This window comes from Gopherus flavomarginatus, chromosome 1 (genome assembly GCF_025201925.1).
Source record: "Gopherus flavomarginatus isolate rGopFla2 chromosome 1, rGopFla2.mat.asm, whole genome shotgun sequence".
NCBI classification, from domain to species: Eukaryota; Metazoa; Chordata; order Testudines; family Testudinidae; genus Gopherus; species Gopherus flavomarginatus.
The window spans coordinates 153,491,409-153,598,991 of NC_066617.1; the positions used below are offsets into that span (position 1 = coordinate 153,491,409).

General features: G+C 50.3%; 5 protein-coding genes and 1 long non-coding RNA gene across 10 annotated transcripts; 2 read left to right on the forward strand and 4 right to left on the reverse strand.

The window, feature by feature from the left end:
• Nucleotides 1-1,350: 1,350 nt before the first annotated feature.
• On the reverse strand, nucleotides 1,351-24,753 carry USP5 (ubiquitin specific peptidase 5). Of its 3 annotated transcripts, none has more exons than XM_050967168.1 (20): nucleotides 24,590-24,753; nucleotides 22,015-22,140; nucleotides 21,625-21,691; nucleotides 14,598-14,731; nucleotides 14,228-14,373; nucleotides 13,702-13,886; nucleotides 12,200-12,294; nucleotides 10,906-11,099; nucleotides 10,582-10,653; nucleotides 8,282-8,369; nucleotides 7,959-8,084; nucleotides 7,296-7,449; nucleotides 6,667-6,841; nucleotides 4,889-4,977; nucleotides 4,438-4,629; nucleotides 3,717-3,860; nucleotides 3,415-3,560; nucleotides 3,139-3,292; nucleotides 2,185-2,269; nucleotides 1,351-1,966 (listed from the first exon to the last, which is right to left on the reverse strand). In XM_050967168.1, the coding sequence occupies exons 1-20, from the start codon at nucleotides 24,695-24,697 to the stop codon at nucleotides 1,873-1,875; spliced, it is 2,574 nt and encodes an 857-aa protein (XP_050823125.1). In that variant the 5' UTR covers nucleotides 24,698-24,753; the 3' UTR covers nucleotides 1,351-1,872. The 3 variants fall into 3 exon arrangements, with proteins under 3 accessions (XP_050823125.1, XP_050823129.1, XP_050823133.1); XM_050967172.1 differs by having other exon boundaries at nucleotides 4,507-4,629; nucleotides 24,590-24,752; XM_050967176.1 differs by lacking the exon at nucleotides 24,590-24,753 and adding an exon at nucleotides 22,225-22,723.
• Nucleotides 24,754-24,771: 18 nt separating this feature from the next.
• On the forward strand, nucleotides 24,772-32,639 carry CDCA3 (cell division cycle associated 3). Its single transcript, XM_050967595.1, has 6 exons — nucleotides 24,772-25,337; nucleotides 25,508-25,687; nucleotides 25,945-26,080; nucleotides 26,577-26,861; nucleotides 31,455-31,576; nucleotides 32,180-32,639. Exons 1-6 carry the CDS (start codon nucleotides 25,209-25,211, stop codon nucleotides 32,321-32,323), a joined length of 996 nt encoding a protein of 331 aa, XP_050823552.1. The 5' UTR covers nucleotides 24,772-25,208; the 3' UTR covers nucleotides 32,324-32,639.
• Nucleotides 32,640-34,291: 1,652 nt separating this feature from the next.
• On the reverse strand, nucleotides 34,292-52,535 carry GNB3 (G protein subunit beta 3). Its single transcript, XM_050967548.1, has 10 exons — nucleotides 52,129-52,535; nucleotides 46,334-46,435; nucleotides 45,157-45,195; nucleotides 44,851-44,957; nucleotides 44,523-44,586; nucleotides 36,691-36,853; nucleotides 36,542-36,608; nucleotides 35,505-35,706; nucleotides 34,844-35,060; nucleotides 34,292-34,470 (listed from the first exon to the last, which is right to left on the reverse strand). Exons 2-10 carry the CDS (start codon nucleotides 46,388-46,390, stop codon nucleotides 34,364-34,366), a joined length of 1,023 nt encoding a protein of 340 aa, XP_050823505.1. The 5' UTR covers nucleotides 46,391-46,435; nucleotides 52,129-52,535; the 3' UTR covers nucleotides 34,292-34,363.
• Nucleotides 52,536-54,057: 1,522 nt separating this feature from the next.
• Nucleotides 54,058-88,083, reverse strand: P3H3 (prolyl 3-hydroxylase 3). 2 transcript variants are annotated; one of them, XM_050967190.1, is made up of 15 exons: nucleotides 87,345-88,078; nucleotides 80,889-81,041; nucleotides 80,432-80,615; nucleotides 80,147-80,278; nucleotides 78,762-78,895; nucleotides 78,420-78,509; nucleotides 77,929-77,981; nucleotides 77,599-77,657; nucleotides 76,647-76,771; nucleotides 75,398-75,493; nucleotides 74,582-74,732; nucleotides 74,227-74,344; nucleotides 56,339-56,414; nucleotides 55,679-55,819; nucleotides 54,058-54,790 (listed from the first exon to the last, which is right to left on the reverse strand). In XM_050967190.1, exons 1-15 carry the CDS (start codon nucleotides 87,771-87,773, stop codon nucleotides 54,572-54,574), a joined length of 2,160 nt encoding a protein of 719 aa, XP_050823147.1. In that variant the 5' UTR covers nucleotides 87,774-88,078; the 3' UTR covers nucleotides 54,058-54,571. The 2 variants fall into 2 exon arrangements, 1 of the variants encoding a protein (XP_050823147.1); XR_007776241.1 differs by lacking the exon at nucleotides 56,339-56,414 and having other exon boundaries at nucleotides 54,693-54,790; nucleotides 87,345-88,083.
• A 133-nt stretch (nucleotides 88,084-88,216) lies between these two features.
• Nucleotides 88,217-93,818, forward strand: LOC127058211 (uncharacterized). Of its 2 annotated transcripts, none has more exons than XR_007776310.1 (4): nucleotides 88,217-88,364; nucleotides 89,848-89,934; nucleotides 91,147-91,249; nucleotides 93,657-93,818. It is a non-coding gene; the product is annotated as an uncharacterized LOC127058211 (long non-coding RNA). The 2 variants fall into 2 exon arrangements; XR_007776312.1 differs by lacking the exon at nucleotides 93,657-93,818 and adding an exon at nucleotides 91,337-91,427.
• Nucleotides 90,693-99,402, reverse strand: GPR162 (G protein-coupled receptor 162). The gene is made up of 5 exons (XM_050967262.1): nucleotides 99,263-99,402; nucleotides 94,645-96,524; nucleotides 93,278-93,467; nucleotides 91,844-91,995; nucleotides 90,693-91,596 (listed from the first exon to the last, which is right to left on the reverse strand). The coding sequence occupies exons 2-5, from the start codon at nucleotides 95,509-95,511 to the stop codon at nucleotides 91,069-91,071; spliced, it is 1,737 nt and encodes a 578-aa protein (XP_050823219.1). The 5' UTR covers nucleotides 95,512-96,524; nucleotides 99,263-99,402; the 3' UTR covers nucleotides 90,693-91,068.
• Between the last annotated feature and the right edge of the window lie 8,181 nt (nucleotides 99,403-107,583).

Consider the following 107,583-nt stretch of genomic DNA (forward strand, 5'->3'; position numbering starts at 1 on the left):
AGGGAGACTAAGAGATTATGGCAGGGAACCCAGCATCCAGACTTGGATTCTGCACTCAGCTCTACTACTGCCTTGCACTGGTCTGAGTCTGTTTCTACCACTGTGAAGGACAACAACGCTGTCACTGTCAAGTTTATCAGCCCAGCTAGAAAGGCTTAATTATTTCAGAATTAAAAATATTTGAGCTGCTGCATTCCACAGGCCATGGAGCACCATCACCTCCAATGGAGCTCATATTCCCTAAAGAAGAGCAAGGAGTGCATCTTAGAACAGATTAAGAGACTGTGATTTATGATCAGCTGCCTTGGCAATGCCTGCTGGAAAACTGGTCTTTCCTGTGATGCCATGATTAGAATCCAGAGAGTGGAATTAATCCTAACTCCGATCCCAGCCATTTGCCTGCAACACAGAGGACAGGTCCCAAGCTGCAGGATATAAACAGCCTCTGTCCCTGCTCAGTGGGGCAAATACAAGAGGGCACAATGCCAGGAAGGAGAGGATAACCTCATGGGACTTCCAAAAGGACAAGAAACTGTTCAGTACATACTACACCAATAGACCCATGCCATTATGGATACGTAGAATGCAGGAGTCCAGAACAAGTTCCCAGCTCCAAGCGCCTAGACCTCACGCTCAAAAAAGTAACCTGACTTTTTTGTACTTTATTATGTGCACGCACCAGCACACAGATACCGCTTTCATCCTGTAAAAGGAGGAACAAAACAATCATGTACCACCCCCGGCAACTGGTCAAGGAAGGGAAAGGGAATTGTTCAGGCCCATCACATGTAGGGCTTTAAATGAGAATGGATATTGACCTGCATCCTTTTCACTATCACACCACTACAAAAACAAAACCAGAACTGTGTTCACCAGAAAGGCTGCTGCACTGTGCATCCAGTAATTTCTTAAGGGAACGCATTATTACACCAATGATCAAGTGTGGAAAACATAAGTGAGTGGATCATCATAGCCAGAGCCACGGGTATTTAGGCATGAACAACCCTAAGACTTGCAAACTCACCGAACAATCCAGGGGCAGATACCTCCAATTGATGGGATATTTATTAGGCACAGGTAGCACAGTCATCTTTAACCTCTGCTTTAACAGATACATCTTCTGCATCAACATCATTGTCCACAGACTAGGACAACAGGTGCTGACAAAGACAGAAGGGCATCTAGCTTTACAGTGAGGTCTCCCATTCAAGCTTCTTAGCACAAGGGCTTATATGCCAAAGCAGAGAACTGCCAGTGGCAGGGTTACACTGAGCACTGCATTAGATGAGGAAGGAGTTCAGATACTCCAGCTGACAGGGCCCCCCACTAACATATGGGACAGACAGAAGCCAGGGGGTATTTAGATTTTTATTTTATCCTTCGTGTATTTTGGCATTTAAGGGGCACACAAGGAGGAAGAGGTGCTATTTATGGCCCACATTATTTCCTGCACAGCACCCTCATGTGGGAGGGGGTGCAAGGGAGAGAAGCCACCCACCCATGATACACAAAGCCACACACACATACATACACACGCCCTCCTCCTCCCCTTTCAGCCTGAAAGGGGATGGCATAATTACATCAAGCAGCAAAGTACTAGAGGCTGTGTCTTGGAGTAGGGAGTAATGAGAGATTTTATACTGAAACAAATCCATCTACCCACCCCTCTTCACTCATGTCCATGGGGGCCCCAGCCCCCAGTTTTATTAACCAAGGAACGCCTGCCCCCAGAGTTACAGCAGTGGCACAGGTGGAGAGACAGAGGAGAGTGGGATGAAAGAATATGCACTGCTTCTCTGTATTTATTGTCACTGCCTCCCCCTCCTCATGCCAGCAGCCTGCTCCCCGCTCCACACACAGTAGGAGGGGGTTCTAACTGGGAATCCGCTGATAGAAGTAGATGTAACCAAGATCCTTGGGTGGCTTCTCAGATGCGCATACTTTCTGGTCATTGTAAATCACCCACCTGAAACAGAGATGGAGAGATGAGGGCTACCAGCTTGCAGCTGACCTGCAAGTCTGTCCCCACCATGTGGCACAGTGACCTGTTCCTCTCTTTTCCTTCCCCGCATGTGTCCAGAGGGAGAATGACACTAGACCACTGAAGTAAAGGGGGAATTATACTGGTTTATCCTTAGAAGCTGCTGCCTTTAGGCTACTTCTTGTCCCCTCAACCCTTCTTACCTGCCATCCTTCTTGATATGGCAGACATAATGGCCACACATGGTGGAAGTGCCCATGTGGCTGATGAAGGCAAAGAGCCGATACTCTGAGGGAGAGAAGAAAAAAAGAGGTGGTCAGAGAGAGACAGAGGTAGGGAGGGTTACATACCCTTGGAGACCCTCATCCCCCTGAAGAGCTCTCTAGAGAGGAGCTATTGTTCCATGACTCCCTAGAGAGGCCTTCAGGAGTCTGGGCCCCAATAATGGCTGAGAAGACACGTTTCATGGTGGAGTAGGTGGAACAAGGCAGCTGCCTGATCACAAGGCCAAGAGAATTTTAGATCCAAGCTCTGTGGAGATATTGGTGAAGCAAACAGGAGGAGAGATGATAGCTCCTTCAAGGCATCCCGGCCCTACCTGCTGCCTACCTCCCAGAGCTTGATGGGGGAAGTAGATGAGTGAGAAGGCCCTGGCTCAAACATCTACTGTGTGGTGCTTTCCACATTACAGCAAGCAGCGTAGCAGCTTGGTCATGAATTCCCACAAAGATTTAGCTGGCTAGAGCCCAGGTGTTTTGATAGGGAGACCAAAAAAGAACACTCTCCAAGGCAACACAAAGATGGGGTTCTGAAGAATGGGAGCAGAGCCCTCCTTACCTCTCTGGCAGGACACCCCTATTCCTCTCCTCCATCTGACTAGACACCACATCTCATTCATCCCTCTGATGATTTCCAGTGGGCACAGACCCTTTCCCCCTTCCTCTCTGTTACATTGCCTCAGCAGCCACATCAACTCTTGGGAGGTGCTAGAATCCCAGGGATCAGTGAGAGACCTGACAGTTTAGGGAGGCTAAAGCTCTGGGGAAGGTTGGGGCCCCACTGGTTAGAAAATCACCACCACCATCCCTGGGAACTAACCTGCCCCCACAGAACCCAGAGGAGGGCAGAACTCACGCCCTCCAGTGTCTAGGACTCACTTCCAGGCCCATCGCGCACTTTGGGACCCACAGGGACAGATTCAGAGATGGACTCAGCCGCCGAGCGCCCCTCAGAGATGTCCATGGCAGCCTCTGCGTCCAGGTCATCAATATGACTGAAAATCCAGTCCACAGCCCGCTCCAGACTGTTACTCTGCAGGGAGAGGGGAAAACTGTCAGGTCAGGAACCCCTCATCAATCTAAGCACCTCCCACCATTCCTAGCTACAGCCCTATAAGGTTGCAATCCAACAGTAATCTCATCCTTGCTCCTCACCGTGGCTCTTAGGGCTTTCATAGCCTGATCTCGGGAAAAGCCCATGGAGACAATGGTGGCCACGCTGTCTTCTGAAGGGGGGTCTGGACAGATGATGGTGGAACCTGGCCCACTAGATCCAGAAAGAACCAGAGGGTTGGCAAAATCTGTAGCAGAAAACAGAACATAGTTCAGAGGGACTAGCTCTGGTAGTGGAGAAACATTTTAAGGTCTTAGCCCTGGCCTCTCCAGCAGGCAGTGCTGTAGCATATAGCACATTGATCTGGGTGGGAGGTCTTTGTTATGGTCATGTGTTCTCATACCTGGATCATCCATGTGCGACATGATCCAGTTCATGGCAGCCTCAGCCCCGCTGTTCCCTGTGTAGTACACAGCTTTGCGGCAGGCATCCATGGGAAAGCCCATCTCCACCAGCTGGATAATTACCGATTCATCCAACATGGGGGCTGTGGGGGGGAGAGGGGGGGCAGAGATTAGAGGAACCTTGGCAGCCCTGCTCCCAACCACCCCTTTAGTGTGAGTTCTGTCCCCTCCTTCCCACATAACCTTATGCAAACCTCAAGCCTCGCTACCTGGCTGAGTCTCATGTGAGCCTTGCCCCTCCCTTGGCTAAGTCCTTACCTCCACAGCACGCAGGCCTCATGCAGGGGGTGGAGAGATGAAAGTCATGAGCCAGGCACTCCCTAGCAATGGCTCAGGAGCTTTGTCTCCTCTTCACCTCTCACCACGCCGCCAATCTTTGTGCAACCCAACCTCTCTCCCAGCTAGACTTTCTGGATGCATTGTGCATACCCCACTTCCCACTCCTTCCTAATATGGGCCCACACAAACCTACAGCTGAAAGAGCTACTGGGGTTAGCAACATCCTCGCACAATGAGCATGCAAGGGGGCACAGTCACTGGCAGAGGGACAGGAAGAGAGAGACTAAAGGAGGAGGAAATCATTAGCCAGGGAGACAAGTCATGAGGAGAGAGAGGGAGTGAGTCAGGCACTAGGAGGAGGAGAGGAGAAGAGTCACTAACATGTTGGAGAGGAGAAGTGAGGGGAGCAGAAGGAGTCGTCGTCCTCGTTGCCATAGAACCCCAGGCTACCTTTGGGCTCATCTGGCGTCACCAGTGGAGGCGCAATGTCTGGCATCTCCTCCTCACCAGCTTGCAGCCCTGTCCCCTGCAGTGTAGAGATGTCCAGCTCCTCTGGCATTTCGATAGAGACATCTGTAAAAGAGGCTGGATCAGACCCTCAGGGACATGTTCAGTGAGCTCAAAAAGCGTGGATGAGTGGCCCTCAAAGATAAGCCATTTGGGGTAGAGAATGCACATGGGATGTTCTGCAGCAGCAGTTTAGCAATGCAATATGGAATGCTCTCCCCTGTCAGTAGTGACCCCAATGCCTAAGCATGGGGGCGGTGCTACACAGAACAGCACTGAAGACTCATTGATCCCAATGCTTCGTGTTTCACCTCATTCTCCTTACCGAGCTTTTTGGGTACCCAATCCAGGCCAAAAGTGAATTTCTTGATTTGGATCACCAGATAGTCTGGGAAGGAGGCAAACCGGGTTGTCCTGAAAGAGAGTGATATGTCATGTCTGGATAGGTTACCCTGTTACTTTGTTAATGGAGGAGGGGGAGAGGGAGGAGAAGGGCTAGGGGAGACTGGCTGGCTTGGGGAGAAATCAAGGAAGGGGGTGTGGAGTCTTGCACATTCCAGGGCTACTACCGGAATACAGAGGGAATGGTCTGTATGGCTCTGGGTCTCCCCACTGTACTCAGCACTGAGCCTGCCAAACCCTGAACAATTCCCAGAGGAAGTGCTCTGACTGAGCAGAGCTTAACCTAGCATTTCCTAGGCTTTCAAGGGTGGAGACCACCTTCAGGAAAACCAACACTCCTCCCTCCCCCACAAACCCTGCCATGTGGTACAGGCCACTGGAGATTTTAGAATTCTAATTAAATACAGGTAAAACAAACACGTATGGATGCATTTTAAACTACAGTTGAAGGAATGAGTTATATTCAGCACTGGATGTGAGGAAAGGTTTGAATACAAGTCATTACTCCAAACTGCAGTAGAATGTTAATAATGTCAACTTGAAAAGCAACATCTCTTTAGACCTGTTATTGCTAAGGGGTATCTTTCGGTTTGTCTGTAACAAAATTTCCCCACCCCCCCCCCATGGGCTCTGCTAGGCTCCTTGGGCTCGAGTCCTTCTTGACTGGGAAAGGAATGCCAGTGGCAGCAGAACAAACAGCCACTCAGCAGATACTGTAGCTCTTCATTACTGCCTTGAGTTACTATGATCTGTGTTTTGGACAGCAAAACAGTTAATAAATCTGACATTCAAAGTATCATCACTGGCATTCGAGTTAGCCCTGCTGAAGTGACGGGGGCAACTCATCCTTCACAGCTATTGTTTCAGTCTTTCTGTAAACTCAAGGAAACTGGTGCACCGGTTGCGCTCATTTCATGTTTTGAAAGTTTTGTTCAACTTTAATAACTAGAGCAGAGGTAGGCAACCTATGGCATGTGAGCTGAAGGTGGCATGCGAGCTGATTTTCAGTGGCACTCACAGTGCCCGGGTCCTGACCACCAGTCCAGGAGGCTCTGCATTTTAATTTAATTTTAAATGAAGCTTCTTAAACATTTTAAAAACCTTATTTACTTTACATACAACAATAGTTTAGTTATATATTACAGACTTCTAGAAAGAGACTTTCTAAAAACATGAAAATGTATTACTGGCACACCAAACCTTAACTTAAGAGTGAATAAATGAAGACTCGGCACAAGACTTCTGAAAGATTGCCGACTCCTGAGCTAGAGACTTCTTTTAAAACGGAAGTCAGGGCTGGGGAGAACAACAGAGTGCTGGTCCACATCAACCTCTTAGGCGAGGCACACTTTAAAGCATAACTGAAATTAAGAATGTCAGAACACTGACAATAGGGCATCAACACCACTGCCAATTTGTCTGGCTTTCCATTGCTTTGTTTTCTGTACCACCACAGAATGCAGTGCTGCAGACCCAACAGCCACCTTAACTCTGCCCACTGTAATCCCCATGGAAAATAGGACAAGACTGAGCCTAGAGGCTCAGGAACCGCCCCCAGGGCCGACAAGTCATGGATTTCTAAGAGGGGAACTAGCATCCCTAGGAAACATCCCTGCCCAAAGTACTGTAGGAAAGGGGTTCCCAAGAGGGCTTTTCACACTCTGATCTTTATCCTAGATAGCGCCTCCAAACCACACTCACTTGAGAGCCACAGACTTGGCCTGCAAGGCTGTGCTCCAGAAGTCATCCACCTGCTCTGGAGCCCCGTAGGCCTCTAGACAGGAGCTGAAAGGCACCTTGGCTCGGACCAGCTCAGGGAGCGGCTGCTTCTCCTCTTCCGCCTGGCGCTTCCTCTCCTCATATTCCACTAACTCATCTGGGGACAAGGCAGAGGAGTCAGGTCCAGATTCCGGGCGCTCACAAGGCACCTGCTGTTGGCTACCTCCAGAGGCAGAACAGCAGGCTAGATGGGCCCATCAGGACATGTTTCCTAGAGTGGTGCATAGGGCACACAATCTCCTCCAGCCATCAGGATGGTTTCATTATGCTGAAGTCCCACAGGCTAAGTCACAACCCTTGCCTTGTGTGAGGCAAGGGAAAGCTTTGCTCCCTAACTCGAGTGACTGATACCTGTCCACAGAATCTCTGAGGAAATCCACCCTGCCCAGCTCCATGGGGTGATGAAGGACAAGTATTTGGCTCCAGAAAACCTTGCTTCTTCAGGTCCTTGAGGGATGCCCTCAACCCCAGTAAAGAAGCACAGTAGGTAGAGTTTCCTCACTGATCCCAGTGCCTGCTGTCCCTTCCTCAGTCACCATCAGGCCACTGACCTTTGTTGAGTGCAGCATCCATGGGCACGGGCAGCTGCATAATGTAGTCCACACGCTGGGTGTATTTCACCTTCTCTGTGGCCAGGCACTTGAGCTTCTCCTCCACCAGGAAACGGAAGACCTCATTGGGATTCTCTGAGCTGCGGCAGTTCCTCTGAGAAGGGCAAAATGGTGAAGATGTGTCATATCAAGGTGGCCAGATCAACCAATCACAGAAGCACCAGCCCCATGTGGGACACAGACAACGAATGGTCTCCACTGTCCCTGGTCCAAGTGTAGAAGCTGGAGGCCTTCAATCAGCACCACCAGTCTCCAGAAACCAATTCCATTCCAATCCCAAAGGAGAGGGTTCCATTTTTAGGGGGAGCTTTGGGTACCCAAGCTCTCCCAAAGTCTACACACAGCAATTTCACAGGGGCTGGGGGGGAGCCCTGAACAAAAGGCCTTGCCGTTGGGCACCCTCATCCCCTTCTCCCAAAGTGGTCACTCACTGGTATCCTGAACCGTTAGTTCTGGTGAACCTGGTGTTTCAAAATACCTGTATGCTGGCCCCCTCCCTGCATTTCCGTCCAGCCTAGGTGCCAACCCCCCACTTGCTGGAGCTCAGAACAGGAGCTTCCCCCTTCTCAGGATCAGGATCAGAAAGTGTGGCTCAGTCATTACCTCCACCATGTTGATGAAATGCAGGAAGAACTCCTGGGCATCTTGCTGCCTATTGGTGGAGAATTCCGGGTGCCCTTTGCCAATGAGAGATTTAAACATGCGTGGAGCAATGCCATCCTGCATGCCCTAGAAGAAAGTGGGGAGGAGGAGAAGGAGTGAGCATGGCCTCCCAACAACTCCGCCCTGGGGTACATCTTTCCAAACCCTGCCTCTATTTAGGGTCAACACCCTGGACAGTGTCTCCATAGAGGATCCCCCACACCATCACAGACATGCTTTAGTGCATTCCCTGCCCATGAGGGTAGTGGGGCCCCAGTCCTCACCTTCTGGTTCTGGTCTGGTTGCTGTTCCCCGTCTCCAGAGGCTGGCTTTGAATATTCCCCAGAGAGTAGCCCATGGCCCAGCTTGGCTCTGGAATAGCAGAGGATTCCCCATCAAAGCTGTACCAAGCTGCTTCCAACCCAACACTCTTGTCACTCCAGGAGCCAGTTCAATCACTTAGAAACTCATGTTGATTTGCCTCGGCTGACCTCAGCTCCCTCTTCCTACCTAGCCCCGACTCCTCTGTCTCATCCTGCTCTGCTGCCCCCAGTGCTGTCTGGTATCTTCCATCTGAACATCTCACAGAACTTTAGAACTGAACCTCAGCTCCTCCCTGGCCAACGGGTAAGGATTGTGGAGGGACAGCCTCAGCCATTCACAGAAAGGCAGCCAGCACTGGGCTGCGACAGTCGTTTACCAGCCACATCTCATAGCAGCTTGGCACAGGAAGTGAAGCCCCACAAGTGACTCTGTACAGGAGGCTGAGGGAGGCAGAATGCAATCCCTCCAAATCAGTGATGGCTCCAGCCCACATCATGGGATAGCTGGAAGCAGACTACACCCCATTCCCTCCAGCAGGTTGAACAGATTTTCCAAAGTAAGAGACAAACACTTTACTGCCCAGGGTGGGCAGGAGATAACATGAAATACCCACTATCAACCCTTCACTGTGCTTTCTTGGGCCCAACTTCTCCACCAACCACCTTCCTCTACTCCTATCTTCTCCACACTCACATTCACACAGCCTCAATCACCAATTCACTCCCATTCCCTTGCACACAATCTTGCCAACCCAAGCCAGCCCACCCCCCCTCTCATTTTAGCAACTGACCCAATCCCCGCCTGCTCAGAAACATCCACATACCTATTCCTCCTCACCCCTAGACTGAGAACCTCTCCAGAGCTCAGTCACCCCCGCCCCTGCCCCGCACAGCCTGAGACTCCGACCCAAGACTGGGCTCAAGAACCACCTTTAATTGTCGCTGGCTCTGGAAAAGCAGAGGACATGTGCATGCAATTAAAATATTCCCAGATAAGTCTATATTCCCTGCTCCTCACACAGTATGCAGCCTCTGTAGGATTAGCCCAGTGTTTCTCAAATGTGGCCACCAAGGGGTTTTCCTGCAGCCATGACAGCCTCCTGGGCAGAGACGGGGGAGGGGGCAAAGCAATGGCTGTTCCCTGCAGCCCCCTGCCCCCAGCTTCAGCTGCAGGATTCCGGCGGTGGGCTTTAGGGAGGGCTGGCTTTGCTGGGTGCGGTGGTCAACAGGCAAGGAGCGGGATGAGCCTTGGGTGCGAGGCTGCAAAAGAGAGCTTAGAGCAATGGTGGGGGAGCAGCAGGGCCCAGGGACAGTGGGGGGGCAGGGAAAGGCAGCAGGGGCTACAGGCGATGTGGGGAGGCAGCAGGGGCCAGATGCACCAAAATACAAACGCCCTGCATAAATCAATGAGAAGGATTTGGATGTGCGTATATGAATATTTATTTGTTTTTCCTAAAGTTAGTTAAGTATTTCAGAAAAATTTGCCAGTTGGTGGCCGCACTCTCAGGCCACCACAATTTTTGTTATGAGAACCCCTGGACTACCCCCACCTAAACTGGTATACTCTTCTCTCAGACACCTCTCTGGCTGGAAGTCTGTGCTGCAGAGCCAGACACCCTCTGTTGACAGCTAGGGGTACTACACCCACCAGGAGTTTCTCAGTGGCAGCATGGGTTACTGCACCCTGCAGGACATTTGCCACTCTATACAGTTGTGAGATTGAGGCTGGGGCTTAGACCCTTTAGCCTAGGGGTCGGAAACCTTTCAGAAGTGCTGTGCTGAGTCTTCATTTATTCACTCTAATTTAAGGTTTCGGGTGCCAGGAATACATTTTAACGTTCTTAGAAGGTCTCTTTCTACAGGTCTATAATATATAACTAAACTATTGTATGTAAAGTAAATAAGGTTTTAAAAATGTTTAAGAAGCTTCATTTAAAATAAATAAAATGCAGAGCCCCCTAGACCGGTGGCTAGGACCCAGGCACTGTGAGTGCCACTGAAAATCAGCTCGCGTGCTGCCTTCGGCACCCGTGCCATAGGTTGCCTACCCCTGCTTTAGCCCATCAAGCCCAATCTCCTGGTCAAACCTCAACTCTTGGAAAGTTCCAGAGATATTTAATGACTTCAAGGGGTTGGCATCTCAGAAGAAGTGGGACCTACTTGCAACACAATGCAATTTAAGAATGGGGTGGGACATGACGCCCCCTACTGGAACACCCCAAATCCATACCACATCCCCCTTTCTTCAGAGCACTACATACACTTGGGTGCTGAAGTCCTGTGTGGGGTCTGTGGGAGCACTTTGGAATATCTTCTCCAGCTTGTCCACATACCTGCAAAGCAAACCAGAGAGGCAAAGGGAGCTGCAGACAGAGCACCAGGCTGCATCCAGCAGGGTAAGATCCCAGCATTAGGGATCTTTAATGCTGATCCCCGGCACCCCTTAAAGGATGGAGTGAATTAATTCCTCTCAGAGCTCAGGTAGGACTGTGGCAACTGGGATGGAGACCAGGACTAAATGGCCTAAGTAACCCACAATCCTGGAGCAGTGGTGAGGGGAGGGGGCCTTCCCTTAGCTCACTTACTTTCTCTGGAAGTCAGGGATGCTGAACAGCACCTGCACCACAGAATTGAGGTAGCAACTATTGCCCAGGTTTCGGATGCCAGTGTAACCAGGGCCATAGAGGGGTTTGAGCTGCACCCCTGACTCCTGGATCAGCTCCCACTCCCCAATGCGCTGATTCATGTCAATCTCCAGCTCGGTCATTGTCTTGTCTGTCTGTGGAGAGAAGAGATGGACCAGGGGAGCTCAGAGAAGAGGCACAGATACATTCTGGGCCATCCTGTTAGGTGAAAACTATGATTTGGGGGAGGAGGGGGAGAAAGACATGGAAAGGGTGTGCAAATGTCTAAGAGATGCCAATGCCAAGGGGAGAAATATTTCTGGGGGGTCGGGGAGGGGGTAGAGAAGGGGAACAGGGCAAGTCTGAGCCAGGGAAAAAGAGCTCAGGAACCATCCCCCAGCACTGAGTTGTCAGAGTCTGAGGAACCATCTCCCCAAGGGAAGCCCCGTTGCTTGGAGTACGAATAGAAGCCTCAAGGGAATGAATCTTGGGGTGGGGGGGGTGGAGGAGAAGAGAGGGAAACAAGTCAGCTCTCTGCTTAAGAGGAAGTGGGGGCTGTGTACCCAATGACCACTGCATAGTAACTGAGTTACAGCCTCTACCCTGGTTGGTGACCGGAGACTCAGATCCAGCTGAAGACTCAGTGTGATAGAGGACAAATGCTTACAATACCCTAAACAAACCTTACTGAATTAGGTTTAATACGTTTGGGGGGTCCATTGTATTAAAAATGTAATTGATAGTGTGTTATTGTAGGATTGTCTGTAGCTTGGGGAAACATTAGGCACTTCAAAGAACTGTTTTGGACAATATGTGAGAAGTGAGTTTCCTAGGAGGTACTTGGGTGTAGCTTCAAAAAACCTCCCTAGGGAGAAAAAAAAACCATTGTCTGCTGATTACCTGCTACTGGAAACTCAGAGACCTCTGAATTGTATAAAGGCTGGACCAAATTTTTCTTGAGTGTGCTAGTTCTGAGGTTGTTAAGAACTTGTGACCACAGACGAGACCCCTCTGCTGGGTCTGAAGGGCTAATCACTGCCAGAACCCATGTCAGAGTTGGGGTGATCTCTGGTAAGCTTATTAGCCTGGGGATACTCCAGTCAGCAGGGGGAGAGACACGCATCACCACCCAAGAGAGGTGACAGCTGGAGAGCTGGAACCCTGAGAGTGGTGCCCTTGCTGAACCCCTGAGGGGAACTACAGGTGCAATTGTGACACTCAGACCCCTTGTTTTGATTGAGAGTTTCCCTCTCACCTTCTGCATCTTGAGCATGTCAATCCCAAAGTGAGCCAGGTGTTCAGCCAGGCTGGGATCCAGCACCATATCATCCTCATCATACGAGTAAACGTCTGTGGGAAAACAGACAGGAAATGGAAAGAAACTAGCTTATACCCCCAACCACTCCCAGATCCCATTAACACCCACCCCTTCTTCCTCAACCAACCTGCTGCTAGGGGGAGGGTGCAACATAAAGTGCTCAGAGCTTTAGAGTCTAACAGACTGTCCGAGCCAGTGGTTTTCAAACTGCAGGTCACAACCCAGTACTGGGTCACAGTGGCTCTGGTCAGCACCGCTGACCAGGCCGCTAGAAGATCCAGTTGGCAGTGCTGCCCTGTTAAGGCAGGCTAGTTCCTACCTGTTCTGACACCGTGCTGAGCCCTGGAAGCGGCCAGCAGCAGGTCCGGCTCCTAGGTAGGGGGACCACAGGGTTCTGCGTGCTGCCCCCGCCCCGAGCACTGGCCAATGGGAGCTGGGGGTGGGGAGCGGTGCCTGCGAACGAGAGCCGTGCGGAGCCGCTTGGCACCTCGGCCTAGGAGCCAGACCTCCTGCTGGCCATTTCTGGGACGCAGTGTGGTCCACCATGCCAAAACAGGCAGAAAGCCTGCCTTAGCACCCCCGCTGCACCGTTGACTGGGAGCCACCCGAGATAACCCTGTGCCCCAACCCCCTGCCCTGAGCCCCCCGCCAAACCCAGAGCCCTTCCTGCACCCCAATCCCCTCATCCCTGGCCCTACCCTAGGGCCTGAACCCCCAGCCCAGAGCCTTGACCCCCCCTCCTGCACCCAACCCCCTGACCCAGCCCAGAGCCCCCCCCACACCCCAAACCTCTCATTCCTGGCCCCATCCCACAGCCCTCATCCCAACCCTCTGCCCCAGCCCTGAGCCCTTCTCACACCCCAAACCCCTCATCTCCAGCTCCATTGGGTCATGGCCATTAACAATTTTCTTCAACTGGGTTGCCAGAAAAAAAGTTTGATAAGCACTGGTCTAAGTACTGTCCTAAAGTGGGAAGAATGGGGGTCCCAAGTTCCCCAGAGGTTTGGGGTAAGGAAGTGGAGCAAACAACTTTGCCTTGGATTCTAGTACAAAGGCCCTGTGCGCCTGGCTAACAGAAGGGTGTTGCGCCATCCACCCCCCTTCCCTGTCCCAGACTACTAAAACAAACAATGAGCACCCCCCATCCCAGGCTGGAGGGAAGAGGGAATACAGATAGACCTTTCAAAGGCCCTCAAATTCCAAGGAAGGGGGCAGGGAAAGCACAGGGTTTCAGCAATTAGCTCATTGCCCCCTCCACACAGGAAAGCCCAGTTGGTGGTGGTGGCAGCTAGCTGGTGCATATCCTAGGCGACAGTATTGGCACAATTAGTGTGACACCCCAAAATCCCCCTCACTTGTTCTGTCAGGGGACCATGGTGTCCAGATTCAGCCCATTCAGACGCCTGGCATCTGCAACTCCACTGAGTCCCCCATCTCACCAGCCCCATCGGGGGTGATGGTTCCCAGTTTCACAGCCAGCGGGTAGCCTGTCTCCCGATAATGCTCAACTGCGTGGTTGTTGCCGCCACTGCCGTCGAAGTAGCGCCGGCCACACAGGATGGATCCATCAGTCATGTTGAGCCACAAGTTCTCACGCATGTCGCACTTGTTGCACTTCCAGCCACTGCCAGTAGGGGGAGAGAAAAGAAGCAGTCTACCCCCTATAACTCACCCACCATGGCACAAGCAAAGGTTTTTGGGATTCCACTCCCCTCCTACTCTAGGAAGCAGAGGACCCGGGGAGACCTATAGGGCAGGAGTCAGTTGCAGTCAACCCCTCACCCACAGAGTTGCCAGGAATTTACCAGCTTGTATAACGGGCCACACACTGACCAGGGAGAGTCCCACCGGAGAAACCCCCTCCACTGACAGAGCAACAGTCCCATCACAGCCCCAGAGAGGAAAGTTGTGCTGTGAAGTGTCCAGGGTAAGAGGGAACATGGCCAGGCTTGATGCCAGACTCACCATGGAGGGATGCGGACACTGTTCTGTAGCTGGTTCAGGGAGAAAGCATGTTTGGAAACACGCCGAACTTCTCCATCCCATGCCTGCACCTCCTGCTTTCGTGAGGCTGAATCTGCTGTCAGGATAGCCTCAATCGCACTGGCAATCTGGAATTGGGGAGTGGGAGAAATAGGGAGATAAGAGCTGCACAACACCTACCCTTGCTATTCCAGACTTGGGCTCCCCACAAGGCTCTGCTAATGCCACTCCACCCAGCCACCCCCCTGCTATTCCAGTCCTGAGCCCACCACACTACTGGATCCAATTTACAAAGTAGGATAATTCTAATCCATAAAAGCGTGCTTCCTGCAGACAGAAAATAAAGACCTACCCTGTCTTGGACCATGTCTGGCAGCCCCTCCAGCCCATCCCGTGGGATCTCCAGGTGCTCTGGGAAAATAACTATTTTTACATCTTCATCATATTCAAACTTCTCCTCTGGGATGTCAAACCCACCTTCTATACCTACAAGAGAAGGAACACTTCAGTAAGAGAAAAGGCAAAGAATCTATAACCCAGCCAGCTTTCTTGCTTTATGGATGGCATCCAGCCCTGGATATTATGTGAACTAGGGAACCTTAGAGCTGTGACTAGCTCTAAGTCTATAGCAGTGGTTCCCAAACAGGGGTTTGTGAACCCCTGGGGATTCATGAAATGTTACAGGGGGTTCTTGGGAAAAAATTCCCTAATGGCAGACAGAGCTGTCCCTAGGGACCCCGGGCAGCACAGGGCCAACAGCAAGCATATCTATCTCACTGAGGAGATTTAAACTTCAAGACTTCTTATAAGAAATGGAAAGGGAGGTGGATATTTTTTGCTGTTTTTAAAATTAAATAGGCAGCTAGTGTTGTTTTTAAAATTATTATGAAGAACAAGTTTAAGCTTTGTTGTAACATGTGTTGCTTGCCTGGACTGCTCAAGACCTGAATGCTTGTGTAGGAGGAACTCTTTGAGATGGCTTCTTAAATACCTTCATGCTGTGTCACATCTGATACTCCTTGATGAAACATAGGAGCCTTGTGTTATAACAGGCTTATTCAAAGTGATACAAGCTACAAAAGTGAGATCTTGGAAGAGTGTTACCATTTTCATAATATAATAAAAATACTGTAATGATAAATCATAATTAATAATAGTGTGTAATAAGCATGTCATAAAAACAAACTATTTCCAAGATCACTGCTTTTATAATTTATACTCAGGTAAGAGAGAAAATCCCTGGAAATATTCATTTTTAGGAGGGGTTTCACACGACTTGACATTTTAGTGAAAGGGGTTTACAGGTTGTTAAAAGTTTGGGAACCACTGGTCTATAGTGACATTAGCTAGGACAGAACCACTGGGGGCATTCCTGCTCCTGATTCACAGATGTAAAGACAACTAACTGTAATTGGGGGACACAGGAAGAAATCCTCCCAAACCCAAGGGCCAGTGCACTCCCTACCCCTTCCAAAACACTTGGCTAAGGCAGAGTGCTCACTGCTCCTTGCACCTTCCACAAAGGGAGGCTTCCTGCTGTTCTGGTGTTTGAGGGCAGGGTGTGAAAGTGCTTAGCTCAGGTCTCCCCCAGAAATGTTAGAGTTAGAAGAACAAACCTCACAGACTTAGAGAAACCAGGAAATGCACAGTTCAAGTAGTTTCCCGCACTCTCCCCTTTACTCTGTCCCCTTTCGAGCAGTCACTGTCCACATATCAAAGAACAATGTTACACGCTACTGTAATAATCTTTGTAAAAAATATGCCTTATTTAAAAACTAGTAACGCACCGATCATCAATATTCTTATGTATGTACAAAATTCATATTAAGAGTTATGCATGTAAGCTTAAATTATGACTGCAATGTGTTCACCAGACAAGTTAGAGGAGGGGGGCAAACTGGTTTATCTAAGAACAAGATGATGCTTCTAGCCTGTTGTCATCAAAGTTGACTGGCAATCACTTGTCAACTGGCCGTTCTCTGGCAACAAAAGGGGCCAGGAACAGATTGATCTGCATTACAGCAAACAACATGGAACCTCTTACACCACGAGACTCCATGTCTCTGTCCACACAGCTGGAATGAACTTTATCTAGGAGTAACTGCAGGAAAACATTTTTCAAAGAGTGACTGGACTATAAAAGTGAAGGGCAAAAACACCCTGCATCTGCGTGCACATTTTCTCTCTCTCCCCTCTTGTCCCCCAAGACGACCAAGGAACTAGCCCTTTGACTTTGCGAGGAGAGCCTGACTTGAAGATTTGGTCAGCTGTGTTCTTGGGAACCTGTGGTACAGATTTTACCTTGAACCAATTCTAGTTTGTTAAGTTTTAGCTAAGAAGTGTTTTATCTGTGTCTCTTGTAACCATTTCTTGCTTTAATACTTTATAGCTGTATTCACTTAAAATCTCTCTCTTTGTAATTTAATAAACTTGTTTCTAATTTAAACCAATCCGGTGCTGTGTTTAAACTCAACTGTTTGGTAATGCCAGTTAAAGTAGCAAACTGTTGAATATTGACCTTTTATAGGGGCAACAGACCTTTAATATCTGAACTGCCCAAGAGAGGGCTGGACACACACTTTTGGGAAAATTCAGAACTGGGAGTGTGTTTGGGTCACCTGAAATTAGTAACCAAGGCTGGTGGAAGCCAGAGGGCGACTGGAAGCCAGAGTGCCGACAGGCTGCTGGGCTCAGACCCACTGGATCAGGATTGCAGCTATACACAGACACTCAGGGTGTGAGCTGCATGCAGTTACGCTGTTTGTGAGCAGCCCAGGTTGGGAGCTACAATAGCAAAGCATTATGAGGCACCCATGGTTGCAGGGCACACTGACAACTCGTTACTGGTCTGAACTGCACCCTGGAATGTGACAGTTTGTAATGGAAAGATCAGATAGCCTAACTTTTAACCCAGCCCCCAAGGGACTGTCATGAGGAATGCGCAGTTTAGACAAGGGTGGTATAAGGGAGAAGTCACCCTAACTGAGCATTTCCTGGTTTTCTAACATTGGAGTTTGGGGATCTAAAGTCCTACATTCCTGAAGGGTACGGGGAGCAGACAGCACTTGGTTCAGGAACAACCTTAATCTGACCTTTCTTTGTAAATTAAATTTCCTTTGTTGTTGTTGTTTTTTAATAAAAAGGCAAATGAGCTAGGTTGGTCAGGGTTCTAATGTCTGTCTCAACACAACAGTTCACGCTATTGTGCCAGGGGCATCTAGTCTTTGCAGTCAATACCAGTTGTTACTTTGGTTGCCAGCAGGTTCAACTTAGCAACATCCTTGACCAGGACGGCTTGATACAAAAAAATCAAAGTGATTTAAATCAGCAAGCAGAAAACCTTGGTTGAAAACCATCCATTTTAATCTTGTTTTCACATTTGTATTTTTTAGTTAATTTCCTAAAGAATGATTGATTCTCATTGATTCATAACCATTAGAAATAGTTCATTTGTAACTAAATATAACCTTTACTCTGAATTTGATACAGTGTATTCTCTTGGTTAGCAAAAAGAAGTATCTATACATCTTTATTTAAGCAGTTATATAGCTTAACAGTTATTCAGAGTCTTAATTTTTACATTTTGCATCATTCACCATTTTTAGCCTCTCTTTTCTGGTAGATTACTTTTTTGCTTGTGATTTCTGTTAAGCTGCATTTGGATGGAAGTTGGAATTCAATTTAATAGGTACAAAAATCAGCATTTTAAAACTATTTTGTGCTAAATACAATTACCTTAAATGGATATAAGAAAAAATAGGAAGTTTATCACAACATGCTTTGCCTTTAAAACTGATTAAAGAAAGGAAGTATTATCTGTAGTTAATTAATTTAATTTAATGGACAGTTTTGGTCGCCGTGTATAAGGTTTTAGAACTAGTAGATCTCAGACTTTAAGGCCAGAAGGGACAATCATGATCATCTAGTCTGACTTCCTGCACATCACAGGCCAGAGAACCTCACCCATCCACTCCCGCACTAGGCTCATAACTTCTGACAGAGATACTGAAGTCCTCATATCTTGATTCAAAGACTTCAAGTTACAGAGAATCCACCATTCGCTCTTATTCAAACCAGCAAGTGACCCACAGTGCCCCATGCTGCAGATGCAGGTGAAAAATCCCCAGGACACCTGCCAATCAGACCTGGGGGAAAATTCCTTCCCAACCACAAATGTCCTCTCACACCACATTCATAGATTGGAAGAGAGGAAACAAATTTTCTTGCTTTTTCAACTCACAATCAGTTTTTAAATGACGTAGTTATTGAACTGGACTAGTTGAATAAATTGAAATAAAGAAAAAAATTCTCTTTGCACCTGCAGAAGAGGCTACTGTGTCAAAAGCTGGTTTAGCACTTCAGCAAACTCTGATCTAGGTGCTTAGCCAGTGACTTTCTCCAGTTCAGTGGTACAACTTTCTTTAAAACTTTAGCAGCAAATATATAGTGCTTGAATATTTTTGTAATTTGAATTCATTTAAAAGATTATAGTACATTTAAGTCTTAACATAGGTTGCCAATTTCAAATTTAATTTGTAATAGGCATATTTTTAAAAATAACAAAATATTTAAATACAAATCTGATTTTGTTCGTTTTTTTTAAATCATCCATTTTTACCCACCCTGTATGGCAGGCCCTTTTACCCAGTGTTCTAGAAACAGCCACTATCTAAAAGAGCCTCCATTCCACAGCGCTTCCAAGAGCCATCGCCTGATTAAATGGAATCACTAATCGCTAGTGACAATCAAAAATATACATTACACCAAGCACAATGCTTTCTCACCCTCCACGTCCTCCAAATACCCCTTGAGTGCAATGATATGATGATGCTGTTACACCAGCACAGTGACAGAGAACTACAAACCTTGGTGGGTTCAGAAATACCAGGAACAGTCAACTGAAAAACACAAGTCAGCACACTATCCCCAGGCTCTCAACATACGCAAACATGCCTTCTCAGCATCTCTCCTGATGTATCCTCAGGGCTCCCAGTCCCTACAGAGAACACCATGCTCTTCCCACACAACAAGGAGCAATTGGGGATGGGGAATCCCCGGAGCATTAAAAGTTCCTGAACCCTAAAACAAAATAGGCTACTAGGGTTTCAGGGTGGCCCTTCAGAGCTTCTTAAAGCCCTGATGGGGTGGTGGACCTCTTGTGAGCCTCAGGCTCGACAGGTGGGAGTGGCCCTCCAACAGAGTACCACAGGGATCCCAATGATCTACTGAGGTGCTTATAAGCCCTCACTTCAGTACTGAACACCTCAAACACTGATGGAACTATCCTACCCCTACTCAGTGAGGTAGAGAAATCCTGTTGTCCCCCTGTAACAGATGGGGAATAGAGGCACAGAGAGTAAGGCCTTGTCTACACTATGGGGGGTAGATCGATCTAACTTACACAACTTCAGCTATGTGAATAACGTAGCTGAAGTTGACGTATTTAGATCTGCTTACTGTGGGGTCCATACTAGGCTATGTCGATGGGAGACACTCACCCATTGACTCCCCTTGCGCTTCTCGTTCAGGTGGAGTACAGGAGTCGATGGGAGAGCGATCTGCAGCCGATTTAGCAGGTCCAGACCCACTAAATTGACCGCTGATGCATCGATCACTGCGTGTCAATCCCCCGGTAAGTGTAGACAAGCCCTAACGTGGAGATTTAAAGGGATTTAAGACCAGAAATCTTAAATTCCTCTCGTCAGTTTTGAAAATCTTCCTCAAAGCAATGAATCCAACATCACGCAGGAAGCCTGCCACAGAGAGCTGAGAACTACTGCCTTAACCAAAAGGCCAGTCTTTTCCTTCTTACAGTCCCTGCCTCATTCATTACACTGAAAAGTCATCAAGTGCAGGTATTTGCTAGGCCAATACAGATGCATGTCTCACAGAGATTTGTGGAGTGGATACACAGGAATAACCCAATTGTACAAAGAGCATAGCTAAGCACATGGATTTGGCCTAATCTTGCTGAGAGGCAGCATAGCTAAGTGGGTGAAAGCATCTGCCTTACCAAGAAACCTCTCTTCTATTCCTGGCTTTGACACAAGTAACCTTGGGGAACCTCTGTTACCCAGATACCCCCTCTGTAAAAAGAGGGGTAATGATAGGAACTCAATGTTATTATTTCTATTGCAGCAGTGCTGAGAGGGCCCAAATCACTCTCAGTAACTTTTGCTACACAAAAATGGAATTTTAAGGTGATAAGCAGATCTAACACACTGGTTCAATATGTGTTATACGTTTCCCTCTAGTGGCTGACCTACACAAGAGGCAAGAATCTACCACTTTTAGCTGCAGTACTGGAGGTCTGGGCTGCAATACAGGAGGTTCTGGGTTCAAATCTGATCTAAATGAGGAAGAAGCATTTTGAGTGTCCTTGGCCTGAATTCCTAATCAAAACGCTTTCCAGGTTGTGCACAACATCCCTTTGATCAGCAGTGGAGCACCAGCACTGCAGCATTTCACTCTATCATTCCAAAAAGGATCATTTGTATATTTCAGTGTTTAGGCCTTTTTCAGTACCATGCCCTAGATCTCAAAGAACATTCTAGACCAGAGGTTCTCCATCTTTTATTTTCTGAGGACCTCCCAACATGCTATCAAAATCCCCACCTGTGCCACAATAACTGGATTTTTGCGTATCAAAGCCAGAGCTGGCTTTAGGGGGTAACAAGCAGTGCAATTGCTTGGGGCCCCATGCCACAGGGGCCCCATGAAGCTACAGTGCTAAGGCTTCGGCTTCGGCCCCAGGTGGCTGGACTCAGGACCTCGAGCTTCAGCCCCAGGCGGTGGGGGTTTGGCTTTCTGCTCTGGGCCTCAGCAAGTCCAACACTGGCCTTGCTTGGTGGACTCTCTTACACCTGCTCATGGCTCCACAGGGGCCCCAGACCCCTGGCTGAGAACCACTGTTCTAGACAGAAAAGTTTAAGGAGGAGCCTGCACATAATTTTCCCCCTATCTTCACTAAAAAGGGTCAGGTTTTTCAACTATGTAAAATTGTATGGGGGACTCAGAAACCTTTTGATCAAGTGACCTCAAAGTTTCCCCAAACTCTACCCCAGCCCCTAATCTTGCACAGCAGTGTTCAAGCTGATCTATGTATGCAGATTTTAGAAAGGATGCAAATTCCATCTGTCAACATAAGTCCATTGTTATAGACTTGAACATAAAGCAACTCTCATCACTGCAGCAGGTTTTTAAACAGCTATCCTTCTTGGCCATTCCCGGATACATGGACATTGGACTAGATAGGATTACCGGGTCTCATCCAACACAGGGGCATTAAAGGCGAGAGTGAATGGCCACTGGGATAGACAGCCGTAGAAGTCTGATCAGGCACAGCAGGGAAACAGGGCTAGATGGAGATGTTTTCTTACCAATAGCCAAGCGGGTGGGTTTCTTCCTGGGGGGGTCTCCAGCACTGGAGCTACTGTCTTCCTCCTTCTGTTTTAGAGGCAAGGAGAGAGAGGAGACAGTCAATAAGGAGGCCAAGCAGTATGAGGGTAGCCCAAAGCCTGTGGAACTGAGGCAGACACTACAGGTGGAGAGAGATGGGGCAGGAAGCCAATACAATAACTAATTGAGTCAGAGCTTCAGAGTCGGGGTCCCATGGGGGGGTGGGGGAGAGGAAGGATGGACATCAGGTTGTGTTTCAGATGAGGGAAAACCTCAGGTCTGAATGAACATGGAGTTGGATCCCTCTTCTCAGACTCACAGCAGGTTTGGCAATGCAGTGTGTCCCCCAGCTCCAAGCACCCCATTCTTACCAGCTTGCGTGTTCTCTTGAGGTGCAGATAGACCCGATGGCCTGTTTTCCCATAGTATTTCTCTACATATTGCTTCCCGAAGCCCAGGAACGTGTTCATACAAATATACAGGCCCCCATCTGACTCCTAGGGGAGAAAGACAGACTGATAGGGAGACACATCTCAGAGGGGCTCAAGGAAGGTGTTCAACAGAACAGAATAGACTTTTACCTTTAGTACGCTGGTTCTAATCCAGCTCCATTCAATGACTGCAAATCATGCCCATGTGTCAGCCATTCAGTGGCTGGTCTGAAAGGAGTTGTCAAGTCTCACTCTAGCTGCCAGCAAGATACGTCTCTCCCACCACTATGAATTATTTGAAAATTCACTTGCCTGTTTATCCATAGTAGGAAGCTGAATCAGGCCAGACCCATAAACTTCTGAGGAGCTGTAGCCTCATTTAAAAAAGACTTTAGCACTTATAGTTGCAAAATATGACCCAGGCAAAACTGATGCAGCCACATCAATCTGTCTCTGCAGACAGAGGGATCTAGCGCTACTTGTGCTGCCCAGAGCTTTGCCAAATTGTTGCAGAGTGAAAGTTAACTAGAATCTTGTTTTTGGTGTTGTTTCGGAACCTTGTGGGCAGCTGTGAAACAGACCAGGACAAAAATCGGGTCAGTCTCATGCTGCTGTGCTTGGCAATCTCCCAGAACCTACAGCACTGATGCTATTTAAAAGTGGTGGAGGAGAGCATGAGAGACACCTAAATCTGGAGACTAGGAAAGAGACAGAATACCAGAGAACCTAATCTGTGTCATAGCAATCAGAAAGCTGAAATGGAGACAGTGACAAAAAATGGGATTCCCAAACAGAATTCAGACGCAGGGCTTGTGGAGGAAAAGAAGTCTTTCATTTCCTATTGCCCTGGACAGTGGGACCCAAAATCTTTTCATGTCTGTCTTTGATTAGTAGGTCTAATTCTTGTAGTGAAGTGAAGTGAAGAATAGACACTGAAGACAACATAAAAAGATCTAATTATATGAAAGAAAAAAAGCGGAGTGAAGTCAGGAAGAGAGAGAGAAAAAGATAAAACTAAGTGAGCACCTGGCAGTAAGTTACATGTTTAGAGCGTTAAAATTTGGTTGACAATGTTATAATTTGATACAAGAAAACATTTCATACAACTGTACTCATCCATAGAAACTGCAATGGCAGTGGCAATGCAGGTATTTTTCATCCTGGTTAGTAGGCTTAGCTCTTGACCAGTGGTATCAAGTAATTTTTGAAGCCCTGATAGTGGACACAAGTAAGCCTTATAGCTGGAAGCCTCAACAGTGAGTGTGAGGACTGAATGGACCACAGAGGCTGAACTCCCCTCCCCAGGAAGTGTATAGCACTTTATCAGGGGGTATACAGGGAGAGAAACTTGTTGCACTGCTACTCAGGCTGTCCCCACTCAGGGGATAGAGACCTCCAATTCCCAGGGGCTGCCAATCAAGCACTTTAACCAACAATAACTTCCCAATGAAAAAATGGAACCGTGTTTAAAAAATGCCTGAGGCTGTAACTCCATTGGATGAATGTGGCTGGAGGGAAAGGGAGGGGGAGAAGGGACAATCTCTTTTAATGACACAGTACTGGGGTATCCCCTAGCTTTTGGGGCCAGGGAGAACTTTGTGTTCCAGCCTAAGAGGATACAAGGTCCCTAAGACAAGGTGAGTCCAGGGAGGTTCTGAGGGACTTTTAATTTTGGAGCTTAGGGCTAGTTCAACCCCTTCAATTGCCTGGATGTATTTTCCACACCCCGGAGACAGGGCCTGGCTGTGCCCCCAGGAGGTGATGGAGACCTTCCCCGCAAACTGGGCCGGGGGTGTGGGTATAAGAAACAGCAATAACTTCCTCCCCTCAAATCCCAGGAAGGAGAGCGTGCGCGTTCAAACCCGGCCTCCAGGGGGTGGGCAAGGGGATCAGGGATGAGGTCACCCCCGTGGATGATTCCGGGCCTGCGGGGTGGGGGTGCTGCCAGACCAGCCGGGCTACGCCCACCAGTGTGCACCGCGAGCAGCTCGACTCCCTAGAGATGCCAGCGGGGCGAGGAGCCCTCCGCGCCGCTCGTGGAGCGACTCTAGCCTCGGGGGCTCCAGCCGGCCCCTCGGGCTCGCTCTGAGGGAGGGGTCAGCGGACTACAGTTCCCAGCATGCTCCGCACAGGAGACCCGTCTCGGGGCTGCGCTCCCCATCCCAGCGGGCGCTGAGTGGGCCGGGCCGCCCCGCGGTGAGTCAGCAGGACAAGCCGCGGAGCCGCTGCCGGAGCGGCGGAAAGGCAGAACATCGCGGGCAGCGCTGGAGCGGAGAGAACTACAGCCCCCAGCACACTTCACCCACCAGCGGGGCCGGGACCCAGGACTTGCCGGGAGTTGTAGTCCTCGCAGCCGCACACTCAACTGAGTCGAACAGACCCCTCATCCATGGAAGACTTCAAGTCCCAGCATGCCCCACGCGGGCAGGTCCCTAGAGCCCGGGCGCGCTGGGGATCAGGCCGGAGAGCAGGCGGCCCCATGGGTGAAGGGGGAGCAGCTGCCGGAGGCGCTTACCGGTGTATCGAAGGAAAAGGCGCATTCCTCCTTATGGACCCGGTCCCCGGCCTTGGGCACGCGGATGGCCGGCAGCACCGACAGCAACGCCTCACTCAGCTCCGCCATGACAGCGGCTCCCTGCAGCACCGCCCGCAGCCCCACCCTGACCAATCACAGACCTTCGTTGTCGAAGACTAGCGAGCCAATCCCATTCCACGCAGGCGCACAAGCAGAGAGGTGGGGCTACCGTTAACCGCTCCGCCCCCTTCGTTCCAAGGCCAGCCCCGCTCACCCTATCAAAATTGCCCTTTGTATACGGACAGCCACCTGGGACAATCTAGGTAGAGACGTCTAAACCTCCAGCCAATGCAAGCGCAAGAGTCACTTGGGGCGGAGTCGCTTTGAGATTGACGGAGGGAAAGCCAATAAGCCCCGGAAGCCTAACGACTCAGCCAATAGAAGATGATAAAGTGCTAGGCCAGGACATAGCCAATCAGATTGGAAAAAAAATAAATTCCAGCGAATAGGAAACAGAGAGTGGGGAGGTATTGTTTTATGAATAATATTGCGCTAAGGTTTTGGCTGTCTCGCCAATGGGAGGTTAAGAGGTGGGATTACGCAGTGATTGGCACTACGAATGGCCAATGAGCGCGCGTCACAGGAAGCCTGGTGTATATTGGGGGAGGGAGCGAGCGGCAGGTGCTGGAGCCAATGGGAGCGTGGGTCGGGCGCGGCAGATTTGAATCGCGGCGGAGAGTGGGCCCAGGTGAGGCTGGGCGGGCGCTGCCGGCGGAGCGCGGTCCCGGAGATGCGGGAAGCCCGCAGCTGAGCAGGCGCGGGGCCGCCTCCAGCTCCCTGCTTAGCAGCGGCGGCGCCGGGGTATCGCTGCCGCGGCGGCGCCTGCGGGTAACTCCGCAGCGTTTCCATTTTCCGCAGGGCTCCCTGCTGCAGGCGGAGTCGGGCGTGGAGGACTCGCCACTCCTGGCGCCCGCAGCCATGGGGGCTGCTGAGAGCTTCCCCGCTACACCCACTTCGAAACCCTTCCTCAACAAGCACCTGGCACACGTCAGCGACCCCCGCTCCCCCACGCCTGGGATCCTGAGGACCCCCATTGAGGTAAGAGGCGATCAGGCTCATCCCGCCTCCCCCAGCCCCAGTCAGACCAAAACCAGGAGTATCCAGTGTGATGTCCGTGCCCTCCCTGCCCCTCTCGCTCAGTGTGTCTCACCCAGACCAGTGGGCCTGTCTAGTCCTCTGCTCTTCATCCGAACATCACAGTTCTGCTTTGCCTTTGCCACTATGCATGTGTCTCCCTGCTCCGGTCGCAGTTTGTGAGCTATGTCCATTTGTGCCTGGCTCCGTCTCTTTCGCAGGTGGAGAGCTCCCCTCAGAGAAGCCCCTTGGCTGAGCCCGAGGAAGCGGTGAGGGCAACTGAACAGATCCAGAGTTGGGACCCTCGCTCGCCAACCCTTGGCATCTCACGCACCCCTATGAAGGCTGTGATGGCTGGTAAGTATATGTCTTCTGTTGGAATGTGGCTTATTGTATGGACGGATCAAGGTTTGGGGCAGAATCATACTCTTCAGTCCATTTCTTGGGGGACCTGGACCTTTCCCTTATAGAGACCACTCCCAGACTCCCAGATCCCTCAGGACTGGGGATGGTTCCTTTATCATCCCTGGTTCAGTGTACCCTGTTCACACCCTGCCTTCTAACTACCACAATTCCCTCAAGTTTTGTGTCCTTCAGATATTTACAGATGATTCTTGTTTTATATTCTTTATTCTTGGCTCTGGTGAGCTGGGTGAACTTAGCTCTTGAAGTCTCCCACCAGAATTTCACCACTCTGGCTCCCTGAGCATTTCTTAATTCCTCTCTGAGCACACTTCAGTTTGTCACTATCTTTCTGACATTGTAGGGTCCAGACCTGAGTACAGTATCTCAGGTGGGGTCTTGCCTTCTCCCCAGGGTCTGATAAGGTGTCTTATCCTCACCTTCTCCCTAGACACCATAAATTGTTTGGTGAAGCAGCTCAGTGAGGCCTTTGGGGCAGAGACCATGGAGCAGGAGTCACTGCTGGAAAAGCCATTACACCAGGGGCCAAATCTTGGAGCTGCCTGTGTTCCAGGGGAGGAGACAAATGGAAAGAACCCTCAGGGGGAAGGCTCTGCCAGGGATGTGTCTCAGGAAGAGATTCCAATGCAGGATGAGGAGAAGCAGCCACCTTCCAACACTTGTGCTCAGCCTGTAATGAGACCAGCTCGCTTCACTGACCCACCCCGCACCTCCGGTAAGTGTATGGGTTTGGGGTCTCTCCTGGTGTGGGGATTGGAGGTTCTGGGGAACTGACAGAGGCCTCTGTTGTGGTCACCCAATGGGGGAATATGATTAAGGAGGTGAGAGGGGCCTGGATGTGAAGAGGGCCTCAGTGTGGGGCGAGGGGGGTCTAGAGCAGGGGTCAGCAACTTTTCAGAAGTGGTGTGTCAAGTCTTTTATTCACTCTAATTTAAAGTCTTGTGTGCCGGTAATACATTTTAACGTTTTTAGAAGGTCTCTCTCTAAGTCTACAAACTATATTATTGTATATTAAGTAAACAAGTTTTTTAAAATGTTTAAGAAACTTCATTTAAAATTAAATGCAGATCTTATCAGTTTAGTGCAGCGGTTCTTAACCTGTGGTGCACTCACCCCCTGGGGCAGGGCCGGTGCAAGGATATTTTGCGCCCTAGGCGAAACTTCCACCTTGCGCCCCTACCCCCTTGCACATCAGTTCATTGAGAGGCAAATCCCATTGAGCCTTTATAGACCCCAGGGGCCAGCCATGCCCAGGGGCTGCTCCACAGGCCAGGATCCCCTCTCCCCGCACCCTGAACTCCCCTGGAGGGTGTACAGCCCCCCCACGAGCCCTCCCCACCCCACTCAGGTGGCCCCCACCCCGAGTCCACTCACTGGCTTTGCCGGGCTTGGGCCGCTGCAGCAGCTCAGCAGGGAGGAGCTGCCTTCCGGAGGCACCAGAGAGCCAGAGTGACCCGGTTGCGGTAGCAGCGAGCCCCAGCCATGGAGGAGCCAGCGCGGTGCAGGGGGGCAGCAGCCCTGGAAAGGCGGCGGCACCGCTAGGGGGAGCAGCCGCACCCCCCTGCCCAGGCTGCGGCTTGGTGCCCCCCGGGGGCTCCCGCAGGCTGCAGTGGTTGTATGCGGGGGCCAGCCTCTATGCACCCCCCAGCTTCCCCCTCGCCTAGGGTTACCATATTTCAACAATCTCAAAAAAGAGAGGAGAGCCCTGCCCCCATCCACTCCCTCCCACTTCCCACCCCGATTTTGCCCTGGTCAGAACCCCCAACTCCCCCCTCCTCGTCCCCTGACTGCCCCCTCCTGAGACCCACCCCACCCTAACTGCCCCCCAGAACCCCACCCCCTACCTAAGCCTTCCTGCTTTTTGTCCTCTGACTGCCCCAACCCTTATTCATACCCCCGCCCCCAGATAGACCCCTGGGGGACTCCCATGCCCCATCCAACCACTCCCTGCCCCCTGACAGGACTCCCAGAACTTACGACTCATCCAACCCTCACCCTGCTCCCTGACTGTTTCCCGGAACTCCCCTTACCATGCCCATGCCAGTCAGACTCTGGTGCCACGTGGAGGCAAAAGTCCACGTGGAGTGCTGAGGCAGCGGGGGAAGCTGCAGGAGGGGTGGTGGCAGCTCACACTTCCGGGAGCTGGAGAACCCGAGTGCGGTGATCGGGGAGCCGGGGGCAGCGCCTGCCTGGGCTGTGGCCTGGTGGGGGCCGCCCCCCTTGGAGGCGGCAGTCCCTGTGCGCCCCCCGGCTCCCCTCTCGCTGCGCTCGGGCTCTGCTGCTCCTAGGAGTGTGAGCTGCCGCTCCTCCCGCAGCAGGCTCAGGTCCCAGCACCCCGGCGGTTCACAGTCCTGCGAACCACAGAACCCCAGCACAGTAAGTGGGGAGCCAGGAGGGCGCGCCTTCTGCTGGTCTGGGGTCCCGGCCGCTGGCCTCGCTCAGCCTCTGCCAGCCTGAGGTTCCGTTCACTCAGCCAGTGGTAGGTTGAGCAGGCCAGTGGCCGGGACCCTGGCTGGCAGCTGCGTGCCAGGCAAAATCGGCTTGCGTGCCAAAGGTGGCACGCACGCCATAGGTTGCCGACCCCTGGTCTAGAGCAAGTGAGAGGGATCTCCCTCAAAGGTCATAAAGAGGAGTAGTGTGTTTGCATGTGTCCTCAGGAAAAGTGAGTTAATCCTAGAAAGCAGCAGCATTGGCCCCTTGCAGGCTGTGAGGGGCACAGGGAGTATGTGGGCAATGAAGTGAGCTTAAGGTTCAGCTCGAATAGTGGAGTCTTGCAGAAATGTAAGAGTGGAAAACCCCAGGGTCTTAGTCTAGTTCTGAAAGGGGAGAACATGTGGACAGACAGATTAGTCCTGGACCCAACTCCCCCACCCACACCAGCCACCTCCTCAGAGCCTTTCTGGTTTGCTTCTCCGTAACAGTTTTGTGCATCTCACCTTGCCCTACAGACACCAGTTGCTGTCTTCGTCACCCTACCCCTGCTTCCTTCCACCCCTTTATATTCCGGATGAAGCACACCCACTGTCTCATTTCCCTGTCACCAGCTCCCTGCTGTTAATTCCCTGCCTCCCCCCTCTCTGTTAAGTCACTGGGACCAGATGGTATTCACCCAAGAGTTCCAAGGGAACTCAGATGTGAAATTGCAGAACTACTAATTGTGGTTTGTAACCTATCGTTTTAAATCAGCTTTTGTACCAAATGACTTGAGGATAGCTAATGTAATGCCAGTTTTTAAAAAGGGCTCCAGAGGTGATCCTGGAAATTACACGGGAGTAAGCCTGGCTTCAGTGCTGGGTAAACGGGTTGAAACTATAGTAAAGAACAAAATTGTCAGACACAGATGAACATAAATTGTTGGGGAAGAGTCAACTAGAATTCTTTGAGGGGATCAACAAGCATGTGGACAAGGGGGATCCAGTGGATATAGTGTACTTAAATTTTCAGAAAGCCTTTGATAAGGTCCCTCACCAAAGGCTCTTAAGCAGAGTAAGATGTCATGGGATAAGAGGGAAGGTCCTCTGATGGATTAGTAACTGGTTAAAAGATAGGAAACAAAGGGTAGAAATAAATGGTCAGTTTTCAGAATGGAGAGAGGTAAATAGTGGTGTCCCCCAGGGATCTATACTGGGACTAGTACTATTCAATATATTCATAAATAATCTGGGAAAAGGGGTAAACAGAGAGGTGGCAAAATTTGCAGATAATACAAAACTACTCAAGATACTAGACTTCTGTACAAAGCAGACTGAAGGGCTACAAAGAGAACTCACAAAACTGGGTGACTGGGCAACAAAATGGAAGATGAAATTCAATGTTGATAAATGCAATGTAATGGACATTAGAAAACACAATCCCCAACTATACATATACAGTGATGGGGTCTAAATTAGCTGTTACCAATCAGGAAAGAGATCTTGAAGTCATTGTGGATAGTTCTCTGAAAACATCCACTCAATGTGTAGCAGCAGTCAAAAAAGCAAACAGAATGTTGGGAACAATAAGAAAGGGATAGATAAGAAGACAGAAAATATCATATTGCCTCTATAAATCTATGGTATGCCCACATGTTAAATACTGTGCGCAGATGTGGTCGCCCCATCTCAAAAAAGAGAGATTGAAATTGGAAAAGGTTCAGAAAAGGGCAACAAAAATGATTTGGGGTATGGAACAGCTGCCATATGAGGAGAGATGAATAAGACTGGGACTTTTCAGCTTGGAAAAGGGACGACTAAGGGGGGATATGATAGAGGTCTATAAAATCATGACTGATATGGAGAAGGTAAATAAGGAAGTGTTGTTGTTTACTTCTCATAACACAAGAACTAGGGGTCACCAAATGAAATGAATAGGCAGCAGGTTTAAAACAAACAAAAGGAAGGTTTTTTGTTTTTGTTCACACAGTCAACCTGTGGAACTCTTTGCTAGAGGATGTTGTGAAGACCAAGACTATAACAGGGTTCAAAAAAGAACTAGATAAGTTCATGAAGGATAGGTCCATCAATGGCTACTAGTGAGGATGGACAAGGATGGTGTCCCTAGCCTCTGTTTTCCAGAAACTGGGAATGGGCAACAGAGAATGGATCACTCAATGATTGCCTGTTCTGTTCATTTCCTCTGTGGCATCTGGTATTGGCCACTGTCGGAAGACAGAATACTGGACTAGATGGACCTTTGGTCTGACCCAGTATGGCTGTTACGTTGGAGAAAAGGGGAAAGATACATGATAAAAAGCACTGCTTGTTTAAGTGGAGGGTATTTAACTGGTAAGGTTGACCAGCTGCTACTGGGCTGAGAGGCACAGTTTGTGGGGTGCCTCAGCCAGAGAAGGCAGTTTGCCCAAGGGAATGTCTATGGAGTGAGAGGCGAAGGGGCTGTAATATGGGAGCGCAGTTTGGAGAGGATGTTTCTCCTATGTGAGGCAGGAGCTGTGTCCTTGCTTGTGAACATGGGGAGAAGCTCTAACAGGTGGCAATGACAGAGCAGAGGGACCCCATAGCCCTCAGGAGCGGAGAGTAGCAAAGGATTGGCACATGGGAGATGAAAGTGAGATTATTTAACCATTGGACCAATTTACCTATGTGTGGGGTGGATTTGAGTCTTTTAAAACAGGATTGAGCTCTTTCTAAATAAGATGCTTTAGTTCACTCACAAGTCATTGGGTGGTGCAGGAGTCACTAGCTGAAATTCTCTGGCCTGTGCTTTGCTGGAGGTCAGACTAGATTATCATAAAGGGCAAAAAGGGCTATAAAATTGCTGAACCTCTAACTGAATTGCAGTTGCTTTTGATTGCATCTCTCTCTCTCTCCAGGGGGCAAACCCACAAGACGCAAGGCCAGCAACAAAATCTTGGCCACCTCTGGTGGTACCGGGCGCTCTCCCCTCAGCATCCTACAAGATGACAATTCCCCGAGTACTCTCACTCCTCGCCAGGTGACGCTTAGTGGGAGTCTTGCGGGATGAGGCATTAGGACCCCATAAGGGGCAGAGTGGGGGTGGAGCCCCTTCAGGTTCTAAGCACCTCATCAGCTCAGTTCAGAATTGTTTTCTCAAACAACGGGGCTTCAGGCCCTTTGGAGAGATGACTCGGGCTCACAAACCCCTCAGTGCTGAGAGTTGGTTTCGAAGTTCCTTTCCCCTTTTCGGTCTTATCCTCTTAAGCTCCCATTAAATAACCTGCTGTGCCCCCACCCCTCATCCCCCAAGTTTGAGCCTCCTCAGACACTTGCAGATGATCCCCTCGCCATATCATGGCTTTACCATGCTGGGTATACCTTCCTCTTTGAATCTCTCCCCAGACCCTGGCAAGGAGGTGATTGCTGGCCCCTGTGGGATATATCAAGATGCAGCCAGGGGGATTTTAAAATGTTTGTTTACCGCATGACCCCTGCATATTTCTGAGCTCTGCCTATCTTTAAAGGACTGAGGGGGCCTAGAGCTGGTTGCAGTATCTCATGTAGGGTCTCACCAGAGCCCCAGAGAGGAACATTTCAGACTAACTTGCCTTTGCACTCAGTAATTTTCTCTCCTCTCCAGGGCAAGAGGCACCCATCACTGGCAGAGAACCTGGGGGAGTGGAAGGAGGTGGCAGCAGATCCAGGGTGCAGCCTCAAATCAGGGGGCCGTGCCTGGAATGATTTGAACAAGGAGAATCAACACTGTCGTTTGGTGGAGAATTAAAGGGTTTGGGGAGTCCCCTTTCTCTTGGACTCCTGACAATAACCTTTTCTTCTATCTGTGCTTCTGGGATGGAGCTTTCTAAGGACAAAGGATCCTGCCCTTTTGGGTAGGGGCACTCTGGGCCTGTAGTCTCTTCTCATCCAATCTTTTCAGGGGGAGAGGATGAACAGTACTTCCTTTTCTCTCCCCTAATTTTATGCAGATCTCTTTTCATGTACAGGCTTCTGTGCTATGTGGCTGTTGGTCTCTGAAATCTCACTTGCACTGCCTCAATTTATAAGCCCATGCATGTGGTAAATAAACACATTTTAAAGACCATCTGGCTGCACCAGTGTCTTGCTGCATCCTGCCAGGGCTAGCAGTTGCCTCCTTGCCTGGTGCCTGTCCAGTTCAGCTGTTGCTGAATCTTGAGCCCAAGATTCAACTTAGTTCTTATGGGAGGAATCCCCCACCAACCCTGAAGGGAAGCAGAGACTGATCTCCAGCATTCAATGGCATATGCCATTTGAGCCAGGGTCTGTGACGTCCTAAGTCACTAGTGGGAGCTGCACCTACTTTGAAGTGAGAAGAAATATTGCATGGGGGAGCTGTTGTCAAAGATTAAGAGCTATTCTGGGGCTGGGGGATACCTCACTCTGGGGTGAAAATATGGCATGCTGGGAGTTGTACCCCTCCACTCCTGAGCATTGCATGCTGGGTGTTGTCTCTTTAGTACGCTAGTTTCTGTTGTAAGTGTGGTCATAACCTCTTTGTTGCTGCCTCTGGCATCTCGTGTGGGTAGGCCCTTTCTTAGCTACAACAAACTGGGACCCCAGGAAGGTGGCTGCTGGCTGGCTGCTGGCTCATAGTTTCCTGAGCTTGATGGAGGGGCCTTCCCACATCCTCAGCTCCCTGAGAGGCTTTCAGTGGCTGACTATAGCAAATCTCAATCTCCTGCTCTCACCTTGACCCCTTGTGTACACCAGAGGGAGCAGCCAAGTGTTTGGCATCAGGTGGAAGTAGGCGGGAGACTGCATAGTCCTCCCAGGACACTAAGAGAGGAGGAGGCCCGTGACTTCTCCCTCCCCTGGGGCCTGCCTCTGGGAGTGAGGGGATAGAGCTGCATGCAGTAGACACAAAGAAGTTCCCAGATGATTATCCCCTGTGTTCCAAGCATCATTTGCAGTAGTGTAGTCCAGTGTCTGTCTCAAATGATGCAGCACATGCATCTCACTTGATCTCTTTATTTTGCCTGAAACTCCTGTATGATAGTTACATCTTTGAAAGCAGGGGCTGAGGTGGTCTACAAGCTAATGCAAGAGCAATACACAGCACATGTGGATGAGGGGAAGGGGACAGCTACAGGAATATAAACAAAAATAAATTAACATTTCCCTGTCCTTGATGCCCTAGATGGGGCAGTGAACTCCCCTTCCCCCATTTGCTGCATAGATAAAATTGGGCTAATGGCAGGGGGGAGGGAGTCCCACAGAAATTAGCCCCTCTTAGCAAAGCTCAGTGCAGAGTCCTAGCTGGCTAAAATCTCTTCATTCTACCTGTGTGTGCCAGGAGGAGGGGGTCTCTCTTTGGGAGGATTAGGGGAGGTGTGTCTGGAGAAATGGTTGTAGTTATGTGGTGGAGGGGGGTCCCTGCCTCAAGGTAGAGGTCTTTTGCAGGGAATGGTGTTTCTTTCTGGTGGGTGTTCGGGGTGGGGGCACAATGTAGGGATAAAATGGTGTGGAGTCAGTTGGGAGGAATGGGTATCACTGGGTGTGCAGTGCAAGATCCTAAAGCTTGTGAAACAGTCTCGCTTATCTGGGGTCCTACAACCTGTCCCAGGCTGAAAGCCTTATGGCATATTTAGGAAGTGGGTTGGGGGGAACAGCTAATGGAGGGCTCCTTTCTCCTAGACCCCCTCCTGCAGACTAGGGAGTCCCAACAAAAGACTCAGAGAGAGACATGCCTGTGACTAACAGGTAGAAATACCAATTGTGCTCAACTGACAATGTGTTTGGTGTGGACACCCTCCTCCCAATAATCTCCCTCTCCCGATCATCCTCTTCAGTTCCAAATCTTGAGGAAGCTGTCCCAGGAGCCAGTAGCCACAGCCATGCCATCGGCTGTCACCCCCAGGCAGCTCACCCTGTTGTCATGACCGGAGAGGATCCCTGAAGGGGAGAGAGCAAACATCATCAAAAGAAAAGGCGTGGGGGAGACATGCTACAGTGTCTGTGGGAACGTGGCCTACATGCCCATACATCTTATACACCATGCCAGCTGTGCACATCATCCTAGCAGGCATCTTCTGCATACCTTAACGCCAAGAGAAGGCATTTCCCTCAGCAGGAATGTAACCTGCCCTTCCTAGGAAAAGGGTAACTTACATTCCACAACGGAGAGCCTCTGAGAGAACTGACTCCCCGGCTACTAACCTGCCCCTCCTAGAAAAGGGGGCGTTGTCTCCTGTGGAGTGACTTGCTGGGGTTCCCAGGCCTCCATTGCAGTAGGCAGTCTTAACAGGCAACTCCAGAGCCCACTCACCCACACGCTCCCCCTTTAGGGAGTCCCAGATGTTGCAGTTAAAGTCGTCATATCCAGCCAGCATGAGACGTCCGCTGCGGGAGAAGGCGACTGAGGTGATTCCACAGATGATGCTCTCGTGGGAATAGACGATGAGCTCCTGGTCCGCCCGCAGATCAAAGAGACGGCAGGTGGCATCATCTGAACCGGTGCAGATGGCCTCACCGTTGGGGAAGAACTGAAGAGGGAGATGGCACCATTCATGCAAGGGACCATAATCCTGCCCCACAGCACCTACTGCACCAGCCTGCCCCCTATCCCAGTTCTGTCAATGCTCCTGCCATTCCAGCCCAGGCCCTGGATAAGGTACTTATCTGGTCCAATTACCATAGAGTCAGAGCATCTTGTTAATGTTAGTGGTTTTACACCCCAGCAAGGTAGGGAAATGCTACTGTCCCCTTTACGGCTGGGGACTGAGGTACAGAGAGACTGAGGAGCTTGCCCTAGGGCAGGGAACAAAACCCAGATCTTCCAAGTCCCACGTTAGCAACCAAACGATGTGAGCATCCTTCCTCAGATGGATGGCTCCCTACATACAACTATGACAGTGCCCCCATGATTGTTTCAGTCCTGGGCCTAAAACACATATTTGCTGCTCTCCCAGGCTGGACAGGATACATACACAGATGGCATTGATGTCCGACTCATGCCCTGTGAATGTCTGACGGCAGGTTCCCTCCCGTACGTCCCACAGCTTGGCAGTGGCATCACAGGCCCCGGAGATAAAGAGTTTGAAGTCTGGGGAGACGGCCAGGCTCATGCAGTCTCCAGTGTGACCCATAAACACAGTCTTCTGCTGTCCCGTTTCAATATCCCAGAGTGCGCTGTAAGGGGAGGAGAGGAGAGTCCTCAGGGCTACAGCAACAGAAGTGCTAGAGTCTTGTGGCCACGGGAGATGGACCAGCCTTAAGGCTACATTGGGACGTTTACCCTATTTTAAAAGAAAGAGTGGAAACTACGGCCCAGGCTACCTGACGAAAAAAGATGTTTTTACCAATCAAGTCAGCTTATTGCAACTGGAGCCTTCTTATCACATTGTGTCAATACAGCTGAACACCTATACAACCGGGCTACTGGTTGTGTTGTAGCCTAGGACTAAGGGCTTGAGCCAACTCTGGCCAGGTCTATGTTAGAAACTTTTGGTAGCACAGCAATGTTGCCTAGGGGGTGATATTGTAATTTTACTGGCATAAAAGTGCTGTTTGGCTTTGTAGCTTATTTTGCTCACTAAAGTGCTGAAAACTAGCAGCTACACTAGCAAACTTTCTAGTGTAGACCTGGCCTCAGCTGGAAAGAAAAACACCAAGTTTATTATACAGAAGGAGAGAGGAATCAGCCTCCCCTTTGTAGCCTTCCCATACCATACTTCTCTATGCCTCAGAATTGCCACCTCAAACATTCAAAAACCATGAGTCACGAGTTTCAAATGTAAAAAACTTTGAGTTTATTTTTGTTGTCCTCTTTTTGAGCCTTTAAGATGCACTGGGGTCACATTTTCCAGTTTTCTCTGCAACCATCAGAGCTAAAAACAGATTCTGCCCTAATCCCATGACTCCTGGGGCTGGAGCTTTAAGATAAATGCCACATATTGGGGACTGGCAATAAAATCATTAGTTGGTAACACCAAAGTCTGGTGAGAGAACGAAGGGAATCACTCACCAGGTGGTGTCTCCGGAGCTTGTCACGATATTATTGTCATCCAGGAATCGGCAGCAGGAGAGGTAACCTGAGGGGCAAGAATAATGAGTGATGAGAATAATGGCAGGGGCAGAGATGCCCTGGGCTGCAGAGGTGGGGAAGGTACTCACCTGTGTGGGCCGAGAGCTCCCTGCTCACTTTGACATTGCCTTCACGAGTCTTGAGATTGTAGATAGAGCACATGTTGTCGAGACCCCCACAAGCCACAAAATTCCCTGAGGGCGCATAGGCACAGGTCATGACCCAGGATGAGCGGAGAGGGATGGCATGAACCTGGGGAGAAATGAAACAGTCCTGGACTCTCCCAGCAAGAGAAACTGAAGAGCACAGGGCAAGGGTGCTGCCTGTTAGAGGAGCCACTCAGTCACAGCCTCTCCCAGCAGGAGGCACTGTAGGAGTCAGGGTGAGTAAGCTGGCTGTAGGGGAAGCTCCCAGTTTCAGCCTATCTCAGCAGGAGGTGCTTGTGGGTAATTGTACCTTTAAGAGGCTCATGTTATGTAACTCGGAGGCAGTTGGAACTGAGATAGTGAATGAAGCAGATCCCTGTGAAGCACTTTGTCTGAGTGATCACTGAACACCACATGGTACCAGGAGTGAAAATGCACTTAGACAGTACCCTGAGTGGAAAAATGGAGTGGTTAAAAGCCCCCACCAGAGCTGAAATGCTCTGGAATTTGGAAGACAGCTGGAGAAGTTTTCCACAGCCCTTCACTCTACATCTACAAGTCATGGGTGCCAGTAGAAAGGAAAACAGTCAGAAAGAAGCCTTATTTCTGACAATAGCTGGTCTGAAGTACTGGATGTGTTGAATAGCTTTCAGTTAACTTAGGCAGAGGAGGCTAACTATGAAATCATAGTACTGGCAGTGATATTTGAGTACTGCACTCCACCTAAAAATGAGACATATGAGAGATGTTTTTAATTAGAGAGAAGGGAACAAAAGGAAGGCGAAACTATGGAAGATTTTGTGTCTGATCTAAGGCTAAAGAGCCAATTATGCAGTTTTGGGAGCTTACCTGAGTCCCTTGTAAGAGACCAGGTCATGTTTGGGATCCGGAACAAAACACTTACAGACAGAGACTACTAAGAGACCGAGCAATTAGAATTTGCCAAGCAACAGATGTCACCCAGTCCAGACTGAAGCGCTGACACTGTAGACATGATGGAGAATCCAAAATACTGCAAGAAAAAAGACCTGAGGCCTAGAGGCATGCAGAACCCACAGTCCAAGTCAGAAACAAGAGATCAAAACTAGCTCAGGCACATCCACCTGCTGTAGTCAGGCCTCCCGACACCCTAGCATCAGTACACTCAGGTAGAGGAGGCAGCTTAGGCCTGAGTCTATGGCGGTAAAAAGTTTCATGTCTCTTTATGGGAGGCCAGTTTTAGCTGAAATGGACCTTAAACCATTTATTGCCATTGTGAAAAGGGCCTGGCAACCCTCTCGCCCGACCCCCAAGAATAAAGAGATTATTTTTTCAAAGTGATTTGCAAATGGAATACAAACCTGGAAGAGATCTGGTGCTTGCAGACACTTTCTAGAACGTTTGGCTAAACTGGAGCTAGATTTTGAGCATGACTGATTAAGGAAAAACTTGTCTGGATGAAATGTGGCCAGTGATTGCGAGATCCACTGCTCAGCATGATCCCCTGCAGAAGGTGATTAAGGCATAAGCACAGGGTGCCTGGGATAGCATATGCCCAGATCCCCTATTATCAATTTAAAAATGTAAACACTGAATAAGTGGGCACTGGAGGCTGGCATCATGGGCAAGTGTCAGCATAGTGACACTGAATGAGAGGTGATAGGTAGGGTGGGGACCCTGAAAGCAGCTTATGTTTGATGTGCTAGAGAACGGGGAGCAAGCGGAAGGATTCAAAGAGAGGGGTAACATCCGAGTGATGGGTTAGGAAAATGAGCAATGCAGCAGCATTCTGCCTGGATGTGGGTGGGGCAAGATTGCATTTGTCAAGACCAGAGAGAAGGATGTTGCAGTAATCAAGGCACAAGATGATGAGAGTTGGGTGGATGGATAGGAAAAGCCATATCTTAGGGCATGGCTACACTACAGTGGGGATCAATGCTATGAGATGGATCCACCAGCGGTCAATTTAGCGGGTCTAGTAAAGACCTGCCAAATCGTCTGCAGATCGCTCTCCAGTTGACCCCTGTACTCTACTCCTGACGAGAAGAGTAAGGTAAGTTGATGACCCTCTGCAGTGGAGACCTCGCGGTAACTCAATGTAAAGTACGTCGACTCCAGCTACGTTATTCACATAGCTGGAGTCGTGTAACGTAGGTTGACTTACCGCAGTAGGATAGTCTGCCTTAGAGATTTGGGGCACCACATTTCCTGGTGCCCCGCGCAGCTGCGTGCTGCTCCAGCCCCTGCTCCGCCTCTTCCGCATGGCCCTGCTCTGCCCTAGTCCCCACCCCCAGGCCTGCACTCACTGCAGGTAAGTAGAGTGACCCGGCCCCAGCCTGCTCCGCTCCCCTGGCTCCCAGCCATGCCACTGGCGGAGCAGGCTGGGGCCAGGGGGTTGTTCCCCCCCTTTCCCCCAGCTCTTTCCCTGTGGAGGCCAGGGGCCAGCCCCCGCCCCCCCCCCCCAGAGGCCAGGGGCCCCACACAGCCCCTCCATGGGGGGGCTGCATAGGGCACCAAAACGGCTAGGGACGGCCCTGCCTCCAGGGACACAACCTCGGAGCCTTCAGCACCCCTGCTTCTCACCGTGAGCTCCCTTCAGCAAGTCCACGTGAATTGGACACCTGGGAAAGACTTGCACACCCAGATGGAGCAATGAACCCCCGACTTCCTGACTGCAGTGACTCTCAGCCAGTGCTGAGTAAAAGCAGATGGGTTTATGAGCTGTCAGGAAAACAGCATAGAAAGTCCTTAGTTAACATAGAGCACTGGCTCTCAACCTTCCTAGACCACTGTACCCCTTTCAGGTGTCTGATTTGTCTCGTGTATCCCCAGGTTTCACTTCACTTAAAAACTCCTTGCTTCCACAATCAGACATAAAAGTATGGAAATGTCACAGCACACTAGTACTGAAAAATTGCTGACTTTATCATTTTTACCATATAATTATAAAATAAATTAATTGTAGTATAAATATTGTACTTAACTTTCATTGTATGATATGATATATAGAGCAATATAAATAAGTTATTGTCTGTATGAAATGTTAGTTGGTACTAACTTTGCTAGTGCTTTTTATGTAGCCTGTTGTAAAACTAGGCAAATGTCTGGAAGAGTTGATGTACTCCCTGGAAGACCTCTGAATACTCTCATGAGTACGAGTGCCTCTGGTTGAGAACCACTGACACAGAGAATGGAAAGATACAGCAGAGTCCATCTGGGTCAATTCAGAGCTCAGAGCCCTCTGACCCCTTTGTAGTCCGATTCTAGAAACTTCCCTCTGCCTCCAGCAGCCCACACAATACAACTCCCAGCCCCTTCCCAATCCTTTGTTCTTCAGTTCGTCACAACCAGCTGGCTTCCTATGGGGGGTGGGCGATCCATGGTCATTTGTTGCTAGGTGCCAAAAGTCCAGGCAATTGGAGTGGCTAGTGTCTCCTGGGACTCTCCACGGGCATGGGCCTCAGGTAGCTAGGCATTGGTCCTGCCTGTATCTCTGGGTTGCTGCAAAGAGTACACAACCTTCCCCCCCACACCTATTTAGCTATGTACCACACAGGGGAAACAGAGGCACACACAGTAGTCATCCAAAATTAAAAATATGAAAAATTCCCACTCTATCACATCTTCCCCCTTTGAGACAAACTGAGTGGGGTCACTTCAGCCAGTGACCTGGCAAAGTTTGAACCCACCAATGTTACCCATAGGCAGGGCCATCCCTAGACATTGTGGTGCCCTATACAGCATCCCTGTGGGGGGGGGGGCGGGGCTGGCCCCAGGCCTCCGCGAGGTGGGGAGAGGAGCTCTCATGCAGCCCTTAGCCCTTTTGCCACCCCAAAACCTTTTGGTTTGAAACTAGGCTGGGATCCTGCCCATGCCTCCCCCCCTTCATCTGCCAGGGAGTGAGGATCGCGGTGATCCCACATTCCTCTGTGTGCTAGCTGTCTTGGCTGCAGCCTGGGGTGTCCTTACCCTTGGTTGGAACCAGTTTACATTGGTTATTAACCCAGTCACAACTCTGTGGCTCTGGTATCTCAGCATCTGGTGAGGGATGCAGGATGCTTCTGCACATTGGCAGGTCCCCTCTGGAGTTGTGTCCCAACCCCAGCGCTGTATAAATACAAGGTGCTATCTCCCATCCCAGGGTCAACCCAAGTCTGAGTCCTCTCCCAGCTCTTTTTCATGAAGGGCTGTAATTTAGGCAGTGGTGCTGTTCTTCCTCATGCTTCTGCTGCTTCTCCCGGTCCTCTAGCTTTTGTTGCTCCAGCTGCAGCTCTTTTGCTCTCAGCTCCAACTACTTCAAATCTACTGATGGGAAACCAGGTCGTGAAGACCCCCCCTGCTGGATGGGGAACTGGGTCTGGTGGGCACCCTGCTGCTGCCTCTGCTGCTCCCAGACCCTCTTGAAGTCCCACTTGGGCCTGGAACCTGCTTCTTAGACTGGTCATCCTTCTCCAGCCGTGCAATCAACTGCGCCTTGTTGAGCTCCCCAACGCTTAGCCCACTCTCCCTGCACAGGTTTGCAATATTCTTCATAGGGAGATGGTTATACACCATTTCCTCCCTGTTTTCTTTAACTTCTCTTGTTTTACTGCTGCCAGCACTTCTGGTGCCTTCAGCAGCCAACTGTCTACTGGGTGCATTCGCCAACCATCCTCTGCTACCACCTGTCATGAATCCACAGGTCCGATGCTCTTGAATGGCTCTGGAACAGTCCTTTCGGAGACTCCTTCTGTGTGTCAGCCCCCTTAGGGTCACACTGTCACTACGGTAGGCCTCTTAGCTTCACTGCCTCCAGGGACCCAACCTCAAAGCCTTCAGCACGCCTGCTTCTCACCGTGAATTCCCCTCAGTCAGTCCACCTGAATTGGACACCTGAGGAAGACTTGCACACCCAGAAGGAGCAATGCATCCTTGACTACCTGATCTGCAGTGACTCTCAGCCAATGTTGTAAAAGCAGAAGGGTTTAATAGCTGTCTGGAATGCAGCATAGAAAGTCCTTAGTTAATATAGGAAAGTTACGCAAAGTCCACCTGGATCAGCCCTGAGACCCTCTGACCTCCTCTTTAGTCCCAGACTAGAAGCTTTCCTCTGCTTCCAGCAACCCACCCAGTACAATACCCCTGCCCTGCCGCTCCCCACTCCCCAGTCCTTTGTTCTCCAGCTGGCTTCCTAAGGAGGATGGGCCATCCATGGTCATTTGTTGCTAGGTGTCAAATGTCCAGGCAATTGGAGCAACCATTGTCTTCTGGGACTCTCCATGGGCATGAGCCCCAGGCAGCTAAGCATCAGACTCAACTGTATCTCTGAGTCACTCCAAAGAGTAAAGGACCTTTCTCCTAGTTAACTATGCACCACACAGGGGAAACTGAGGCACACACAATAGTTATCCAAAATATTATGAAAAATTCCTCCTCCGTACAAGCTCCAAATCAAAGATGACACCTGGGTTACGGGCCTGAGTGACAGGCAGTATGGTGGTATTGTCCAGAGCCATCAAGACAGGAGGTAGCAAAGAGGACTGTTATTCTCACTTCCCTGAAATAATTTTACTAGATTGAGTATATCAAATCTATTCTTAAAACACATGGTGTACCTAACCTCATGATATCTGACAATGGGCCACAGATTAGTGGGCATAAGAGTAAGCAGTTTCAGTGAAGTATTTATTTAGACATAACTGCTAGCCCCCATCATCCCCATTCCAATGGGTTGGTGGGAAACAGTCAAAATAATAAAGTATCTACTGAAAAATGCTGAGGAGTCAGATTCTGATCCATATTTAACTCTATTAAATTATAGAATGCCACCAATGGTGCACAAATTGTTACCTGTTGACATTTATTTCACAGAAAACAGAACCAGAATGCCTGTAACGATAGAAGCTGATGTCAGAGAAACTGGGGACTTGCAGATGTATAAAGAGACAGAAAAGGCCAAACCAAAAAAAAATCATTATGATCTAGGGTCTCAAGAGCTGCCAACACTTCAAGAAAATGACACCATGCATATCTATCACGGGAAATAGCTGCAAATAGCAGTGATTTCACCTGAGGTTGCCTCCCCAGACAGATACTTACTGAAGAGGAATAGGCGACACCTTCTCCAACTTCCACAAGAGAGGGAGATGAGGGGCACTGAGTTTGCCATATTGCCCAAGGAGGTCTCAGACAAGCAACAAGCACAGCAGGTTTAGACAGATGAGCCTGAGCACTTAGCACTGACAGAATAAATGGACGCAGCCTCCTGACAATAGCAGTACTGATATTTCAAGGTAGACCTGCAAGTCCAAGCAATGGTGCCCAGGGTTGTGAGTTTGATCCTTGAGGGGGCCATTTGGGGATTAGTCCTGCTTTGAGCAGGAGGTTGGACTAGATGACCTCCTGAGGTCCCTTCCAACCCTAATAATCTATGATTCTATCTCAGAGATTAATTGCACATTGTTAGTAAATACAGTCAGTAGATGGACTGGAAGTATTTGGAATTGTATGTTATGTAAATATTGATTGTAAATTGTTATCTTTAAATCTGGCTGGGAAAGGAAGACGTGGGAACTGTACCTTTAAGAGGCTCATATTATGTAATGCAGAGGCAGCAGGAACTGAACCACTGAATGAAGCAGATCACTGAACAACACAGTATGGCAGGGAGCATGGCAGTAGTTTGGCTGAGGGGGAGCTCCCAGCCATGGGCTCCAGGTTTATATAATTTTTGGTGCTGCACAGAATGGCTCCAAGCAGAGTTGTCCTGTCCATAGGAGGGATTGGGGCAACTACCCCAGGCCCCGTGCTCTGGGGAGCCCCAAGCTTCAAGGGGACTTGGGGTGCAGGCAGAGCTGTCCTGTCCATAGGACGGATTGGGGCAACTACCCCAGGCCCCGTGCTCTGGGGAGCCCCAAGCTTCAAGGGGACTTGGGGTGCAGGCAGAGCTGTCCCATTCTTAGGACGGACCGGGAAACTTCCCTGGGCCCTGCACTTTGGGGGCCCACGCGGTTCAGGGGGACATGGGATCCAGGGCAGCCTGGGCCGGTTAACAGGGGGCCTGGCGCCAGCAGCAGCAAGCGACCCGGCCTCAGCCCACCCCGCTCTGCTCCACCCTGCCGGCTCCCAGCATTGCTTGGGGGAGGGGGCGGAAGCCAGAAAGAGGTGGGGTGGGGGGCTTGGGAGAAGGAGTGTAATGGGGGCGGGGAGGGGGCAGAGAAGGGAAAGGTTAGGACCGGGTCGCTCGCTGCTGCCGGTGCCTGGCCCCCCGCTAGCCTCCCAGGCTGCCCTGGACCTAGAGCCGTCCTGTCCAGAGGACAGACCGGGGCAACTGCCCTTTGCCCTGTGCTATGAGGTGCCCTGCGCTTCGGGGTGATGCGGGATCCAGGGCGGCCTGGAGGGTTAGCTGGGGCCTGGCGCTGGCAGCAGTGAGTGACCTGGCCCCCTCCCTGCCCCCAGTACACCCCTTCCCCCAAGCCCCACCCCACCTCTTTCTGGCTTCCTCCCCCTCCCGCAAGCGATGTCAGGAGCCGGTGGGGTGCAGCAAAGTGGGGTGGGCCAGGTCGTTCGCTGCTGCCGGCACCAGGCCCCTTGCTAACCTGCCCAGGATGCCCTGGACCCCATGTCCCCCTGAGGCATGGGGGCCCCCAAAGCATGGTGACCCCAAACATTGGTGTAGCCGGGCCCACTTTCCTAAAAATTGGTTGAGCACGGGCACCACAGGCCCGTATAACTCGCTGCCTATGCTCCCAGTTACTCCACTCCAGGCCTCCCCTAGCAGGTGATCCTGGCTACTGGTGTGTGCTCCCAACTCTTACCTTATTGGTTGTGTAAGTGTCCCACACGATTAGTTTCCCATCTTGTGAGGCACTGACCAGGAGTCTACGAGAGAGGAAGCAGGCCCTGTTAGTGTCTCCCACTGGGCCACTCCCACCAATATCCCCCTCCCCCCCCCGTCACTGTACCAGCTCACATTCCCTAAATAAGCAGCAGGGATAGGGTGACCAGATGTCCCAATTTTATAGGGACAGTCTCGATTTTTGGGTCTTTTTCTTATATAGGCTCCTACTACCCGCCACCCCCACCCCGATTTTTCACACTTGCTGTCTGGTCACCCTAAGCAGGGGCAGCCAGCGTTTCACTCACTTGGAGTCCGTGCACCAGTGCATTGCATAGATCTTGGCCAGGTGCCCACGCAGGGTCCTCCGTGTACGCATCTGAATGCGTCCAACTACCTCCACCCCGGACACAATCTAGGGGGGTGGGAGATTCCCCCAAGGAGAGAGAGAGTTAAACCTCAGCCAGCAGGGAAGGGGGTTCTCCAACCCCCTACATTGCCACATGGCTCCATCCCTCATTCCCTCTCCAGGCTGTTCTGGGAAGCGCAGCCTGGGGGTTGTGGCTGATTTGCACAGCCACACCTGGTTGAGGTTCGCTAACACCATCTCCTACCTGAGCAAGTGTAGTGTCAGCACAGGCTTTCCGTGCATCCTGCAGGGAGAGAGGGAATAGCAAGAGACAGAGCGAACATGAGAGACAGGAGGCAAGGGCAAGAGAGACTCAGGTACAGGATTTGAAACCCTCTTTAGATTTACTTCCATTGTAAGAAACTTGGGCCAGGGACCGTCATTTTGTTTTGTTTGTACAGCACCCAGTGCAACAGGCTTCTGGGTCAGGGCTAGGGCTCCTGGGCACTATGGTAATAACACAAATAATCATAAAGAATAAGCTGGGGCACAACCCCCACCTTCTCCCCCACCCCAGGCCATAGGTGCCAACTTCTGCTCCCACTGGTGAGTGCTCGACCCCCCTCTGCCCCCAGCACCACCCCCACTCTACCCCTTCCCCCAAGTTCCCACCCCCACCCTGCCTCTTCTCACCCCTGCTCCGCCTCCACCCTGCCCCCATTCTACCCCTTCCCCAAGTTCCAACCCCACCTCTTCCCCCCCCACGTGTGCTGTGTCCCCGCTCCTCCCCCTCCCTCCAAGAGCATCCTGAGCACCACCAAACAGCTGTTTGGCAGTGGGCAGAAGTGCTGGGAGGGAGGGGGAGGAGCAGGAACATGGCACGTTCAAGGGAGGAGATGGGGAAGAGGCGGGGGGAGCTTGGCTGCCAGTGGATATTGAGCACCCGCTAATTTTTTCCCCGTGGGTGCTCCAGCCATGGAGCATCCATGCAGTTGGCGCCTATGCCTCAGGCTATACAGCTACTTTTCTCCACACTAAACCTCTCCACTGGGGTGCACCCCACGCACACCCCAAAGGACAGGGAGATTAAATCCTGAAAAGGAGAGGAAGGAATCAAATTCTATGATGTGACACTCCTTCCCTGGCCTCACAGACCACCCACCACCTGCCATTCATCTCTAGCACATGCCATGCACATTTCTTTCTTATCGGGGGCGGGGAGGGGGGTTAGTAGTTGCCTTCTTAGTAGGGGCTCTTGGGATTAAGGCAGGAGAGAGCTGAGGTCTCCCTGGTTGGGAATTCCCTGCTGTGGAGGGAGGGGCTCCTTCAGGATAGGGTTATTTTGGGCAGAGTGGAGCAGCTCCCTTGGGCTGGGATTCCCCTGAGCGGATGGGAGGCGGGAGAAAGTGAGGTGCATGGACTGGTTCCATCTCCAGTGTTACCGCAATCTGCTTCTTCAGCTGCTCGGCCTCTTGCCTCATCTGTTCCATTTCCCCCATCTCAATTGGCTAGTAATGGGTCCTCCACTCGGGATAGCCTGAGTCCTAGAGAGACCAAAATGAGGGGGAAGTGGGGGCTGTCAGAGGCCACTAGTTAGAAGGTCTCACCTTTCCCTCACACCTCCCATTGCTCAGCATCCCAAAGGGCTTTACACACTCCATATGCACATGGAACAGTTTACCCACCTGCTGAGATGCAGCAATCTCTGGGGTGGGACTTGGCAGCCATTTAACAGCCGCATTACAGGGCACTTTGGGACAGGAAGTGGAGTGCTGTATCTGGTTGAACCTGTGTGAGGACTGTAGGAAGGAGGAATTGATTCATCTCAGTTGAGCTTTGGCCAAGAAAATGTGATTCATTGTGCAACTCATGGGGAGAGTGACAGATCTCAGGCAATCAGGACTCTAGTTTCATATTTTCTCTAAAAACATCTCTAGCGTCACACAACACTGGGACCTGGGCTAACTCAGAACGGAGAGCGAATCAGCTACACAGCTCTCTGAAATCTACTTAAAATGTCCACTTTGCCCCAGTGATTCTAGCTCCTCCCCCAGTCTGCAGACCCCATCCTGTCTCCCACACACCTGCTCTTTGTTAGTTCAACATTTCCCCGGTGATGGTGTCAGATTCCCGGATGGGCCCCATGTGATTTGCATCTCATCTGTGTGTCAGCAGAGATCAGCTCCCAGGTTTGGAGGTTTCCTTAGGCCCAGCCAGCCCCGAGGTTAGTGACAGACCCTTCGCCAGGACCACAGCTTCCCAGGCGAGGAAGCACGATGGGTTGTACGTGCAGGATTTCTCCTTCCAGCACTGAAGGGTTACTTTGGCCAATACCACCAGGCAAGCAGGGGTTGCCTTAGCCCTGTTTGAGGGAATCCTTTCTTTCCACAGTCCGGGCTCTAGCTCCCAGTTTCCCTGCCCTTGGGGAGACAGCTCCCTGGGCTCATGGACCCTTCAGCACTGGGGGGATAGCTCCTGAGCAGCTTTGCTTTGGCTCAGTCTCAGTCCCTTCCTTGTGGTTGCTCCTGCTGGGGCCCTCCTCAGGCATATGCAGACAATTCTCAAATATCTCCTTTTATTCCTGGCTTTGCCGAGCCAGCTGGATTTAGCTCTTTGACTCTCTCCCCAGAACTCAACTCCACCACTCCTTGAGCCTTTCTGTGGCTCTTCCTTGAGTCCCCCCAACCCGAGCCACACTTCAAGGTTCTCAAAGCCCTATTCAGGGGCCCCTTGACAGGCAATGCAGAATCTCAGCTTTCATTACACACAAGTTGGTTTCTTGCTCTTTTTCTTGCAAAGAGCCTTACAAATGCAATGCAAGGACTCCAGGAAAGCCAAGGTCACAAGCCCTTGGATTTTTGGGATGGCCCATGGCTGCATTTGTGAGAGTCAGTGACCCTTGGGCTGGCCCTGATGCTTGTAGGGTGAGCCAAGGCTCCTCTCTGCTAGTTGCCTGTGGCTGAGTGGTCAGGGTCACCTGTGGCCACCCAGAGGGGCAGTTCAGTAGCATTAGAGGCAGCATATTCTAGTGGACTAAGTGGAGTATGGCCAGCAAATCAATAATCTCAACACTGATCCCAGCTTCCTCTGTGGCTGTATCCCAGGTCCCCCTGTTATGAAATGGGGTTAATAAGCATGACCCACCACATGGTGGGGCTGAGACAACCAGCTGATGTTTGATAGGTGAGGCACAAAAATCCCCCAGAATTCACAGGGAGGACTGGCTGCTTCCCCCCAGCTCCCAGCCTGCTTGGAGAATTGTTCCTCTAGTAAAAGTTGGCGACATGTTCCCTGTTCTCCTGCAGCAGCTGACTGAGTGGAGACAGGACCTAAAGATCCATCCCAGCACCAGCCCCACTAGTTCAAAAATCATGAATCGGGCCCCAAGATCATGAGATTTAAACCAAAAATATATGTGCCTCTTTGTTTCTTTGCTGTCTGGTTTCTGGGCCTTCTGGATGCACTCAGGTCCTGTTTCCCAGCTCTTCTTCCCAGCAGCAAGGGCTAGAACTGTATTTTTTAAAATGAAAGCTGAGATTCTCAGGTAGTTACGGAATCAGGAGCAGGGGCTTTAGGAAAAGCATCAAATATCATGAGATGTGATAAAATCATGAATTGGCAATACTACCAGACACACTTTTTATAGTCCATTAAGTTCTGAAGAAGTAGGGTTTTTTACCCACAAAAATTTATGCCCAAATAAATCTGTTAGTCTTTAAGGTGCCACCGGACTCCTTGTTGTTTTTGTGAATACAGACTAACACGACTACTTCCTGAAACTTAAGTTCAGTGTGTATTCCATACAGCCATCCCCAGCCCTGGAAATCCTAAGGCCAGACTGCTGAAGAACAAGAGTACCCCATAATCAGGATTCAGTTACCTTTCAGGCATGGAGGGTAATCTTCCCTCACCCTGCTTCCACCCTCCCGTGCCTCAGCAATGTCCTGAAGACTGTGCCCAGCTCTGTTCAGCTGCCTCCACTCTCATCAAACCAGGTAATTTCCCTTTCACCTTGCATGGACCCTGTGCTACAATCCTGCCATTAGTTCTCTGTACCTCCTCACTGTCACCTCTGTGTAGTCCTCAAGCTGCACCTACCATCTTGCAGTGCGTTTCTCTCTGGCTCATCTCCTCCAGCCTCTGCTCCTGAAATCCAGGCCCCTCTTCTGAAATCCTCATCTCAGTTTCCATCTCCTCTGGCCCGGACAATTGCAGCTTCCTCGCATCCAGCCTCCCTACAGCTGTTTGGCTGCGACACCCCTCCAGAAGCTTGCTTAAGTTGACTTCACGGATTTCTCTCTCCCCCCTTTCCACCATGTGGGGCTGAGGATGTCCTGCTACTCTGCAGCTCCTGCCACATTTGGAGCAGCCTCCTTGGATCCTCCACCTTACCCACTATCCATCCCATTTCCAGCCTCACCCACACATACCTTTCCTCCCTTAGCCTATTCAGTTGTTTCTCTCTCTCCTTGGCTGTGTTTTTAAACTCTGGAATTGGTTTGGGGGGGCCAGAGTTGTAGGAAGCTGCTACATGGAATGAAGTTGCAGAAGATGAGGGGTTTACAGAGCTGGTAGGAGGATCAAAAGGACAGAGGCACACTGTTAAGGAGGGATAGAAAAGCTAAATATAGAGGGAGTGAGAGAAGCTATGGCTCAGCCTCAGGTCTCCATCAGAACCCTTAAATCCCTTTGAGGAAACAATCTAAATGAAGTTTGGGAATTGTTTCCAGCCTCAGAAGGACAAGGAGCCACAGCTGAGAGATAAGAATAACTTTACCTTCCCCGTAGCCTCCACTGTGCCTCATCCCAAAGTGATTTGCAGAGAGTGAGTCATCTCCCAGCTCTAAAATGCAGTTGCCTCTGGGGAAGGACATGGCAGGTGCTTAAGAGTAATACTGCATGAAAATTTAGGACAGGAAGTGGAGGAGAATCCAGTCTCAGAATTGAATCAGTAAAGAAAACTAAAGGAAGCAGAATGGAACTATCCCAAGCTCAGTGGTTCTCAAACTTTTGTACTGGTGAGCCCTTTCACATAGCAAGCCTTTGAGTGGGATTCCTCCCCTTATACATTAAAAACTTTTTTTATATTTAACATTATTATAAATGCTGGAGGTGAAGCAGGGTTTGGGATGGAGGCTGACAGCTCATGATCCCCACGTAATAACCTCCCCAGTTTGAGAACCCCTTTCCAAACTGGAGATTGGCCCAGGACATTGGCGTTAACACCCTGACTTTGGGGGAAATACCCACGGATCTATCAAACCTAGCATAGATGAAGGGCCTATATTCTCAGAAACAGCTAGTGATTCTGGGTAACTCCATTTTTGGGTGCCCAACCTCAGATACCTTAAAGGGACCTAGTTTTCAGAGGGCAGGTGCTCATCACTTTCCAAAAATCAAGCCCCTTTATGGTGTCTCAAGGTTAAGGTGTCTCAAGGTGGGTTCCCAAAAACTGAGGAACCCCAAACCACTAGTACCTTTTGACAATATAGGTCAGCTTATTGATTAATGACTCAGCTGGAAGTAGGGTGAACAGATGTCCTGATTTTATAGGGACAGTCCTGATTTTTGGGTCTTTTTCTTATATAGGTTCCTATTACCCCCCACCTCGTCCTGATTTTTCACACTTGCAGTCTGGTCACCCTAGCTGGAAGCTGATACCTCGAACAGCACAGCAACCACTACCACTGTGCTAGGGCATCAGGGTCAGGAGTGACTTGGGAGAGAAGATGCCTCCTACTGAGTCACCCAGGCCACTGCAGCACAGCACCCCTAGCAGCATGCTGGGGTATTGGCGCTAGTCTGCCCTCTTCACTGAATTCCTCCATTGGCTTCTCTCATTATATTCAAGTTTCTTGTCTTCGCCACAGCTCTGCTCTTCTTGGTTTAACAGCTCGTCGTCTAGCATGTTTCTCCTCCTCACCCCTGCGGCTCCAATGAAATCAACGAACTTTCCTTTGCCTCTTCCCAGGCTGTCCTTTAGCCATGAAAAGCCTCCAGCCAGGGGTGCTGGAACAATCTGCATAGTGGGGGAGCTGAGAGCCCTTGAACCAACTGTAGCCCCTGTACATGATGGGAACCACTTCAAGCCAGGGGCTGTGGCAGTGCCCCTAGTTCCAGCACCTTTGCCTCCAACTGATCTTCCTCTGCAGTGTTGCCTATGAGCGAACAGTCAAATCCCAGCAGCCATTTGATCTATTTATAATAAACTAAGCAAATGTATCTTTGTTTATAAAAAATGGGTCTATTCAATGATCTTCATGCTCTGCCCCCTTCATGAATCACTCATGTTCCTGGCCTGTAAGCTCTTCTGGCCGGGGCCGCGTTAGTACAGCACTTAGCACCACTGACTGGGCATCTGAGTGCCACTGGAACAGGCGTATTAAACATCTCATAAACCAACTGTAATGGCTGAGTGGAGAGCGCCCCCCAGCCCTGCAGCACGGCTCCCCGGCACCACATTGGGACACTGGGGTGGTAAGAACACCTAGGGAGTCACCTACATCACCTCATCCTGTTTGAATGAGAAATGGAGAAAATCCTTGGGCAGGAGTGGCTGTGAGGGCAGCGGTTGAACCCTCTGGTTTATATCAGCCCACATGGTCTCACCCATCTTGGAAAGGGGGCTGCAGCTCAGCTGGGGCTGAGGAGCCTTAAATAGAAAAGTGAAAGGCACAGAAGGGTTGAGGATTAACAGGGGATGTCATGGTCCCTGTGTAATCCCTAGGCAGGTGCTGTGTACTTGCCCCGGTAACCCTGAGCATCTTCAGAGCTGGATAGAGAGATGATCCTCTTCCTCTGCTATGGAGATCAAAGGGCAAGGATAAAATTACCCTGATCTCACTCTTTTTCTCCAAATGGGACAGGAGATTGTTACAAAGAGCCGGGTGGGGAGCACAATGAGTGTGTGGGGTCCTATTGGAGTCTGACTTCCAGTTCCCTACAAGTGGGGTTATACACCCCTGTGACATGCTGGAAACTGCTGGGCAGGGGTGTCTGCATCCCATGTGCAACAGAGATGAGTTGATTTTAACCCCAACCTTCCTCCTATAGAAATATCCCCTTCCACAGTCTACACATCTATGTACAAAGTGAGACCCACACCCAGGTCCCCCCCCCAGACCTGCAGAGAGGGTCACATAAGGCTTCTAGGACCCACTTGGGCATACAGAACCTCCCAAATGCCAAAGAGAGGGAGGTAAACGCAGGACAAGCAGCAGCAAAGGAATGTCCTTACCTGGTCTGTGGGGAGAGGTGGCTGCTGTCCCCTCCTGGTTGGCACTCCCTTGGTCCCCTGGGGATTTAGTCCCCTGTCAGGATGGGAGCCCCTGGTCACGCTATGATCCCCCTCAGTCCTTCCCGTCCTGGCGCCAGCTATCCATACACTGTGTCCCTCTCTCACTCTTGGTGTGTCAGCCTCTCCCAGGACTGATCTCCCCATGGGGAGCTGGGAGGCTGTGTGTGTAGGGGGGAGAGGTGGGTTGGGGAGGGCTGATTCTAGGAGCAGCGTCAGGCAAATTAAATCAGACACCAGGGAGTTGGGGAAATCGGATTGGGACTTAATGCAAAGCAGGTGGTATGGGAGGAGATGGAGGGACAGGAGAGAGTGTGCTGCTTCTGAAGGGAAAAACACCACACAAAGATTTGACTCCCTTTGTTTGTTAGTAACAAACTAATCAGATGAAGATTAGGCAGAAAGAGCTAGGATCATAAAATGGGAGGTGGGAGGCTGTGCCAGACACTGAATCCCAACACTCTCCTGAGAAAAAGGCCCTCATCAGGATAGGACTCAGGTCCTAACATGACAGGCAGGGGAAGAAAGACCTGTGCCCCTTGTGGTATCCTGGCCACCCCCAGATAGAAACCCTCGTGTATGGGGGCAGGGCTGGGATCTGGCCCTAGGGGGATGCAGAGGTGGGATGGGGAATGGTATTGGGTGGGCTGGCAAAAGCATTTGCTTGAAGGCCTTTTGGCAGCTGCTTTTGCGGGATGCTGCTGCGGGGGATTATCTTGGCCTCAATCTCTTTTAATCTCTCCTGCAGCTTTGGCCCAATCCTGAGATAAATACCTTTTAATGGATCTCATCTGACGTCAGGAAGCATCAATCTAATTACCAGAGCCAGAGCTAGGCACCACAGCATTGCAGTGCCTGGTCACCTCAGATAGGACTATGGAGGCTGGTGAGAACAATCTGTCCCACAATCGGTTTCCAAGTCCTCTCCGAATACAGGGAAGAAATTATATAGGAGGAGAGATGTGACACTGCCAATGAATAGGGAGCAGGAACCTGAAACACACACAGTGCTTTTTTTTCTCTCAGCTCCTGGCCATAAAGTGAGAGTAATAGATAAAACAAGATGGGATGTTGCCAGGCGTGGTGGGGAATGAACAACTGGTTTCAGTAGATATGCATCAGAGCAACTCCTCAACGTCAGAGTGTAAAAGGTGTGGTAGCATCTGCTCAACCTTCTCATCCTCCAAAGCTCACTGGGATGAGATTAACCATACACAGCAGTTCTGACTGAACAGCGTCTGGGAACCAATGGCTGTGCATGGAACAATGACCCAATCATTACACTTGTATTTCTGTCCTGGGCTCCCCACACAGCTCTGCCAATGTCCTTCAGTCCTTCCCTGCAGCCCCGTTATTAGGCTGTCTCTGGCTTAGGCCTGTGCATTTCATGTAGCCTGGATTGTTCTCTGGTTCTAATCCCTCCCAGAAATGGGGTTATTGCTCTTTTCAATTCTCCCGCTCTCTCAGCTCCATATAATCCCATCTCTGAATGCTAATACCTTGGGTAGTGACAGCAGATTCTTCTTATCCCAGTCTGGAAAATGCTAAACGATACAACAGCCCTGCTCCTCCTATAAGTATTTGTGTGTGTGTGAGAAAGATGGTGGAGACCTTGTTTCAGGGCAGCAAGTTCCCTAGAGGAGATCCTCAACCTCGCAAGGGTCAGGCCCAGGCCAATCAGAGCATGGCTCTCCCTCCCCTCCACCATGTGTAACTGCTGGGAGGGGACTGAGTCTTTGGAGCCTAGTTTGTTTTCCCTCTTCCAGGGCTCAGTCTCTCTCCATCATTTGTTAATTAAATCTCCATTCCTTTCCCATCCACCAGGCAGATGACTCTTTCTTTCTCCAAATAGGCTCACAACTCCTGTCAGTCTCTGGTTGTTCATTTATCCTTTATTTCCTGCAGTCACACCCCTGACCCTCCTTTTCCCCATCTTGATCTTGGGACTCTCTGGTCTAGGGGGAGAGGGATGGCAGGTGCTTGGCCTGGGAATTCCAGATACTTCTCTCATTCTCACCCAATCTCTGAAGAGTAAGAAAATCCCCCACCCAAAAAGGTCTCAAGAACTCTCCTTCTGCTGCTTTGCTCCTATATATATATGGATGGTCCCACTGAAAGAGAGGACATGGGGGGAGCCTGGCTTGTTACTTCTCAGTGACTAAATCATTCTCAGGTCAAGGGAGTGAATACAGAGCTGGGCGCCAGGGCCCTTTCTGTTCTGTTCATGATGCCATCATTTCATTTGACACGTCACTGAGAAGCAAGCTGCCTCCTCCCCCTGTTTTTGGGGCAAGTTCACTAATAAATTGCCCTAAAGACCTCCACCCCATGTCCCAAAGCTACCAGGCCGGTGTGTATGGCCCTGCCTCCTGCTGTCACGCCTTGCTCAGAACTCATCCCTGGCACGCAGCTTCTGGGGTTGCTGCCCAGACTCTGAGCTAAACATACGTCTCTGGCTTGTGGATCTGGCTCTTCCCTTGGGCACAGGGGGCTCTGGTGAGGCCCCACCACTGTGGTCAGTGCTCATATGCTTCTCAACATCTGTGTGTGACAGTTCCTGCTCCACGTCCCCCTGTCTCATCAGGTCTTCAGCCTCCATCCGCTCCTGCAACCAGAGAGTAAGAGGGATTTGATACAGCCCCTTTCCAGTTGGGGTCTTCACCCTGCAATTCAGCACACATCCCTGCAATGGGACCAGGTAAACTGTTCTCCCCAGTAGGACCCCAGCCCTGTCCTGCGGGACTCACATATTGCCACCCTCAAGAGATCAAAAATCACGAGTCAGACCCTTAAAAATCATGAGATTTGCACACACACAAAAACCCAACCTCACAAAAACCCGAATCATAAGATTTTAAAAATATTTATTATATTGTGTTTTTTCGGTCTTTTTGTTCTCTGCCTGCCCATTCCTGTGTGTGTGTGTGTCACAAGTCGTGCTGGTCACTTCCTCACACGGATTGAGTTTTAGCCCCTGCCACAAGAGCTCTCACCCACACATCAGCCCATCCCCTCTCAGCAATTAACACTGTCCCCCACTGCACTCGGTTTAGCCTCCTTAGTTTCCATCAGTTCAGTCCCCGCAGCCTCACTTGTGCTCCTCCTGGGGTTCTTCACTTCCCCTTCCAGACCTGGGGCTGCAGTAGGGTCCCCCTCCCCCTTCCCAGGATGGGGGGGAGGCTCTTCAACCCCTCCTACACCTTCCAAGGCTGGTTCTTTCGGGGTTGGGGGAGAGGCATTGGCTTGTCTTGCTGCTCCCTTCCCTGGGATTGAGCTGGGCTTGATAGGGCAAATCTTCTTTACTGCTCTCCCCAGTGGAACCTCACCCAGCCCTGGTGGGAGCCCTCACACACTGCTCCCAGCACTAGGCCCTGCTCATGAGGAGGGGTGTGCTCACAAGCCGTTCTCCACCATGGGACCTGACCCTGTCCTGGTGCAATCCCCCCAGGCTTCTCCCTCCATGGGCCCCTGACTACCCAAGGGGCAGCATTACCTGCTCTGCATGTTCTGGAGAAAGGGTGTACCAGAGAGCAATGGCACAGCGCCTTCCACGGGTCACTGCCCATACGCCATGGGGATTCTCCCCTCCAGAGCTGAAGGCCACCAGCTTCCCACATTTGGGGCGTACCTGAGCCTGCCACAAAGAGGAGGAAGTGATAAATCCAGGGGTCTGATAGGCTACCCCACAGCCCTGTGAATGACCCTCCCCACATCAGCAATTCACCTGGGAAGCTGAATTGGGGTATGGCTCTTGTAGCATTAAGGAAGGGGGCTTTGACAGAGACTCTAACTTCAACCAAAAGCTGCCCATGGACAAGATGGGCAGCAGGGAGGGGTAGAAAGGGAGAGAAAGAGGAAAAGGAAGAAAGAAAAGAGTGTTTGGGACAGAAAGAGAAAGACAGACACACACAGGCTGGCAGGGAATGGGACATGGCAGCCAGGAAGGTGTTAACTTCTCCTGTGTCCTGAGATTTTCCTAAATTTGCCTTTGGCTGCCCCAATTTGAATCTGCAGAGTTGCTAGGGCTTTATAGGGATTATTCTGGAGTGGAGGGGCCTAGCACACAACTGGCTCCCCCTCCCCAGTGTCTGCCTTCAGGGCCAACTCGCATCCCTTCAGCTACTCTCCTACTCTGGGCCAGGCTCAGACTTACTGTAACAGTCACTGCATCCAGTTCAGTGAAGAACAGGTCCCCACCGTGGAAGTCATCATTGAGGTAGAGGATCCCACTGTAGAAAGCAGGAGACAGCGGCTGGATAGTGGAGAGTCCTCATTCCCCATATCTCCTGACCTGGCAAGGGGCTCCCTGCTGGGCTCAAACCTCCCACTCTCCAAAAAGGCTCTCGGGGTGGTTGTGGTATTACAGCCCAGTGAGCTTTATGGCTCTGCCAAGGCAAACTGGTTGAAACAATAATTAAAAACAATAAGAAAACTCCTTGAAGTTCATGATCTGATGGGGTGCAACTTGCATGGATTCTACAAAGGAAAATTTTAACTCACTGATCTCTTAGAAGTCTTTGAATGTGTCAGTAAAACATAAGGGAGAATCAATGGACATAATTTATTTAGACTTCCAAAAAACTTTGATAAAGTTCCACATAAGAAGCTACTGAAGAAGTGAAGTCACAGGATGAGAGGCAGTGTTATCATGGAGCAAAAACTGGCTCCAGTATAGAAAATAAAAAGTAGAAATAAACAGTCATTTTTCATCTTGCCTAAGGATTAAGAGCAGGGGCCTCGGGGGTCTGTACTAGGTTTAATATATTTATTAATGATCTGGAAAGGGCCCTGAGTAAGCAACAAGGAAGCAAAATCTGCAGATGACACAGTGTTATTTGGGCCAGTGAGTACTAGAGGGGACTGGGAGAAATGTCAGAAAGACCTAAACACACTAGGGGAATGAGCAACGTGGTGGCAAATTAAATTCAGTATTGATGAATGCAAAGCAACACACAGTGAAGGAAAATAATTAAATGATTTGTACATCTTGTATGGTTCTAAATTTACTGTATCAGCTCAGGAAAGTCAGGATGTCACTAGACAGCTGAGTGGCAACCTTTCCTCAATGAGGAGCTGTGGTCAAAAAAGCAACCAAGATGTTAGGATGCATAAGGAATGGGATGGGTAATGACATGGAGAATACCATAATGCCTTTATATACATCACTAGTGCGTCCTCACCTGGATACTCAGCACTGATCACCCCATCGCCAAAGGATACTACAGAACTAAAGTAGTTCAGAGAAGAGCAATGAGAATGATCAAGGGCTTGGAAAAACCATTGCATGAAGAGAGACTGAACAGACTGGAATCACTTGGGAGAGTTGCCTTAGAAAAGGGGGAGAATAAAAGGGGACTGGAATGGGGTGCATTCACCTATTTGCGAGCGCCTCCTGGTCAACTGTGTGTGTGCCTACACTTTCTTCTCAATTTCCTGTGTTCACAGCGTCCCCTGTTGGCCACTGCACTTGTCAGCCGGTTCTTTGGTGACTCGGCCCTCTGGCCAGGTCACACTCTGTCCACGTGTGAAACAAACCAACCCCTTCTGGGGTACACAATCCAAATGTCCCCAGTGTCCTGCAGCCCTCTCTGGGATCAGTTTTCTAAAACAGTCCCACAGGACCCATCACAGTATCCTCACTTGGGTGTGTACTTCTCTGCAGCCCTTCCTGAGCTCAGTCTTTAACCAGTCCAACAGGGCCCACCACAGTACCTTAGGTCAGTCCAGCCAGGTTGAAAGGCTCCTACTCTGGAACAGAACAGCATCCTGAGGGATTCTTCCCTGGGGACTCCTTGCCCTACTTGAGTCTTCAGTGACCCCAGCCTTCCTGCTGAGCCAGCTCTCTTGGACTCAGTTCACTGATCACAGGTCCCTGCCGAGTCTGTCCCAGTAGTGCAGCCCCCTTCCCCGGGGTGCCATAGTTCTAATTCCCTTCCTTGGGGCTTTGCCACTTCTCCCCAGTGGCTGTCGGGGGGGGACCCAGTCCTACCCACTGCTCTGGGTCCCAACACAAGGACCCTTTAAGTATATCAGCCCTGTGCTGCTAATTGCTGCTCTGTTTCCCTGGGCTACTTCCCTGTAGCCCATCTTAGTTGAGTCCCAGCATCCAGCCAGAAGCTCCTGCCTTGCTATCCTGGTTCCTGACAGTAACTACCTGCTTTGGCCCCTGCAGCCAGCCAGGAGCACCTCATACTCCCCCAGTCCCTGTAATCAGACTGAACTCATTATGGCCCTGCAGCTCCTTTTATACGTATCTGCTGGGCCCTCCTTGGCAGCTCCCTGCAGCCCCTTTCCTGCGTGGAAGTAGCCACACTAGTCAGTTTGGAGGTCCTTTCTATTGCTCTTTTTTAGGGAGAGATGTGGCAGAGCTGCGAGGCCTCCAGCAGGGGGTCTCAGGGCCTAGTTCACCCCCTCACAGGAACATTATGAAAGTCAATTCAGTAGTGACTGGTCTAGTGAGGAGAGATTGAGAACTCCTGTTCTCCCTGTCTCGGAACACAAGAACAAGGGGACTGTGATGGTGTGTATAAACTTGGTGGAAAATGCAGGCATTTGTTTTGGGTCTGCTGTAAGACCTTGGGGAAAAAAAATGGACATCAACAAATTGTTGTGCTGATGGACAGCCAGCAACAGTGGTTGGCCCAACAAAAGCAGCAGTAGAACTAGTTGTTCCAGCAAACGGCTGCCCAACAACAAGAGCAGGCAACCCAAGCATAGGTGCCGGCTTCCTCTGGGCCCGCCCCAGGCCTCACCCCTACCCAACCCATTCCCCCAAACCCTGACTTCTTCCCGTCCAGTTCTGCCCCCTCCCCCAAACATGTTTCATCCCCACTCCTTCCCCTCCCTCGCAGAGTCTCCTGCATGTCGCAAAACAGCTGATCACAGCGGGCAGCAGGCGATGGGGGAGGTGCTAATTGGCAGGGCCGCAGGCAGGAGGAAGGAGCTAGGCAGGGGAGGGAGGGACACTTGATTGTCCATGGATGCTAAGCTCCCACTAATTTTTTATCATGGGAGCACCCATGGAGTTGGCACCTATGAGCCCAACACCACCACCAGCAACATCAGCTCATCTGGGAGCTGGTGGCATAACATCAGGAACAGCAACAACACTTGGTTCAACAGGGGCAGCCATTTTACAACCCCACTGGGCAAGTGGGTGGCAACCTGGACAGCAATGACCATGAGATGGTCGAGTTCAGGATCCTAACAAAAGGAAGAAAAGAAAGCAGCAGCATACAGATGCTGGACTTCAAAAAGCAGACTTTAACTCCCTCAGGGAACTGATGGGCAGGATCTCCTGGGAAGCTAATATGAGGGGGAAAGAAGTCCAGGAGAAATGGCTGTATTTTAAAGAAGCCTTATTGATGGCACAGGAACAAACCATCCCAAAGTGCGGAAAGAATACAAATATGGCAGATGACCAGCTTGGCTTAACAGAGAAATCTTTGAAGAGCTTAAACACAAAAAGGAAGCTTACAAGAAGTGGAAATTTGGACAGATGACTAGGGAGGAGTATACAATTATTGCTCGAGCAGACAGAGGTGTAATCAGGAAGGCCAAAGCACAACTGAAGTTGTAGCTAGCAAGGAATGTGAAGCGTAACCAGTAGGGTTTCTACAGATATGTTAGCAACAAGGAGGAGGTCAGGGAAAGTGTGGGATTCTTATGAATGGGGGAGGCAACCTGGTAACAGATGATGTGGAAAAAGCTGAAGTGCTCAATGCTTTTTTTGCCTCAGTCTTCACAGACAAGGTCAGCTCCCAGGCTGCTGCACCAGGCAGCACAGTATGGGGAATAGGTGGGCAGCCCTCTGTGGTGAAAGAACAGGTTGAGCATAGGTGGCAGGTTATATACATTTGCAGTGCTCGGGCTCCAGGAATATTTAGGGCTGGGGGCACTGCTCCAGCAATATTTGGAGCTGGGTCTCTCCCTTGGCCCTGCCTGGATCGGGCCCCGGCTGCAGCGGGTCTCCCCCCTCGCCTCCGCATCCCTGCCTGGAGCAGGTCCCAGCCCCTGCTTGCGACCCCTCCCCCTGCGTTTCCCCCCCCACCGCACTGCGTCCCTGCCTGACAAAAAGCAGCGCGGCGCCTCTCCCCTGCCTGCTCCTGCTGCCAGAGTAGAATGGCTCCCAGCAGAACTGCTGTCTGCTGCCCCAGAGTCCTACTGCCTGCCCTCCCCTAATGGCAAGGCAGGCTGCCCTTACCCTGAGCCTCTCCAACGCCCCAAACCCTCATCCCTAGCCAGAGCCCTCATCCCCTCGCACCCTAATCCTCAACCCCAGCCCTGAGCGTCCCCGCATTATGAACCCCTCATCCCCTGCACTCTAATCCTCAGCCCCAGCCAGAGCCCTCATCGCCCCACACTCTAATCCTCAGACCCAGCCCTGAGCACCCTCGCATCATGAACCCCTCATCCCCCTGCACCCTAATGCTCATCCCCAGCCCTGAGTCACCCCCGCAGCATGAACCCCTCATCCTCAGCCCCAACCCTCATCTCTCTGCACCCTGATCCTCTGCCCCAGCCCTGAGCCCTCCCCCGCAGCATGAACTCCTCATCCTCAGCCCCACAGCCGTCATCCCACACCCCAACCCTCTGCCCTAGCCCTGAGCCTCCTCCTGCATCATGAACCCCTCATCCCCCAGCCCCAGCCAGAGCCCTCATCCCCCTGCACCCTAATCCTCAGCCCCAGCCCTGAGCCCCCTCCTGCATCATGAATCCCTCATCCTCAGCCCCACAGCCCTCAGCCCTGCACTCCCTCCTATCCCCAAACTCCCTCCCAGAGGGTGCACCCCCTCCCCCTTCCCACACACTCCTTCCCACCCCCAAACTCCCTCCCAGAACCTGCACCCCTCACCCCTTCCTATGCCCCCACCCCCAGCCCAGAGCCTGCACTCAAACTCTGTCCCAAACCCCGCACCCCTCACCCCCTCCTGCACACCCACCCCCTGCCCCAGCCCAGAGCCTGCACCCAGCACCCAAACTCCATCCCAAAGCCTGCACCCTGCACCACTCCTGCACCCTAATCCCCAGCCCAGGATCTGCACTCCAGACCTCCCCCTCCCAGCCCCCTCTCAAAGCCTTAGGCAGGTGGGGGTGGAGTTTGAGGGGGCTGAGTTGGGGGGCGGGTTGTGGGCACCACCAAAATTTCTACAAACTTGCCACCCATGAGGTTAAGGACTATTTAGAAAAGCTGGACAGGCACAAATCTATGGGGCCGAATATAATGCATCCGAGGGTGCTGAAGGAATGGCTGATGTGATTGCAGAGCAACTGGCCATTATCTTTAAAAAGGTGTGGCAACTGGGGGAGGTCTTGGACGATTGGAAAAAGGCAAATATAGTGCCCATCTTTAAAAATGGGAAAGAGAATCCAGGGAACAAAAGACCGGTCAGCCTCACCTCAGTCCCCGGAAAAATCATGGAGCAGGTCCTCAAGGAATCCATTCTGAAGCACTTGAAGGGGAGGACGGTGACCAGGAACAGTCAACATGGATTCACCAAGGGCAAGTAATGCTTGACCAACCTGATTGCCTTCTATAATGAGATAACTGGCTCTGTGGATATGGGGAAAGTGGTGGATGTGATATATGTTGACTTTAGAAAGCTTTTGATACAGACTCCCATAGTATTCTTGCCAGCAAGTTAAAGAAATATGGATTGGATGAATGGACTATAAGGTGGATGGAAAGCTGGCTAGATTGTCGGGCTCAATGGGTAGTGATCAATGGCTCGATGTCTAGTTAGCAGCCAATATCAAGCGGAGAGACCCAGGAGTCTGTCCTGGGGCCGGTTTTGTTCAACATCTTAATTAATGATCTGGATGATGGGATGGACTGCACCCTCAGCAAGTTCACAGATGACACTACACTGGGGGGAGAGGTAGATATGCTGGAGGATAGGGATAGGGTCCAGAGTGACCTAGAAAAATTGTCCAGTATCAGAGGGTAGCCGTGTTAGTCTGGATCTGTAAAAGCAGCAAAGAATCCTGTGGCACCTTATAGACTAACAGACGTTTTGGAGCATGAGCTTTCGTGGGTGAATACCCACTTCCTCAGATGCATGTAATGGAAATATCCAGGGGCAGGTATATATATGTGTGCTAGCAAGCAAGCTAGAGATAACGAGGTCAGTTCAATCAGGGAGGATGAGGCCCTGTTCTAGCAGTTGAGGTGTGAAAACCAAGAGAGGAGAAACTGGTCCTGTAATTGGCAAGCCATTCACAGTCTTTGTTCAATCCTGAGCTGATGGTGTCAAATTTGCAGATGAACTGAAGCTCAGCAGTTTCTCTTTGAAGTCTGGTCCTGAAGTTTTTTTGCTGCAGGATGGCCACCTTAAGGTCTGCTATAGTGTGGCCAGGGAGGTTGAAGTGCTCTCCTACAGGTTTTTGTATATTGCCATTCCTAATGTCTGATTTGTGTCCATTTATCCTTTTCCGTAGAGACTGTCCAGTTTGGCCAATGTACATAGCAGAGGGGCATTGCTGGCATATGATGGCGTATATTACATTGGTGGATGTGCAGGTGAATGAACCAGTGATGGTGTGGCTGATCTGGTTAGGTCCTGTGATGGTGTCGCTGGTGTAGATATGTGGGCAGAGTTGGCATCGAGGTTTGTTGCATGGATTGGTTCCTGAGCAAGAGTTATTATGGTGTGGTGTGCAGTTACTGGTGAGAATATGTTTCAGGTTGGCAGGTTGTCTGTGGGCAAGGATTGGCCTGCCACCCAAGGCCTGTGAAAGTGTGGGATCATTGTCCAGGATGGGTTGTAGATCCTTGATGATGCGTTGGAGGGGTTTTAGCTGGGGGCTGTATGTGATGGCCAGTGGAGTCCTGTTGGTTTCTCTCTTGGGTTTGTCTTGCAGTAGGAGGCTTCTGGGTACACGTCTGGCTCTGTTGATCTGTTTCCTTATTTCCTCGTGCGGGTATTGTAGTTTTGAGAATGCTTGGTGGAGATTTTGTAGGTGTTGGTCTCTGTCTGAGGGGTTAGAGCAGTTGCGGTTGTACCTCAGTGCTTGGCTGTAGACAATGGATCGTGTGATGTGCCCGGGATGGAAGCTGGAGGCATGAAGGTAGGCATAGCGGTCGGTGGGTTTTCGATATAGGGTGGTGTTAATGTGACCATCACTTATTTGCACCGTGGTGTCAAGAAAGTGGACCTCCCGTGTAGATTGGTCCAGGCTGAGGTTGATGGTGGGGTGGAAGCTATTGAAATCATGGTGGAATTTTTCCAGAGTCTCCTTCCCATGGGTCCAGATGATGAAGATGTCATCAATGTAGCGTAGATAGAGAAGGGGTGTGAGTGGACGAGAGCTGAGGAAGCGTTGTTCCAGGTCGGCCATGAAGATATTGGCATATTGTGGGGCCATGCGGGTGCCCATAGCAGTGCCACTGATCTGGAGATATATATTGTCATCAAATTTGAAATAGTTGTGTGTAAGTATAAAGGCACAGAGCTCAGCAGCCAGTTGTGCTGTGGCATCATCAGGGATAGTGTTCCTGATAGCTTGTATTCCATCTGTGTGTGAGATGTTTGTGTAGAGAGCCTCTACATCCATGGTGGCTAGGATGGTGTTTTCTGGGAGGTCACCAATGCATTGTAGTTTCCTCAGGAAATCAGTGGTGTCGCGGAGATAGCTGGGAGTGCTGGTGGCATAGGGTCTGAGCAGAGAGTCCATATATCCAGATAGTCCTTCAGTGAGAGTGCCAATGCCCGAGATGATGGGGCGTCCAGGATTTCCGGGTTTGTGGATCTTGGGTAGTAGATAGAATAACCCTGGTCGGGGCTCTAGGGGTATGTTGATTTCTTCTGGTGTTAGTGTAGGGAGTGTCCTGAGTAGATGCTGTAGTTTCTTAGTGTATTCCTCAGTGGGATCTGAGGGAAGTGGCCTGTAGAATTTGGTATTGGAGAGTTGTCTGGCTGCCTCCTTTTGATAGTCAGACCTGTTCATGATGACAACGGCACCTCCTTTATCAGCCTCTTTGATGATAATGTCAGGGTGGTTTCTGAGGCTGTGGATGGCATTGCGTTCTGCACGACTTAGGTTGTGAGGCAAGCGATGTTGTTGTTCCACGATTTCTGCCTGTGCACGCCGGCGGAAGCATTCAATGTATAGGTCCAGGCTGTCATTTCGACCCTCAGGAGGAGTCCATGTGGAGTTCTTTTTCTTGTGCTGTTGGTGGGAGGGCACCCGTGTATTAGTGCACTGTTCAGTGTTGTCCTGAACAGTTGGACCAATCTACACGGGAGGTCCACTTTCTTGACACCACGGTGCAAATAAGTGATGGTCACATTAACACCACCCTATATCGAAAACCCACCGACCGCTATGCCTACCTTCATGCCTCCAGCTTCCATCCCGGGCACATCACACGATCCATTGTCTACAGCCAAGCACTGAGGTACAACCGCATCTGCTCTAACCCCTCAGACAGAGACCAACACCTACAAAATCTCCACCAAGCATTCTCAAAACTACAATACCCGCACGAGGAAATAAGGAAACAGATCAACAGAGCCAGACGTGTACCCAGAAGCCTCCTACTGCAAGACAAACCCAAGAGAGAAACCAACAGGACTCCACTGGCCATCACATACAGCCCCCAGCTAAAACCCCTCCAACGCATCATCAAGGATCTACAACCCATCCTGGACAATGATCCCACACTTTCACAGGCCTTGGTGGCAGGCCAATCCTTGCCCACAGACAACCTGCCAACCTGAAACATATTCTCACCAGTAACTGCACACCACACCATAATAACTCTTGCTCAGGAACCAATCCATGCAACAAACCTCGATGCCAACTCTGCCCACATATCTACACCAGCGACACCATCACAGGACCTAACCAGATCAGCCACACCATCACTGGTTCATTCACCTGCACATCCACCAATGTAATATACGCCATCATATGCCAGCAATGCCCCTCTGCTATGTACATTGGCCAAACTGGACAGTCTCTACGGAAAAGGATAAATGGACACAAATCAGACATTAGGAATGGCAATATACAAAAACCTGTAGGAGAGCACTTCAACCTCCCTGGCCACACTATAGCAGACCTTAAGGTGGCCATCCTGCAGCAAAAAAACTTCAGGACCAGACTTCAAAGAGAAACTGCTGAGCTTCAGTTCATCTGCAAATTTGACACCATCAGCTCAGGATTGAACAAAGACTGTGAATGGCTTGCCAATTACAGGACCAGTTTCTCCTCTCTTGGTTTTCACACCTCAACTGCTAGAACAGGGCCTCATCCTCCCTGATTGAACTGACCTCGTTATCTCTAGCTTGCTTGCTAGCACACATATATATACCTGCCCCTGGATATTTCCATTACATGCATCTGAGGAAGTGGGTATTCACGCACGAAAGCTCATGCTCCAAAACGTCTGTTAGTCTATAAGGTGCCACAGGATTCTTTGCTGCTAGAAAAATTGGAGGATTGGGCTAAAAGAAATCTGATGAGGTTCAACAACGACAAGTGCAGAGTCCTGCACTTAGGACAGAAAAATCCCATGCACCGCTACAGGGTGGGGACTGACTGGCTAAGCAGCAGTTCTGCAGAAGAAGACCTGGGGATTACAGTAGATGAGAAGATGGATATAAGTCAGCAGTGTGCCCTTGTTGTCAAGAAGGCTAACAGCATATCGGGCTGCATGAGTAGGAGCACTGCCAGCAGATCGAGGGAAGTGATTATTCCCATCTATTTTGCACTGGTGAGGCCACATCCGGAATATTGTGTTCAGTTTTGGGCCCCTCACTACAGAAAGGATGTGGACAAATTGGAGAGTCCAGTAGAGGGCAACGAAAATGACTAGGGGGCTGGGGCACATCACTTATGAAGAGAGGCTGAGGGAACTGTGCTTATTTAGCCTGCAGAAAAGAAAGGTGAGGGGGGATTTGATAGCAGCCTTCAACTACCTGAAGGGAGTTCCAAGGAGGATGGAGCTTGGCTGTTCTCAGTGGTAGCAGATGACAGAACAAGGAGCAATAGTCTCAAGTTGCAGTGCAGGAGGTCTAGATTCGATATTAGGAAATAGCTATTTCACTAGGATGGTGGTGAAGCACTGGAATGGGTTACCTAGGGAGGTGGTGGAATCTCCATCCTTAGACGTTTTAAGACCCGGCTTGACAAAGCCCTGGCTGGGACGATTTAGTTGGTGTTAGTCCTGCTTTAGCAGGGGGTTGGACTAGAAGACCTCTTGAGGCCTCTTCCAATCCTAATCTTCTATGATTCTATGATAAGAGTGAACCTAGTTGCTGGGATCCTGAGCCTCACCATGACTATGAACCTCCCATTCAAACTCATGAAGATGGGGCCAGGTGATGACCCTGAAGCTCTCCTAGTCACGTTTGAGAGGGTTGCCACAGCAGCTCAATGGCCAACTGAACACTGGTCTATTTTGCTGGCACCAAATCTTACCAGGACAGCTCAAAGTTGCATATCAGAAGCTTGATGCCACTGATGCCCAGAACTATGCCTACATCAAGGCAGCTATCTTGGATATCTTTGATATCACGGTAGAAACCCACTGATAGCACTTTCCCCAGGGTGTCCTGCCCTGAGCAGTGCCCCAGAGTGTTTAAGGAACACTGGTACCAGTGGCTCCAGCCTGAAAAGCAGATTGCAGAACAGGTGACCAAACAAGTGGCTCTGGGACAGTTTATGTGATTCTCCCAGGTGGGAGGTCAGGGTGGCTGTTGTGAAACTGGCCCGAGACGTTGGCTGAAGTCATCAGGCTGTCCGAAAATTATTTAGCGGCTGTGGGCCTGATGGCGGGAACATCCAAGAAGGAAAATGCTTGCCCCAGGTGATCAATGACTGAAGACTACAGTGCCTGCTGTGGGGGCACTCTCCAGGGAACCAAATGCCAAGTCCTCCCCAGCAGGCGAACAGCATTATGACAAAATCCGTAAGCCTGGCCCCTAGGGCAGGAAAGGGTGCGGGGGGGAGCCCAGTCCCAAAGAAAGGGCCTCCCACAGGCATCTAATTTCCCCAGAGCAGGCCAGGGGTGGAAAAATCCCCTCAGCCGAGAGTTGCTTCTCATGTGGACAATGATGTTATTTCAGCCGCGACTGCACCTTCATGGATTGCTCCTAAGGGTAGGCATTGCCAGCAGTCACCCGGGCTTTAAAAAGAGGCCCAGCCAAGATGTTAGTCTCTATATGGATCAATGGAGTGGAAGTGCCAGCCCTAACAGACTTGGAGTGCAGCCACACGCTGATCACAGAGCCATTAGCAGGACTCAGAGATAACCCAGAGGAAACCATTTCCCTCCAGTGCGTGCCCAGTGATATCTGCTCATATTTCATGAGGGAGGACAACTCACAGTAGGAAGCCACACAAGAAATGTATGGGCAGGGGTAGCCTACCCAGTGATTTTAGGCAGGGACTGGGAATTCTTCCAGGAGGTCAAAAAATTATGAGGCAACAAACCCCTGAAAGGGAAATGTAGTAGAAATAGAGAGCCTGAGACATGAGGCCTTGTATAAGGGTCCCTGGTATAAGGCATAAGGCCTGAACTAAAGTCAGGCCCTGTTACAAAACATGCCTACTTGCAAGTTCACTGGAAGTGGCAAGAACAGGGCTAATATTGCAAAAACACAAACACTGGAAGAAGTGCTAGGTACAGGACACTTGCATAAACATATTCCAGAAGGACTGTACCAGAACATCCCGATACCAAGTTAAGGTATAAACACTCTCCCCAAAGATGATACAGGGACACAGTGACCCCTCCTAAAGATAAGGTCAGGATGACAAGATGATGATTAGAGATGTTTTGACAGAACCAACATGTACAAGGTAAAGGGTGGTAACTACCCATGACAGAGGGGCGATACGTAACTTGTATGTATCAGTGTAGAAAAGAGGGGTCACAGAGGGTGTGTCTTTGTCCAGCCAAGGAGGGAATGGAAAGTGTTAGTGTTACATGTGTTAGTGTCCTGTAGAGTCTACACGATATTAGGACTGTGCTTCATTGACAATAAGTAGCCTTCGCTGCTGAACTGAGTCTGTGGTCTTCTTGAGCAGTTCAATCAGAGCCCATTATATGGGCTAACTGGCCAGAGCTAGTGCAGCCCACAGACAGAACATACACCAGCCAACTGACTACAGGAATGACCCTCAGGGCGGGGCCCTTGAACCTCAAAAAACCTGAAAATCTAGCCAGAGTTGGGGAGATGGAAGATCCTGGTGAAGGGACTCAGACTCACAGACTTTAATGTCAGAAGGGTCCATCATGATCATCTAGTCTGATCGTCTGCCCAGTGCAGGCCACAGAACCTCAGTCTTGAAGTCAGTTAGGTTTTTTGCCTACAGTGCTCCGCTTGGAAGGCTGTTTCAGAATAGAAACCTTCGCCTAATTTCAAGCCTTAACTTGTTGATGGCCAGTTTATATCCATTTGTTCTTGTGTCAGCATTAGCTCTTAAATAACTTCTCTTCCTCCCTGGTATTTATCCCTCTGATGTATTTATAGACAGCAATCATATCTCCCCTCAGCCTTCTTTGGTTAGGCTAAACAAGCCAAACTCTTTGAGTCTCCTCTCATAAGGTAGATTTTCCATTCCTTGGATCATCTTAGTAGCCCTTCTCTGCGCCTGTTCCAGTTAGAATTAATCTTTCTTAAACATGAGAGACCAGAATTGCATCCACTATTCCAGATGAGGTCTCACCAGTGCCTTGTATAGTACTAACACTTCCTTGTCTCTACTGGTAATACTTCACCTGATGCATCCTAGGACTGAATTAGCCTTTTTCACAGCTGTACCACACTGGCGGCTCATAGTCTGTGATCAATCAATATACTTAGGTCTTTCTCCTCCTCTGTTACTTTCAACTGATACATCCGCAGAAAAAATTATTGTTGTTAGTCCCTAAATGCATACCCTTGCACTTCACACAATTAAATTTCCTCCCATTTCTATTACGCCAGTTTACAAGGTCATCCAGATCTTATATGGTATTCTGGTCCTCCACCATACTGGTAATACCTCCCAACTTTGTATCATTTGCAAATTTTATCTGGGATATTTATTATCCCACTTTTCGTGCCAAGGTCAGTAATAAAAATGTCAAATAAGATTGGTCTCAAGACTGATCCCTGTGGAACTCCACTAGCAACCTCCCTCCAGTTTGACTGTTCACCTTTCAGTACGACCCGTTGTAGTCCCTCCTTTAACCAGTTCCTTATCCACCTTTCAATTCTCATATTAATCGCCATCTTCTCCAATTTAACTAATAATTTCCCATGTGGAACTGAATCAAATGTCTTACTGAAATCCAGGTAGATTAGATCTACTGTATTTCCTTTGTCTAAAAAAATCAGTTATGTTCTCAAAGAAGGAGAACAGGTTGGTCTGGCATGATCTACCTTTTGTAAAACCATGTTGTATTTTATCCCAATTCATCTTTATGTCCCTAACTACTTTCCCTTTCAAAATTTGTTCCAAGATCTTGCATACAAATGAGGTTAAACTAAAAGGTCTGTAGTTTCCTGAATCACCTTTTTCTCCTTCTTAAACATAGGAGCTATATTAGCAATTCTCCAGTCATAGGGTATGACTCCTGAGTTTACAGATTTGTTAAAAATCCTTGCTATTGGGGTTGCAATTTCCTGTGCCAGTTCCTTTAATATTCTTGGATGGACCTCCTGACAGGAACAATGCCCTGCGCAAAAAGAGGGGAAAAAGACAATTTCACCATCTCCAGACTTATTAACGGCTGATGTAGATTTCATAGGTGAATAAAAAGATGACTGGATCCTGAGCAGGGCATATGGCCAACTTGCCAACATCAATGGAGAGGTGGTAGATCTGCAACAGTCCCGGTCTGAACTCATGGAAGAGAGACTGTACCAGCTGGCCAAAGATTATCAAACCAGAGAAGTAAGAGTACAACTTTTAGTCCCAAAGAAAATCCAAGGGACCGTATTACAGCAGGCACATGTGGGACGTTGTTGGAGACACTTAGGTCAAGAAAAACCCTTGAAAGAGTAACCTTCAGATTTTACTGACTGGGAGTACATAGTGAGGTCAAGAACTACTGCACATTGTGCCCAGAATGCCAATGGACAGGATCCCAAAAGACCCCAAAGGCTCTGTTAGTCCTCCTCCTGGTGGCTGGAGTACCCTTCGAGAAGATTGGTATGGACCTGTTGGATCCCTGGAAAAGGGTGTATCCAGTACCAGTACATTCTGGTGATAATGGACTATGCCATGTGATATCCAGAGGCCATTCCCCCTTTGTTCAATCACTGCAGTAACATTGTTACCAAACTGATGAAGGTTTTTGCACGGGTAGGGATACCAAAAGAGACACTGACTGACCAGAGGGCTAACTTTATTTCAAGACTAATGGGGGAATTATGCAACCTTTTGAAGATCAAGGCCTTAAAGATGTCTGTCTATCACCTTCAGACTGATGGGCTGGTGGAGTGCTTCAATAAAACATTGAAAGAGATGTTTAGAAAATTTGTGGTCTCAGACACCTGTCATTGGGATCAGCTACTCCCACCCCTCCTTCTGCCATCTGTGAGGAGCCCTAAGCATCAGCCGGATTCTCCCCATTCAAACTATTATATGGGAGGCAATCAAATGGGATCCTAGACCTCCTTTGCGAGACATGGGAGGAGAAAAGCCCCTGAAAAACCAGTGTGCTGCAGTATGTGATCTGCCTGAGGGAGAAGCTGGTGACACTGCTTTTGCTCTAAAGAAAACCTGTTTTAAGTCCCAGCAGAACCAACAGTGAGCTAACAACTGAGGGGCCAGAGTGCGAGAATCTGGAACTGGAAATAGGGCCTTGTTATTGCTACCACCCTTGGAGTCAAAGCTACTGGCCAGGCGGCAAGATCCATTTGAAGTGGCAAGGAAGGCAGGGATGGTCAATTCTGAAATTCACCAGCCAGGGAAGAGAAAAGAAATGCAGATTTATCATGCGAACCTGCTAATGGCCTCACAGGAACAGGAAGGCCAGCCTTCTCATAGCACCAGCTCCACCAGAGTTCATAGGCGTCAACTTTTCCCAGCAATGATGGGTGCTCAAGTCCCCCCCGCCCAACTCTACCCCTGCCCCACCCCCATTTCAACCCCTTTCCCTAAAGTACCCATCCCAACTCCATCTGCTCTGTGCTCCTGTTGGACTCCTTCCCCAAATCCCTGCCCCGGCCCTGCCTCTTCCCTGAGCGTGCCACATTTCCCCCGCCCCCAAGTGCTTGCCACTGCAAAACAGCTGTTTTGCAGTGGGAAGCACTGGGAGCTAGGGGGAGAAGTGGCGAGCTCAGGGGAGGAGGCAGAGTGGACGCTGAGGTGAGCTGGGGCAGGGAGCTGCCGGTAGGTGCAGAGTACCCACCAATTTTCCCCCGTGGGTGCTCCAGCCCCGGAGCACCCATGGAGTCGGCGCCTATGCCCGAGTTCAGCCCACAGGCATCCTTGGGCCACGATGCTGGATTGGTATCCATGGTGAAGAACTACAGCCTGAACAAAAATAATAGTTACTATGGCTGATGGAAGCTTTCCCCCAGTCTTCTCAGCACTGCCAGGATGCACCCACCGGGCCTACACATCACATGGACACTCAACAAGGAAAAAAGTTCTGAGAGAGCCTCCAATCCCTGCCACAGAAGATGTGAGAGATGGTTCCCAAAGAACTACAGGCCATGTTAGACTTAGGGGTGGTTGAGGAGTCTCACAGAGAGTGGTGGAGCCTCTCGTGTTGGTGCTGAAATCTGACTTGTCAACCTGATTCTGCCTCAATTTCCAGAGAGTAAATGCTATATCAATGTTCATTGTGTACCCTATGCCTATAGTAGATAAGTTGCTAGACAGACCTGGGGTTGCCAAGTACATATTCACTCTTGACCTTATGAAGGGTTACTGGCAGATACTTCTGACAACCATTGCACAAGAGAAGACAGCATTCTATACACCGTTTGGTCTCTACCAATTTCAGATCATGCCCATCATCCTTCATAGAGCCATGGCCACCTTCGAACACCTGATGGACCATGTACTTTGACCACATGGGCAGTGTGGCTTGGCGTACATCAACAACATCGTCATTTATAGATATGACTGGAATGATCACTAAAGACTCCTCACCATGATACTGCAATCCCTCAAAGAGGCAGGGCTGATGACCAACCCAGCCAAGTGCAGACTTCCAGCAAGAGGTGACTTTCCACAGCTATCTGGTAAGGGGCAGGCGTCTGAAGCTGCTAGCGGGTAAAGTACAAGTCTTGGAGCAATGCCCCATACAAAAAAGCAGGTGCATCACTTCCTGGGCCTTGCTGGGTACTACAGACGCTTTGTACCAGGATTTGCCACCACAGCAGACCCCTGGATAGATCTGATAAAGTACATGAGCCCTAAGAAAATGTGATGGTCTGAAGCCTGCGACAAGGCATTTAAGATAAAAGAACAGCTAAGCCGAGAACCAGTGCTCTCACTCCTGGACTTTTCCAGATGATTCACTTTGCAGATAGATGCCTCAGATGTTACGTCTTGGGGCAGTATTTTCATAGGCATTGATGGAGGAGAACATCCCATCCTATACCTCAGCCAGAAGCTATTTCATTGAAAAATATCCTACTTCTTAGAATCACGGATTATTAGGGTTGGAAGGGACTTCAAGAGATCATCTAGTCCAACCCCCTGCTCAAAGCAGGACCAATCCCCAAATGGCCCCCTCAAGGATTGAATTCACAACCCTGGGTTTAGCAGGCCAGTGCTCAAACCTTCATCACTGAGAAGGAATCCCTGGCTATGAAACGGGCTATAGATGCGTTATGATATTATTTGTTGGGGAATCCTTTTAGTGACAGATCATGCTCCCCTTCTCTGGCTGAACTCAATGAAGGATATCAACCGAAAGATCATGTGGTAGCACCTTTGCTTTCAGCCCTATCGTTTTCAAGTACTTCACTGAGAGGGAGAGTCTAAAAGAATGAAGATTTTTTTCATGGGCAGGGGGAGAATTAGAACCATCAGGGAGTACCCCAGCACCAAACTTGACGGGGAAGGTGTGTGATGGGATGTATAACTCCTTCAGTTTCGAGAGCCCAAATGACCCCACGCCGGCACACCTGCAGAGCGTGCTCCAGATGGAGGAGGGAGCTTAAAAGGAAGCCAGACAGCTTAGAAAGGGGCTGACCAGGCAGGGGAAGGACCTGCCTTGGGAGCCCCTGAGAAGGGGTGCTACAGAAGCCTTCTGTGACATTCTATACCTTGGGGGAGCATCCTGCAACCCTCATATTTCTCATTTTCATATAATCGCAATCTTACATATAAAGCATGCCATGTAAGGTATCAGGGGAAAGGTCATGATCTGCTGAAAGTCATTTCTCTATCCATATATGTGTACCATTAATGCATATGAAGTTATGAGAATTGTGTTGTAGGTGGTCACTAAAACATGCTGTAAGTTGGGGTAATCAGCCAGATATTAGCTCCTCAGAGACAACATAAAGGAAAGTAACGAACACCCAAGCGGGCTGTCAAACAACCCATCAACAGCCATTGTCCAGCGAGGGAGCTACAATGCAATGACTCACCTGCCTGAGGCCACACCAGGGGAATTGCTCAACCGCTTGGAGAGACTCAGCAATACCCCCAAACATGCCTGGACTTATGCTCCCCAAGCACATGGACTGAGGGTACAAAACAGACAGAGTGGACACATACTGGGCCCGCCTCCTGCCCCCACCTATGCTGCAAGCAACCAAAACATTGAGAAGAAGGCAAGACTCCAGTACAGGAGACTGGCCCAGGTTTAAGGAAAAAACTTGTATATAAAGGACTGCAATACTGCGGGGGGGAGGGGCGGGTTGCTGCCCAGTCTAATAGGGTGGCATACAGACAGGACACTGGACTACACAGATTCATAGATTCCAAGGCCAGACGGGACCATGTCAGGTCTGCTCGTCTGGCAATCCCTCTGTTCCTGTGTAACTCTGGGGTCCCTCTTTCCCTGCAGTGACAATGCTCTCTGGAGCTGGGGAGATATTCTCACATTCTCAGCTCTGGGTTCCCCTCTAGTCTTACCTGTAGTCCCTGTACATGTAGGCAGGTGGTTCTCTCCAGCATTCTTTCCCCTCAGGATCCAAGAGACAGTTATCGGCATGAACTGGGTGACTGAGATCCATGCGACCATCCTGGTCCCCTAAAACAGGACATTGCAGGGGAACATTCGCACTTTAGGAGGATACAGTAGGCAAAGTGCACCCTGAGTGTGAGAGGAAGGGACACAGATGGGATTAGGGGTGAGCAGGAGCACAGAGACTGAGAGTGAGGGGAAGGGACACAGCTGGGATTTGGGGTGAGCAGGGACAGGGGGACCCTGAATGTGAGGGGAGGGGATTCTCTAGGGGGAATATGGCTGGGATGGGGCTTTCTTTACCCTCTACAGCCGTGCGGCACACGAGGTGTGTGAATGAGAAATGGAGCCTTTTCCCAGGGGTGAAATAGGACTCTACTATTTTCCGGGATTTCTCGCTGGCATGCAGGAGCAGTGTGGCATCTCTCCAGTTCACAGTCCCATCCTGTGCCAGCTGGAAGGTAAAAACAAGCTTGTGAGAAACCTCAAGCATAAAGAACACATCTGTGAGAAACAACATGTGTGTGCAAGGGAGCAGCATGCCTGTGAGAAATCCTGTGTTCATACACATGCATAAGCAAAGATATGAGTGTGAAACTCCTGTGACTGTGCACTTGCAGGAGAGAAAAAAGCCATGAGAAATATCACCTCCATGCAGGTGTATACAATGGAGAAACAAGACCATGAAAAACACCCTCCTGTTTGCCAGAGGGTAAGCAGCACTCTGGGAAACAGAGGAAACAAAGCCCCTGAGACAGCCACCTGCACAAGCAGGATAGAAACACACAACCTGTGCCTGTGCGAAACAGTGCCTCCACAGAAACAGCTTGACTGTGCTGCGGGAGGGTAAGGAGATTGAGAGAGAGGCCCCAAACAGACCTGTGGGAGGGGAGCGTACATGTGAGAGAAATGTGCCCTGGGAACCCCTCACCCCCACATGTAAGAGAGCAGGCCTGTGAGACAGCACATGGACATGTGCCAGAATGAGGAGAACACTCCTGTGAACTCCCACCCACCAACAGGCAAGCGAGCAAGCAGCTGGAGCCCAAGGAACTCCTTGAGACAAGCCATGCCCATGGGATGGGACCCTAACACATGCAGAGGCACTAAGCCATTTACCTGCAAAGCCTTTAACACTGTTAACCCTTCAAATCTCTCATGGGGGGTGTGAGGGGACTGTCTGCCCCGGTAACCATCTCCCGTGCCGCCAGCTGCCTGAAATAGATTGGAAGGTAGTTTCAAATCTGGTGTCCCTCCTTCTCCCCTCCACCCTGATGTTGTAGCATCTCTGCTGAGGATGGCAACACTGGGCTAGTGAAGGTTCCCCCCATATCAAAATGCCCCTGTAGGCTCCAGGGCCGGTGAGTTATATGGGCCCATGGTGCCCAGGTTCCAACAATATTCAGGGCCTGGGGGCCCACCTCCACCAATGTTTGGGGCCCAGATCCGGCCCCATCAGCTGCCTCTGTGCACCTCTCCCAAGTGTCCCCCAGCCCACACTTGCTGGCCCCACACACCCCCCCCCGGAGTGTCCCTGCCTCAAGCCAGTGGCTGCTCCCTGCAGCTCCCAGCATGAACTGCCACCGCAGGGCCCTAGTGGCCCCCAGCCACTAGTGCCAAGGCAGGCTGATCCTAACTCTGTCCTTCTGCCTGGGACCCTTCCCTTTTCTGGTGGGACCCTCCGCCAGCACAGGGGGCCCTCCTGCCCGCAATCACCGCTCCTGCCCCATGCTGGGCAAAAGGCAGCCCCACCCCCAGTGAGGCTACAGTGAGGGGCAGCAGCAGGGGAGGAGGTGCATGTGATGACAGCCCCCACCAACACTCACCCCAGGAGAGGCGAGGGGGCTTCCTGGACCTGAGAGGGGCCCTAGGAGCACATGCAGTGACAGTGGTGTGAGGTGAGTGTGCTGCCGGGAGGAAGAGGGGGGCCCCTCCCCTGGAGCCTGCTGCTGCCGGCGGGGAGAGGGCTGGGGGGAGTCCTCCTCTCTGGCCTGCCTGCACCCCAAACGCCTCATCCCCAGCCCTTCCTCACCCCAGAGCCCGCATCCCCAACCAGAGCCCTCATGCCCCCACACTCCAACCCTCTGTCCTAGCTCTGTGCCCCCTCCTGCACCGTGAACCCCTCATCCCTGGTTCCATCCCACAGCCCTCACTCCCTTACCCCAACCCTCTGGCCTAGCCCTGAGCCTCCTCCCACACTCCAAAACCCTCATCACCATCCCCACCCCAGAACTCTCACATTTTTACATTATTTAAAAAAAAATATATTGGCTTACAAGGCAGGTGTGGGGGGGCGGGACTTGGTCTTGTTCTGGGCACCACCAAAAATTATACAAACCTGCCGCCCCTTGTAGGCTCCTGTCCTCACCTTTGCCAGCCGGAGAATGTCCTTACATTCAGAATCAGTCAGGACTCTGTCAAAGACGACCCGCTGGGATCCATTCAGCTGAAGAGAATCCATGGCGACGGTGATGCCCTCAAAAGTGAATGGACCTGGGCAAGGGGGAGGGAGAATGGGCTCAGCCTTCTTGTGGGTTCTGCCTGGATCTGCAGAAGCAGCTGAAAATCCAGTAAGGCCCCTAGACTACACCACAAGGAACAAAATCTAGAAAACACTTAAACCACCCTCAGATCTTGTCCCCACTTCCTACTCCTAGAAACACTATGTTAATGATTGCTGTTAGTAATCTCCAGAGTCAGGGGGGAAGGGGCCTTGTTTTAGAGTTATCAGCCCCCTTCACGCCCCATATCTGATCTCCGGACAGGAGGAATTATAAACATGCCCAAGCCTGGGAAAGATCTCCTGTATGTTATCACAGAGCATCCTCGGTAGCCAGGCCTGGCCCAGACTGAGCCCTGTAGGAGCTGGGAATACAGGAGTCTGTGCTGGGCAGCTTACAGCTGTAGTAATGTAATAATGTATTTCCAAGCTTAGCAAGGCCTCTATCTCCTCTTGTCTCCCCCCTGCAGAACTGATCCATCTGTAACTGAGCCTGTTGGACTGACGTGGCTTAAGCCCAAACGATTCAACAGGTCCACACTAGCTGTGCTGAATCATGGCAGGTTTGCTGTACAGCTACATTCGCACTGTGCTAAGTTGTTCCAGCTGCAATGCCCCCCAGGCTCCTACCCCCCACTTCCCAGAAGGAGTGTATACTTGGAGATTGGCAGCCTGTGCACTGATGGGTAGTGATGGGAGGCAGTTAGACTGCATCCCCACTGACATTAAAATCATTGAGTCTGGAACAGTAGAGGCTGGGGCAGTATTTAGCCCTGCCTTTCAGTGGTCTCTGTCTCCCATTTCAGGCTCTTTTACTCACCCCTCTGCTTCTGCTCTCCCACATCCAGATTCTCCAGCCTCTGCTTCTCCTGATTCTCCCTCGGGAGCAAAGGAGAGACACAGACAGGGGCTGTCAGTATCCAGAGATATAGTCCCTGGCTCCCTCCTCAGTCAGACACTCAGCAATAAGTCACAGAGTCAGAGATTCCAAGGCCAGAAGGGATCATTGTGATCATTTAGTCAGACCTCCTGTAGAACACAAGTAATACACCCCCATCTCTGCTAGTTCACCCCTTTCCCTTCCAGGCATCATCACTTCCATACTCAGCAGGCCTCCAACTCAGTCCCAGTAGGCTGCTTTGGCTCTTACCTATGTTTCTGCTTCAGACTTTCAGGAATCAGCTCATCAGGGGTCCAAGGGTCCTAAAGAAACAAACCCAGGGGCTCAGTCACCCAGCAAACCACTCCCATGCTGGATCAGACAAATGGACCTGCCTAGTTCAGTGCCCCATTTCTGCCCAGGACAGATTAGACCACTGGGCCTGTCTAGTCTGTGTCCCTGGTTCTGATGCTGCTCAAAGGGATGCATAAAGTCCCAATAATGCCCCACATGGGAATTCCTTCCTCCTCCTTCACCCACAGCTGGGGCTTATCTTGGGTCCCAGAAGCAGGAGAAAGGAGGGCTTTGAGGGTCTTCTTTTCACCTCGGAGGTCATTCTCACTCACATCAGTGTCTAACCCTTACAGTGCCAGGATAATATCCTGCTGTAATGAGTACCACAGATTAACGAGCAATAAACTGCCCTCATGAGACTAGGGCAGGGAAAACTCAGCCCTCTGAAAGAAGTTGCAGCTACTTACAGGGTCATCAAAAGTTCCTCCCAGATGCTCCACTGCATAGTAAATCAACTTCTTCTCCATCAGAGACCTCTGCACATAGCGCTGAATATTCTGGAGATGCACACAACTGTCAAACAACTGTCCCACAAAGGGGATCCAACTCTACCCTGGGGATTTTGCCCTGGGGAGACCCCGGCCTGATGATCTGTATGTGGGGGAGACACTCTTCATCTTCATTCAGCCCTGGGCTCTGCACACCCACACATAGAGGCATCTCTCCCCAATAGGACCGCAATGATGGCCCAGCCATAGGGGGTGAGAGGAAATTCAGAGAAGGCAGACTTGGAGGAGTGTTACTGGTACCTCTCTGCTTGTGACTGATGCTCCCTCTTCCAGATCCGCCTGATACTGTTTCATCTTCTCCAGCATCAGTTCATCCGAAGGATAGAAGAGCAAGTAAGAAGCAGCACATTCAGCAGCCAGTGCGTGGTTCCCAACTGGGGCAGAGGCAAAGAAGGAGATGGGCATAGTAAGGCTCTGCAGCTTATGGCTCAGATCCTCAAACGTATTTAGGCATTCAACTCCTATTGAGATCAATGGCCATTAGGCACCTACATACCTCTGAAGATCTGGGATTATGAAGCTATTGTTATTAGTAAATATTTAATACAATGACAGAATCCAGAGGGCCCAGTCAGGATCAGGGCCCCATTGTGCCAGCCACTGCAGATGCACAAAAAGACACTCCCTGCCCTGACAGGCTTATGATCTAAAGGCAGAAACTGACGAAGGGTGGGCAATGGGGCTACAACAGCAAGCAGTGAGCCTGGGGAAGAACTGGCTCAGTTTGCTAGCTCCAAGGAGCTTTCTCAGTGGGGTTAGAAGGTTGTGAGGGAAGAGGGAGGACAGAAGAAGGGAAGGATGGGAAAAGAGACTGCCACAGCTTGTCACCTCCCTGGCCGTGATCAGCAGGCTGGGTTCAGGAGGCGTCATGGCAGGGGTGAGGGAACTGGAGGAGGATGAGGCAGTGGCTGTTTGGATTCTACCCAGGTGTTTTCCCCATGCATAGGGGGCAGTGTGGGAGGGAGCATGCAGGGCTGAAGGGAGAAACTGACTGGTGGTGGTGGTGGGAATATTGGCAAAGTGACCGTGGGGATCAGTCTCATTAGATCAGCCAGGCAGGGCAGAGTTAACTCACAAAGGGCCTTACTGGGAAAGCCAAGGAGTTTGTGTCTGATGGAGAGGTGCACGGGGAGCTGGCAGAGGGATGCCCAAGGGAGGCTGATGTGGTCAGATCCTCGAGAAGGTGATTTTAACAGCAATGATCTTAACAGACTTGAAAGGAGGAAGGGCTGGAGAACAGGTCACCATAGTCAAGATGTGAAATGAGGGGGATGGGGCGAGAGTTTTGGCCATGGGGACAGAGAGGAAAGCCCAGATTTTAGAGAAAGGGAGACAGATTAAAAATGACCTGAACATGTGGGTCCAGTGAGAGCGATAATTCAAAGACGGACCCTGGCTTACGGGCCTCAATGACTGGGAGACTGGTGAGGCTGTCCATGGCGATGGAGAAAAGGAGCAATGGGGGTGGGCTTGGAGGAGAAGAATCAAGAGCTGAGTTAGGCTTGCTCCATCCACCTGGTATCACACTGCCCCAGCTGGGTACAGCAGAACTGGGCACCTGCAGGGTTCTCTCTCCCTACTCGCTAGTGTCACAGCACCACCTGCTGGCCTGCGTCTCTGCGTACCTTGATCATAAGCAAACTGCAATAAATCCAAATGGGATGGTATGAAATCGTCTGTGGCTGAAACCCGTCCGGGCTTGGTGGCAACTTCAAGGACACAGTGCTGCCTGCACTTCAGGACCTGAATATAATGGGCTGAAAGGGAAAGAGAGGGAATGAAGGGCAGCACCTCCAGCAGTATAAAAGCTCCCCCTTCTGCCAGGCCAGGATGCTGGGAGATGGCATGCGTCCAGAGTAGGAAGAAGGACATGTCCAGCATCACAGCACCCCTCAGTGCCTCTACATTACCTGCAATGGCTTCATAAAGGCCAGGTTGCATCTCCTCCTCTGTGTCATCCTCCTGGGGCCCCTCGCACAGAGCTCGACAATCCTCCAGTGCCAATAGTACCTCTTCGAGCGACTCTTCCAGTTTCACAGCAGCCTGCAGATACTCGTCCACATTGTAGTGCTGCACCCCAGTCTCATATGCTTCCTGCAAGGAATAGTGCCATGTCCCCTGGTTAATGTCTGGGCTCCACCCTTCTTGCTCAGTTGGTAATGGGTTACCCAGGACTTTGGAACACTCAGAGGGTAGCGCTGTTTGTATTGGCTATAGAAACCCCCAGGTCTCAGGCTGTGACCCTTGTGGGGAGATGGAGCAGGGGTGGGGAAGCCAGGCTTTATCTTGGGCCCTGACCACTAGGAGTAAGTTGGCAGGCTTTGCTGAGGTGTTTCCCAGGTGTACAGATCTCCATGGGGCTCTCACCCAGTATAGTGTGGCCTGCAGGTCTCGGAAACTCTCTAGCTTCACCCCTGCCATGCGTTGATATTTCTCCATGTCCTCACGCATCTGTAGGTGCTGGGGATTGGCCACGAAAAACGTGTGAGCTGCTGACACCGCTTCATCCAGCTTCTTCAGCTGCAAAGACAAGACAGTCCAGACAGAGCAATTGGCATATCCTGGGCAGACCCTTCTCATGTCTAAAAAACCCACCCCACTAACCCCTTCCCACATGTCTTTAGCTATCCTTGCATTGGAACTGCTTTTGTAGAATAGGCCTAAAATCAATGTGCCACGCTGAACCCTTTGGATATGATGAGATGCGAACTCATCCACACACCTCCCTCATTTCCCCATCTGCCTGCCTGAGCCTCCCACCCTATTTTGTGCCCCATCCATGTCCCCTGTCCGGCATTGTAGTTATTATTGTAGGACCTAATTATAAACAGTGTCATGCTGTCCCTTGCTAGATGTGATGGGATGAAACCTCTACTCTGGTGTTCCCACCCATTCCTGATTTTCTTTCACCCTTCCCCAGCTCATTGCCTAATTCTGGAGGATCTACACACAAACAATACACTATCCTGCTTGCTGGGTGAGTAGTGGTGGGCCAGACACAGGCTGTTCCCATTATCAGATTGGTGTCTCTTTGCTGGGTAGCCTTGTCATAAACAGATAAGTAAGAGTTAATAGAAAAGAAGTACTTCATATCTCTTTTGCCTGTAAAGGGTTAAGTTCAGCGAGCCTGGCTGTCACCTGATCAGAGAACCAATCAGGGGACAGGATACTTTCAAATCTTGAAGGAGGGAAGTTTGTGTGTGTGCTGTTAGATTTTAGTTGTAGTTCACTCTGGGGGCTCAGAGGGACCAGACGTGCAACCAGGTTTCTCTCCAATCTCCCTGATGCAGGTTCTTATAGATTCAAAATAGTAAGTACTAGGTAGATAAAGCGAGTTAGGCTAATGCTTGTTTTCTTTATTTGCAAATGTGTATTTGGCTGGGAAGAGTTCAAATGTGTATTTGGCTGGGAGGAGTTTAAATGTGTATTTGGCTGGAAGGATTTTAATTTGTACTTGAATACTTCGGCTGGGAGGGTATTCCCAGTGTCTATAGCTGAAAAACCCTGTACATATTCCATCTTAAATTTACAAAGATATTTTTTATCATTTTTTCTTTCTTTAATTAAAAGTTTTTCTTGTTTAAGAACCTGAATTTTTTTATTCTGGTGTGAGACCCCAGGGGACGGGGTCTGGATTCACCAGGGAATTGGTGGGGAGAAAGGAGGGAAGGGGGAGAGAGAGGCTAATTTCTCTCTGTGTTAGGATTACTTTCTCTCTCAGGGAGAATCTGGGAGGGGAAGAAAGAAGGAGTGGGGAAGGTGCATTTTCCTCTCTGTTTTAAGATTCAGGGAGTTTGAATCACAGTGATCTTCCAGGGTAACCCAGGGAGGGGAAGCCTGGGAGAGGGAAAGGGTTTACTTTCCTTGTGTTAAGATCCAGAGGGTCTGAGTCTTGGGGGTCCCCGGGCAAGGTTTTGGGGTGACCAGAGTGTACCAGGCACTGGAATTCCTGGTTGGTGGCAGCGCTACAGGTTCTAAACTGGTAATTGAGCTTAGAGGAATTCATGCTGGTACCCCATCTTTTGGACGCTAAGGTTCAGAGTGGGGAATTATACCATGACAAGCCTAAAAACCACAGGGGGCAAGTGCGGGAATGCAAGAGTCACTAACATTGGCGCATATGCATAACCCTAGCTTGACATTGGCACTAGGGCTGGAAGCTGGAGAAGCAGAGCCAAGACTCCAGTGTTTTCCCCAGGAATTGAAATTAGGGGGGTGTTTGAATTTACAGGGACGGGGTCAGGGCCGATCAGGGGTGAGACCGTGAGGATGAAGGTGGGTGCATGGCACCATAATAAAAACTGAAAACTGTTTCATGACCATTTTGTTAGATTTAACTCATGTTTTGAAATCACCACACAAATTAAAGTTGGCTACTCAAGCCTTCTATGAAGCACGACATCTACATCCTTCCTGGTTTCTTGTTATAATTTTGCACAACTCTGTTAATGAACTTCTTGAATGCAATGCGTTCCTCTTTGGTGGCTTCTCGTGTGTCCAGTACTTCCACTCCTTCAACTGATATGCTCATTAGTTCATTCAAACGATCAGGCAGAAGATGACTTCTTTCAGAACACAAAATTCTATTCAATGATGAAAAAGAACACTCAGCTGTAGCTCTTGTGACTGTGAGTAGCAATAGATGAATTCCTACTTCTTTCATCCCAGAAAACACAGCATAAAGATTGGGTTGAGCCACTAGTGATGATAAAAAAGAAGTTGAAGTCAAATCTTCATTCATTCGTTGTATGATAGTCCACTCTGTGTTCAAATTCTCTATCCTGTACTGAGCACATGGCAGCCCCATTGCTGGTAGTGCGTCACTCCACCCAACTGTTGGTGTTTAACAGGACAGGGATCTGTAAAAGCTACGCAGAGGTTGAGTAGACTCTAGAAGTCACTGTTGTAGATTTTTAAGAATAAAGTCTGTGTACTTTTTCAGTTGTCTTAAACACTTCTTGTCCTCTTCACTTGAGGATCCAATATAAATGCCTTAATTAGTCAACTTCTGGATCGAAGTCTTTGCTTCTTCCAGTACCTTTTCAATGAATAGCTCGCTGATTGATCCAAATGTAGCTTCTACTGCCAGACAAAGATCTACTACTGTTGTAGCAGATGCCAGGATGGCATTGTTTAATGATCCAAATGGTTTCAACAGTAGACTTACAAGACAGAGAGTGGCAATAGTCTTCTCTGAATGTAGTAGCAAAAGTAATCCACCAGTCTCACTACTTAGGTCCATTCCATCTTGGTAGATACTTTCCAAAGTCAGTAACAATGGCTGGAGTAATTTTAAGACAAGAGCCAAGGATCATTTATGGGAAAGCCAGAGGGTTTTCCCAGGTTGGACTAATTTGAACTTCAGTCCCAGTGTATCTTCTATATTTTCCAAGATATTCAGTCTTTTTGGACTCTTGCTGAAAAAATAATATAATGAAGACATTAAATTTATAGCTTTTTAAATGTCTTTTGAAGAGTCTGCAGCTTGTACTAGCACTAGTTGGAGTAGATGGCCTCTGCAGTGTGTATAGGAGAGATTAGGGCTACACTTTTCTCTGAACAAAGTTTGTACTGCACCATGTCTTCCAGAGAAGTTTGCAGCTCCATCAAATGCACAAGCAGCCATCTGTTTGGGGTCCAATTGACAAGCATTTAATTCTTCTAAGATGTGGGTTGTCATAGATGCAGCAGATGTGTCTTCTATAACTTGAACATCTAGAAATGTAACTACTGGCCTACTCCTGACATCAAGATAACATACACAATGACTTAATACTTGTCCATTTGCATCAGCCATGTATGCAAATTTTTAAATGTGGTAAGCAAGGTCTTCACTTTTTCAACTGTTGAGTCTTTCACTGTTGCACCATATGCTTCTAACCAGTCAGCTGAGTTTCTTGCAGAAAGATAATGAACATTTGTTGGTCTTGTTCGGAACCAGTGTTCAGCTTCAGGATGAACAAGTGACAATGCACTTAACATTGGCCTCCAGTTTGTAGTGTGTGGTATCTCTTGCTTAAATAGAAAGTATGGTGCCACACCCATGTTTGTTCACACGTCTCTTGAGGTTCCACCCAGCTCACAGTGATTTAAGCTGAGCTCTCAGTGGGGGAACCTTGCTGCTAGTGCAGACTGGACCCTCTCTTCCACTTAGACCTGATTATCAGTGATTTCAGCTGTAGTGGTCACTTAACAAAACAAAAGTATTTATGGAGCCTAATCAGCTCTGTCTTTAAACTGTTCCACATGAGGCATTATTAGTTAAATTGGAAAAGATGGGGATCAATGTGAAAATTGAAAGGTGGATAAGGAACTGACTGGTTAAAGGGGAGACTACAATGGGTCATACTGAAAGGTGAACTGTCAGGCTGGAGGGAGGTTACTAGTGGAGTTCCTCAGGGATCAGTTTTGGGACCAATCTTATTTAATCTTTTTATTACTGATCTTGGTACAAAAAGTGGGAATGTGCTAATAAAGTTTGTGGATGACACAAAGCTGGGAGGCATTGCTAACACAGAGAAGGACCGGGATATCATACAGGAAGATCTGGATTACCTTGTAAACTGGAGTAATAGTAATAGGATGAAATTTAATAGTGAAAAGTGCAAGGTCATGCATTTAGGGATTAATAACAAGAATTTTGGTTATAAATTGGGGACATGTCAGTTGGAAGTAACAGAGGAGGAGAAGGACCTTGGAGTATTAGTTGATCACAGGATGACTATGAGCCACCAATGTGATATGGCTGTTAAAAAAGCTAATGCAGTTTTAGGATGCATCAGGCGAGGTATTTCCAGCAAAGATAAGGAAGTGTTAGTACCGTTATACAAGGCATTGGTGAGACCTGATCTGGAATACTGTGTGCAGTTCTGGTCTCTCATGTTTAAGAGGATGAATTCAAACTGGAACAGGTACAGAGAAGGGCTACTAAGATGATCCGAGGAATGGAAAACCTGTCTTATGAAAGGAGACTCAAAGAGCTTGGCTTCTTTAGCCTAACCAAAATAAGGTTGAGGGGGAATATGATTGCTCTTTATAAATATATCAGAGGAATAAATATTAGGGAGGAAGAGGAATTATTTAAGCTTAGTACCAATGTGGACACAAGAACAAATGGATATAAACTGGACACTAGGAAGTTTAGACTTGAAATTAGATGAAGGTTTCTAACCATTAGAGGAGTGAAGTTCTGGAACAGCCTTCCAAGGGGAGTAGTGGGGGCGAAAGACATATCTGGCTTCAAGACTAAGCTTGATAAGTGTATGGAGGGGATGGTATATGGGATAGCCTAATTTTGGCAATTAATTGATCTTTGATTATTAGCCGGTAAATAGGCCCATTGGTCTGTGATGGGATGTTAGATGGGGTGGGATCTGAGTTACTACAGAGAATTCTTTCCTGGGTGCTGGCTGGTGAGTCTTGCCCACATGCTCAGGGTTTAACTGATCACCATATTTGGGGTCGGGAAGGAATTTTCCTCCAGGGCAGATTGGCAGAGGCCCTGGAGGTTTTTCGCCTTCCTCTGCAGCATGGGGCACGGGTCACTTGCTGGAGGATTCTCTGCAGCTTGAGTTCTTCAAACCACAATTTGGGGACTTCAATAACTCAGACATAGGTTAGGGGTTTGTTACAGGAGTGGGTGGGTGAAATTCTATGGCCTGCATTATGCAGGAGGTCAGACTAGATGATCATAATGGTCCCTTCTGACCTTAAAGTCTATGAGTGGAGAGGGGCAGGTTGAATAGTACTTGTGACTCAGGCAAACCATCAAACAAACACCTGCCTCCACCCTCAACCCCCGATGCCCTCAATCAGCACAGGCTAAGTACAGTTCTACTGCCCTTTACTCATACAATAAGAATAATAACATTTCATTCCCCCCCACATTCAAGTGATTTGTAACCCAACCCCAGCCAAAATCTATCACTTGGGCAACACAGCGGTTTGCTGGATACCTAGGTAGATTAGGTGTGACTGTAAATACAATCTGGTCCTGAAGCCTTTCCACCCAGCCCCCAGCTCATCACTGGCTGTCGGGGAGAGCTCATTTAGGCTTTGCTTACAAATCATAATTTGGCCAACATCACCGAAATGAATGCACTGACATCGTCATAAAAACAAAAGCTGTATAAGGAAGACAGTCTATGCAGGTCCGGCTCTAGGCCACAGCGCACCAAGTGCCGCAGGGGGCGCTCTGCCGGTTGCTGGGAAGGCGGCAGGCGGCTCCGGTGGAGCTGCCGCAGGCGTGGCTGCGGACGGTCCGCTGGTCCCGCAGCTCCGGTGGACCTCCCGCAGACAGGCCTGCGGCAGCTCCATCAGAGCCACGGGACCGGTAAGCAGCAGAGCGCTCCCCGTGGCGTGCCGCCGTGCTTGGGGCAGCTAAATTGTTAGAGCCGGCCCTGAGTCTATGTTCATACTTTTCACATCTATTACACTTTTTCAGATCCACATATTTTATCATACACTTTGTATGCTTTTAAAGTGTGTATTAAAGTTTCAATTTCCATTTAAATTTCCAAACAATCCCTAAATTGGCAACACTGCATGTAACTAATTCCCAAAACTGGGGGGGAGGTGGGGGTGTTGGGGAAATTCAGTGTGTGTGTGTAGGGAAATCCCTGCAAGACCCTGACTGTACCTGGGAGGCATGGGGACTCTGGTTCCTCCCAGGGACATTCCCCAAGCCTTCCTGCCACAGCGGCAGCCCTCCCACTGGGCCCCTCCCCAGCAGAGGGGTGCAGGCGGGGGAAGGAAACTGGGAGGCAATAGGATGTCGTGTAGCCACATCAGCAGCGGGGATAGGACCTCGCTCCCTCCCCTCACCTGGAATAAGGCCACCTGGAGGTAGTTGTAGGGCTCCCTCTGCTCGAAGTCCTCCTGGATCTCCCTGCTGGCCCTGTGAAGGGAGGACTCCGAGCCCAGCCGGCGCCCCAGGCACTCCCCCAGGCACTCCGCGCGCTGCAGGACCCGGTCGAAGAAGCGGCTCTCCCAGCAGGGAGCAGCCGGCGGGCCCGCGAAGCCGGCCTCTTCCCTGCATCTGCCCTGGCAGCCGCGCCGCGCCGCCAGCAGCTGCGAATAGCTGTGCAGGGCGCGCTGCAGCAGCTCGGCCGCCCGAGGCCAGTCCCGCGCGAAATAGGCCCGGACCCCATCGGCGTAGAGCAGATCGTAGGGGACCAGCCGCCCCGAGCCGGGGGGGAAGAGGGACGTGCCCGGGGCAGAGAGCGCGAGGAGGAGGAGGAGGAGGGAGGCCATGACAGAGCAGGGGGAGGGGGCTGCGAGGGCCGGCGGGGTGCAGCGGAGAGAGAGAAGACGCAGCTGGGGAAGGGCTCGGGGCGGGGGGACCCCACCGCGGGGCTCGCTGGAAGAAGGAGGCGGAGGCGCGGCTCTCGCTGCTGTTTGGCTGGGACGGGAGAGGGGAAGTTGGATGCGGAGGCCTGGGAGGCGCCGGGGGATAGAAAGTCTTGCCCAGTGGCGAGCCAAGGCAGCGGAGCCGAGCCTGGGCCGCGTGCGTGGCGTGTTGGGAGGGAAGACGTCTGTAGCCAGGGGCAGGTGGAAAGAGGAGGTAGCCAGACACGCACAGAGCCATACACCCCAGTGAACGTGGCTGCTGTCAGGGATCCCCTCCCTGCTGGTCCCTTACACCCGGCCGGCAGGAAGCAAATCTGGATCGAGCGGGGTTAAGCAGAGAGGGCATTTTAGCGTTCGCACCCAACCCACCGTAGTGTGTAAACCACCGCCCCTCTCTCCCCCGGACCCCCACTCGCAAATCCCCTGCCTGGAGCAGTGGTTAAAAGGCTGGCAGCCAAGCAATTACGGTGGACACTGGTGTCTTGATTTGCAAAGGTACCAAGTGTTTGCAGCACCATTGACTGCAGTAAAGGTTGGCTCAGCACCTCTGAAAATCAGGCCAGCTCCATACTGTTGCCACCCTTCAATTTTATTCTAAGTCTAGGATGCCCAGGGTGTTTCTCAAATCCCCATCTCCTTGAATCATGTGACAACAGGAAACAACTTTCATTTTAAAAAAATGTGTAAATTTCTAGCCTTCATAGGCATGGAGAAAAGCTTGAAAATATGACCCTGAAGCCTCAAACCCCGACATTTATTATTTGTTTAAACACTCATGTTTTGGGGTCCTAACATGATTTTTTAAAGCATGGGGTTGGCAATCTACCATGACCTGATGCTCTTGTGGATGCTCAGGCCAACCCAATCCCCACTCTGCATGGACAAGCAGACCTAAAACACTCCCTCCTTCCCCAACTTGATTGTGTCTCGTGATCACATCCCAATATTGTATTTACCATGGTGCAGCTTGGCTTAGCAGCTATAAACTCATGGGCAGCTGGTGAATGAGCATTTGGGGGAGGCTGGCCCCTAGCCCCTCCTCATTTGCCCAAGGCCTTGCCCCTCCACTTCTGCACCCCTCCCGCACTGGAGCCCAGAGTGCACACACTCCCATGGCCACCAGCCCTCCCGCACACTCTCAGCCCCAGGCAGGTGGTGCGGCCAGAGCACACCCTGCTCCAGAGCCTTGGGTGGGCAGAGTGGTCCAATGCCAGGCAGGCGGATGGATGTGTGGGCAGCACGGCATGGCTCCAACACCAGGCTTTTTGCGCACTGGCTCCAGCCAACCTGCCCCATCCTCTTGGCCACAGAAAAACGGGAAGGGAATTGGAAGCAAACAGAAGGGGGTCTGGGGGCAGAGTGTAGGTGGAGCCACACAAGACTGTTTGGGGAGGCACAGCCTCCCCCTGCCTATGATACCCACTTCCCATGAATAAACTAGACCAGATCTGTAATGCAACCTCTTCTCAGGCTGATGCCCCATGTTCATTCTCTCAGAATACACCCGAGAGACCGTCTAAGCTGTTACTGGTTAACATACTCTTTGGATTCCACCCCTGGAAGCAGTGCCCCAGGGATAAAGGGCCCTGTATTCTATTCCCTAGTCCCCCTGAGCCAGCGAGTCTCTTCAACCTGGGGCAGAATTGGAACAGTGTCCTACAGGTGAAAGGCTCCATGAACATAAGCACAGCCATACTGGGGCAGACCAACAGTCCATCTAGCCCCGTATCCTGTCTTCTGACAGTGGCTGATGCCAGGTGCTTCAGAGGGAATGAACAGAACAGGGAATCATCAAGTGATCCATCGCCTGTCATCCATTTCCTTTGATCCACTGACAGACACACTAGTCCACCTTTCAGAGTTTAGTATGAAGGGGAAACCAGCCATGGTGTGTTATGGTTTCCATCATGGATGAAGCTCAGCAAGTGCTGTCCCTGGGGTCTGCATACAGTAGAAGCTTCTTTGTGCTCCTCTCCAGGATACCCTGGTTCTGTTCCTGAATTTGGGAGAAAAGCATTGGCAACTCTGTGAAGCAGGAAGGTCTGCAGCAGGTGCTCTACAGGCGGTGAGTGAGGGTCAGCTGGATGGACAGGCTTTTGGTGTCAGGGTTCAATTATAAAGCCACGTTACATTATACACCTAGGACAGCTCCTGCTGTTAACTCCCATCTTTGAACCTCTTTATCTGTCTAGCCTTCTTCCCTAATGTCCCCTGAACACCCCTATCTAATGCTGCCATGACAGTATCTTTACTCATGCCTGGGGGCTGTGAGTCCAGGCAGCCAAGATTAATCCTAATGCCTGTAAACAGGGAAACACCGCTCCATAAGCAAAACGTTTTTATCCTGGTCTTCATTCTCACCGTCTCCAGCAGATTTAGCCACTCTCTGGACCAGGGCTGGTACAGGTGGAGGTTTTTATTCTAGTTGAGATGTAAAAACATAAGCAGCCACCAGTGCCTTTTTACACTAACACTCCCATTCTTGGTATCCTGGTGAAACTGAACTAGTGGTAGAAAGGGTGGAAATTTTAGGAACAAAGTCTAGTGTAGACACAGTCCAAGTTACCCCTGAGACTGACAACAGAACTTTCCCTCTTGTGTCCTGAAAATCCTCCCTGGTACAGGACTCTCCTTCACTTCCTCCCTGCATTGTTGCTGTTAAATATCTGCTGCCTCCCACTCTGATCTGCTGCACTGTTAAGATGGGTGGCAGTAGGAGCTTTGCCTGTTCCTTATGTCCCTCCCCGGACGCCTGGGAAACTTCATTAAACATTTTGTCAATCACTTTGTTGCCATGGAAGCGAGGTTATTATTAATACAGCATTTTAAAAACAAACATTTGACACTCCAAATATAGAATTTTAATACTATTGTCCTCACCTCTGCTCTCAGGGGCATTTTCAGTCACGGGTGGAGCTAATGAGAGCATGGACCTAACAAGGGGTGGAGCTAACAGAGGGCAACCCCCAAGTCATATTTATAACCTGTGAACAGACACAGGCTGCTCATGTCCCTGGCTCCTTCGTGCAGACCTGTTGCACTTGTCCCCCAACCACTGCAGCATACATGGAGGGTGCCTTGTTTCTGCCAGCTGTTGAGAAATATGAGAACATAAATTATCCATTGGGTCCCAGGAGCAGGGGGACATTGAAAGTTTTATTTAAGAATCCCAATGTCAGTGTATGTCTTTGATGCAATCTCATAGGTTGAGCTCCCTGAAGGTATGTGCTTCACAGGATTCAAGGGTCCTTTCATGTGCCTGCTGTCTGTCCTGCAGATGCCAGTCTTCGTTGCCAGACAGTGAGCAGCGTCGTGCTCGATCAGGGCCCTCTTCCTCCTCCTCAGCACCCCCCAGGGAGAGGCGGCGGTCCCGGCGCAATGTGAGTGGGAGGCGGGAGTGGCGTGGACTGCAGGCTGGGGAGGGTAGAGGTGTCTCATCAATAAATGTGGTGATCTCATCCCTGAAGAAGCAGGCGCTGGAGCTGGATCCTCTGGGGAGCAGCCCCCCCTCTAGAAACTGCCGGAGAGTGGTTAGCTCATTTTCAAGGGGCCGCCGGCGGTGGTGGTAGTCACGCAGTTCAGGAGGAAGGAAGCCAGGGCCCCCAGGCTTGCGGGGAGTGGCAACTCGGATGTCATCAGATGATGACCACTTGTGAAGAAAGGATGGAGCGGAATGGTGGGAGAAGATGTTAGTTTCATCATGGGACATTCTCCGGGAGATGGGGACCTGAAAGAAGGTAAGAGGAGATGAAGGTAGGGGGAAGGGAGATACTGCAAGGCTTGCGGAAAGCCTCAGAGATAGAGTGAAAGAAGGAAAGAGTTTCAGAGAGGGGAATCCATGGGTTATACACATATGAGAGGCTAGTGACCCATTAAGACTCCAATAGAGTTCCAGGGAGGGGAATATCTGGGTGCGACACACAAGGGAGATGGAACTGGAGGGTATGGTGCCCCTTGCAGTCTCTACCACTCACCTGCAGATAGTGCATCCTGTCATGAGGCAGCAGCATGTGATTCATGGGCAGCAGCTTGACGTCCCTGGGATCCCGTTTCACAGCCGCAGCTCCATTGGCATCGAATCGCACCTTACAGATCCGTCCATCGCCGTAATCCTCACAGGCCCCATCTAGTGGTGATGGGGAGAAATGGTGCACAACACTGTCAGCTGGGAATCTCATCACCACATGTGCAGGGAGCCTGCATGCCCTCCTTTCACATGCCTTTGTTTTCAATGTGTCCCATAGCTCCTGCTGTCTGCCCTCTTCCCAGTTATCCCCCTCCTCATTGGTCTAGGGAGTATTGGGTCTACCCTGTCCTAGCTCACATCCCCAAATGTCTTGCCACCAGAACGGAGATAAATATGGATGCTTGGATCACAATGTTGGGGAGGGGGGTCTGTGGCAGGGCAGAGATTCACCAGCATGGCACCTCCTGCTGGTTGTCCAGGGAATTAGCTCTTTTCCAGTCCAGAGCACCCTCTGCAGATCGGTGTCTCACCTGCCGCTGGCCCCCGTATCCCTCCCAGACCCCGGTGCCCTTTGCCCAGGGGTTCTGCCCAATGCAGCAACCCACAATCTGGGTCTCTCCACCCCAGGGAACCTTCAATTCCCTATCCCCATCTTGCCTCAGTGGCTACTGCCAGCCTCCATTTAGCCCCCACTCACTGGGGCAGACAGCAGTCTGTTAACCACCACTCATCATCGGCAAGGGGGGTTGGACCAGTTACCTTTGCCTATCTCCACACTGCCCCTCTGCAGCCCTAGGACCCTCTCATAGGCCTTTAACTCGGCTTTTAACTCGGCCTGCAGCCTGGGGTTTTTCTAGCCTGGAGCTCCCCAGCTCCATCTGCCCTTCCTGAGCGCTGCTCCACCCTAGGTACCCTGCACAGCTCCACAAGCAGCCAGGTCCTTCTCTCTCTGAAAGCTAGAGAGAGAGTGTTTTTCCTTCTGGCCTACCACCTTCTTATAAGGGCCAGCTGGGCCCTGACTGCACTGGCTACAGCTGTGGCTGCTTTTCCAATCAGCCTAGCTTTTCCCCTGCCTCAGCACTCTCCCAGGGCTGTTTTAAGCCCTTCTGGGCAGGAGTGGGGTAACCACCCTGCTACAGGGTCCCACTGTGGTTTGGAGGTTTACATCCCATGTCTTGCCCCACCATCAGAATTTGGGTGTCTGAGTAATTCTGTTCATCCTTTGGTTAGTGTGGGAGGGTGCATGTATTGTTCCAGCCCCCACAAAAAGTGTTGTCCCTTTTCCAGTTGTAGAACCCCGGCTCCAACCCTGAATACTTCCTAGCCCTGCCAAAAGTACTCTGGCCTGACACCCAGTGTTGGCAGGCTCTCCACTTTGCTCTCTGTCCCAGGGGCAGGGTTTGTGATTAGGGAGATGGTGGGAATATTGGGGAGGGCTCACCATCATCCCCTTCTTCCTCTGTCATGATGGCCACACACTGCTCCCACACAGTGCGGACATCAGCTCGGTAGCGCTCGCAGGACCAGATGAAGGAGGGGAGCAGCAAGGTCTGCACCATGGAGCACCAGAGCACTGCCAGCACCATCCAGGTGGGGGCGGTATCATAGCGCAGGCTGAAAAAACTCACGACCTTGGGGGTAGGAAGGAAACAGACAGTGAGTGGGAGAGAGACATATATGGTCACAGAAAGAGAGAGGGGGAAGAGACAGACGGCATGAGCGTGAACTGTGCAGTCAAATGACTGATTGGCAAAGGGTTCTTAAAATAATTGGTTTGGGATTTTTGTTTTTTCAAAGTCTCCTTGTTTTGTCCCTTACAGATGTCATGAATGTGAAGGCTGGGCTGCCCTGGGTTTGCTGGAGAACATGGGGGCTCTGAGAGCACCTATTCTGCACTCTCAGATGTTAACTGAAGGTGTGAGACCTACAACAGCCATCCTTTCTCAACAGCGCTCATTATGCACTGGAATTAAATACAGAGAACACAGAATTTGAAACTCTCCCCTCTCTTAATTGCTCCCTTTCAGTTTTGTGAATTTCAGCAGTTTGTCACCTGTCCATAGAATCTGCCAGGATAGACCAGAACTGAATTTCTAATAAGAAAATACATTCAGATGGAAGAAACCAACCCAACCCAAAAACAAACCTTCAACCCCCGACCAGCAACTTTCAGACCTTTTGTATCATCTATACATGAGCAAACAATGGACACAAACCCTCGTATTTATTCCTGTGCAGGTCACCTTTAAGTTCGCAGCACAGTTTCTATTCCAGCCCCCTGGTCTTGGTAATTCAGAGCTTTGCAAGCCTTTCAACTGTGGGGTTAGCACTTCTTTAAAAAAGTTTGAGCAAAAATAGTTTGTCCATTTTGAGAATAAGGCAAACATATTCCTGCTGCAGAAGAAGCAAATTCCTGCACCCTGAATGCTTTTAGAAACTACACAGGGCCAAATATAGAGACCTCTTGTTTGGGGAGGGAAGGCAGGTGAGAGAGTCTCTTATTTAAAGTCTCAAGCAATAAGGAAGCTGGATTAATTGTACACTGATCTCAGTGTGGAGCTAAAGGGACACAGAAAGGGGCTTCCACATCCCTTCTCCAGTGGCACTGAGGCTAGGGCTAAATCACTCCAAAGAATGCAGCCTGCAGTGGGGCAGACTGAAGGGGCTAGCTGAGCACTGCACTGAGCTGGGGACCTCTTTACTACATTCTCCACCTTTTCTTGGCCACACCTGCCAATCCCTTGAGAAGGGGATTAGAGAGTGAGTTGGTGGCCTACTGGGGTGGAGAAGGGGCAGCCTGCTCCTTACCAAGATGGGCACCCCAGTGAGTGTGTCATACAGGAAGACAATGGCGCTGATGAGGTTGGTCATCTGCATGGAGGTCTTGGCTGACTCCGAGCCATCCAGCGATGACCTCCTCTTGCCCCTGACATCCTCTACAATGATGGCCGGCACATTGAAGGTATTGTGTGTTGAGGCGGGGAAGGAGGAGGAAGCTTCCTCTGTCTGCCGATGACGACATCTCTGGTGCCTTTGGTGCACCCACAGGGTCTGGTAGAAGGTGATCCCCACACACACCAACCCCATGACGATTCCTCCCAGAAGCAGGAGGCTGAAGCAGACACCAAATCCCAACCCAATCTTGCTGACGATGAACTGGCAGCCACGGGCATAATAGCGCTCACCATTGTTGTGCCAACCAATGGAGGGCAGAGTGGAGAGGATGAATGACACCATCCAGATGCCCATCACTGCGTGCAGAGCCTGCTTCTTGGCATTACTCAGCCGGTAGTTTACTGGCCACCTCACCATCCACATACGGTGATAGGACAAGGAAGCCACTGTGAAGCAGGTGGCAAGGGCGAGGGTATAGTATGTGGAGACAAAGACCTTGCAGATGCTCTCGTTCCAGTCGTAATCGGAGGACTCACGCCGCAGCTGCACCACGGCATAGGTGGTGAGGGGTACAGCCGCCATGAGGATGTGGGTCCCAGCTAGGAAGCACAGCAGCAGCTCCAGGGGTTTGTGCTTCTGCTGCTTGGCTGTGATGCTCAGGATAATCCAGGAGTTGGCCAGCAGGGCTAGCAGCCCGCATGCCAGCCACCACAATGAATTGTTGTGCAGGGTCGACTCTGAAAGGTCACCCACGCTGCTGCCCCCGCCACGATGCATCATGCCCCCCACCTTGGGAGCTGGAGACAGGGTAGGAGGATCAAGCACAGGGACCCCGTACAGGGCCAGACAACTCTCGCCTCATCTGCTCCGAATAGGAAGCAAATGGCATGCACAGAAGGGGTCACCAAGAAACATTGCTACAGGGCATATGGGAAGAGCTCCCTCTTTTTCTCTATCCCTTTCTTTGTGCAACTCTTTCAATCCGTCGCTCCTTCCCTCTTTTGTGCTCTTGTTATGTTTCTTCCACTCTTTTGATCACTTCCAATTCTTATTTGCTCCCTTGTTCTCTTTCCCTTCTCTTTCTTTTCTTTGTCTCCCTCCTTTTCTCTGTCTTTCTCACTATCACTTGTTAGAGCTTCCCCTCTCTCTCACACATACTTTCTTTTATCTCTTCTCCCTGTTTCATCCTCTCTCCCCCTTTACTCCCTCTGAGATGGATCCCCGGCCTCATGCTCCATCCATATATGCCCCGTCTCTGAGTGAGACTTGCTTTTTTCTGGGGCCTGTGAGGGCTACATCCAGGCAAACAGGTGTCTCTGGGGCTCAGACCTGTCCAGATATTTCAGTTGGATGCAACTATATGCCAGATCTTGGCATCTCAGTTCTGGTGTCTTAACGGTTGGTGAGGGGGCTAACAGAGGGGTTCAGAAAGCCCGTGGGTGTAATGGTGGGGTTGGCACATGCACAGTGCACAATCCCCCAGTCACCAAACACTGCAGCCTCAGGGAGCTAATGATTTCTGCCCCCCAGCCCTGCTGAAGCTGTAAAAGAGTCAGGGGAAGGAGGGGCAATGGAGGGTTAGGGGAAGGAGAAGCAATGATCTAATATGTCCAGGATGCCCCAAGCACCGGGCCTGCGCAGTGTCCTTTCTGCCACCCCCGGAGCTTGTTCTGTTCCTACAAGTCCCCCTCCTCTGGATGAGGTGCAGGGCTCAACCGGTGAACAACTGGGGGACAGTGAGAAGGGAAGATCCTTTTCCCAGGCTCCCTTGGAGATTCAGGGATCAAGATTCACTGCAGAAGGGGGGAGAAAAGAGAAAAGCCAATGTAAGATATATCCATCTCTCAACACTCACACACACAAATAGAGCATTCTGATCTAGGCTATGCAGGGTTGTCCCCAGTAACTTTAGATAATAGACTATCCAGATGCATGCTTGTCCTGACCTGCAGCCCCCGCAGCTCCAGGTTTGGCTCCCCTGCACCCACTCTCGGTTCTGCTGCCTCCTGTCCTGCTGCCTCCCACAGCCCCTGCCATCCTGGTCCTGGGATTCCCACACACAACACTTCTGCTGACACACCTCAGTCCTGATCCCTAAGCCCCTGCCCTGTGCTTCCAATTGTGAACTCTTTTGTACAAAGCTGTAAAGCACCTCAAGTCTGTCTTAAAAACCCTCTCCCTCCTGGATTTCAGGCCTCAGATCCTCACATCTCTGCAGGTGCACTTCTGTTGTGATCCACAGGACCTATGCTATTTCAGACTTGGGTTCTCCACCCAAAGCTTTGCTAATGCCCCTCATTTGAGATGTATCCTCTCATCCCCCTAATATTCCAGTTCTAGGTCCAGCTATGCCAGTGCCCTCCTGACCCACCAACATCCTGCTGTTCAAGTCTTAGCCCAACACATTTCTGCCATGGCACCTCAATTTTGCTTTCTAGCTGTTCCAGGCCTGGATCCTCAGACAAAGCTCTACTCATGCCCCTCAATCCTGACCTGGAGGACCCACAGCTATTCCTATCCTTAGTTCCTTGCATATCTCTTATGGTGGCTCCCGGTCCTGCTCCGCAGTAGCCTTACACTATTTCAGCCCTGGGCTCCCCACAAAGCCCTGCCAATGCCTCTCTGTCCTGCCCTGCAGGCCCCCTGTTATTCCAGTCCTTAGGTCACATTATTTCTCTGCCAATATCCCCAAATCTTAATACACAGTCCACTGTACCATCTCTGGTGACCCACAGAGTTCTGAGTTCTGATGCATTTAAATCTTGACCCACACATCTTAAATTCAAGTCCTAAGACAATATACACAGCTCAGCTAGTGCACTTCAATCCTGACCTGCATCCACTTGCTATGCAAGTCCTAGACTCCTGATACACAGCTCTACTGATGCACCACAATCCTGACCTGCAGCACCCACAGCTTTATCAATCCTGGATTATCTGCACATCTCTGCTGCTGCTCCTCAGTTCTGACCCATACAAACACCTGCTGTGCTATTCCAGGCCTGACCTCTCACATTGCCCTGCCAATGCCCCTCAGTCCTGCCCAACAGCCCCCCTGGTATTGCAATGCTGGACTCCCTACTCAGCTCTGCCAATGCTCCTCAGTCCTGACCTATTCAGATCTGCTTTTCCAGTTCTTAGTTCTGCTGATGCTCCTCAATTCCTGACCTGCAGCCTCTCTTTTTATCCTCAGCCTCATGTTTCACCCTCCACTCTTGCAATCTGAGGTCCTGTAGCTCCTTTCCCTCTGCCAAGGTGCTGAGACATGTAACTGGACCAGCCTGTCCTCCATGACTGGATTTGAAGAGCCCCAGCTCTGCCCCACTTGGTGGGCTTTTTTAACATACCATCACCCTTGCAGTTAGGCCTGCGGCCTTTGGAGACAGTTATGAAACTAAAGACCCCCTAGTAATCCAAGGAGGCAGTATTGTATTGGAGGGGGAATTCCCAGCCCCTACTGTCTCATGCGCCTACCCACACCTGTCACTAAACCAGTCAGTCCCCCTCCTGTTTTCTGTGGGGTCCAAATCTGCTCTCAGGCACTGGGTGGGTGGCTCATGGTCAGAAGCGGCTCCAGGCACCAGTGCGGCAAGCGCATGCTTGGGGCAGCAAGCCGCGGGGGGCGGCCTGCCGGTCTCTGAGAGGGCAGCAGTCAGGCAGCCTTCGGCAGCACTGGCAGACCTCCCGCAGAAACACCGCTGAATCCGTGGTGTCTGGGTCTCAGAAGCTGTCTGCTGGCAGATCCCTGCCCCTGTCCCTTCGCCCATCTGTCAAAAGGCCACCCTCCCACCATCCATCCTGCCAGCTGGGAAGTTCAGCTCATGGACTTGTGACTCAGGGAAAGGCAGAAGAGGAAAAGGTCTGAGATGAAGATGACCCAAAAGGAGAGAGAGTGAGTGAGAAAGCTCTAAAGCCTAACAGAGATGGAGCAAGGGGCAGTATCTGCCTGGGCTAGGGGAGCAAAGGTGCGGGGGCCGGAGCTGCAGGGCCTCTTCCACCCACCGTGTTCTTTTGTCTCCTGTCCGAGGCACAGAAACTGGAAAGGGTTACAAAGAAGTTGCAATGGTTATTGCTAAGTGGTGGAGGGGTACTGGGGGCAAGGGATGAAGGGAGCAGTGTGGGGCCCGGGCAAGCTGCTTTCCCTTTCCCCTCACCTTGCTGTGTGGGAGGGGGCAAAGCCGCAGGCAGAGGGATGCAGGGGGGGAACACTAAGGAAAAGAAGGCGAAAGTGGTGGCTGAATGGAATAAGAGCAAGGGAGAGAAGGAAGGGGCAGAGGGCCCCACGGCCAGCTGAATGCCGAGCACAAGAGTGATAAGGCCTTAGAGCACGAGCCTCTGAGTGTGGAGGTGATAGTCACCTCCAGGGCAGGCGATGCATCCCGATGGGCTGCGAGCGAGACGGGGGGGCACACTTAGTGCTCGCTAGAGGAGAGGGGGGGCTGACCCGCGGGGAAAGGCGAAGCGCGGCGAAGGGGCAGCCCCCTCCCCCTGGCCGCACACTGGCGTCTGGAGCTGAAGGGACCCATCTTACCTCTCGCTGGGGCTGGCGCTGCCATGGCGACCGGAGCATCTCTCCCTGTGTGTGCGTGCGGCTCTGCCGCCCGCCTCGCTCCCGCGGCCCACATGCCCCAGCCACGGGGCGCCGCGGGCAGCGGGGATCGGCCCCGCCAGCCGGAGTGACAGTGAGCGAGCGCGAGATGGAGGGAGCAGCCCGGAGCGCTGGCTCCGGATCAATGGCGCTGGGATCGGCTGGGCTCAGCGGGGAGGGGGGCGGTGGCGGGGCGAGGAGATAAAGGGCGATCGTCTATTAGTGTGTGTGTGTGTGTGTGTGTGTGTGTGTGTGTGAGTCCCTCCCCTCCGCACTCCCCGAGCCGGGTGTTGTTCTGCTGGGCTTCCGAGCGATTTGTTTCCTGCTGGGAGTAGGAGGAGTGTGTGTAGGGTGCTGTGTGTGGGCGTTAGCCTGGGAGAGGCCAGGCTGGTCTCTGTGTGCCCTGCAGGTGTGAGGGCAGGTCTCGGTTAGGGAGCAGACAGGCTGATGTGGTACAAGTGTCAGTTGCATGTGTACCTGGAGAGAGTAGGCGGGTGTGTATTACAGGTGGGAGATCTGTGCATGTGTGTAAGGGAGAGGGAAGACTGGCCTCTGTGGGTGACAGGTGTGTGTGTGTGTGTGTGTGTGTGAGGCTGAGCGTATACTGGCTGTGAGTGGGGCATATGGACAGGAGAGGGCAGGCTGGGGTATGTATAGGCTGGGGTATATGTGTTACAGCTACAGAGCAGGGTCCAGCCCTGGTTTCTGAGCACGGTTCAGCTGTAAGGGTAGCTGAGCACAGGCTGGGTTCAGCACTCATTCAGTTGCAAATACTGCTGACACCCACTGTCAGCAGCAGGTAATTTCCCAGGTGTAACCAAAGCGTCCCAGTTTGGATGGTGGGGACAGTCATCTGGTCTGAGGCCTTCTCCCAGCATCATTCAGCAGCCTGGTCCCAGGTCAGGGGGATGGGGAAGGCTGGGATAGAGGGGGACTGGGGCAATGCCAGACAATGTCACCTCTCAGACCAGAAGTGCGAAGCTCCAGGCCCCATTTAATCCAGTGGGACTAGAAGGTTTTCCCAAGACAATGGACACCACAACTCCCTACTCAATGTGAAGGCCCCTTACTGAGGTGACTGCAGCAGCCAGAGTCCTCATATATGTTATTTTTAGAAGCTGGCATCTCCCTCTATTAGAATTATTATTATTTATGCAGAGTATTTCCAAAATACCAATTTAACCATAAATTCCTTTATTAAATCCAACGGCTGAACTGTATTTATACATTTGTTCTAACTATGCCTCAAAAGCCTAAATAATAAGCAATTTATTACATCCAAACAGCAACAAAACATTGATAAGCATTTAATCAAGATGCACCTCTACCCTGATATAACGCTGTCCTTGGGAGCCAAAAAATCTTACCACATTATAGGTGAAACCACGTTATATCGAACTTGCTTTGATCCATCGGAGTGCGCGGCCCCACCCTCCCAGAGTGCTGCTTTACCATGTTATATCCGAATTCGTGTTATATTGGGTCGCTTTATATCGGGGTAGAGGTGTACTTAAAAACGGACTAAAGCAAGTGGTGTTTAGACCCGTATTGGTCGGCTCCAACTTGGCACGGCAGCTGTTGCCAATCAACCTTTTAAGAGTTTACTTTTGTATACCCTTTAGCAAACAAGTGAAATCACTGCCAACTATCAGACCTTAACTAAGGCCAGATGAAGAAATGTCTTATATAGCCAGTTATTTACTGCACCTGGGAGATAGACAGAAACAAACACCTACAGAATCTCCTACAAATACCAGACAGAGACAAACACCTACAGAATCTCTATCAAGCATTCTTAAAACTGCAATACCCACCTAGTGAAGTGAAGAAACAAATTGACAGAGCCAGAAGGGTACTGAGAAGTCACCTACTACAAGACAGGCCCAACAAAGAAAGTAACAGAACGCCACTAGCCGTCACCTACAGCCCGCAACTAAAACCTCTCCAGCGCATCATCAAGGATCTACGACCTATCCTGAAGGACGATCCCTCACTCTCAGAGACCTTGGGATACAGGCCAGTCTTAGGGTATGGCTACATTTGGAATTTCAAAGCGCTGCCCCGGCAGCGCTGCGGGAGCGCTGCCACGGCAGCGCTTTGAAATGTGGGTGTAGTCGAAGCCGCAGCACTGGGAGAGAGCTCTCCCAGCGCTGCATGTAAACCACATCCCTTACGGGTGTAGTGTGCAGCGCTGGGAGCTGGGCTCCCAGCGCTGCCGCCCTGATTACACTGACGCTTTACAGCGCTGTATCTTGCAGCGCTCAGGGGGGTGTTTTTTCACATCCCTGAGCGCGAAAGTTACAGCGCTGTAAAGTGTGTGTAGCGATGGCCTTAGCTTACAGACAGTCCCCCAACTTAAAGCAAATACTCACCAGCAACTACACACCACACAACAAAAACACCAACCCAGGAACCAAACCCTGCTACAAACCCCAGTGCTAACTCTGTCCACATATCTATTCAAGGGACACCATAATAGGACCCAACCACATCAGCCACGGCTCATTCACCTGCACATCAACCAATGTGATATATGCCATCATGTGCCAGCAATGCCCCTCTGCCACGTACATTGGCCAAACTGGACAGTCTCTATGCAAAAAAATAAATGGACACAAATCTGACATCCAGAATCATAACATTCAAAAATCAGAAGGAGAACACTTCAGTCTCACTGGTCACTCAATAACAGACCTCAAGAGTGGCAATTCTTCAACAAAAAAACTTCAAAAACAGACTCCAATGCGAAGCTGCAGAACTGGAATTAATTTGCAAACTAGATGCCATCAGATTAGGCCTGAATAAAGACTGGGAGTGGTTGTGTCATTACAAAAACCTAAACTAATTTTCCCAATATTAATTTCTCCCTACGGTTACTCACACCTTCTTGTCAACTGTCTGTAATGGGCCACTCTCTTACCACTTCAAAAGTTATTTATCTTCCCTTGGTATCCTGCTGTTAATTGATTTATCTTATTAGACTGATTTAACACTTGGTAAAGCACCCCACATCCTTTCATATATTTATACCTGCTCCTGTATCTTTTACTTCAGACATCTGATGAAGTGGGTTTTAGCCCATGAAAGCTTATGCGCAAATAAATTTGTTGGTCTCTAATGTGCCACAAGGACTCCTTGTTTTTTTTTGTTGCTGATACAGACTAACACAGCTACCACTGAAACCTGTCACCTGATACCCAGTTAACCATGTTTTATTTCTGTTACTTTAGACAAGACTGTAAAAAGATAACACTGGTATTTTGAAAGGTCCCCACAACTCTTCTTTCTCGTGATCTCATTCTTTTTGGTTCCATGCTTTGAGTCTATATGCTCATGCTAATATCGCAACTAAATTTAAAACTATAATTCACCCATGTCTAATGATGGCCTATATGCCTACATGCTTCCTCCATCTGGGCTAAGGATGGGACGAGAGTCAAGAGTTCAAGATACATAGAGATCCTGTGGTCCTCCCAGCTTTGCTGTGCTAACTCAAAATGCAGTGCTCATGCCTGACAAGAGACCAGGGCACTAAGGAATTTCATCTGAGCTCAACTGGCTGGGGAAGGGTTGGGTCCCAGATATAGCCATCTGCTGTGCTGTGGAACTTTGTGGCTCTTGCTGGTGTAGAGTGATGAAACAGCAAGTGAGGGGAGGCGGGGCTGGTAATTTCATAAGAACCAAAGACATCCTCTCTCAGTCAAGGCATTTTTGCATCTCATTAGCACCTGGGAATGTGGCCCATTTCAGAGGACATGAGCAGATATAGGACAATATCAAGGTAAAAATGGCTTCATGTCAGGCACAGAGACATAGACAGAGTGAGATGAGCAGGGATAGAGGGCCAACTTCATTCCTACCCTTTACTCCAAAGAGTCTGTTCTGGGTCCTGGCTTGATACCAGGTTTTCTCAGTTGGCATTGGCAAAAGGGATGTGCTAGCGGCATTCCCAAAAGGTGAGAGTGACCAAAAGGCCACTATGCTCTGGTTATTTCTAGGGACATAGGATTTGCCAGACTGGATTACCCAGAGTGGTCCATCTAGTCCAGGATCTTGTCTCTGATAATGTTCTGTAGCAGATGCTTCAGAGGAAGGGCCAAGAAACCCCCTGGGGACAATTTATGGAATAATCTGCCCCTGGGATTAATTTTTCCCAGTTGCTGTCACTTAGTGGTCGGTTTATGCCTTGAATTAGGAGGATTTGTATCCATAGTTGCCAACTTGTGTGCAGATGTATTTGTAACATTTTAAAAAATTCTTTAATGAGACAATTTACATAATTTCAAATAATTTGCATATATCCATATACTTCATCTTAAAAATATGTGTGTGCTTAGTGCTGGTGCAAGGTGTTGGCTTGACTGTTCTGTGGAATGAAAGCCTGTTTATCTACAGGATATCAGCAAGGGAAGCTTCCCACCCACACTGCCTTGCCAGCCTACCTCAACTCTCATCTGGGGTAACTTCCTCTAGGGGTAATGAATATTTCATGGTCCATGCAACTTTTGGCCTTGCTGCTGTGCCTACTAATCAATGCAAAGTGTAGAGGTAAGGAGAACTGGGCAGAGAAAGGTCATGGAGGATTCTGATATTTCCAAGTATGATTTTGTTCCCATTTGGAATGGAACCGCACAATTTCAAAATTCTCTGTGAAAGGGAAGGGAGTTCCAACTCCAAGGCAGTGTGCCTGGCAGGCTGCCCTGGAACCCTGAGCTCTATAGCAGCCTGATGGCTGAGCTGCCAAGGAGCTAGGCAGGTGAGCTGGCAGGAAATAGGCAGGTTTCTAATGGGACCTGGCTGGCAGGCCGGAACCCTGCCTGGATTCCAGAGGAATATGGCCAAAATTGAATCAGCTCCACAAAATGTTTTGATTTCAATGAATTGGCAAATTCTGACAAAAAATATTTCATCAGCATTTTTCCAGCTAGCTCCAGTTGAATTTGTAAAAGGAGAGCTGGAAGTCAGCTCCCGCAAAGTCATCTCCTAGAGGGGCCACCAAACATCAGATAGTTAGGAACAATTTAATCCCTACTGATCTGGGCTGGGTTCAGGTTGATGATTTAGATTCAAAAGGCTCTGTAGCTCATTAGCAATGCCTAGAGACATCCAGTCCCCCAGTAAGTGTTCATCTTACACTTTCAGGGATAAAGGTTGCTTACTGGAAAAAGAAGCGTCTCAGTTCTGACTTTTCGGGACCTGACACACACAGGGACACACAGGGTATGTCTGCACTGTAATAAAAAACCTGAGGGTCTCAGTGCCCAGGTCAGCTGATTCAGGCTTGGAGGGCTGGTGCTCGGGGCTAAAAATGGCAATGTTGATGTTTGGATTCAGCCTGGAGCCCAAGCTCTGAAACCTTTCCCCCTTGTGGGATCTCAGAGCCTGGGCTGCAGACAAAGCCCAAACATCTACACTGCAGTTTTAGAGCCCTGCAACTTGAGCCATGTGTGCCTGAGGGCTTGTCTACACTGGAGAGTTGCAGCGCTGGTGATGGGGTTACAGCGCTGCAACTTACTCTGTGTCCACACTTGCAAAGCACAGGAAGCGCTGCAACTCCCTGGCTGCAGCGTTGGCTGTACACCTGGTCTGCTTGGGGTGTAACGATTCCAGCGCTGGTAATGCAGCACTGCTCATCAAGTGTGGCCAGCAAAAGCACTTTTATTGGCCTCCAGGGTATTAGGAGGTATCCCAGAATACCTTTTCAGCCACTCTGCTCATCATTTCGCACTCCACTGCCCTGGGCTCAGGTGACCCGCCCTTTAAATGCCCCGGGAATTTTAAAAATCCCCTTCCTGTTTGCTCAGCCAGGTATGGAATGCAATCAATCAATCAATCAATCAGTGACCATGCCTCCATGCCCCAAACGAGCCCCAGCATGGAGCACTGGTGAGCTGCAGGACCTCATCAGTGTTTGGGATGAGGAAGCTGTGCAGTCACAGCTGTGCTCCAGCCATAGGATACCTATGGGCAGATATCAAAGTCCATGGTGGAAAGGGGCCATGACCGGGATGCAGTGCAGTGCAGGGTTAAAGTAAAGGAGCTGCAGAGTGCCTATTGCAAAGCCCGTGAGAGAAACCACCGCTCAGGTACCGCTCCCATGACCTGCCGTTTTTACAAGGAGCTGGATGCGATACTTGGGGGTGATCCCACTGCCAATCCGAGGACCACGATGGACAGTTCAGAGCAGGGAGAGGAGGGGGAGGGTGTAGAGGAAACCGAGAGTGAGGCTACTGAGGCGGTGGGAGACACCCCGGAGTCCCAGGTGGCATGTAGCCAGGAGCTCTTCTCAAGCCAGGAGGAAGCTAACCAGTTGCAGCAGCTGGAACTTGTTGGTGAAGAAGCAGAGAAGCGGGTTCCCGGTAAGCAGATTTTATTTTTAGGATGGAACTGTTTTGGGAGAGGAGGGGAGGGGTTATGGCTGCCTGCATGCATGCCTAGATGTGGAATAGCCCATTGATGTGGTCTATTACGTTGCAGTAATCGGCCTCTGTAATCTCTTCAAAAGTTTCAGCCAGAGTGTGGGCAATGCGCTTGCACAAGTTTATAGGGAGAGCCACTGTGGTCCTTGTCCCAGTCAGGCTAACACGTCCGCGCCACTGTGCCATGAGGGGTGGGGGGACCATTGCTGCACACAGACAAGCTGCATAGGGACCAGGGCGGAATCCACATTGCTGTAGAAGACCCTCCCGCTCTTCCCAGGTAACCTGCAGCAGCGAGATATCTGGCAGGATAAAATCCTGTGGAAAATGTAGGGATAGTGTTCAGTGCAGGTCCCCCCAGCTGCTCTCTGCTTTCCCCAATGCACAAAAACCCCAGTGAGCCCTGACTGAAGCAGCTCCCCCTTCCCAGGTGAGCCGCGGCAGCAGCATGGCTTCCAGGAGTAACTGCTGTGGCAAATGTGGGGGTGGTGTTCAGTGCACTTTCCCCCTAGCTGCTCTCTGCTTTCCCCAATGCACAGAAACCCCAGTGAGCCCTGACTCAAGCAGCTCCCCTTCCCAGGTGAGCCGCGGCAGCAATATGGCTTCATTAATCACTCATTCCCCATTACTCACCATGTCTTCGCTGCTGTGGCCTCTCTGTGCTCCTTCACTGTGATTATAAACAATGCAGCCTCTGTAATAAATGTTTCTATTTCTGTTTTTTTTAAGTGTCCTTGAATCCTCCGGCCCTATCACAGCCTGCTGAAAGACTACAGAACTTGAGGAGGAAACCAAGAAAAAGCAACGAAGATTTGGTGAAAGCAGTTATGAATCAGTATGCCAGAGAGAATAAGAGGCTGCAGGACTGGAGAGAGAAAATGCATCAGTGGAGGGAAACACAAAGCAGGAGAAAGGAATTGGCTACCAAGAAAAGCACAAAGCAGCTGATAAGCCTCCTGGCGCGCCAGACGGACTGTATGTAGTCACTCGTAGCCATGCAGGCAGATCACTACCGTGCTAACCCCCCCCCCACATCCCAAAGCTCTCTCCCTTGTGCCCTATTATTTGCTCAAAACCCCATTCTCCAGCATCCTGGTTCTTACCACCACCAGCTGCCCCCAACACCTGTACGTTCACCTACCAGCCCTGAGAACTATGAACCTTACCCTATGCACTCAACCCCCATCACCATGCAGCATATTAATCCTGAAGTGCAGCAGGCATTGCACAGCAGTCCAGGCAGGACATATTCAAACCTCTGACTGTACAGTTCAGCACCCTACCCCCCTGCCCTTTTATGTACTGTATTTTGAATAAATGATTTCTTGGCTTTTAAAACAGATTTTATTATTGCAGAAAGTGAAACATATGCACCACGGTACATTGGGATAGGAAGCGGAATGACCCGCACCCTTCCGTCCCCTTCCCACAACCCACACCGCCAAAATGGGATGAGGTGCTCTGTGGGATAGCTGCCCACAAGGCACCACTCCCAACAGCGCTGCAAATGCTGCAAAAGTGGCCACACGGCAGCGCTGGTAGCTGTCAGTGTGGCCACACTGCAGTGCTTTCCCTACACAGCTGTACGAAGACAGCTGTAACTCCCAGCGCTGTACAACTGTAAGTGTAGCCATACCCACAGTGTAGATGTACCCACAGGCAAAATCTTCCACACACTGCTCTCACTCTCCATCAAACTCATGCTAATATGAAATGCCCCACCTTGTTCTTAAAGGGACAACTCCTATTAACAATTATACAAACATTAAAAATACAACAAATATTGATGCAACGTCCAAATTCACCTCTCAATATAATCTTTTGCTAAATAAAATAATTTTAATA

Coding starts and splice junctions, on each gene's coding strand:
- USP5 (XM_050967168.1), bottom strand. CDS start 24,697: ATGGCGGAGCTGAGTGAGGCGTTGCTGTCGGTGCTGCCGGCCATCCGC. Junction 7,450..7,958: donor ATTTCATCAACATGGTGGAG/GTAATGACTGAG, acceptor TGCCCTTCTCAG/AGGAACTGCCGCAGCTCAGA. Junction 6,842..7,295: donor GGATGCTGCACTCAACAAAG/GTCAGTGGCCTG, acceptor CCTTGTCCCCAG/ATGAGTTAGTGGAATATGAG.
- CDCA3 (XM_050967595.1), top strand. CDS start 25,209: ATGGCCAATGAGCGCGCGTCACAGGAAGCCTGGTGTATATTGGGGGAG. Junction 25,338..25,507: donor GCGGCGGAGAGTGGGCCCAG/GTGAGGCTGGGC, acceptor CATTTTCCGCAG/GGCTCCCTGCTGCAGGCGGA. Junction 26,862..31,454: donor TGACCCACCCCGCACCTCCG/GTAAGTGTATGG, acceptor CTCTCTCTCCAG/GGGGCAAACCCACAAGACGC.
- GNB3 (XM_050967548.1), bottom strand. CDS start 46,390: ATGGGGGAAATGGAACAGATGAGGCAAGAGGCCGAGCAGCTGAAGAAG. Junction 44,958..45,156: donor CTGACACTACACTTGCTCAG/GTAGGAGATGGT, acceptor CCACCCCCCTAG/ATTGTGTCCGGGGTGGAGGT. Junction 44,587..44,850: donor CACTGGTGCACGGACTCCAA/GTGAGTGAAACG, acceptor CCTCTCTCGTAG/ACTCCTGGTCAGTGCCTCAC.
- P3H3 (XM_050967190.1), bottom strand. CDS start 87,773: ATGGCCTCCCTCCTCCTCCTCCTCCTCGCGCTCTCTGCCCCGGGCACG. Junction 80,616..80,888: donor TGCAGGCCACACTATACTGG/GTGAGAGCCCCA, acceptor TATTCCTTGCAG/GAAGCATATGAGACTGGGGT. Junction 78,510..78,761: donor CATCAGTCACAAGCAGAGAG/GTACCAGTAACA, acceptor GTGCATCTCCAG/AATATTCAGCGCTATGTGCA.
- GPR162 (XM_050967262.1), bottom strand. CDS start 95,511: ATGATGCATCGTGGCGGGGGCAGCAGCGTGGGTGACCTTTCAGAGTCG. Junction 93,468..94,644: donor TCACTGGGGTGCCCATCTTG/GTAAGGAGCAGG, acceptor CCTACCCCCAAG/GTCGTGAGTTTTTTCAGCCT. Junction 91,996..93,277: donor AGAGGAAGAAGGGGATGATG/GTGAGCCCTCCC, acceptor CATCACCACTAG/ATGGGGCCTGTGAGGATTAC.